Genomic DNA, 144,179 nt, shown 5'->3' on the forward strand with positions numbered 1-144,179 from the left:
CAACAGAATGGCAGTATTGGAGCCAAGGCACCACAGGGTCATGAATACAAAATCCTTGAGAGCCACAATGAATTTGGCAAAAGAGAAACCCTCTCACTGTATCTCATACCATTTCATAGGATCTAATTGGCCACCAGCATTTCCACATTTTTCAGCAACAATAATCTACAGAACACCATAACTTCCTTTCATCTCTTACTGAATTACATTAACACCGCTAAGTCGTACAGATGCACACACCACACACAGACACCTAGAGTTACGTAGCATGATTTTCCACGTCACATCAAGACGAGGGTCAGAATACATCACAAGCTCTCGTTTCTCTGCCTCAATACAGGCAGCAAGCGATGCCAAGATATCACTTTAATTGTCCAATTACATGCAATATAGCTGTTCCAGCCCGCCCTGAACTAGGTACTCCTCCCCTAATTCTGTGTTTTTTTTCGGGGAAAGATCAGTTTGGTGGTTGCAATGATTCTTTTTTTTTTTTTTCTCCTTCTGTGAATAAAGGCTTGAACGGTAGAGATAACTGAGACATCTCTTACGTTTCCCCCTCTGAGAGCTGGCGTTCACTACCTCACAGAGTTCACATGAATAATATTAACATCAAAGAGAATTTTTTGGAAACCATCTGATCAAGCTGTATCATACATCACTGTGACATGCCTATAATACAACCCCCCTCCCCCTCCCCCCCACCCCACTTTTTCTCTTTCTGTCCTCTCATCTTCTCTTTCACTCTCTCTCTCTCTCTCTCTCTCTCTCTCGCTCTCTCTCACACAAACAGACCCACACATACACACATACTGTAGGCTATATACTAGAACGCATAACATGAATTTGTATTCTCCCAGTGTAAGGGGGAGATCCAGTTACTTCAAAGGACCCATTTCCACTACTACTATTACTACAACTACTACTACTACTTACTGATACGACATCAATGCTGAATGTGAGAGCTGTTGAATGCTGCACTCTGAGTCAAATGCACAATGTACAAAAAAACACAGAATAATAGCCTATATGTTGAAACATACATCACACACATTGTTTGTAGCAAATGTATTCTGGTGACCCATTTTCTTTTCATTCATCCAGCTGAGCATTTTTACTCCTCTCATTCAAATTCACTAGCAGGAGCTGCACACCAGCAGTTATTACTGATCCACCTGCACATTCACATTGTATTGTGCATATACTGTATGCATATATGCATTTGCAGATCTGCACAGAGAGAAACACACCTTGGTGGTGTATGACAAGAATGATGAAGGAAAATTATTATTCCTGTTTGTTGGTGACTAAATAAATAAATTGTTGTATGCACAAGCGGGATGAGAAAACACGAGGACGAACAGCTTGCAGTTCTGCCACTCATCCAACCAACCAACTAACCAAACAACCAACCAACCAACCAAATGCCAAGCAAGCCCCGAAAAAACACACATGAAAAAGATGAACTTATTGAGGTCTCTATTTCCATGGCAACACAGAATAGTTTTGATGATGTTCCTTCCCAGTCGGCAGGCAGGGCTTGGCCGAATCACGGCACAGATTGGTGCTCCGTGGCTTGTTACTAAGGGTGGGTTTAAAACGTGCAGAGAGAGAGAGAGAGAGAGAAAGAGAGGCGCAGATGGTTGGAAGAATTGCCACTTTGAAGAAAACCCCAACCCACACTCACAACTGGGTTCTGCAATATTGATTTGAATGGATGGAAGGGAAGAAAACCTAGTGGCCTATGAATAAGTAAGTAATGGATAATATGGGCTAAATCAAAAGCCATTCAAACTGAATAGGATATGCGTTTTCAATGATGCAGAGGTCCACTGCGTCTTTCTCTCTACATGAGGGAACAGCTAACTATGGTACTGATCAGTACTGTCAAGTAGGGGTGCGAGTCACAGATCAACTTACAAAATGATACTGTCATGATATTCTTCCCACAATAATGATATGACACAACAAAGGTGATTCTGCAATACGCAATATATCACATGAAGAAGATATATCACAATATTTATAGCTAAGAAAGAAGAAGAAAGGAAAAAGTGATAGAATAGAAATAGAAATAGAATAATAGAAGTAGCAAGAAATAGACAGATAACAATGTTAATTAATAGTACAGTTTAAAATGCAGCCAATTATAGAGATTACAAAACTGCTCATTAGAGCCTCAGTCTGTATAAATATCACAGTTTGTGCCTCTCACAGAGCTGCTGATAGAGTTAGTAAGTCTAATAAGAGACAACAGAGAAGTGACGTTGCAATGATAACCCAAAGATGTATTCCTTTTCTGTGGCAGTAAACAAAATACATCCCACTGATAACTAACTGTGCTATATTCAGAGCTTTACAAGATATTCAGAACTGACAAGTGATGACGGTAACGTTAACATGATAAACAGCAGGGCTACAGTGACACACTGACACTCCGTGACAGACACATACACACACACACACACACACACACACACACACACACACACACACACACACACACACACACACACACACACACACACACTGCAGAGCCTCTTGTACTAGAGCCACTAGCTTAACTATAACACAGGTATCACACAGGAACTTTTACAAAGGGCCAAGAATGTGCTTTTAGTGACTGTCAAAGCTCTCTGTGTTTCCAGCTTGGACACAGAGAGTTTGACAGCAGCTGATTGCATTTTTTCCCTCGTTGTCACTTGCCGTTCATCTGACATCACCAGTCTGGGTAGTGGCGCTCTGTTAGTGGTAAGCAGCTGAAACAATTCTGAGTGGTGCTTTTTTTCTTGTAAAGGATGGAGCTTGGAGCCAGTGTATCGGAAAATGTATCGCAAGTGGATTTATGACAATATGTTGCAATATTGATCCCCCCCCCCCTTCCCCTCCCTGTCTCATGTCTTAATATCCTTGAACTAAAAAGCACAAAAAAGAGAAAGAGCACCATAAATAAAAAGGTCAAAAATCTTTGCTGGATGAATCTCAATCTCATTTAAATGAACTCAATGCCTTTGCTCAATATTTGTAAAATATTAATGATGATTTTTACATCTTAGATGATGGTTATATGTATTAAAAATGAGATTCTGATGGACAGAACCGCCAACCAATGTGAGTACCACAGTGGTCACGCCACCACTACAACTTATTAGATTGCTGCAGTGACTGCTGACTATTTTGTTGGGCTTTAAAAAATCTTAATTACACATTTCTTCACATCACATGAAAAGCTTCAGTTCTTTTCAAATAAACAACACACAATCATCAGGGGTTTTAATTTACCCAGCAGGAGAAGTTGTGCTAAATACCATCTACTTGAATAAAGAAATTCCTTGAAACTTCTTCATCTCTCTTGGTCTTTTCATCTCTTTCTATAATTCACTCCTCTCCTTTTCCCCTCTGCAGTCAGCAGCATGGTAGACTGCAGGAAACAGCATAAGAGCACAGGGCCCTGGCAGGCCCCGGCTAGCTGTGATTCGTGTTCAACATGACGACACTGCTGTTCAGACAGACACGGCTGAAGACGCCGGGCTGATAGCATGGCATCATTTACATGAGCACAAGCTCCTGCACACCGTCCCTCTGTTGTCTCCTCTTCCCTCACCTTTTCAGCTGCCCCCCCTTTTTTTTCACTCCGACCCCACAACCCTAAATCCCCCAAGCACGCGGCGACATGGCAGACAGGCAGCCACGCAGACAGGTGACCGTAAACAATTAATCAACATGGTGACACCTCTACATCTGCCAGGCCCAACACGGGGAGGGGAGTTGTCAGCTAGCAAAACAAAGCAGCCCCAAACACACACACACACACACACTCACACACACACACACACACACACACACACACACACACACACACACACACACACACACACACACACACACACACAATTGCGTTCATGAGTAGCTCAGTAGCTCATAAAGAATGTCACAAATGTCTCACAAAACGCAGAAGCTAGATATAAAATATTAACCTAACACACTCCAGAGGCAGCAGCATGACATACAGCCATAAACAACACTTGGATGTCATTGGATGCCACTTGCCAATTGTGGTATAACAGCATAACTTGTGGTAGAATTCATTTAAAAAATCAGTTCACATTTCCTTTATTTGTTATATATTAATGTGGTTTCATGGTTCTATGTCAAAGCTGCTGTGGAGTTTTATGAGCGTCCATCTTCCACATAAACCACTAAACCCAGGGGAATATGGTTCAGTCTCATCCTCTTCATCCTATTGCTGTTGGCAAACAACTAAATCTGTTAAAGGCCCATTTCTCCCAAATTTTAAATAAACATTTTCTACACAATTCAGCAAAGTTGAGTAGACTTTTATTTGAGGGGCATAGAGCATTGACATTTTAAAAAGGGGGGAAAATCAAAGGAAATAGTATTAATCCATTTTAACTTCATTGAGAGAAAGTCGTTTGGTAGAAATCTATAAAAGAAAGAGTAGCCCACACCTGTGCAAACAAAGTCAAAGCTGTCTGCTTGGCTAGATAGCACAGCAGTTGAGAAATTATGTTTTTTTTTGTTGTTGGTTTGTTGTTTGAAATGTTTTTTTGGGGGGCTTTTAGATTATTTTGAGGCTTTTTGTTTTTAATTGATGGACAGTTTAAAGACAGGAACGATGGGGATAGAGACAGGGGTGTATGACATGCAACACAGGTCCCGCAGCTGGGAGTTGAACCGTGGATGTTGTGGTTATGTGGTATGCAGCCTTTAGGGAGTGTGGTTGAATGGACAAGGCTTTTTGTCCTCTTAGTAAATCTCAGTTCTGCTTCCCTTGATTTCCTTTAAGCACTTTTTTTGGTACAATTTGCCCAATCCCAAAATGCAAGTGCTCTCATTGTCATTCTTCTGTTTACTTAGCTTATTTCATTTTAACATAATTATAAAAGAATCATTTAAGGTGCTTAACATGAAAGCTAGCAGTAATTTCAGTTAAGACAATTGAATTACCATGTATACGTAAAGTGTTAGTAAATGAAATATTTACAATAATCCATCATCATTTTCAAATGGGTCTGTTGTCAAAATCAGCACTTTAAAATTAATTAACTCTGGAGACTAACTTTTTTTTGTTAAAGCTCAGTTTTAGTGGCAGGAAATGTCATGGATGAACACAAAACATCCTCAATTGATCCAAAATGTGGATATGGTGTGTTATCTTAATTGGCTCTCAGTGTTGAGGATGTTTTTCTTGATATGCCACCATTGTTTTAATCCACCCCCAATGCCCTGAAGCCGCCCTGCAGGCCACAGAATGGCACTGAGTGGCATATTCATATGGATGAGTGTAACAGGTGATGAATGTCAGACATGCTGGTGGCCTATTGTCACTGGGGACAAGGACAATATGAAGGGGAGATGGAGAGGTCAACACTGTGATGTCTGTTACTAAGGTTTAAACCATAGCTGACTTGTGCCATCCATCAACACAGACACATTAAAATAGGGCAACAGCTCCCCAGGCTACCATGAATTCACTTAGGTCAACATGTGTAAAACTGCTATTAAGATTGACAGAATGATTCCAGTAATGACAAATAGAAACATATATTTTGATGGTATTTTGTGTTTATATTATTGGTTGATGATCATTTGCTGGATTTATTTTTGGGTGGATCGTGTGACATGAAGATGCAGAAGGTTTGAGTGTGCCTGTGCATAAACACTCCTGGGGATTCTAATAACAATGCTGTGGTCCCAGGGAGCCTCAGAGCTGCTAGAGCTGTCAGGCCTTTTGTTTCAAGGGGCCACTCATTACATTACAATCCCAAAGATAAGGCTCCTTCAGGGGGGACAGAAAGCCATGGAGGAGGATGTATTGTTCTTCACTCCATGCACACCTCTATGCTTTTGCAAACCTACAGGAAACGCAGTCTTCTGAGATGAACAGAGTTTTAAAAAAGGATAAAAGCTAACAATAAGGAGATGTAGGCAAATGGCATTGCTCACCTGGTGAGGGGAGGAAGGGGTAGAAAAGAAGAGGAGGAGATTGGGGAGGAGAAGGGAAAGAAAAAAAAAATAGAGTTTAGATTAACCTGCCATTTTCATAAAGGTAATCATTATCCTGCCGGTAGGAAACTTGTGGGATGAGAGCTGAGAGGGAAACACAAAGCTCTCATTTGAGTTTGTTTGTTCTTTACAGAATGGCCATTAGTCTGAGGGGGAGCCTGAAATGTACAGTTGTGGGGGAGATGTTTACAATGGTTTGGCTTTTGGGGGGCTTGTTTGGTGTTCAGGTTTGACTGCATCTCACACATCAAATTGAAGTAAAGTGTAACATGTGAATGTTGTGACAAATGAGACACACATGACAGAAAGCAGAAGTAGGTGAGAATTGGGAAGCGAAGTGAAAGCTTCCCTGGGGAACATGTGTGTGAGTGTGTTTATATATGTGTATATATATATGTGTGTGTGTGTGTGTGTGTGTTTATACACACACACATATACATATATGTCTGTGTGGTGTGTACATATCCAGAAAGGTTTACAGCAGTTAAGTAATTCCAAAAGCAGCATCCATTTTTGGAAAGAGAATAAAGGAGGACATTTTAACATGTAAAAAGTTATTAAAGCACTGCTGCTGTAATCCTCTGCCCCTTTTAAAAAAACTTTGCTTTTATCTACTAATATACCAATTGTTTTTAGAAAAATTCCCATATGTCTTGCCCGATACATTCTGGTCAGTGATTTGTAGCAGTTTGGAAAGCACCGACAGTGGTAGAATATTAGAAAATGCTCCTGTGGGTTGTTGTGGAGTACAATCGATGTATGTGGTTGTATTATTATGAGGATATGCTGGACTATCCTATTTAAATATAGAACACACATAAAACATACAGAGCAATTATTAATGCAGACAAATGTAAAGACGTTGTGGTTGTGCATGCATGTTTGGATAAATGTATTTAACTTCCTCATTACTTCACCTTCAATGCCATTCGGAAAATGGAGGTGTTTTAAGAGTCCTGTGAGATTATTAATTTGGTCAAAATTGAGATACATGGTAATGTAGCAAACTGACAACAGATGTGTTCTGTGGTCATTAAGGTCTAGAAGACTGGTCCGTAATGAAGGAAGGTGAGGAAAATATCTTAGTGAACCCCTCGCTCAGAAAACCGTAACTGCACTTTCATCACCGTTTCCTCCCTTCTGTGGCCCTTTAATGTTCCACAAATGCAACCAACACCATCTTTTAGGCAAAGATTAAAAGATGACCATGGATTTTTAGATATGTTTGATACTTGGCTACATTTGTTTTGCATCTGTTTGTAAGGCTCAGTATGTGAGCTCTCTGTTGGCTCAAATAAAGCAGCCTATAAATATACTGAATATTAAAAACATTATATTTTGCAATAAAATTCAAACACAGTGATTTTTTAAAAATATATAACTTGCTACTCTGGTGTTTTCACTATACTGGAATATGTGATGAGCCTGAAAAATCATATCCCTGCTTTTTAATTCTTTGTTATTATAATACTCTCATTACTTCTTTTTCTCTCATCATGCAGGTCCAGTTTAGAAATCCACTGTGAAGAATGTGCTCTTCTATCCTCTCAATTCACACATCAGTGCATATCCAAAACACTAATGTCACTGTAGCATTAAATACACACTGATGTAGGTTATGTTTGGAAAGGTGAATGTTGATCCAAACTCAGAGCCTGGAGGCAGGTTCTGCTCTGACAAGGAGAGAAAGCCTGAGGGTGTTCACCTAAGGGAAGGTTTGCTTTCCAAAGTTGAATGTAGAAAAAGTCTGACTCAATGCTAAATGTGTTGGTCTGCCACTTCTCTCCCAATGGCTGCTCTGCTCTGCTTGGACGGCCATTTAAGTTGTCTAATTATCCATACAGAAATAATTGGTCTTCCTCCATGTACAATGACCCTTGTGTTTTGTGTGGGCAAGCACACATGTGAATATATGTATGTGTGCAAATCAAATTTTCACCCTGACAATCACAGCTTTAATTAAATTAAAGCGAAGGTGTTAAAGCTGTTGATTGTCAATGTGAACGGGTGAGGAGCACATAATACAATGCATATCAATGCAGTCATGAGTGACTGCGGTCCCCCAGGTGTCAGCCAAATGAGTGTGAATATTCAGCTTTTTCCCCTACACTTAACTCTCATTTCACTCTGATGACATTTTATTAGCCTTCCCTTGGCAGTGCTGGCGGGAAAGCGATTTTCCAGAAAACAGCTTCTTGGTACTGTTCATTCTATCCAAATAAAAAAAGATGCTAATACAAATAAACAAAGCAAAAAAAAAAAAAAAAAGTCTTGGTGTGGTGGAAGGCTCATTTGGGTTTTTCTGATCCATCGAAGGTAAATATATTCCAAATAATAAATGGTTTACATTGTTATAATTCATAATAAACATGGTTCCTTTTTTTATTTTAGGCCTTAAATTATGATGCACTTTCGCTCCCTGTTCATCGTCATCGTCAGCAGCACAGTCTTCGTGTCAGGGCAGATGGGTGCTCAGCGCTGTTGACCACTCTCCTCCTCAGTCAACCTCTTCTTTCCTCTGCGCTGCATATCGATTCAAATGAAAACAAGTTGCCAATCCAAATAAACACCATGTCAAGGAGTCATCCAAGCAGACAGAAATATCTGCCCAGCATGATACCATAGGGCAGAGAACCACAGGGGCACTGGTGCTCCTGACCTCACAGGGGGTCCACAGAGGCTGGTGAGGTGTATGTATGTGTGTGTGTGGACACATGCATAGACTCATATGTGCATGGGTGCACATATGAGTGGCTAATCATGTGTGGGCTTGTGACTCTATTCAAGACATTTATCTGGTCAATAAGCGCTATCACTGTTATTACAGTCCTTGCACTGTACTATAAGCAGATCTGAAAAGGCTCTAATATAGATTTGCTCATGTATGAAGGACCACTGATCAACTTCTGCCTGTAACATAATATGAGGGAAGTCTAAAATGATCTCTCAATTGTCACGACTGCCATGTTTTACAGGGATGTTCATTCTATCACCCGTTACCACAATAAAGGACTTCTACAGAAAAAATGGCTGAAATGATCAAAAATGTAATTGCTCCTTTTACACAACTACTTAGGAAACCATTGTTTGAACATGGAAGTTGACTTTTGACCTTTGGGAACATTCTGCATAACAAAGGAATCTAAGCTTAAACGTATACTTGCAATTTCTTTGTAGATATGACCTTAGAATATTTAGTTTTACATGAGTGTAGTTTCAATTCTGCACTGAGGGCAGAAGCTGTATGGTGACCTACAAGCATTAAGGGACATTAAAACAGGCTGTAGGGGCCCTTTTAGCACTGTGGAAAATAAAATTCAAAATGTCTTAGCACGTCTCTATGTGGAGCCATCTTTCAAAGCAACAATTTAAATACAGCAGTCACTTTCTACACTCCCTATTGGAGTAATGATGATTTGGGGTTAGGACACAAGGAAGCTCCCTCAAGGATCCTAGGGAACCTGTGACCTCTACTTGTGTCCTGATGTGGTTCCCCAGGGCCCCGTGGAGCAGAGGGGCTATAATAATCGGTTGGACCCCACTGAGTGTGAGCATAGCCGCAGCACACCAGGGTCAGAAAGAAGGACAGGCAGAGCCAGTGGTCCACAGGGCAAAGGGGAATGTGCAGGGGGTTAGTGCCAAGGCTCTCGTGGTGTTTTTAAGGTCATGCTAATTGCCATGGATGTGCAGCATGCCTTCAGTTAGCCCTGGCTCTGCTGAGGAGGAGGAGGATGGGGGTTGAGGAGGTGGTGGTACAGGTGTGGACCTTTAATTAAATACCACTGCAAAGGTTAATGCATAGAACCAGGAACTGCAGCCACCATTAAGTGGAGGACATTTAAACACGGCCGAGAATATGCCCCACACTGTGAGTGTGTGTGTGAGCATGTGCATGTGTACGACTATATGAGCGAGAGCAGAGAAATTCCAAAAGAGCAAAATTCAATCCATTTTCCTTTTGAGGTGTAAGGAGTCAAGTGGCTGATATTGCAATATAATGAAATTTGACAGCCTTTGCACAGAAATAGAACTAAAGTTAGTCTATCAGGGGCTAGTGGTTGAAGATAATATCCAGTGGGGTAAATTTTTAAAAATAGTCTCTGTAGCCAGCATGCTCTCCATAGTGTCATCAAGTAAGTTCATCCTCTGTTATGTGTGAACTCAGGCATCTGTATGATTTTCACAAAACATGTTAGAAGCTATTAAGAGGTATTGTCACTCCATGAATAACCTTAAATCTTGTGTGTGTGTGTGTGTGTGTGTGTGTGTGTGTGTGTGTGTGTGTGTGTGTGTGTGTGTGTGTGTTTGTGTGTGTGTGACCCTTGATAATTAGTACCATCTGCCATATTAGAACGCCTCTGGAGAGACAGGTTATCATCACAGAAGCAAGACGGACAATTTGACATGAATTTCCCCTGCTACTGACAAAGACAACGTGATAGCACCGGCTGAACACTGATTAAAAATGAGAAATTGACTAAATGAGAGAGGCAACATGAGCTTTCCTATCAGTAAATAGATATACATACGAAAATGAGTCTTTCATTTTTCATTATTCCAGTGTCTGTTTATAGATGCATGTGGGTACACACAGTATACACAGATAGAAAAAGAGAACATTATGAGTGGTTCGCAGCTGTATGTGGGGCACACTGATGTTCAAATTACTCAAAAAGCAAAGATGTGTGACCCCTATTACAATTTTGGCTCCAAATCAGCAGCAGAATTAAGAGCACTTGCTCACACACAAACATAGCCACACACAACTTGCTCCTCAGAGTCATCACCAGAAAAACTGCAGACTGGAAAAAAGAGCTTAGGGACCATTTCAGCATAACAAAGATACTCACAAAGCCAAAGAATACGCACAGCCCAAATCCACCAATTCAAATATGTCCTCCTCAGAGAGAGAGAATAGACTAAACACACATCTTTATTGTCTTGGTAGAATAACAGCAAGCTTGTATGAAAAACGTCTTTTATTTCCATGTGAAGCTCTCATCATGGTGAAGGAGCAGTGTTGAATATCTATATCTGAACTGTGATGGGGAGCAACTGAAGCGGCAGAGAATGGCTGAACAGGGCTTTTGGTTACTTTAGACCTACCCAAACATGCTATTAGGCCTTCACTCAGAGCGCTAATTGGGAATTCAATTGGTGTTTTGTTTGTTTATCACTGTGTTACCACTGAAAGTCTTGGTTCAACACATCTCATTTTCATCACCGACATGAAAGCAAGAGACAGTGGAATTTCTACACTGTATTTCAGCCACAGCGCATAATCTCAGTTAACACAAGCTGGTCCCAGTTCTATTTTGCTCTGAATTACCACCCGCAGTGGTTTTGTTGTCCCCCACCACCCTCCCCCCCTCATGTTTTGTTAAATAATTTATTCTGCTTTTAAAATTCACTCATAATATATACCTTTCTGTATGCAGAGGAGTGAGAGGGAGGATGGCAAACGTGCTCATGAGTCTTTTGTAATGAGTGGGAGGCAATAGAGCACTTGACACATTGATTGGAAAAAATTGTAGCATGATTTTTAATTTTTGAAAATGGATAAAGTCACATGGATTATGGTCTACATGTGTCATCTTGAGTCACCACTGTTTGATTTCTCCATTAAAACCACACAGGGCAAGCTACATCGCCATGTCCATCTGCTGTTCGCCATCATGTTCGCCCCCTTACACCGCATCTCTTTCATCCCTCTCTTGTGCTGTAAAGACATGCGTGGTTGTGACTCTTTCACCTTCTGAGCTATATGCTCAAGAAAAGCGTACCTGCTTTTCTACCTAGAGACAAGTGCACCTGTGTCACTGTAAAACATAAAAATATCTATTTCCCTCAATTTCTATATTTACACATCCCGTTCACTCTACGTCTATCAGTCTATTGCGCCTTCTCTTTCCCTACTGTTCCCTTTTCGCCACAGCCACGACTGTTTCCAGGGTTTTGAGTTTGGGGTATGTCTAAGCCGCTGCCCGACTGAGAGCTGAATCTGGCCTCTTTCAGACTCACAGCTTGTGCTCGCCTCTATACTCCTCCCTTCTCCTCTTCCTCCTTCTCCTCAGCTTCCATGTTGTGGCAGCCACAAGAGGCTTTTGGGAGCACGGCCAATCCCAGCAACCACTGCCGCCATTTTCCTTGCGCCAAACATGATGTCCAATTTACATTACATACGTGTCAAACATTGACTGACTTCTATGGCAACTCTATTTTATAAAATGGACGCTTCTTGTACGAGTTTCAAATACCAAACATCATGGGTGGAACTTTAATACTCTACTTTGGTTACTGTATTTCATCCAATTTTGTTTAATACATTTCAGATATTCTACTTTTAAGTAGATTTTTGATTTGACAATGTGTTGATGTATGATACTTTTGGAAAGGCAAGTTACCACAGTTATGCTGTTCTGGAACAATCAGGGTGATGTTAAGTTAAATTTCCATTTTTGTTTCAAATGGAAAACACTGAAACAAGCTTCATTTAAAACTAAAACTAAAAACAAGGTATTGGCTGGCATAGAAACGATTATGGTCAAATTGCTATGACAGAATACAGTATAAACATTACACACCCAGGGTAATGTTCAAAAGACATGATTAGTTTTCAGTTTTAACTCTGAGTAATATTTAAGGGATGGGTTCACAATATTTCCTGTCTGTCTTAAAACAACAATCAGGTGCCCAAATGAACATTGAAATGTGTTTTTCTTTTATGTAATCATTTCTCCTGTTTGTACTGACAATTACAAGATCCATTCTAAATGTGCTTACAATGTAAGTAATGCAGAGCATCTACAGTCTACAGTAAAATAATTAAAAGCTAATATGAGGCTTACAGTGTTTTTAGTTTAAAAAAATAAAAATAAAAAGTCAGTGTTTCCCTGTTCAGCTGCAGGTAGGATAGTAACAAAAGACAGAATTTGGTGCTAAAATGACTGTAAATTTGAAGATGTTGACTTTATTTGACTAATTTGGACAGCTGAAGCCTCATATTAGCTTCAAATAAACTTTTAAAGGATACATTACATTCAGGTCTATATTTTTAACTATGAGCTCTACTGGAATATCTGATCATTCACAGTTTTAAAAAACTCCTTATTTATTTTACACTGGCTCTTTATGCAGCCTCTCAGTTCAGCCTCTTTCTGAAACAGACCATTTTAGCTCCTGTCTCTTTAAGGACCCCTCCCTGATGAGCCCACCCTATTTTGGCCCAATTACAGCCATTCAGGAGGCAACCATGAAACAAACTGTAGTAGTAGGATTTCACTACTTTTTCTGTTTCTTTTCTTGAAACATCAACTTCTTAAACACATCCATACATGTTCGAGCCAGAATCCGATCTGAGATATGATGAACCTTAGTGACAATGGTTATGGAACGGGCAGCTGTTAACGGGCATGTGCGAAAAGAAAAAAACAATGTGGTCAGATCACTTTGTAGTCTGGGCTTTTGACTATTTCCACACTTTCTCACACCATCTCAAGTTTTTGAACTTTAACCACTTTACCACTTTTTTAACATAGATATCAGACAGTGAAAAGCAAACAACCCTTTGAACAAACTCATTTTTACTAACTGTGCCACCTTTATTCACAAAAGCTCCCGTGTTGTTCCTACCTGGTTGAAAATTACTGTCATGACTTATTACCTTATTTTAATTTTTTTTTTTTCATGGAATTTAATTTGGTGTAGGCATGCACATGTGTGAAATGAACCGAACAGCAGGACCACACAGATGCGCAACACAGTGTAGAAAAGAGGAGGAGGACTGTATGATCTCACATATGTCACAAAAGATGCTAACACGAGAAAAAAAAATCTTGTGACTGATAAGTGTGAAAGCAATGTGTTTTACTACATCTAAAAAGAACTAGGGGTGCCTTTTAATGGTTACACGCTCATCTCCTCTCCACACTAATCCCAACTGCTGTTTCCTCCCAATTAACAGAGTTTGTGGTGCAGAGGAGGCCTCTTGCCATTTACTCCACACATGGATCAACTTAGTTCTCCAAGCAACTTGGCTGCTTTTCCACCGAGTCACACAAACACACATGCAAGTACATCTACACCAAATGTACCAGAAAGTATCTATCGGTCATCTCAGCTCCTCCTGGCTGCTGACATTGTTTATACATGCAGATTGAAGAAGCAACATTCAGAAGCTGCTTTGCACTGGCACCCTGGGCAGAATGGCATAATTAAATGAATTGACTAAAAGGGATGCGATGAATATCCCAACACAGTGTCAGGTCAGGCTTGCTCACAAATTAAAGCCAGGGGCCAAAGAAGGTAAACATTAATTTATCTGAAGTGGGGAAAAGTAAATGAATGCATTCAGGGACTTGGCCTACACTGTATTTGACAGAAAACATCATTTTAAAGATAATTCCACTGAAATATGTATGGTTTCATAAGAAGAAACAGATAATCAACACGCCTCTCTCTCTTTTTACCCACATGGGTATAAACTATACATAAACAAACATAAATACAACAATTACAATTTACAAAACAAACAACACCTGGATACCCTCTCTCAGCTGCATATGCATACAAACACAAACAAATATACCTGAGGAGCATGTGGTGCTAAATCTTGAGGCTAATTAAGCAACAGCATGTAGGGGGAGGAATACTCTGGGAATCCTATCACTAACTGCAGAGAAACAACAGCGTACATTATAGAAGCTTTATGGGCTACTTGATGTTCTCCTTTCTTTTTGCTGAGAGCAAAAATGCTAAAAAAAAAAATGCTAAAAAAAAAAGCTTCCACTATATTTACCAAGGAGAGGATCTAAACATGAAGTCATCCTTATGGTACACTAATTCAGGAAGCAGTTCATTAGACATGGCTAATGTTATCTGTGTAAAATATGTTGAGGTTCTTTTCCCCATTTAAGTCTATACATTTGAACATCCAACAGTTTGTATTAGTGGCAGCTTCTATTGAACTATGCTTTTGTGCTTAATTGTATTCAACATATCTGTCATCAACAGAGCAATCACTACCAAAAATATGATCAAGCAATAATAAAACGTACATATATTATAATCAGTATTCCACAAATGTAATATTTTTTAAAAGAAGGAAAAAAATAGGCCAGTTCTGTTCTCTCTGTATATGCTACCACTAGGTCATATCATTCATCACTATAACATCAATTCATTGTTATGCAGATGTGAGCCAGCTATACCTCTGCATTAAAACCTCTGAAAACTCTGAAACGAGCTGGCTACATTACAGAGCTGCTGAGCCGATGTGAGAGATTGGATGTCACAAAACCTTTTGCAGTTCAACTTTGACAAAACAGAGGTGCTTCTCTTCGATCCTGTGCGCCTCTATAAACAAGTCTAGCCACGGCTCAGTCCCCTTATCTCAAATATTAAGAGCACTGCTGTTTTCTTTTCTTTGACAGTGAACTACACTTTAAATAACACACAAAGAAATTGGAACAGAAGAGCAACGTTTTAGCAACACCAAGAAAAATGATTCATGCTTTCATATCTTCATGCGTGGACTATTTTATCACCTTGTTTACCTGCCTCACTGCACTGGTTAGCAGTTTCTTTAAGAGCCCATTTTAAAATCTTACTCATGACTTACAAGGTGTTACATGGCCAGGCGCCAGAGCACATCAACAAACTCTTAACTCTTTACTGTCCAAAAAACAGCCCATTAGATCTGCAGGGTTAGGCCTGCTAGCTGTTGCAGAGTCCAGGTTAAGGTCAAAGGGTGATCGAGCTTGTGCTGTACTGGCACCTCAGCTTTGGAACAGTTAGTATTCAGTTTGCAGACACAGTTTCTGCTTTGAAATCTTTTTTATAGACTCTCCTTCTCGTCTGACAGCTAGTCTTATTTGTTTACATAGTACAGCTCGGGTTGTGCAACTGCCAGATTTGAAGTTTAATTTAATTGATTCACTTGTTTTACTGTTTAGATTATGTATTTTTAAATTGATTTGAAACTGTTTTTTAATGCTCTGCTTGTTTTTTTTTTTAAATCTTTGTGATTGTTTTTATGCTGTCTCTCTATAATGGAAAGCATGTTGTTATCCTATCTTAAAAAGTGCTATACAAATTACATTATTATTTAGCTTTGACATTTCAAATAAAACTAGTGCACTGAACCTGATGAACACATCATGTGAAATAAACTCCTCATAGACCCGTATTAACATATCTGCTGGCAAAAACTCCATGTAATGACCATTAATTGAGTGAAGAAAACTCATCTGTAGCAGAGTGTGATGAAGACAGAATGGGGCACATCACAAACTGGTTGCCTGACTAATTTTCTTGCTATCTGAAGAGTTCCTAAATTCAATTCAGTCTTATTAATTCACTTCATTAAATCAAATGTTGCCAAGTCAATACAAGGTGGTTTGCATGAAAATGTGATTGGCTTGCAGATGACACCTCGCTTTGTACCATCACACCAACTACACTCTTCAACCTCACAGCAGCTGCAGCTGTGTAAAATGACCCAACACTACAGTGCTGTATGTTCTGTGGTCTGATTGATAATGGGTAAACTGCTGCTCCATCTGTAGCTGGGAACAATAGCAGAGCAAGATGTTCTAAAACACCCCCGTCTCCTTACTCTACAAGAACAGAAAATTTGCATTGTGGGCCCAATGATGCCTGTGTATTGTAATGTAAATACTCCTGTGCATAGACATGAATCTAAATCTAGGCAAATTGTCCAATTCCAATGCTATTACAGTTTTGCATAACTGGTGATTCAGAGAGCATCTGCATTAGAAATACTTTGGAGTGCTCAGGTTAAGAAACACTCTTGGATTACAATCTATTGTCATGTGATTCCCTATATTCAGCCTGGCCTTTAGTTGAGTGAAGAAAGGTGTAGAAATGCGACTTGCTATTGCACATCTCCCTCCTAGACTTGTGAACCCCCATACTGTAAGTGTCCCATTAATAGTTCCTGTAGGAGATGAGTGAGATTGACTCTCAAGTGCTTTCCTTTGTGTTTCTAATGTATGGCATGATTGTTGGCGTAGCTCGAAGGTACTACGACAATTAAAACAATCATGCATTCACCTAAAAATAGGAAGTAGCAGAAAAAGGTTTTGACAAAAGGAATCAAATACCTGCCACAATAAAAAAAAAAAAGAAATCTGACATGAAAAATAATGAAACGATTTTAAGCATGCACATGTCTGACCAAAGGGTTGTTGTTTATAACGATAAACTGAAGAGACTGGTAACAACTCTATTGTGCGTCAGGCATGCCTCTTATTGGTGAACAGAGCCCCTGCATGTCAAGCAGAGGTGGGGCACTGTCCCTAGAGTCCACTATCACAGCAGGTTAACCTGGCACTGCTTTTCTAAGGACTGATTGCCAGGCCCCCCGCAGCTCAAGGTAAACCGACAATTTTCCATCAGCAGGGAACGTGGCTTTATTAGTAAAAGTAGGGGGGATGTTGGGAGGGAAGAGAGAAAAGTGAAATCAAGTTCACTAACTGCAGTTGTTGTGTGGGAGAGCAATAAAGTGTGATGGCAGACATTAATCCTAAAATTGATTATTATATGATTGTTGAATGTAAAGCGACGAGTGGTTAAATAATTTCAAGACGAGATTGATTTAATGAAACCTTCAAATGAGAAAATAAAACATAACTAACAATGTGGCATCCGCTCCGAAGCTTAAACACAGGAGAGTTTTGGAGAAATTTCTCAAATAAGCTCTAGGGTATCGTTCAAAGTAGTCAGATAAGATTGTAAAAGATATCTAAAGACTTACTCTACTGTCAAGCGGACTCACATCTTGAGCAGACTTTCTGACAGGTGGGAAAACATTCGCTTGAATAAAAACTTGTATCAAAGATGAGACAGACTCTGCAAACAGCAAATCAATACTATCCCTAGGCTGTATGTGAATTTAGAAAGTCAACTCCACCAAAGATATTAGATTTCTAAACAAAACACGAGTAAATTTACAAATAAACAGTGGCCATGGCGCTATCAGGGTAAAAAAAAAAAAAACGTAGAGGGCAAACAAGCAGAGCCTTATGGTTTTCAAGGTCTCCATTTGTTTTTCCGTGTTCCACTGTCAGGTGCAGAGAGAGGGGAGAGCAGTGGAGAGAATGGTGAGCCGTAGAGGGTTAAAAGGCCATAGCTGGGATTATAGCACAAGTAAGGACCCCATACTGTGGCTTGACATGCCTACCAGCTTACAGTGCATTTTTCTCTGACAAAGCAGGGTCACACACGGTCAGAAAGCATGAAATGTTTTCACACACATGTTGAAAGACAAGTGAAATGTTCGACGTTGAAGAGCCTCCTTCGCAAAGGTTATCTGTTAGCATTATGCTTGTTTTTTGTTTTTTTATAACAAAGTCATGTTACAAAGTCAAAATCAAATTGTGGCAAAGGTTTCATAAGAGTGTGAGAGAGGTGACGTGTGCCCTTAAAGGACTGACACACTCACCAATTCACTGGATTTATATATAGTTATAGTTTCTGCAAGACTATCTTCATTTGAGGTTAGACAACCATCAAAAATGTCAAAAGGCCCAATCATCTACCATGTCCATGTACAATCATCCATCATGTATCATGCACTACATGTACTTGTGAAGAAAAAAAACCCCAATATGTACATAAACCATTACTCTCTTTCACTGTTAATGAGGGGCTACTGTGCATAAGGACATAGCAAGGGCCGGGTGGTAGTTACTGATCAGCATGGGAGCTAGCTAATCCTGCCACTGATGAACTCATCTGTCTGTCTGTCCACTCCACGCTCAGACATGTGCTAACATGCCATAATCATCATAATTCTACTCTTGCCCAGGGCCCTGCCACCTCAGCCACCTGATTAAGGCCTAAGTCCCGAAGGTATCAGAGCTTTAGTAATTCCACCCTTAGCTTCACACCACCCTGTCTATAGCCTTTGCATTAAATATGGCATGTCTGAGGCAGCGAGGAAGGTTACACATGTGTGTAGCGTTCAAGCACAAAAAGAGGAGAGGGGGTGTTATTGTCTGTGAGGCTCTCTGATAAACACAGGGATGCTTCTCAATGTGTCATCTGCATTGCTCCCTGATGCAGCATATGATTGTCTTCTATCAACTTCCAGCGATGCCACCTTCCAAATATTTAATACTTGGGGGAATTTCTCATTCAATCTGAGTGTGTTTAAACTGCAAACTGTTTTCCTTCAAAAAAAAAAATAAAAAAAATATTCACCCCTCCTCCAAACCTCATTTTTTCCCCCAGCAGTGAAAATATCTGTCATGAATACCACTCTTTTCATGTAATTCCCCATCCTCCTGCTTCACTGTAAGCGGCTGTCAACAGTGTGTCTGATTTATTTCTCAAGTGTTGGTGGGACAGGGGCTCCCGCATGGCACTCCTGGACCAGGAGAGGGACTGGGGGAGGGAGTTCCTCAGGGGCAAGCAATGCCTCAGTTCCTCCAGCTCGGGGGACTCTAGGCGGGAAGTAAACTTCGCCAACACTCCCGAAACAGGGCACCACATACCCATCAACGCCTCCTTTGCAGGTGAGCAGAGAAAAACAGGAGACGGGAGGGGATGTCAGTCTGCAGCGGAGCGCTGAAAGAGCCTCGCGTGAGGCGTTTTTGGAGTCATGTTTATATTCATGCTCTGCAAGACAAATATGGATCCTTCAAAAATATATGCATACACCTGACACTGAGAAGAGTGAAAGCACACTGACAAACCTGCGCTACCCCGACACGTTTGATCACCTGCTACACACATGCAATGCAGACAGAAACGCTACTATACTATCCATCAGGATGATTTTTTTTGTGGCCACAACTAGTCACTGGCCTTTCTAAAAAAAATAAAGATGAACTAAAAAGCTTGAACAAAATGAATTGTTGAACTACTACAGAAGTTGTTTACATCTAATACCTGACAATGAAATAAACAGGGACATATGCAAATGTTGTATGCTCATCTCAAAATGTATTCTAAAAGAAATTCTGACAACTCATTTGACAACTAAACATTTTGTGTTTTCCTGAGGAGGCCAGAAAGGGTTGGCTGGCAGTGGTTGCCTTTGGAGTTCAGGGCCAAATGGCTGGGCTTAATATGGGGGAGGGGGGAGGGGGGAGGAAAGGTAACAACTTTGCATAAGAGTATGCAGTTAGTTGCAGGAGTACAGAAGTTCAACAAAATGCTATCGTGGGGGTTTCATCATTTGTAATGTCACTAGCTTCTCTTTAAAGTGATATGATGAAAGAAAAATAGAAACAATAAAAGTGACAATAGCAAAATGGTAAACAATATACGTTTAAATAATATATCTAATATATTTATATCAAGGTATTTTGAGGAGCATCACACAGTGGATAACACTGCCGTAATCTGTTAGATTGGTGGCAAATAAATCAATTCCATCAATGAGAAATATACAAAAAACACCTAGAGTCTAACAGGACAAGACTGAACTAGACATTGACATGTCAAGTGCTAACTGACTGTCTGTCAATACACTCACTGACCAGAAAGGTCTCTTACTGTCAGGGGACTGCAAGGTACAATGGAGAGAGGGAAAAAAAATTGGAGGTGAAAGTCAATCAAATTAGCTCCTTCCAGCCCACTACCTCAAGAAGTGGAAGCAAAGCAACCAGCGCCTCTTCTGAGAGACCTGACAATGTCCATGGGGTGCAATCTGAGCGGCACCCTGCAGAGAAAGGCTAGCACTGCTAAACCTGGAAGAAACTGCCTGACTTCTTCAGATTTCCAATAGAACAGAATATTCAAGAATATATCAACAAATACAACCAATAGCCTATCAATCTTGTTGACCAAAGAGCAAATGTTTGTTTTGATGAAAATGCAAAAACAAAAAAGAAAAGTTGAGCGCTGCTGATTTGCATGTGACAAAGCCTACACTAGTGTGTTATTTGTTGTTCTCCTCTGGTGAATGGAACCCTCTGGAGAGAAGTAGACAGTGGAAACGCTGTTAAGATCACAGTGATAATGACTTACTGAATAAGAGTCTGCATCATGGGGACTGCAACTGGTTTGGTCCCTGTCCTCTTTCATTTCTGTCTCATTAGATAAACCTGTGGAAGTCAGACAGCCTTTTACCACTGATGTGTTTTAAGACATTAAACATTCAACACAGTCATGTCACAACACATCATAAATTAAATCATCTCAAAGTGAAATTTACTGAAAACTCTCACTGTTTTCCTTTAGATTAAGCGTGTGTCAAGGGTTGTCTTGTAAGATTTCATTAAAACAAATCAATAAATATCTGAAAACAAAGAAGACATAGCAGGCGACAGATGGTCGGGAAGCTTGAGCGTGTGTGTGTATGTGTGTGTGTGTGTATGTGTGCGTGCGTGTGCACATATTCAACTCATTCCTGTGTCATGTCATATAAATCTATTTGAATATGAGCAGTGATTTTTGTTTTCTGATCACGCTTGAATTAAATGTGAGTGACAGCAAAGGGGGGCTATGAACACTACGTTCACACCCAGGTTCACAGGCATGAATTACTTTTTGTTTTTTGGGGGGGTTTTATTTGAAAAACACTCCGTCAGAAACTTTTCTAATGTGTCATGATGAATGTTCAGGCAGAAAGATCAACCAGGAGCGCTGATTTGCAGTGACTCAAAGATTATTTTATTACACCTTTATCAAATTTTACTGCTGACCTTTGAGTTTGTAGTCAGTGTCAAAGAAAACAAATCAAATCACTTTGTGCAAGCTGCATAGCAGAAATCACACATTTGCCTTTTTAATGGGCTATCATTGCTGTCTGGTTTAATAAGATATTGACCAACATCTCACAGACAAGTTATGTTAGTCTGTTCACCGTGATCATATTTTCACACATGACAAAATGAGTCAATTTGGTGTCAAAGTTAAGCACTTGTGCTGTCTGATGTTGCTTTCATAAATTACTGTTTCAGCTGCCAAATTTATTTCTCTGACTGCATTAGTCTTTCAGCGGTATTTTTAGTTATTCTGCAAAGGTGAAATAATAGATTTGGAGCTGAAGTAGCAATTTGTAATTTCCTTTTTCCATGTCACTTCGGTCCTGATTAGGCCACATGTTCTTGAACTTGACAGACTATTAGTCTTGTTTCAGTTTCATGTGAGGTGGTCTTTAATGATGGAGAATGCATGGCTGACTTTTCCAGCACGTGCCCTAAAATATGAAATACAAAATGGCCATGAGGTATGTTCCATTACTTTCCAGCATTCCCATAAAACAGTAAAACACACACCACCCAGTCACCTCTCTACACACTGCCCCCCAGGGCACAACTCTGGTCTGTTTGAAGATCAAAGGAGCTGAGGTAAAACAGCATGTTTACAGGTGTTGGGAAATTGAAAATTTCCTTGGCTGAGTGTGGTTTTGAATGGGAGAGGAAGTCCACGCACGTATGTGCTTATGTGTCGGTGTCTGTGTAGGGGGGCCTCATGTCAGTTTGTTTGCTTAATACATTTTTTTTTCTCAAAACATTCAGCATCTACACTCTGACATCAACTTGTCATATGTTCCAGATACAGTATGTGTCAATCCAGCATGTGCATAAACCATGAATATATTTTTTTTAAAAGCGAAGAGATAATATTAGCCACTGTGTGCCTGGTCGGTTTGGTCTTTTGTTTGCACATAATTGGTCTTTGATGGTACACCTGCTCCTGTCTTGGAGAGCCTTTGGCTGCAGCAGAAGAGAGTTACCTGAAAACGTCTCATATTAACAGCACATTACCTACTGTGGCACATAAACAGAATTGGCAAGGTGTTGTTTAGGAGACATATTGAGAACCTCCCCGCAAAAGCAACCACAGGGGAGAATGCTGAGTTTGTGAAGGATTAGTCTAATTCTAACACTTTTTGGGGGAGAGCACAACAATAAGCACACCTCAGTCGAGCTCGAGTATGTCATTTACTCTGCACCTCTCCACTTTGTGTTTCTCTGTGTGCATGAGAGGACCAGTTATGCCAAGCTTTCTGCATGAAAGGGAGAATGTTTAGCTTTTGAGGCTATTTGTGCTTCTGACTCTGTAGTGTTTGTGTCCGATGGGAGGTGCCTGCGCCAGCTTCCTTAAAGGAGTAGGAGGTTTTGTTTGTTTCTCCTCCATGCCAGGAGAAGTGACAGCCATTCCGGCTCTTTCACAGAAACACATTCATCTGTGTGAGAAAGGCGGCCGCTGAACTCAGATGAAAGGCCATGGGGGCTGCGTTGCACAGGAAGGCAGACTGTACATCGACTTCAGTACAAACACAACATAAGCCATGTCACAGAGAGACAGACAGATACAGAGATACTGAGACAGAGGGAGAGACATGAAGACCGAAAGAAAGAAAGAAAGAAAGAAAGAAAGAAAGAAAGAAAGAAAGAAAGAAAGAAAGAAAGAAAGAAAGAAAGAAAGAAAGAAAGAAAGAAAAAAAATCCTTCTTGAAGAAAGAAGAAAACAATGAATAGAGAAGCCAGAATTCCAATAACACAGTAGTTATTAATTTATAGTTAACATGTAGAATTATGGTTTAATCATGAGTCTACTTCTCTTAGTAATAAAATGGTACATGCATGCTACACTGATCTCTCTATTAACTATGAGAGACAGTCACAGAGAGAGATTACCATGAAGGGCCGGCCACAGATGGCCTTCATGCATATCACTAAGCCTATATCAAAATAAACAAGTGACAAAATGATTGCATTCAAATATTTCAATTACCTATTTTAATTCATATCAGACTATAAATCTATATTTTCTTCTTTTAAAAAAAAGCATTACAGCAACTAAATCAGCTGCATGATGCTTATAATATATTCATTTAACTTATGAATGTTTGATTTTGTTTTTGATAATTATTTAATATTTTTAGGAAATGTTATATGATATTTACAATCCCTATTAGAGATGTTATTTTGGCCAAGCAGGCCCTCTGTTTGAAGTGACACTGCTGGGACTATAAATAACACAGGCCGGAGAACAGCCACATTCATTTCATTAAAGCAGTTGAAATTCAATTAGAGGATATGGCGTTTGTTTTAAAAGTTTTCTCTCAAAACATGGTCGCCGACACACTCTTAATAGTGTCTGTGTTTTTCTACTAAAGAGGCCCATTTGGCAACTATCACATGGAGAAACGAATTCGGTTTAAAAGGCACGAAATTATACTCAACTAGTTGTGTAGCCATGGCACCCGCGCGCGCACACACACACACGCCAAAGCGTACACACACGCACACACACACACACACCCAAACACACACAGATACACATATAATATAAATATATATACTTTAACTCCATACTGAGTTTTGACTGATTTCAATGACGCAGTAATTCAAGAAATAGAAAGGCCTGAAAGCAGCAACGTCGATTTAACAGAGTCCACAACATGAATAACATGAGCTTCACATGTCATTTAATCAATTAACAAAGAAACAATCTTGTTCTGAAGAAATTGATAAAAATGTATGTGCAGTATCTGTTTTATAATTAATTCCACGTGCTTTTATTTATTATTTATTTAATTATTTATTCCACTAATTTGTTACTGGCTTTTAAAGATTTTATTTGGCAATTAAAATCTTGAAGCTTGCACGTTTGCTTCAATAAGGGAAATCATTACAGTGATAACCACAGCGCGTTGACGTTATGACGCACCAGGGCCGTTTATTTATTTATTTGTGTAATTATTTAATTGTGTCGTTACAGTTTTTACTTTGTGTAGTTACACTTTTACTTCACAATACTCGCTTTTGATTATTAAAGCTTTCTATTATTTAAAGGTCCAGTAAATGACCTAACAGTGGCCCTAAACAGCATGGTCCAGAAATGCTGCACATCCTTATAAGTCCACTCAACTTTATTTAACTTCACTTGGCTGTCTAATCAAGAGGGGGTAAAACAAGTCTAGCTCTGGTACCGGGCTTCCTTAAAAAACAGAAAACAAACCAAATGCACACCTGTAACAAACACAAAAACAATTTAGCTGCTACATAAAATGAATAATGACTGACCAGCAGCAGGAAGTTATGCTATGGTGATAATTTAGGGCTGCTGGTGCTTTAGTTTTATTTATATATTTTTTGAAAACCCTGAAACGGTGACAAAAACACACACATGCATTTTTTAATTTCTTTTTTAAATATAAGGAAAAAAATGTGTGCGTGTGTGTGTGTGTGTGTGTGTGTGTGTGTGTGTGTGTGTGTGTGTGCGTGTGTGTGTGTGTGTGTGCGTGCGTGCGCAGGCGAATTAATTCACATCATTATCTAAACATAACCGAGCATAGCACTGATGCCACCACTGAAGTCAATAACCTGGAATGACTGACACATCTAATATGTAGTTGTAGTTACGGACCAAAAACCACAGCCGCGGACACAAACACACGCACACATGCACATGTGTTAGGACACTTTAACGCACTGACTTGATTTAATTCCCTGGAGGCCTATAATCATAACCGCTCCTTGCTTCGCCCTCTTGCTCAAGCTTCAACCCAACCCCAATTAGCTCATATAGTGAACGGGAATGCAGTGAAGCCTAATTTAAACAACGTCGTCCCAAATAACGTCATGCTGGACCTGTCAACTGGTGTTGGTCCAAAATATATCCCGGAATACTGACCATGACAGCCCCACACCCCCCGTCTCTCTCTCTCTCTCTCTCTCTCTCTCTCTCTCTCTCTCTCTCTCTCTCTCTCTCTCTCTCTCTCACTCTCTCTCTCTCTCTCTCTCTCTCTCTCTCGCCCTCACACACACACACACACACACACACACACACACAGCCGGAGGTGGCTCAACACCCATTTTCACCGGCATAGTGGTAAATAAAGTTGTAGGCAATGCCACATGGTGTTGGTGATTAATAAAAGAAAACATAATATTCTCAAATATTTGCTGATGCTGTATTCACTGAATACACCATGTCTCATATAAACTGTTTCATTCTAGTTTACACTGCGCATGAGGTGAATCCAGGTAAAAACCTGCTGTTTCCTCGTGGATTTCCTCTTTTTGAATCAAACGACCATAACTTATGTGGTGGGGACAATGGGAGATGTGTGTTGTACAAAAAGGGGACTGTAATTCTATCAGACTCTGTAGTTTAAACGTTATATGCGTCAAACTATTTTTTTCTTCACAGATGTGAATAAGCAGGTTTTACGCTGTTCGCCCTCTTCTGCTTCCCCACAGCCTGAGCGCAATTACACCACTTTGATTAATGCACAACATAAAAAAAAGGAAGAAAAAAGAAAAAAGTTTACAAATCTGACTCCTGAAAAAACATCTCGTGTAAGCTAAAGGCCCGGTGGAGCAGGTGTGTGCACAGTCTCGTATCCTTACAGGACAGGCAACAACGTACAAAGAGCTGTGAAAAGATTTTTTTTTTTTAAGTCGCTTCCTTCTCCGTGGATCGATATCAGCTCAGCATGAGCCGAACAGGAACCAGCATCGACATAGGCCTACTGTGTAGAAATGACCTTTCCCACTTCCCGCAGGTCATACCTTCCTCCGGCCAGCCACTGAAGGTACTATTAGGAGGTGATTCCAAGTGCTAAATACTCTGCATATAAACCAATATTTCGCTTATAGCCCGGTAGGACAGAGATGAACCCATCTCAATTGAGTCACTTTCTTCTTTTGGCAGAAAAGACTCGTTAGATGGGCTGTTAATGCAATAGTAATGCAATAGTGTACGCATCAAGAAACGCTTTTGAAAGCATTTTAAAGAAGAAAAAGCATTTTCAATAAAGGTTGTAATTAATTGTAGTTGACACCATTGCCTAATTGTAATCAGCATCGTTCTCCCTGGAGATCCTACAGCACTCTGTGTGAAGTAATATGAGTAGTTTGTACAATAAGAGACAACGTTGCCTGCAGTCTTGCAGCGCCATACACAGACAGACACACAGACAGACTATCACTTGCTGCTGCAGCGCAGAGTCGGCCTGTAGCGGATATCTACCATCACTAACAAGTCCCACTATGTGTTTGCTACGTTCCTGGACATCTATGTGACACCACTCATGTAACAGCAATGACAGCAACTTACACACAGAATCATGCACAGTTAGCAAAGGCCATCGATCTGAGAAACAGCAAACAACCAGCTGACAAACATTTCAATTTTTTTTCTCCAGCATATTTAATACATTAGACTTCCTCGGACTGTGCTATGTATTCATTAAAGAGCATCAGATCTGTAAGAGCAATACATACTCACTGACAGTCTGTCACTAGATTTACTCACAGCGCCACGTCAAATTAAAACACACACACACACATGAAGCGGTATTTAAGAGCATCTAAATGAATAGCAGAACTACAGAGACATTTCCATCTCCTTATAACGGACTGCAGCTGGAGCACGGAGAAGTAGACAGCTCTCACAGGCTAGATCACTAAGCTGAGTCAAGTTCAAGTTCAAGACTGTTTCTGCACCAGCTCCGGTGCGGGGAAGTGTCCAACTAGTGGGGGGAGGGGTTGCATTTATGGCTGTGTTTTCTTTTAAACACATAGTAAATGACCTGGGCAAATGTAGTGATAAGATATGACATATGAAAGAGGAAAAACTTCTGTTTTCCCCTCAGTGAGCAGCATAGCAGGCACACTGACTGTGCTGAGTGTGCAAACTGAAAATATTGAGTTTTTCTTATTTAAATTAGATTTTTAAACTCTAATCCAGATTATTTGAACTATAGTGAAAGTCCAACTCCTTCTTATAGGTATAGTTTATCAAATAGAAATGTCTTATATACACTCCACTTCAAACCACATTTCTTATTTAGCTTAACAGCAACAACAGAGACACTGTTTAAGGCCTGGAAACATGCTTTGCAAAGTTTGAGGTAAAACACCATAAATGTCTTTAAGGACCAGAACTGAGAGCAAGAAGAATTAATGAAGAGTTGGGGAGTAAATTTTAAAGTCTGGTATGTCATAAACGTTCCTTAGAAATGGCTGATTCATCCAGAAACAGACTAATACCCTGCTAAACATGCAATTTACTACTGAGCATGCAGCTAACCAAATGCAAAGCACAAAAAAGCAAAGGAAATACTTAGCACTTGCAACACCTTTTATTATATTTGTATGCAGTAAAATTTTTATCACAATAAGGAAGAAAACACCTCTTAAAACTTTGAACAAAAGCACATTAACGAAACAACTGCCCATGTTTAGCTCATAATTGTACATATTTATAGTAAAGAAACATTCTTTATAAATACTGTTTCATCTGTAGCAAGTAAATACCATAATTTAATTACAAATGGATAAATATGGCAGTTGATATTTACAAAAGGAAGGGTGTAGTTACAGAAAACCGAACGGCACAACGTTTATTTTTCCTCACAATCTTCCAGATAGTATTTCACAATTCAAACTTGCAAAGCACAAAACATCACAAGTTAAGTCCAGCAAACTAAAATATACATTCACAAGCATAATATTGTGGTCTGTTTGAGTTAAATGTTAACTTTGGCACTCTTTCCAGTTCATAGATGTTTAGTATAGTACAATCAATTTGCCTTAGGATCACAATATTCAACATTATAGTACAATTTTATCGTTATATGTGCACTAAAAGTCCAGTTAGAGAAATAGCTACCATTGAAGAAACATCTATACACCAAAGACTGACAAACTATCACAACCAATGGGAAAGTGGGCTTTTAGTAATTATTTACAATATGAAATACACTTAGACTATTATACATATTTTCCTCTGTTGGTAATTGTCATCTTCCCTGGCAGATCAAAAATAATAAAATCAAAAATAAACAAATATTTGTGTGCCTCTTATGTGCACGTGTCCCAATCTCCTGCTGGATGGTCCAGTGCTGTGAAATGAGTGTGTGTTGCTTCATTTCAGCTGAGTCCTAAACATACCATTCACTGAAATTGGAGGATAGGCCACTGTGGCTGGTGGTGTTGTGCACAGCTGAGGCTGGAGACAGGGTGGTGTTGCTTTGGGTCTCGGTGGTGGGAGACACCAGCCCTGGAGGCGTAGAGGATTCATAACCGGAGCTGGCTGCTGGTGATGAGTCTGATGGTGGTGGGGCGGCTTCATGGACCTAGGAAAAATATAGGAAAGAGTAGTATTTAGAATATGACACACACTTTATAATAAAAAAAAGAGCCTGAGGATTTATGATGTGGGATAAATGACTCAACATCCAAAACCACAGTCACTTAACAATAATCATGTAAATAATGTAATGTGTGTTGATAATAAACAAACAGTATGTAGGCCTGGCTCGCTCACACACACACACACACACACACACACACACACACACACACACACACACACACACACACACACACACACACACACAGGCATTCAGTTTGTCACTACCTCAAGCACACACACTTCCTGCCACCAGGTATTTACCTTCATGTGTTTTCGTAGAGAGCTGGGGTGTGTGTAGGACTTGTCACACATTTTGCAGAGATAAGGCTTGTCCGACGTGTGAACATGCATGTGTTTCTTTCGGTCGCTGCTGTTTGCAAACCGTCTGTCGCACCCTTCAAACTCACACTGGAACGGCTTCTCTCCTGGAGGGACAAAAAAAGAAAGAAAAGAAAGACAGTCAGACATTTTTTTTATTACTGAGAAATGCCTCGGGCTCATTGTAACAACAAGGATCTTTGCAGATGCGCACAATTCAAATTCAAAAGTTGGGGCGCACAGTGTGTCTGTAAAATCACAACAATGACAATTAAAAATAACCCTGAAATATTACAACCCCAACTGTGATATTCAAAGTTTAAAGCTTATTCTAAAATGAGGTGTGGGGGGGAGCTGCTTCATCTTATTTAGCCTAAATAATGCGCATAGTGATTGGAGGGGGTGGGAGAGGGTGGTGGGGGGTAGGCAAGGCCGTCCTCAGTAGGCCTACAGAAGGCACACCATTTGCTTGGAGACAATAAAAATCTAATTAGCACCTGACCAATTTCATGGCGTCGCACCACAATGTATTTCCCAAGAAAATAAGTCCAAATGTGAAAAGCTGGTAATGGCCCCTGTCTAGCACCTTAGCTCCTATCAAAAGAGACACATGAGAAAACTAAATAACGTCCCCTTACGCACAACTACTACTACTGCTGCTGCTGTCCTCGGCTCAACTACATCACAACCCCCCCACCCACCCCCCCAAACAAACACAAATAACAAATCGATCAAGAATTATAATAGTAAGAATTTCCCCGAGGCCAAAGTGAAACAAATCTATGGGAGAGAAGATGTGAATAGAAACAACACAGCATAGTGAACAGACTACATTAAACCAATTGATACGATTTACTACCAGCCTAGCTGCTCTGATGCACGCAACGCGCTACCACACTCCCCTTTGACCCATTTTTTTTCAAGTTGACCCCAAACAATAAAACATGGACAGACCCCGTGAAATATAGTTGTCTACACGTTGAGAAATATATTACACTGGGAGAAATGTGGCCGTAAAATGGAGAAGTGAATAATTTCGCTATTTTAAACTAGTGCCTCTCTCTGAGTCTCACCTGGATGTAGTCCTAAATCTACTGTGACTCTGTCTGCGAATACTATCTACTTTAGGTGCTTAAAATAGCCTCTGATAATTAGATCAGAATTTGTTTTTGCTCTTGGCGAAGGCGCATTATTTACAACACCGACACGAGCGCATATGTAAGGTATAAAAATACACATAAATCTTGCTATGGGAACAAAATCAACAAAAAAAGCAATCACAGCATTGTTATAATTACCTGTGTGTGTTCGCTTGTGTATCTTCAAGTTTCCGACCGTGCGAAGACCTTTCCACAGCCTGGGAACGGACAAGGAAAAGGTTTCTCGCCGGTGTGCACCCGAATGTGATTCACCAGTTTGTATTTCGCTTTGAACGGTTTGCTCTCCCGGGGGCAATCCTCCCAGAAACAGATGTGGTTGGACTGCTCCGGTCCACCGACATGCTCCACTGAGACGTGCGTGACCAACTCGTGCATGGTGCTAAAAGTTTTGTTGCAACACTTTTTTGGGTTGCTGAGCTGCTCGGGGTCGATCCACTTGCAGATGAGCTCCTGTTTGATGCACTGCTGCCTCATGTAGCGGAAAAAGGCACCGGGGTGGTGGTGGGCTGCCATGTTCATCCCCATGTTCATATTCATGGAGCCGTATTGGTTGTGGAGCTGCGCCGCGGAGTACGGGTCGGTCCTTGGGCTGGATACCTGGTGGTACTGGTCGGACCGTCCGAATACTTCTCCCGGTAGTCCGAGCCTCATTTGCCCATTCAGGACATTTGGGGATCCGTGGGACCCATGTTGATCATGGATCCCGGGGAATAGAATGTGGCCTTGAGTGTCTGTGTGGGAGTGATGAAGGGATCCCGTCGTGGGGCCAAAAATAGTATGTTGGCTGCTCGCCGGTGAGGATTCACCAAAACCCCGACTACGAAAGAGAAAGTCCCTGGTGGAGTTGAAAGGAGAGCTTGCATACGACGTGACATGGGCGGCGTGAGCCCCCAGAGCCGCAGCGGGGTAACCCGGCGCCTGGGTGGAGAAGGCAGAGCTCTGTCCCGGAGAGAGATCGTGGTTCAGCTTAAATGCACCCATGTGTGCGGAGTCTACAAAGCTATTTTGTGCCAAACTCAAGTCTCTCTCCTGCATCTCGCTCGCTGAGTGATGCCTGGCAAATGAGCCCACTCCCAGTCCGGGAAACTGGTGACCAGCATCCAATAACATAATTACAAAATGCGATTTCTTTCTTTAAAAATCAGCGCAGGGCTACGAGCTACACTGCGAATAAGTTCAATTTAAAAAAAAGAAAGAAAAAAAAATCAAATGGTGATGCTGGCACCGAACGATTCAACTTCCAACCTTAGATACACCATATCAGACGTGATTCAAAACGCTGCTCCGCTCATGAGTAAAAAATAAAAAATAACAAATCAGCTCGGCTTATCGCACACTGAATTTACTTCTACTTAACTTGTGTGTCAAAAAATCCAAACGTAACAAAGTGGAGAGTTTCCTCGTGTCCTGTCTTCTTGGCCGCGACAGTTGGTTGCGTTACAAATGCGCACGAAGAATTAAATAATTATCTTACTATGTGTCCTCTGCACACACACATAGCGAGTAGTTGGAGCATCTCAAAAAATCGCTGTTCCGATTGGGCATGTATATGTTGCTCTGGCTTGCCTGTGTTTATTGCGGAGGGTCCTTGTTTCTCCGTGGACTGGCTCTACCTCCTCTTCCGCCCCCTTTAACTGGAGCCCGTTCATTCATTCCTCGCAGTCTCATTGGCCACTGCGCCTCATCAATCCCAGGTGCCCCTCCAATAGCAGGTAGCGCTTTGGCGACTTAATAGTGCAACGCCATTTTCCACTAATAATTACCGCCTACTTTTAGGAGAAGATTTGGGGGGTATACAGGCGAAAAGGATCACGACAAGAGAGAGGAGAACATGCGTGTTTTTTTGTTTGTTTGTTTGGGATTCCGTAGGTGCCGAGTTGTATAGGCCTATGTAGAAAATATGAAAATATGACATTTGATGAGGAATTATACTATTGAAGATGGTAGATTTTTTTATTTTTTTAAAATGTAATCAAATTGGAAAATTGGTCATGTGCCTAATCTACATATAATGCAAACGATTTGTGAAGCTGACTATTGCACTTTTATTTTTATTTATTTATTTTTGTACAAATGATCACGCCTCAATATGAACCTACACGGAGCCCTGCTATGAAAAATAAGGCTAATAGTTGACCATGGCACCTAAAATGGCACTGTCTATTCACGCAAAACGCTCCGCACGCATGTCAGTATAACCGCAGATATGGAGAAAAATTATTTCCAGACATCTGCAGTTAATTATCATACTGAATAATGAATTAATTAACACCCAAAGTCTACCAAAAATACTGAGGGCGCATCAAGTTTCCTTGGCAGAAAATTATGATAAAAAAGTATTAATGTAATAATACAAAACTAAACGTTTTTGTATAGATTCAATATACTGCTGTAACCCCTCTTCTTTTGTTGGTGCAAATAAAATAAAAAGCTACATTCAAAGCCACACTTATGGCTCTTAAATGGTGACATATAAATATCAGTCTACTAGTAAATATCGTTTATAGATTCCTTACAAATCTGACGCTTCGGCCACGTAATTCTCCACAGATGAAAAAAGTCTGTGTGGCTCCATGTGGAGTCCAGTGTTTTTTTTCCACTGGTTGTAGAATCACAACTGGGCCTGTAGTGGTGCCCCCGTGCCCACACTGGCAAACGCCAGTGGTTGTTGTTGGTTAGTTTAAAGGTTCCATATGTTGTCGGTTCTGCTTCCTCGTGGTTCTCACATTCACCACACCAATTAAGGAACATGTTATGGTGGTGCGCTGCGCTTAGATCAGAGTTAACCATTGGTGACCTGTGGGGGTCGAGCCTCTCCTGAACTCATAATAATAAAGTAGCAGTAAAGGTTTTTCAGTAGATATTGGACCAGGGTGTTGTGTGTGTTTTCTATGAGCATGGGTGTGTAGTGTCTTAGCTCCTAAAATGATGCCCTCAAGAAAACTACAGGCTACAGCCATTGTTGTTGTTTTTTGCATTATATTTTCTGTATGGGATTTCCTCTTTGGTTCCCATACAGTAACACACACACACAACTGATAGAGGGAAGTCACATTTTTTTTAAACAAGGATTTGGCTCATTTACTGGCAACTTTCCATCCCAAGCTTGCACTGAATCTGCGTTCAAACAGGGACACGCAGGCCCCATACACTACAGCTGCTCATTCGAGTATAAGTCAAAGGAAGTTTACTTACATTTTCACCACATCAAAAATCCAACAAGCATTCCGGTTCCATCATACAAGCACACCTCTCTTCTCTCGGTGCTCTCTACGCGACAAATCATGGTGGAAGGCGAGGGAAACGTTTAAAAAACTTTTGAAATTGTGTCTCTCTTTGCTCAGAGTGGGACAGGCTGAGCGTTGTGTGCCATTCTTCCAAGTCTATTTCAGCCCGCACCACAGGAAACGCAGGAGCTGATCCAAGTTCAAAGTCACGTCTGCCGACCCCTATAAGAAGTTCTTTATTTCTGTGAAAAACCACAAAACCTTCCCCAGATAGAGAAAAAAGCGAAAGAAAATTAAAAAGGAAGAAAGAAAAAAAAATCAATCGACCAAAGGCACATGGCTGCGAGTTTTCCCTTCTGCTTAGAGAAGAAAAGAGGGTCTAGCCTATTGAAAATCCCCCAAAGAGCAGTATATCAACAGGTTTTTTTGGAGCAGCAATACAAATTCAGATATAAAAAATACATCACATGAAATATTACTCAATATGAGCGGCCAAAAAGTAGCATCAACAGTAAAGTCAGGAGTCTTGATCACATAAGTGCGCTCAGCCTGTGTGTTAAAAAGGGGGCCAAAGGCGTACTTCTACTCTCTCTGTTATCTGACAATATCAATATGTTGACTCACTGGAAGGTTACTTGTGTGGTTTCCGTGACCTTGTGTTTCATGGATGTTTGACCTATGACCCGTTAAGACCACATATGTTGCCCTCTTGACTCCTTTTGGTAAAATAACCCTGTTTATGACAAAGCGTCTTTGTTTTAAAGAGAGGGGCAGTTAGAAGAGAGAGAGAGAGAGAGAGAGAGAGAGAGAGAGAGAGCGAGAGAGAGAGACAGAGAAAGAGCAGAGAGAGAGAGAGAGAGAGAGAGAGAGAGAGAGAGAGAGAGAGAGAGAGAGAGAGAGAGAGAGAGAGAGAGTTTTAAGACGTCCCCCTCTACCCTTCTGAGATATCGACAGTTTTAGTTTGGACGCTATAAGTCAATAAAAATTAACCCATTCCTTCAAGAAAGTTCAAACTGGAGCTTCCTCTTTGTTGTTTCATATCAATTAAGAATTTTATGGGACGTAAATCAATTTGCATCCAAATGAAGTTTAAAAATATGATAAATGTGGGAAATTCGGCAGCTATGTGCAACACTGTGGCCAAGAAAAAAGGCACGGGTATGATATTTATACAATGTATATGAATATAATTCTTGATATCCATTTCTGCGGTGTAAGCATGGAGGCTCCTTTTAACGTGGTCCTTTGCTTTAATGTGTATGAAGCAGGGGTCCTTAAACATATCATAAACAACGCTGCTCTTCTGTGTTTTATGGAGTTTCCAGACGCTCTCATTGGAGAAGGGCATATTTTATTTATTTTCATTTATATCATCCTCCATATAACATTGCAAGCATACGAGCAAGGGTTCATAATTTTTTTTAAAGTACATTAAAATAAATAAATTCACAAAAGCATTCAAATATGCCACAGAGTTACTGCACGAGTGAAAATGAATTATGACAGCTTCTGATGAACTGACACGAAATCATTGCCTCAACACCTGAAGTGGAGAAAAAAAAGTGTTTAAATGTGAAAGTGATTCACTTTGATGTATTTATGTATTGAGTTGTATTTTCTTAGGACTACAGCACCATAGTTATCCCTTTTTATGAGCTTTAAAGTAAAAAGTCTTTATTCACAGCTTTCTCTTCAGCTGCTGCTTATCATCAATCAGTCATGCACGTGCAACAGGCCCATAATATACACACCCTTCTTTCACTAACACGAGGAAAATCAATTATAAAACATGTTGATGAAGAGGAAAAAGTGCTGCAGGCTCACTCATTATGAGCTTGAATCTTTTTTAATTTTTTTAAATTTTTTAGGGACAGTTTCTGACCAAGTTAGATCAACTTTGCAGAACAGGGTGGACACAGTATGATTTGTAATTTGAGGATACCTATCACACATACATTGTAGAAGTGTCTGAATGAAGACATATCAATGACAGATACACGTCCTGCTGTCAGCGGGGACTATCCAAATGGCGGTATTTGAAATGAATCTAAATACAGTTTTAATTGTCTGCTAACCTTAACTATAAGATCATAAAGTTGGTAAATAATGATTTAACGTTTGGGGTAAAATCCAAGACACTCACTGAAATAAAAGCTGTTACTAATATTATTGGCAATGTATTGATTTATTATTTAAGTATTGTTATTACAGGTATAAGGTATTACTCTTGTATTAGTTTGCTGTTGCACGTATAACTCATTAAAAGGTCTGCCTTAACTTCTAATATATTAAAGCCAAGACTCAAATCGTTTCAATGAGTTTTAAATATATATATATATTATTAAGGCATTATGTAAAATGTCTAAATAAATACAAATTTAAGACTTTTAAAAAATTGGTTTTCCAAACTTCATCCTATAGCTACTGTAATTGGGATGACAGCCTGAGCTGCCCAAAACTCAATTCAAAGCATCTTTGAATTTAGCTGCATTAGTCTCATTATTTACTACAACATATAATGAATCATATCCACATAACTGAGTAAATGCAAGGGAAGAATAGGGTTAAAATGAACACATATTTAATCTGGCAAATGCAAACTACTCATCGGGTGTTTTTGTTGTGTTTTATTTATTTGTATTTCTGTAGGATGTTTTTTAAAATATATTTCCAGTGTGCGCTTATCATTTTATATTTTCATGACAAATCATTGCATGTATTGTATTTCATTGTGAGAGTTGCTACCGTTTCCTGATAACTCTAATTATTGATCTAAATACTGAATAAATCAACTTTGCACTATCACTGTTGTCTATTTACACCTCTATTCATTGGTTACATCTTTTACACTAGTCACACAAATTCATCCACCAGCAGCAGCAGCAGCAGCCTTTTCCTATTAATTGCGGCATTATACATCGCTATGAAATAAATATACTTGGACTAATCAAACCAGCGATAAACTAGGCTGCACTTGTCACATAAACTGACATTTCGGTCATCCACATGCACCAGCACCAGTAAACAGAACGTCGCACAAACAGATCCGCTGGTAACTTTGTGAGTACAACTTTTTGGAGTCAACAGCGATAAAGAGAGTGAGGGGGCGGAACCCTGCTGAGCCCCTGCGCTGAACGACAGCCAATCGCTTCGTTCTCCTAACTGCCAGTCACCGAAATCCGTCCAATACCCGCAGTGCCATTTCTAAACTGTATTCCCCACTGTGTCCTCCAACTGTTGTATGTTCTGCCAATCGCTTGAGGACAGAGTGGGAAAAGGAGCAAGCAGAGTTAGAAGCCGGACAAAAGAACTTATAGACCCCTTATATACATATTTTCCTAATGTTTTAGAGAACGTGGTGTGGTGAAAAACAATTGCGGTGAGTGCGGATGGACTTGTCAGTGTAGTTATGGAACCCCCTTTAAGCAAGAGGAATCCGGCGATAAGATTAGCGGATTTGGCAGCGACTCAACCCCTTCCTCATCAGAATATGACAGGCTTCCCGGGGCTAGGGGGGCATCACCCTCTCTCCCACCATGCCCACCTCCACCCTGGGGAGCTGGGCAACGACCCCGGAGTGGCACTCACTCCATTTGGACCAGAGCACATGGCACAGACAAATGCTCTCAAACTTAGCCCATCTCAGCACATTCAGAGCCATCACGAAGCCCAGACCGCGGCATCTTTCACTTCTGCTCAGACCACAGTTGGTTTCCCCGTGGCTCACCCCCACTCAGGCTACTCAAGCAGCAGGGACTTCATCCTCAGGAGAGAACTCTCAGCCTCTGCTATGCATGCACTTGGCGACCAGCATAGTTCCGCCTCCTCCCCTCATCACCATGGCATGTTCATCTCCCCAACAGGTGCTTATGGGCACACGGAAAGTGGGGCCCATTCACTTTTCACTGGACTTCACGACCAAGGGTCCCCAGGTGCCCATCACCATGCCCTCAATGGACAGATGCGCCTGGGTATACCGGGGGACATCTACGGCAGGCCAGAGCACTTCGGGCACAGGCCAGAGCACTATGGACCCTCCTCTCTCCACAGCTACAACTCCATGAACCTTAATGTGAACATCGCTTCTGCTCCTCACGGAGCGGCTGGGGCGTTTTTAAGATACATGCGGCAGCCCATAAAGCAAGAGCTAATCTGCAAATGGATTGACCAAGAGCAAAATCAAAAAAAGCCCTGCTCTAAAACTTACAGCACAATGCACGAACTGGTCAATCACGTCACGGTGGAGCATGTCGGGGGACCGGAGCAGAGCTCCCACGTCTGTTTTTGGGAGGAATGTCCACGGGAAGGAAAAGCTTTCAAAGCGAAGTACAAACTGATAAATCACATCCGAGTTCATACGGGAGAAAAGCCCTTCCCGTGTCCTTTCCCGGGATGTGGAAAAGTGTTCGCTCGATCGGAGAATTTGAAGATTCACAAGAGGACTCACACAGGTCAGTAGATCTAAATTATGTAAAACTTGCAGACCGCAAAGTGAACAATATCACTTGATCGCAGAGCATTAGAATCTGTCGAGGCGACCTTGTTTTACTATTCACGTCCTAAACAGATCGACACGACCGTGCGTAATTGCGCGCACAAGCAAGCAAAAAGTTTTTATTCGGTGACGCATTCACAAAGTGGGCAAACGTGTTTCATTTCCTTTCTTAAATATAAACTTTTTTACTCGCCGAGACGCCTGTAGTAGGCGTGAAGGGATTAGGGCATATGATTTGTAAAACGTGCTTACGTACATACAGGACAGCGCTGGAACAGGCGTAAATGTAATTATCCCCAGGCGTAGGACGTTTACGCAAAAAACACTCAGTTTATATAGGGACCAGTCAATGCATGGCATGCACGATATCATATTATGTACCAGATTTATAATTGTAGGTATTTGTTTATCATTGGCCATATAGAAATATGAGCTATATGCCACAAATCCTGTACTGCTGTATGCAGAGAAAGAACATATCATCAAAACACAAAAACACGTCTTGATGAAACGTTGCTCAAAGCTGCACAGTGGTTAAAGTTTACGACTGTGAGTGATGGCAGAATAACTTTCAGCTGCGTTAAGATCTCCTGACTCCCCTTTAGAGGGCTGTTTGTGTTGTTAATGCTCTAATAGAGGGTCGTGTTTTGGCCATGAAAGAGTTTAATGTTGGCCTCATGCTATAGAGTAGGCCTCTTCACATCACTGAATGATGCAAAAATCCCCAGAGACAACATAAAAAAAAGAAAAGAAATCTCCATGAATATTACATTTAAAGTCCAGATTACGTGTGTCACTTGGGAACTATACTCCAATCCATATATATGCATTTACATTTATATAGGTTTAGATATTTGAAAAAAGAAAATACACCTGCACGTTTTTAATTTGAGTGTGACACTGTATGTGTGTATGTGATTATAACCACAGTCTACTATGGTACATACACGGCTCCTGGTGGTCTCCAGAGTGCCCCCTCTCCCCACATACACACAAACATGTAACCAGAAGGCCTTAAGGCATGTTACACGTGTTCACACAGGGAAATGCTGTGGACAAGTGGGTGTGGAGTAGTAGAGGCTGGAGTAGTGAATGAGCTCTGCCGTAGAGGAAGCCCCAGTGGAGAAGTGCAGACTGATACACCAAGCAGTTCATGAGAAATCACCCTCGTGTTGTATTTAAGTTGTTAAGATAACGTGGTTGAATGAGTTGTGAGAGAGGGGACCATATGAAAGATGCATGATGATGTGGGGAATTAATAAAATCTTGCCATAAGTGTGTGTAAAAAAAAAAAAGAAAAAGAAGAAGTATATACCCCCCGTAAAGGGACTCTTTCATTACAATGACATTATTGCACCTGACACACACTGTATGTCTTTCTCATTTATCCAAAAAGGAGAGAAACCCTTCAAGTGCGAGTTTGACGGCTGTGACAGAAAATTCGCCAACAGCAGTGACCGGAAGAAGCACTCTCACGTCCACACCAGTGACAAGCCTTACTACTGCAAGGTCCGCGGCTGTGACAAATCCTACACGCACCCGAGTTCACTGCGGAAGCACATGAAAGTGCACTGCAAGTCCCCGCCGCCCCCTTCCACCAACGTCACCTACATTTCCTCCACAAACCCTCTCGGAGATCCTCTTTCGCCCAACTCCGAGGCGCACAGGAACCGCTCGGCGAACCTCTCCCCTCAGGTCACCAATCTCAACGAGTGGTATGTGTGCCAGGGGAGCGGAGGGCCCAACCACCTCCATACCCCTTCCAGCGATGTGCCAACGTCAGATTCAGACGACGAGGACTCTTTCAGAAATTCAGACCCAAGGACAATGCTCTGATGCCCCGCGTATACGCACGTGACTGACTGTCAAACTTGTCATCTCGTTGACCCGTTATTAAGTGTGTAAATCCGTGGAATATTGATCAGATGTTTTCATTGTGGTATTAGGCTACTAAACGACTGTGCTCAACGCAGCTAATTCCCATATATGGTGGATGCGATGTGGTTGTAATAACAAGAGGAAGAAATGTCTCTGTGGTGGGCCCTGACCTTTCCTAAAAATGTAGATCGATCTGTCAAAATATTTAACTCTGAGGCTAGACTGAAAGTTAAAATTGCTTCTTATTTGAGAAGATAAAAAATATGAACGTGAGCCCATTTCTCACTAAAATCTTTTTTAATAACTTTTTTTTTATTTTTTACAAGAGCAATATGCAGGGTTTAATTAACTGCATGTCTTAAGACTCAACTGGTGTGCTGAAATGGCATCTTTCTTGTGACCTCCCATCATCCCCTTGCAGTTTAATAACCGGCCTGTAATCAATCACTGTCATATTCCAGACATTCCGAGGAAAACAAACGCTTATAACAACACCAGTGGCATCAAATATGTAGTGGACAGAAATAGATAAGGCTTTTTTTTATTATTATTATTATCATTTCATGTGATTTCTCTAAGATGTGGTACAGAAACTTTGATAAACCAGGAAGAAGATGAAGAAAAAAAATGAGGCGGCCAACATCTGAGTGTCTTAAGGGTTCTCATTTTACCTTTTCAGATTTTTACAATACATGTGTTTGGATGGAATTTTGTAATATTTAAGAACTATTTAAGACTATATTTTATGCAAAAATACACAAGTGTTATGCTCGTTAAAGAGTACGAGTAAGTCCCTTGAGACCCTAAATGTCTACACTGACAGGCTTTGACCCTGTAGGATTTGTATATATGTAATTGTACTGATGCTTGTGAATGTTGTGTAGTTTTAATTACGAAAAAAAAATGTTGTTTTGTACATTGTAATTTATTTGCTGGTATCAATGTTGTACTGGAATTACAGAAACACCAAAGAAAAATAATACCAGTTTTGGTGATGCGTAGTACCCTGCTGATGTTTCTTTTAACTTTTTATGTTCAATTTTTTAAAATTTTTATTTGAAATTGTGTTCTGTAAAAGAAGAAAACATTTACTTGAATAGGCTCTGTAATGTGAAACGTCCCTTTTTCTCGCATGCCTTTTTGTAGTGATCTGTCTTTCTCTTTGAGGTGCATGGTGCCAGTTGGATATGATGGATAAAAAAAGAGATGAATCAGCTATGATTGTGCAGACCCTTGATGTTCAAATTTTTATTTACAATATAAAAAAAAATCATGCAAAACTTAATAATAAACAAATACCAGGACATATACAGTAAATAATTAACAAGTGTCAAATTATTATGATTTCTTTGACTCATGAGAGTCTCGCGAGCATCTGAGAATATAAACTGACTGGTTATACATATATTCAGCTGGACTGTGTCATTGTTACTTTTTGCATGTGTATTTTAGGAAGGTGGATATTTGTCAAATAACTATCTTTTATTTATGTGAGCTGTACACCAATGTCTCTCAATGAAAAAAAAAAGTAGAAGTCTGCTAAAACTTACTGTCCTACCAAAATATCCACTGTTATGTCAGAAATAGGCCCGAAGAGGCCAAGAAGACTGGCATAAACTAATCACTGAGCTAAAGGGAAAACTTATAGCCCCCTGATGGCCCTACCTCTGAAAGGCGCGACAGCACAAAGCAGCCGAGGCATGAATCATTCATGGGAAAAATAAAAGATAAAAGATATCTGACAATAAGCAAGGCCTTGTATTGAGTGTATAAAACAAGTCCCCACTCTTATTTCCTCCATTAAAACACACAATCTCACTTTCAAAGAGTTGCCTGTCCAGTCTGTAGAATTAAAATTGACCAACGCGAGTCCTGCACCACTTCAAAGGCTGCGAGCTACTGAGAGGAAGGCTGGCCGCTTTGACAGTCTTCATGGTGCGTTAGGATTTCTATGGCAATTGGGTAGTGAGACGCTCACATTTGAATGTGTCCGCTTGAAAAACACTAACTGCCACTAAATGAACTTTAATCAAGGCTCAGTCAGGATGCACCCCTCTCCTGAAAAATGGGCGCCGCCACAGATGCACCGTTGGCAGGTAGAATGAAGCACAAGCTCCAGACACCCTGGTTGTATGTGCATGGTTAGGAATGGACACATACTAAATAAAATAGACACAAAAAGTTCGTGCAAATTGACACCTCGTAAAGAAAACAAACACACACACACACACACACACACACACACACACACACACACACACACACACACACACACACACACACACACACACACACACACAGAATTATTCTGAGCTTCTATTCTGCATCAATTAAGACACTTGACTCAGGTCAACCTAGAGGATGTTGGGACTGGGGCAATAAAATGCACACAATCAACACTGGAGGAAAAAACGTTCTAATTTAAATTTTAACCATTTTTTTACAGTGTAAGAAAATAACAGCAGCACCGTGAGGAGGCTTTAAGACGAAGCAGCAACTGCAGGTTTGTTTAGTTGACGTTAAGGACCTTTATCCGTTTTATAGCTACCCTCTTTCTAAAAAAAAAAAGAAGAAAATTGTCATTCAAAGTAGAAGCACTCGTGGGCCCCCCTCTCGTTTTGTGCGTGGACTTTTACAGCAGTGAGGACCTGAAGAGTAGCCTGCTCTTGTAGGTCCTGTTTGGAAACAAGTGCTCAATGAATGTTACAAAATAAACACGATGAGAAATAACCACAGACAGTTCCTTCAGCATTAAAAAGGAGGGAGACTTAATAAAAGGAGCGAGGCAGTCACCCTTCAGTGAGAAACGCTTTGAAGTAGAACTTATTATCTGAGAAATACTTTTTGGTTGTCCTAACGACGCTGCTGAATGGGAAAGGCACTCCTTTGTCAGCGATTTGTTCTCCTTTAGTGGGATGCCCGTGGAAATCACTTACATGGGCCACCTTAACATACTGCCTGCAAATCAGTAACTGGCAGAGTCAGACATGCAGACGCCACTTTAGAGAGGACAAAGCAGAAAGTCGCAGTGAAAACGACGCTGCTTCTCAATTGCGCCCTTTAAAGAGGTTGAATGATAATTTCTCAGACGAGCGTAGAAGAAAAACAAATGCTGTCTTGTCAGACTTTACAAGCATTATCCATCTCCTGAATGCTGCTGGCACAATGCACGCGAGACTGGCTTGTGAAGTTATCATTTTGGTCACAAAAGTTAAAGGGTGTATGCTGTTGGAAATGCAGGTTATTCGGTCCGAGCACCTGCGCCCTCCTGCCTCTCTGCCTCCATCCCAAAAAAACAAACAAACATGGGAATATGCGTGGCTCACCTTGAAGGAAATAAAGTGTTTAAATTATTATTTTTTTTAATAAAGCCGAATAACTTATTTAACTTTATTTTCTGGACAACCAAGCAGGTGTGGAGAAACAACCAGCTATACCCCAAGCACCCACCCACCCAACACCATCACCTCCTCCTCAACCCCTAGAAATCAAATTTAGAAGAACAGCAGCACCTTGTGACAGCTTTGGCCCGCTTTCGCTCAGTTACAAGATGAAATCACATTTCTCCTCTTCCCGAAATGATAACATGGATACTAAACAGTGAGGAGTAAGAAAAAAACTGTAAATAGAAAATGGAGTGTGGGTAAAATATTCTTAATTCTATTAATCATCAAGTTGTTTATATTTGACTTGCATATAATTCATTATAATTTATAAATTGCAGTGGAAGGGAAAACAGTTAACTTCATTTCTGTGCTGCCTTCACGTCGCTCTGATTTTATTGACTCTTTTCACTTCATCCCTTCAACACTGCAGCTAATCTTCAGTTAAGCAGAGGTGGGTTTGATTTATTTATGAACTGTCAAACTTTGCTGTAAAGTCAACTAGTGATTAGAGCTGCAACGCCTTAAATCATGACTGTAAACTAGCAAATACATTTTAGGTCTATTGACACTTGCATTGAACTTTCTTTGCCACTCAAGTACACACCTGTTTGTCTGCCCAAGTCTGAACTTTTCTCGCAGTGTGAAGTCTCAGGCTTTCACATTTTCCCTTTCTTACAAACACACTGCTTTTTAATGGCCACATACTTCCTATCCAGGCGTATTGCCAACTTTTTTCCCCGCAAAGCTCCCTACCTGGCTACTTTTTTTTAAAGTTTCATTATCAAGTCAGAAAACAAAGTGGATCCAGTCGCTACTGCACCTCTCCCGGCTAAAGTCGAGACTCTCAACTCCAAAAATGACCCTCGGAGCAGGTTTTCCAGTTTGTTTCAGTGGAAGCAAAGCGCACACACTCAGCTACTATTCTGCTCTGCGTTCAGTCACTATAGGCTATAGGTTTTACTGTACATACACTCCAGTCTGCAGGGGACAATTCAGGTGCAGATTAAGCGACTCCAAACTTGTGTATTTTTGACTCTTTTACCCTGATTCGTTGATTTTTAGGGGATATGGGGTGAACCAGCACATTTTCCGTCTGGGGTTTTTACACTCGGATTCGTCGGACGTCTACAAGAGGGGAAAGTCGCTCCTCTCCAGCCCAACTTCAGCAGCTGTGGTTTCACCTATTAGCCCCTATGTCTTTCCCAAAGGAGTGCGGGAGTTTAACATCTGACAATGGGCACGCCGGGGGGTCACTCAAGTGACCTGTACTTGGTTTTAGTTTCACAGGAACTTCATTAAATCAATTACTCAGGGAGCACATCATGGTTTTTGTATTTCGAATATGCAAAAATACTTTTTTTCCCCCTTTATATGTTTGGCTTTATTCTTACAGCATCCTAAAAGCATGATGGGGTCCTGCAGGTTTAGGCGTTTCTATAAACAAATATAAAACTTACTAATAGTTCACTTTGGACTGACATTTAGACAGTTTTGTTTTAAGACTAAGTGGCACTAAGATAGACCAACAGTTTATTATTATTAATCTATGTGAAAAAAACAAATTTAAAATAGTTTTGTTCATTTATTTGGTTACCTTTAATTTTAGACACACCATTATAGAATCTCTCTCATGGGTCAAGGTATGGGGAAATTTGTGTTTAAATTTTTTTTTCCCAAAAGAAATATCTTTCAGATAATATTACCTGTGCAGTCATCAGCTTTCCTGTCATTAATATGTGTTTTTGGTGTAATAAATAGAGAAAAGGGGATACAAGAGAAATAAAAGTCTGTACTAGTTAGAAAGAATTTAAAGTGAAAGTATTTGTAAAATTACAATAATGGTTGCCAACAGACAGGCAACTATTAAGCATAAGACATTAATACATATTAACAAATTCTGATTATTTTTGTGTGCAATTATATGGATTCATAAAACAATATTCCATGTACCAATTTTGGACACTTAATCACTTATTTAGCTGTGATATTTAAACTAGAAAGTAAGTCTTTTAAAAAAATATGTTCCACTGATCACTTTTTTCCTCACATTGTTATTTCATGAATGAACTGGTAATCTCATATGACATATTACTGCAACACTAGCAGAGACAGAATTATAACAACCTAACTAAATCTTCTAAGGATCCGGTTACTTTAGAGATTTTCAGTGTTGTCACGTGTATGCAGGGATGCTTTACACTATTGCACTGCTATTCAGACAAGCATGATACATCACTCAGAAACTGACATAATATCTGGTGGCTCGGTAACATCTGTGGGGGTAGAGACTTGGTGCTGGTCCAAAGCCCCATCCCAGGACTGGGAGCCACTCCAAGGCAGTAGGTGAGGAGAGCAAGGTCGTCCACGGACAACCGCATGAGCCGGGCCCTGCTACCTGGCCCCTATATAGCCCGCCGGCCAGAAAGTAGAAACTAAAGTGCAGATAAGCGTAAGCATGCTGCCCCAGTAGTCTCTATGACAGGGCTTTCCTAAAAGCCTCTAAATGCAGGATGTAGGCTTCAGCGTACTTGGAAACTAGGCTGACTGGGTGGAGGGAAAAGGGTGAACTATAGTCGATCAAAAGAGAACCAGATGGACTTTTTAGTGTAAGATATTTTGATTTGTGCCCAGGGATGAGACTACTTAACATATACTTTAGACTGGACTAAAAGAAACAGCTTCATCTCTGGCACACGAAGAACACCCTGTATGACTGAAAATCTGTTTTGGTTATACAAAAAAAAAAAATCTTATGTTGGAGCAGTTTTTAAAGTCTGTGAGTAAAGGCTAATGAAATTGGATAACACTATTTCACACTGTGGACATACAAGCTATAACTCCATAAGTTTTCACAAGTTGTTATTGAAGACAATGTCAAAAATACCAGATTGGGGCCTTTTGTTGCTTTCTTTTTATATATATCCCAGCTAATCAAATTTAAATCCATGTATCTTGGCACCTTTTCAACCTGACATATCATAAAAAAACCTATCTATGATTGATCAAAATGATTTAAAAAGCATAGTGCCAGTCCAGCATTTTAATCCAACCCCATTCCTTTGCATCTTCTTTCTCACCATCACTCTCCATTGTGGGCACAGATTGGTATCAGTACACCAGATTTGTGCAGAACTATCACGCCTGCAACATCAGAGGGCCGACCCTGAATGCATCTCGTTTTATTGCGGAAAAGGTCAGCATTTAGAGAGGGGGGAATCATTCTGTCACAGCTGGGGAGAGGTGAGAGAGGGCATCCTTGGAAAAGAGAAGAGGCGAGGAGGAAGAGGGCCATGTCCAGGTATGGAAAGATGCAATACAAGCAGACTGAACTCAAGAAACAGTCTTGTTTATAAAACATATATATATATAAAGAGAAGGGCCCATTTGTGGCAACAGCAGCTCACAACAGATAAGATTTTGACTCCTGCTCTGCCTATGAAAACCTAACTGTCTTCACGTAGTTGAGCCCCTGTTCATCACGGGCCAACTGGTGAAGTTGGTTACCAATCATCCTCAGCTTACAGTCTCACTGTAGGAGCTCTAATCCAATGTGATAAGCCAGTGCACTAGCAGTAAAGTATCCAGTGTGGAGGCACCACTGCCTCCTCAACCATGCAGAGCCAAGACCTCCCTCTGACTTCATGGAGGTGTCTGCATGGATCCCAAACATCACAAGCCTCACACCCATTCTCTTTAACAGACTTGGGTTTGGCAACGACAGATATGGCTCTGGATGGGCAGAAGAAAATGTGGTGTCTTGATGTTTCCAACTGACCAGGGATAAGCCAGAAAGGAAATATGGCTGGATAGGCAATGAGATTGAGATATGAGGTCTCCATCTGACCGATGGCTTCAAAGAGATGTGGTTTTGGTCGACTGAGGCCCCAGAAGAGGCTTAAGGCATAAATGATAGAAAACCAAGATGACCTATGCTATTAATGGTGTCCAAGAAATAGCCCTGACAACTTCCATCCACTTCTCCATTTCTCATGTTGCTTTGTCCTGCAGCAAAGATGTCCGGCCCTAATTAGCATTCAAGAAATGATGCTGAAGAAACAGAAAGAGCAGTGTGAAACAACCCAAGCAATCACAACCTTCTACCTCATCTAAGAACACGAGCAGAACACTTATTAAGTTGAGCTCTTTTACATGCTGTGAATATACTGATGACATCTATAATGTGTCTGGTTGTCCCACAGGACACTTAGCTCTGGACTGTCCCAATCACAAGACTAATTGTATAATTAGGCCAGCTCCGTTGGGGATGGGCACCTTTTGGCCCTCTGCAGACACTTTCCATGCTAAATGACAGTATATCTCACAAACTATCAAAGCTTATCCATCTTAGTGACACTAAACCTTGAGAGATGGCGCCATTTATTTAACATGACTGATAGTTCACCAAAAATCCAAAAACATAAGATAAAAAAAAATCTCAAGAGGTGTAGTAATAATACATGTCTAGTGTTTACACAAGCTAATTAACTGCTTAGTATGAATAACATCTTGTTTATATCTTTTCCTGCATTGTACAGCAGACATTTGAATATAAGCTGCCTCCCTATGGACTGTGAGTAGACCAGCCAGCAGATTATGCATTCATCATTTCAGTGGGAGGCTTTCAGAGTGGTGCTTTCTATCAGAAGTGAATTGGTCCTGAAGAGAAATGCAAGGGCCCCTCCCCTGTACGGGCTCGGAGAGTCCTTATTTCCCTACTTACAGCCCCTCCTTAGATTTTCAGCATCACCATGCGCATCATTATCGTTGTCAAAAGTTGTGCGTGGAGTATGAACTCTGGGTGATGGGGGGGCTATGGCAGGCGCTGCTCGGAGAGAGCCACGAGGAGGAGGAGGAGGAGGAAGGGGTAACACGCAGGTGTCGGTGCTTCAAAACTGACCGGTCGTGGCGAGGTTAGGACACCTCTCCATCCAGGAGGGCCCCCATAGGTGCTCTCATTACGCAGGCCCCTGTAGCATCGAGCAGCGTGCGCGCGGAGAGGAGAGGTGCGACTGCTTAGGCTGAAAGTCTTCCTCTCCCACCTGGACTCTGTCTGTCTGTCACAGCTCCTATAGGGAGGACTTCCAATATGAATTATAATAAGGAATAATAACGACCCCGTGGTTGCGGGAAAGAAGGGAAGGGTTATGATAATGGTGCGTTAATGGAGCCAACAAGGCAAGGCTCAGTTTCAAAACGCCTCTGAGATGTCATATAAAGTAAGAGCAATGAACTGAGTCATCACTTAAAAAGTAAACTCACGTCCTAATCCGCCTCTGCTGCTCGTTTCTTTTTCTAATTTTCACAATATCAGCGCTGACAAGTTTAAAAAATCCAAAATCTGGGCCAGTCCGCAAAGTAGTTCTCGCTGTATCATATTTCATCATGTATGCCTGGAAAGTATGTTAAACAAATGAAGTTTCTCCAAACTTCCCCCGCTGCACACTGTGACCGAGATTCAAAGGGCAAGTGGTGCTTCATTAACCGTATCCCCATTTACTTTAGATCCCCCCTGAGTCTCAGAGAGAGCGGATTAATGTCAATTACCTGTCATTTCGCAACACCTACAATATGTTATGTCGGCTCGGGTTTAATGGAATCACGTAGGCCCTTTTCCCCCCTCAGAAACACTTTTAATTCCGAACTGGAGACTTTTTAAAAAGTAAAAGGGGGAACACTTAATTTGGCAGTTTTAAATTGTAATTTTGTAAATATTAAACATTTGAGAACGAGTGTCTCCTTTTTAATCTACAGTCAAAATGTTTTCTCTAAATTTGGTTTCCTATCCCGAAAAAGTCGCTAATTTATCCCAAATTTTATGAGTAAAAAGTAAGTGTTGAGGAATATCGAGGACTGAATGTTTTTTTGTTTTTTTAAATAACATGCGCGGATGTAATCGACTAATTAGGCGCACTTTAAATTGACGGAATTTGTGTATAATTGCTTCCTAAATCCCAATTAGTCGGATGTTTGGATTACTGCAAGTTTGAACTATTTAACAAGATAATGAATGATGATTTATTTCACTTTAATAAAGTCAGTTCTTCTCTGAGGCAAACTAATAACTGTCACCAGCTCAGTAAAAGTGATTTCCATTCAAAGACCTAAATGAATCGACTCTTATGCATGATGATCGCGCTAAACAAAAAGAAAAAAAAAAAGAAAAGAAAAAAAAAGCTTGAGTACTGGACAAAGAAAACACCATCCAGCTCGAGGACCAATGATTCTTTCACTTTTCAATCACTGCTAGTCGTGCCCAGGATTAAGAGAGGGCTCTTGACTCTCTCTTTCACACAAAACCAAGAGTGCTTGTCAGCAACTTGAAGGAAAAAAAAGAAGAGAATAATACGTGAGTCCAGGGTTATCGTGTTTAATTGGATTAAATGGTGTCATGTTGAAGTCCGGAGCATGACAAACAAGAGGCAGGACTGCAAGACGGTTGCGATATATCCTTGTCCCGCTTGGAGAATATTAGATAAAAATAAATAAAATAGAAGGGATATTTTATTAGCTTTTTTATATATATACACAAATTACTTATTAAATCATTCCTAGAAATTGCGCACGTCTCCATAAAAGAAGTGAAACACGCGGAGTTGCGGAGAAGTGTGGCACTGGAGAGGTTTATATATATATTGTCGGGATTGTGTTGTCGGTTGTGTGCTGCGCTCATCTGTGCGTCAAGCAGAGGCAGCAATAACAAGGTGCGCGCAGCTGTGCATGCAGGTGCTCGGCCTCCACCTGCTCAATGGGAAAGAGAGGAGAAAAAAAGAGAAAAGGGAGAGAAAGAAAAAGGAGAGAGGGGGGGGAAGGGAGGCGGGTGCAGATCAAAAAGCCTGGTATTCGATTATGCAGAGAAATGGAAAATGATCATCGGATTAATTGTGTCGTTTAAGTTTATATCGCCTTTAAATGTGTAAATGCGTTGATAGCACTTTTAACACGGCTGGTACATTACAGTTCAAACTGAGGAGCAGTGTGAATTTAGTATTTGGTTGTAAACTTTGAAGTGTGAAGCCTGGAGCTTAAAATGGACAGAGATGCATCACATCAGACGTACAGCGGAAGTCCCAACAAACTCATCTGGTGTTTTTTTTTTTTTTCCACAAATTCACTCAAAAACATCAGCTGCGAAGTGAGGGAAGAAAAAGAAAAAAGAAGTGAGGGTCGATGACACTGCAAACGTTTAGAGGATCCTCAGATATTGATACTGTCCAGGTGAACACGGTGGAACAAAAAGAGAGAGCACACATACACACACACGCACACACACACACACACTGATTTTGCCTGAAAAGTCATGAGTCTAAGTGAGAATTTGTTTCCACGAATGTTAGATCTCATTTTCAACATGACAAAAATACCCCCCACCCCCTATCCCATCATTTATTGGATTAATGTTTTACAGCCTAATTAGCTGTGAGGGGCAGGTGTGAGATTTGATCTGTGCGCGCGGCCGCAGCCCTCAGCAGACCTGCTAATTTTATAAGACGCTGTTACTTTTTTCTCCCTCCCCGCCCCTCCTCTAAACTGTCTATGTCGGTTGCTTAAACTTTATATTGCTCCGTCTTGAACAACAAAGTACAGCAAACAAACAAACAAGCCGTTTATTTAAAGCGGAGGTGGTGGCGGCAAAGAGGTGAGTCAATGATGACACGAATGCGCACGTGCATAACACACATCCTTCCAAGTTTGGAATAAGAAAAGAAAAAAAAAGATAATTTGATAATACATGACCTGTTATACACTAACCTTAGCGGTGTAATAGGCTGCGGTATTCTATATGAAATAAATTACGCAAGAATTAAGAAATCAATTGAGGCTGCAGAGAAGTTGAAATCAGCAGTTGGACATTTAGTGACAACTTAAAAGAGTCAGATCTGACGACAGATGGACACTTGAAGGTTTAAAAAAAAAAAAAAAAAAAGTTGCAGAGACTTTTTGTCGCTCTGTAACGAGTCTCATTACCATGCCACCCTCTCCTCCTCCTCCCCCCCAACACCCTTCCTCAGTCCTGGCAACAGCAGACAAAGCGGGCGGGTTTTAGTGGTCTCCGCCGGGGCCGGTCAGCCTTTGATCTGGGCCCGTTAAGGAGAAGGGAGTCTGGGGGGAGTCAGGGCAAGAGGAAGGTTGTAGAAGAAGGTAAAGCCACCTAAAACAATTTTACCTACTTTTTTGTTCTCTAAATCTTCATGGGGCAACCTAATTCTTAATTTCCATAGGGGACACCACGTTTGATGATGAAATCCGTTTCATTTCTGTTTATATGCTACTGTGTCTTTCTTTACCATTTGCAGATGATAACCAGCCAGGTAAACACACCTCGGACAGCTTGGACTATGAAGAAAACGGACCTCCAAGAGCATGCAGGGCCTCCAGAGGCCCGGACAACTTTGGTGGGTTTAAATTAAACGGAGACAGACGCCTCCCCTCCACTCACCTTTAACGCAGGCTTATAGCAGGTGGACTCTGGGGTATATTTATACATGTCTGCAGTCGTGGATGAAATATTGTCCAACTACACCAATATTAACTAAAATTCATGGTATATTTCGTTGAGAAATTTTAGTAAATGGGCCTGCTGAAAGGCTTATTGGTGGGTATGTGTACATCAAAAAGATTTATGCCACAATGTAAGGGTGGGGGGGTTAGGGTTTAACATGTCTGATCCTGATTTCTGCCACGCCGCTCCGTCCCCTTGGACTGCCTTGCTGACGGGGACAGTCAGACAAAAGGTCTTCTCAAATGAAGTTAGTAATGGTCCACATGTGCCAGATCACTCATGCAGCTCAGACAGGCCGCGGTGAATTTCATATCATGCAACCGCACTACTAGAAAAAAGAGAGAGAGAGAGAAAAAAAGCAGGAGGCTGGACATGTGTCTGTCATCAGTGGGGAAATAAAAGCTGTGCGTAAACACACACACACACACACACACACACACACACACACACACACACACACACACACACACACACACACACACACACACACACACACACACACACACACACAGCTTTGTAGTTTCTGAGGGAAACGGCAAAGTAAAATTAACATACATACATGAGTAAACGAGCTAATTATACAGAATGCATTTATTGGCCTGTCTGTCACTGCAGTGAGGAACAGAAAATGTCCCAAACCAGAGCCTTAGAGGTAAAGGTAGAATACTTGTATTATGCTTCTGTAATGCGCCTCCTTTCTATCACGCTCTACTATACTTTATATCATACATGTCATTCTTAAATCGCATTTCAAAATAAGGTGCAATCAGTTTTCATGCAACTTCATTATTCAACATTAATTTCAAAATTCAACAAACCTACCTCAGAATAAAGCAAAATAACTCATTTATTTTTAATTAAAAGCTTTATTTATTACAATTATTATTATCATTATTGAAAGCAATAACCGATAAGGAAAACACTTTTTTCTGTCTGCCTCAGGGCTAAAAATGAAAATTGATTGTGACAGAGACAGTTTTGTCAGTTTCTCAGAAGATAGACTATTGTTCATAAATTCATTTAAACAATAATCCTAAACATTGAAAGAGTTAATGAGCTTAAACTAAACGCTTTATCTAACTCAGCTCTGAACATGTTAGATTTGAAGCCATTGTTGCTAATAGAGCTACACTTCCCAAACTGTGCTGCAGATACAATAACGAGGAATTTATTGCCGTTTTTTTTTTTTTTTTTGCTGCAATTAGTTTGTCATATATTGTCATTAGAAGTCTATTAAAACATCAAGTCATTATTTGAGCATCCCCGGGCGGGGAATTAGAATAAAACCATCTTTGCCACACGGGTCCCATTTAGATTAATGGAAAAATATGTAAAACATTTCGTTTTAATTTTCCTCTGACAGTGTTTTGCATACATGCATTTCCTCCGCCTGCGCTGTCCCTCATAATTTATGAAAGCAATCTCGACCAGCACATTACCGGCCTATGAAATACTGCTCGCAGCCTAATTGATTTTCGTCACAATTTTGTGAGGTTATAATCGTGTTAATTGTAATTTACTCTCTGAGGGAATACTGGAGAAATGTATTTAAATAAAACTGCCGAGCGGACTGAGAAGATTATATCAGTTCCACACATAATAGAAATGTCATGTAGAATTACACAGCGCAGGGAGACAGGGATGCATTCCTCTAATCTACAGAGATGTCATTGAAATATTTTACTTTCCCATTTCCAAATGTTATTGCATTGCAAAAACTCATCGAGGTGCAATGAAAGCAGAGCAAAACGAGCTCTAATAAGACCAAAGGAGGTCGTTTGTTTCACCTTTTATCAAACAGGGGGGAAAGTGGACGAATAAGAACAGAATTATTAGATGGAATAAGAAAAATAGATCATATATATGGCACACACACACAACACACACAGTCAAGAGGGTGTTTTGTTTTGTGTTTCAAAACATAAACTGGCCAAATGATTTCCTCATCATCCTCAGAAGAGCTGCCCTTTTTGCTTCCTCCCTGCATGATGCCCTGCACTGCTTCCTCTGCTTTGAGATCTTCCTTCCTGTGTGTGGGGACACCTGTTGGTGCAGAGCAGCCCGGAAAAAGCCAAGTTGTCCCATCAGACTGCTCTCCTTCAACCACTAAAGTCACCTGGTGAGCCTCTGTTCAACTGAGTGCCGGACATTCACAGCCGTAGGAGCTGGTGTCTTAAGAATGACATTCTGCAGCCTCTGACTCGGACTCGATGCTGACTGGAGCAGTGTTTTTTTATCTTTATATTACATCTTTATGTCAAAGTATTAACTGTTTTAATTCATCAAACTAAAGAAAATACCCATTCAAACACAGGCCACTGCACTTACATTTTCAAATAAACTGAAGGAGGCAATAGTCAGCACCAGGCATTAAATCTTTTATTTAGAAATGAATTCCTTTAACAATTAAAAGGGAACTTTGACTGCAGTTCAACTTATTAATGAATTAGTGTTTTCATTCAGCAACTTGTCCTGCATTTATTTCGGATTGTATTCCAACACGATTTTGCTGCGACAAATGATAAATTAAAGAAAGTTTAAAAAGTCAAAATAAAGTATTTATAGCCTGATTTCATGACCCAAAAAAACAAAAAAACAAAAAACAGGATGCATTACGTTCTATGTCAGTACCAGCTACTTACAACCTAAAATTCTGTGATTGATGAGTGAAAGAAAGATCTCCTTCACATAATATATTGTTTAAGTCATCCAAGTTCAAAGTATAGCTTTTCCAGCATTTATTGAAGACCTCATGGCACCAGGAAATGTCTATCAGAATATTGTGTGTGGATTTATTTAATCAAAGTCAGACATAATAGCAGTTGTGCCCACCAGCCTCGGGGTATAATAGTAGTTTGGGTGAAAACAAACAAACAAGCTGAATGTGAATACACGACAGAAAAAGTGAACCAGGGGTGAGGGAAATATGTGGCCAAATGCCAAAGAGACAGCTCACTGTTAGGGTTCTTTGGCTGGGCGCAGGAGTGCTTTCGATCTTTTTGTCTGGCCTGGCCTGGCACAGACCACAGTCCTGCCCCAGACACAATAGATCATACAGTACGAGAGAGAGAGAGAGAGGGAGAGAGGGAGAGAGGGAGAGAGAGATGAGTGCATGAGGTGGGGTAGGGGAGGTATGGTGCTTTTCATTACCATGGTCACCAATGGCACTATTAACCATTCAACACCCCCCCAATTATCCTCCCATCCACAGTCAGAGAGACAAAGCCTCGGTCCTGGTCTGCTGGAGCAACATGGCCACTAATCTGTCTCACTCTAACATCACACCCACTCCACTGTCTCTGGAAGTCAGACGTGCACCCCATTTGTACATTCATTTGTGACAGCGCAGAAAACTACTTTACTAAACTCGTTTAAGAGACATTTTATAAATGTGACCATTTACAACTGGAGATTATGATGACATTGGTCTTTTTGGAGGTGCTCATATATATAGCAGGTGTACTGAAAATTAAATTAAACTGTTAGTGTGAAATGAGAGGTCTGATAAAAACAAATACCTGCAGCATGCATTTATGTTTCCATGCAGATCATCATGTGGTTGGCGCCACACGCCTTCCCTCATCAAGACCACAGGATCACAACTGCCAAAGAGTGAGATTCATGTCTTTACTAAGGAGACTGACACAAAAAAAAAGCTAAATCGTGAGTTTACGCTCTTCCATCTGTGTGTGTGGGCGTGTGTGTGTGTGTGTGTGTGTTTTTTCTAGTGAGCAGAAGTTGGATGTCTGTGAGTCAGGCTCTGGGTAGGGGGCTGAGGCCTGACTGGAAGACTGGGGCCCGATGAATAGATCCACAACAGTGGCTTGTTGTGTTTGTTTACCCTTTTGCCCAGCTGTCTGGACTGTGGAGATGGGAGAGCATTCATCATGACCTAGGAGAGAAGGGAGGGCATGGGCACATGAGAACGACATGATGGAGCACACACTGCAAAGTGTGCCAAGAAAGCTCCCACACAGGGCAATAATCCTCAACAGTCCCAGTTTCAAGAAGCAGATATCTGCAGTTGCTACACGCTATGTGCAGAATTTACATCGTTCAATGCATGACAGGTGATAGTCCAAATATAAATTAGACAACAGTAACAAAAGTGAAACTTCACCCAATTAAGTTGATCAACAAAACATTTCAAGACTTAAATTAAACACCAGAATTCCCCACTGTCCTCTTATGTCGGGAAACGTGACAAAAGTTTCTGATGTGCTGTTTCTGTCATGACACCTGCAACATTTCCAGTATCCTTCGACCTTTCCTGTCAAGGTGTAGGTGTGCGGTTCCTCCCGTTTTTTTCCCGACGTGTTACTTCTCTGGCATGGTGGCAGAGAGCGTTAGGATGTTCTGCGCCTGCTTCAGCGAGGGCATGTCAATCATGCTGCCACGGAAGGTGAACGCACCCTGGACAGGTTCCCGACAGAAACGAGAGCAGACAGAGCAACATTAGAGCAGAAGCACACGAGAAATGCACTTTATACAGCTTTACATATTAAAAACATTCTAGGTTAAGGATAATGTTTACAGGCAAAGAGGAAGTACTTAAGTTTACTGTGCAAAAATAAAAAAATGCCAGTTTATGGGATCATCATTTTGTGCACTTTTTTTCCATCTCATAATATGAAACAAACCCATTTACGTCAACATATTATGTGTTTCAGCAGAAAATGGAACTCCACGAAGGAAATGTGTGAATTACACATCTTGTATAAAATACTACTTTAAGATATTAGGTATAGTGGCATATATTGCGGCACCTATTTGTTTTGGAGAAAAAAAAATCTCAAGCTCAAGTCAAAAAATGCAGTCAATAGCTGGAGGTGAGAATTATGAAAAGCAAGCACCTGTCGTGTTGTTAGACAAAGGGACTGACCCTGCTCGCTGTTCATCCCTTCACACACAAACACAAAGAAAGACACACACACACACACACACACACACACCACGGCAGAGGGATGGGTAGGATATGAATCCCTCGGGCGATGCTTAGTAGGCGCAGCCCTGGCAGGGAGAGAGTTGTGGGCAGATTGTGTATTACCTCAGCAGATAACCCACAGAGCTCAACACACAGGATCCAACCATGCACTAAATTAGGAACAATAATATTGTACACTTAATTGGCCCGACTAACCCCCTGTCTCCTATGTTGTTTCTTAGAGTCACCCAGGGGTGTACAGTACGCATTATCTGGAACTACAGAGGTGTGTGAGAGGGTACACAAAGGATCAGTCCAGTCTCAGAGCACAGGCAGACCTCTGTCATTTCCACACACAAGGCATCATGCTGGAGCCATACATTTGAGAATTGTTGGGTGTTTTTTTTTAAAACTCAGTTTATCCTTTTTTTTTTTTTTAAAGTGTTACAAGTTTTATGAAAAAACAAAAGTTTTATTTGTATCTTTTAGCTATTTTTTGAGTGAGTTTTTGGACTCATAAAAAGCTTGCTGCTTAAAAATGGCATTTTAGGCAAAGAAAAATATGTAATTTATACAGCTATATTTACTCATCTGTCAAGTTATACATATTAATACACAACCTATCCTTGGTGAAAACCCAGTTTGTCAGTGATGAGCAACTATGGTCAGCAATTTTTCTCCAAAACATGAGGTAGTGCAAGCTTATTTAAAACAAAACAAAAAAAAAAAAATCATATTTTGTCCTAAGAAGTTAATGTTACCTTTCCCTCTTTTTGATGTTGGTCAAAAGCAGCAATGAGCTCTTTTGCCCACTGGACCCTCTGCTGACTGGGGGAGAATTCTTCCTGCACAACCGGGACCTGCCCTGGATGGATAACCTGCTTACCTACACACACACACACACACACACACACACACACACACACACACACACACACACACACACACACACACACACACACACACACACACACACACACACACACACACACACACACACACACACACACACACACACACACACACACACACACAGTGATATATTCTAAAGATAACAGGGTTTCTGTGGCCTCGGATTACATTAAATACAAAAGCTGTTTGTGTTAAAAGAACACTGCTTTAACTTATTGGCACAGAACTATTAATAACAGTGAGTGTCATGCATCCTCCCTGATTATAAAAGACTAAAAACACATCTTTCTATTTGAAAACTGTAAAGCAAAGGTTGTCCATAACTGGATGGAGAAAAAAAACAAAGTGTGAGAAGAATAATTTTGGTTGCAGCTTGCACCGCTCATGTGAGAAGGAGCGACGACAGAGAATCAGCAGATGTAGGACAAGCAGAAGAGTAAATTGTGTTGTGTTAATGTGTCACTGACTGAGGTGAGTCAGGGAACCAGCACAAGGCCTGTGCGTCATTAAAGAAATGAAGTGTCCCTTCTCTCTGCTTGCAGCAAAGCACTTTGCTGAACGCTTAGTTAGATTTCAATATGTGACTGAAGTCATTGAGAACAACACAATGACAATAGGGGAGTCTGTAAGAGCCTGACTGAACCTAGATAAAGCTGTTGGACACACAAGCAATTGAGGAAACCAAACACTTTTATTCACAAAAAATTAAAAATCTAATTAATTGAAATTGAAAATATGAAGAAAGTAATTGTTTTATCTATTAACAGTTTTATATTTGCTTTTATCTAATTTCTGCAGATGCTTTAGTCTAAGTAGTTGCACACCTTTCCGCAGACAATTTTGGAAATATATCCAACTGAAACACAAGCCGAACATGGAGTTAAGGCTCTGTCTGACACAATCCCCACCCTCCAGCTCCCACTCCCTCTCAGTTAAATGTGGGTGAACGCCACAGACATAATCCCATGTACATTTGCAGATCAAACTTGTAGTGATAAGTTAAGGTTATGAAACGTCTGGTGAGAACGACGGCTCAGCGGCAGCCAGCAGGAACTCGACACTTTAGGGCTTAGCTCTGTCGCTGACAACAAATCCTTCAAGGTGGCTGGGCGGGCGGGCAGGCTGCACAAGCAAAAAATTTTGCCCAGGAGAGAGGAGGAGAGGCGAGGAGGGGAGAGGAGAGGCGAAGACAGGAGAGGAAAGGGGAGGAGAGAACCCACTCCCTTGATCCAGCTCCGTTCACCCCAGTTAACCCCGGCAAAACACACACATAGCCCACAGTTTTACAGTCAACACACTCTAGTTAAAGGCTTAAACAATTATTGGCATGAGAGAACTCCATTCATTTAATGGCGACTTCTGATGAAAAGATACCTTCGAACAAAAGAGTCAAAATGTGTTTAATCTGTAAAGTTCATCTTGTATTTGCATGGATGAGAGCGCGAATGCATTCGAGCGTGTGTTTATTTGTTTGTGTGAAGCGGAGGGACTGTAACCGCACATTTTCTGTTGGACGGCAGCCTGAGGACTCCCAAGGGCCACGCTTGAAATATGTACGAGTGTGCATGCCTATTTGCACACCTCCGTTATTTTGGTTTTTCAGGTTTTTTTAAAAATTTGTGAATATTATGAATTTCTATGCAACAACCTGTGAGTGTGTGTGTGTGTGTGTGTGTGTGTGTGTGTGTGTGTGTGTGTGTGTGTGTGTGTGTGTGTGTGTGTGTGCGGGTGAAACCATGCATGTTGCCTTCCAGGAGTGAAGCAAGAGGAGTGTGTTTCCCTCCTCTGCCACCTGTTTTACTTCTGTAGCTGAAGACTGGAGCATGTTTCCACACTGAAATTGGCAGGCTTAAATATACTGTAAGAGGGTGTCTGTGTGTGTGTGTGTGTGTGTGTGTGTGTGTGTGTGTGTGTGTAGGACAACAGGAGAATGACAGAGCGAAGAAACAGACAGGGTGACTCAGGTGCCCTCAGTTACAAGCCATTGGTTCTCCTAAAATACATCATTCATGCCCTCCAGCCAATCCTGGACTGCCATGTGGTGCTGCCGTCTCATTGGAGGATTGCTATTTAGCAAAGTGCTCTCAGGCGAATGATGGGCAGGGTCACAGGGATGGAAGTGAAATATGGACCTTAAAAAGCAGAGAATTTTTGTGGAATTGTTTTATATTTCCGGCAAGAAAACATGTTTTTAGTAGGATCACTGAGTCTTAGCAGCAGCACACCGTTTACAGCGTGTGAACCACGGCGCATAAAAAAAGTAAAGACGCTGAACCATTAAAGCCTCCTTATTAATTGAGTTCCTCCCCGACAGATCTGGTAGTTGTCATGGTTTTGCCTCCACACTGTCCGGTGCACCAGTAGCACCGGGTGCTTGTGTTTCACCAGTGTTTTCTGTGCTCAGTGCTAATGGGTGCTGTATGCGGCTTAGGTAGTGCCAAGGTCAATTACTGCACAGGTAGAGGCTTTTGGCTGCACCGTATTATTGCTTAAGCACACTCGGGCCAGTAATAGCTACTAACTAAGATTATACAGAGTGCCCATGGCTTGTAAGCCACTAATCCAGTGCCTTGAATGGTTCTGTACCATATCAAATCTAACCATTTATTTCTTCAAGTGGCTGTTGCCTTCATTAGCTTTTATACTTTCACCTTCCATAAACACCATCATGAGGCAGTTGCCTTCTTTGATTACTTTCTGTTTCCTGAAATAGATTAGTCCCAACAAGTGCAGACAAAGTAAAACAGAAAATTATACTTATAAAGTCTGCACACATTAAAGGAACCTTTGTGCAAAACTTATTAGGCAATATATCACATGTCAGTGAGTGAATATTTCACTCTCTAAACACATTTTCAATTGAGAAAGGTCAAAATAACCTAAACAGAAAAAACAGACAGACAGACAGACAGACAGACAGACAGACAGACAGACAGACAGACAGACAGACAGACAGACAGACAGACAGACAGACAGACAGACAGACAGACAGACAGACAGACAGACAGACAGACAGACAGACAGACAGACAGACAGACAGACAGACAGACAGACAGACAGACAGACAGACAGACAGACAGACAGACAGACAGACAGACAGACAGACAGACAGACAGACAGACAGACAGACAGACAGACAGACAGACAGACAGACAGACAGACAGACAGACAGACAGACAGACAGACAGACAGACAGACAGACAGACAGACAGACAGACAGACAGACAGACACACACACACACACACACACACACACACACACACACACACACACACACACACACACACACACACACACACACACACACACACACACACACACACATCACAAGCCTGCAGCACCAGAAAATAGAGGTGGCAAATGAGGTCATCTGGAAAATCAGTTGCTGTATGAGACAGCAAGAAGCTCACCTACAAGATGATTTGATGATGTGAAGTGCAGGTAACGTGTGTCTAAGGCCAGAAGGAGAGTGGAGAGTCTGCTCAGGATGTTTCCATCAAAGTGTTTCTTTCTCTCCTTTTATTTCCCTTTCCAGTGTGAAACTTGTGTGTGCCTACTGCCTGATGTTGTCTGGTTCTATTCAATGATCTCACATTGGCAAAAAAAAAAATCGAAACATTAACATAGAAAGCGTATATTTTTTTTTTTTTTCACAGTTTGCGGAAGGGGAACAGGGAAAAAATATCAGATTTTGAATAATCAGTCAGAAAACACTACAACAAATATATTTGCTGCAGCGAAGGAAGAATGACTGGAATATCCGCTTTGGAACAGGCTGTCCTGCCACACACACACACACACACACACACACACACACACACACACACACACACACACACACACACACACACACACACACACACACACACACACACACACACACACACACACACACACACACACACACACACACACACACACACACACACACAAAGCGTTGCCTGGCTACAGACACACAGTGAGCGTTGTTAAAGTAGATGCTACCACTCTTTTCTGATAAGTTAATCATACTTGCACACACACGGACACATTTGCACGCGAGCAGGTACGCACCCAAGTACACACCTATGGACACAAAAGCATTCACGGTGGGCACAACAGAAATGTCAGACGAGCATTTAACGACTGTGTGCCGTTGTTCACAATTCACTCGAAACAAAAAAAAAAAAAGGAAAAGAAAAAAGACAAAGACAAGCATCCAGCTCTAAAATCAGACACAGAGGTGAAATCTTCATTGCCATGTGTAAAACATGTATATCTACATGAAAAAAGCTAGGAGCTGTTGGGCACCTTTAAACTGTTTTAGGAAAGATTTGAGGCAAGTCCATTATGATGCCACAGAGAGGAGTGAAGAAAAGATGGGATACAAATAAAGAACAACTGAGAAAAATGAGAAGCAATTGCAGACACCAGGAGTATCAGAAGTAAGCAAGCGTGGCGGACATAAATGTTAAAATCAGGACTTAAGTGACCTTCGTTAAATGGGACAGGGGCAGATCTGACACTCGGATATAAAGAACTTTACCTGTGAATCCCATGAGAGCTCCCTCTTGAGCCTGTTGCCTCAGCCCCTCCAAATCTTTGTAGTCGATGTGGACCAGGTCGATAGCCTGTAGCCCGAATGCCTTGGTGGTCACAACCACCTTCTGCCTTGCGTAAAGGAGCTCTCTAGCATCCTTAGTCCGTGTGGCACCTAGAAAACAAAGATATGTCTCAGGATCTCACACACAGCCAACATGTGCAAGGAAATGAGAGGTAGGGTAGTGAGAGGTGATGAAAAGATGAATGAAAGAGTGCAGAAGTCAGGACATTTGAATATTTCTCACTGATAAAATACACCTAATCATGGGTTTAACTGGTAACACTTTTTTTTTACCTGCAGTAAGTGCTATGGTGATATAACTCTCATCAGAAACTCTTTTTGTTTCCTGATATATAAAATAATTAACTTCTTCCATTTATTATCTTTGCATATCAGGATAAGGACAAGGACATACCTTGTCTTGTTATCAATCATATATCCCATTATCACAAATCATCTCTTATTCCAATGAAAGAACTACTGTATTTGTAAACACTGCAGCCATCCAATATTTCCTTCAAAATAGGGAAAGAGGAATGACCTGTGAGGCATTATTAACAGACTGGCAATTAAACTCTATTTAACCTTGTGCTTTTTTTTGCCAAAACTCCAGAAAGGAGAGAGACAGAAAAGCACTTAGAAAAGAGTAAGAAAGTTAATTAGAAGGTGTAATCGCTACCTATGCTAGCACAGAAGTCATCTGAGCCAAACACCACGCCGTCATGATGAAGACCAGCCTTGGGTGCAAGGCGACGGATCTCCTCACAGACCACCTGGAGAGAATATACATTACTGTAATACAGGCTGAGTAAAGCGACACAGATGAAAAGAGGGAAAGGAATGTTGGACATCTCTTCACAAATGCTACTGAATAAATCTAATTATACTTCAATATTCCTGCAGTTGTTCAAGGTTCAAACAATCTGGGTTTCTGAGTGTCCTCTGCAGGCAGAGAAGCATCTAAAAATGGCCATCATTAGACACCAACTTATTACACAACTTTCAAACCCTTGCTTTCATTCCAGTGTCATTTACATAGAGTGATATTATATAATCGCCTACTAAATGTGCACACATACATACACAAAAGCAAACAGAATACACCAGTACTGCCTCTTCACTCTTGGCTGTCCCAAGACACTTTGTTAAGTAGGGTTGGGAATCAAACCTCAATACTTTCATTTATTTTTTATAGTTTAAGTTCTGAAAGATCTATTGTATTTTTTTTTTTTTAAAGTAAGGTATTGAAAAATGGCACCTGCACCAAAAAAATGTCAGAAAACTAAATCACAAATGTCAAAAATATTGCTTAAATTAGACTGACTGGCAACCACAATTACTACTGAATGAGGATTCTTTCCCCTTTTTTTCTATGGAATGTGATTGTCTGTGGTGAAGAGGGTGAAACAATACAATTGTGTCTCCTGCTTTTGTTGGCTTACAAATTAATTTCACCAGTAGCTGTTCAACAGAGTTTTATTTTTTCTGTGCTTGTAACCCGGGGTTCAGTCTGGGAAAAGATACAAGGTGTTCTCAAGAAAGTACACAGAGGCACCCCCTGCCATCAAAACACCACACACACGCACATGCACACACACAGTCACAGAGCTAGAGTGGAGAACTAAAAGACAAATCAAAAGAAGGAAGGACAGCTTGTTTCTCCCCAAATGCCCCAAACCATGCCCTTTTCCACATGTAGCTGAAGGTCATGCTGTACTATATCAGGAACTGCTTTGAAGCTTGCCAAAATATCATTAAGAACTTTTCTGCTATGATGATATTAAAACGGTTCTAATTAAAAAATGTCAACGTGTCTGGAGAGGGAAAGAGAGAGACAGAGAAAAGAAACAAAAAAAAGGCTCATTTTGAGAGACTGTCCGAATGCTTTGAATCCCTTTCATTTTGGACACGTGGAGAGCTTCGCTCGCTGACGCAGTCTTTAATCTAAAGTGAACAATGGACAAACAGCAAAATGTCTTACGCAGGCAGTTTTTGGGGGTTTGTTTGTAATTTACCTTAAAATTAAGCAGGCCCACAGCAGTTTCCACAAAGGTGACCAGGCGAATGGGTTCTGTCAGTGCCCGTCCTTTCAAGTTGTGCTGAAACCTGTCAACAAACTAAACACACAGGGACAATCTCATTAACTACTCTCACTGTTTGTGTGAACAGAAAACAATAGTCCTCCATACAATCACAATAAATTCATTTGTTGGCACTACTACTGTACAGTCATAGTCATTCTATAAGTCAGACATTTGTGCTTTGTTGGACCATATACACTTTATGCTCTGCCGCAATTGTTTTTATTAATAATATTTCAGTCTCATGATCAGCTTCCATTTGTGATATTGTTTATAATACGCAGAAATCTTTAAGGAAACATTATGTTCTGATGGATTGTATTTCTGCTTAAGTTTCTGCTCTTCTGTAAATCAAGTAGTAAGGTGCAGCTTCTCAATGCATAATTAGTTATTTGAAATATAAAAATAGGAAACTCATACTGAGATACTGAGCTCTTGTGTCAAATGATAGGACACATCTTTCAAAACCATGCAAAAACTCACTTTTGATATGAACCTTGACACCTTTATTACCTGTTATTACCTATTACTGTTCCCATCTCAGTCCTTATTCAGAAACACATCTGTGAAGGTTCAAATAGCAGAGTGAGCGAGCGCAGGAGAGCAGCAACAAAAGCGAGTGAAATGAAATATTTTACATTATCACCAGGGTTCCCCCTTCTTCTGAAGTCTTCTGCTCTACCTTCTTTCAGAGGCTCTGCACAGCTACAGCATGAGCTCCCCTGAGAGAGTGTGCACACATGTAAATGCACCCGTGCACACACGAGCACATGCATACGCACGGCAAAACCAAAGAAGAAACAAACTACCAAAAAGGAGAGAAGAAACAAGATTTGGGATGTCTTTGAGTGTGTTTTACTCCTACATTATGCCGTTTTGTGCGCCCCCCCCCTCCATGGCAGGGAACAGGGAGACTGGAGCAACAATCAGAGTGTTATGTGACACTTTTGCCGAGGCCTTTCTTCTGCACAACTCCTGCTAATATGCAAGCTCACCTAAGTAGGGCTTTAAAACCAAGTTTAATTCTTTGAAGACCAAAGCATTCCAATTTTTTCCAACAGACCAGTTCACAGCTAGCCCTGGACTGCCAGTGGGGTAGCCCAAATTCCAAAATCTATCATCTGGAAACACACAAAAGCCCCCTCCATCAGATATTTCCTTTCAAAGCCTGTCCAAAAAAAAAGAAAAGAAAGAAAAACGAAAAAAAAAGGAAAGCGCAAAAAGCTGAGAGTAGAAATGTCTAACTCCATGTCCCCCCTTCCTCTCCTTTTTCTCACTCCCTCTTTGACACACCAGGAAAAAGACAGATATAAATAACCTCAGGTACAGCACTGCAATTTTTCTAAATGAAGAGCAAAATAACCCCCATGCTCGCACTCACCACTCTTGTTCTCAAAACTGAAAGAGTGGGCCTCCATTGAAGGATTTCAAAAAATAGGGGCAATTTTAATCATCTCTCCATTCAATCTCAGTTGGATAAATCATATCTGAGAGATTTGCATAAATACAAACCATCAAAGACTTTTCATCTTCAAAGAGGTTTTCAAGACCCAATAGGCTTTGTACTGTAATCATCTGAGGTCACAACCCTGTGGGAGCAAGGCTGCTATGGCAACATAAAAACTAACGCTGGGGGCTTAGCATAATATCCCCCCTCATTCGCAAACACAGGAAGGGGTGGGGTGGGGGGGGGTGGAGTCCGAGAGGGAGTGTGAAAAGAGGGTGTAGATAAACCTATTTCTGTGACAGAGGAAACTAGATAGATATGGCCTATTGTCGGGGGAAACCTAGCTGATATTACACACGGAGATTACCACCACTATGCTGCGCCACGCAAACCCTAACAAGGCTGCGGCGAGCCGAGCGGACTGTTTGGATTCTGCTGAAGGAAAACAAATGACAGCTCAATGCGGCACCGCTGGCTAAAAAGCCTCCGAGCCTCTCTGATTACATGTTTCTGTCCCTCTGCTGTATTCTCCTCTTCAGCTATTATGCACTTTGAGGGCCTGATTTACACTGCATAAGAGGCACTATAGTACTTGTTCATTGTTCCTCTGTCGTGTACAGCAACCATTAGCTGTCAATGGCTCTCAAAACTCAAACCCTTTATGTTATTCACTGCCGAATTGAAAAAATAAAAGAAAAGAGGAAAAAAAGAAGAAATAACACCTCTTCTTGCCATTCAAAGCCACGCTACAAACAAGCCCTCTGACAATTTCGCCACCCAATCATGAAAGGAGAAGGAGGGAGAGATGGAGCTAGAGAAAGGAAGCTATAGTGGGACAAGTTTCAATTAATTTTCTTCAAAAGGGGGCCAGATTAAATGTTTCCGGCCTGCTGAAGTGTTCATTTCACAGAGGGGAAGCGGAGAAAGGGATGAGGGGAGGGGACAGGAGGAGGAGTAGAGGAGGAGGAGCGGGACAGGGTGCGATTCTTTCGGTCCCAGTGCACACCAAATAGTGTGGTGGGCAAAGAATGCACACGGCTCCGAATCTGTGTGAGAATTGTCCTCAGACAAAGGAGGGAGTTACGCCTGTTATAGCCCAATAAGGCCTGTCAGTCACACAAGGGCCGGGGGAGAGGAGAAAGGCAGAGCTAAAGATTTTCACACAAAGGCGAACAAGCAAGTCCATCTTTTAGCGACAAATCAGTCTGGAGGTTCCTGCGCTAATATCAATAAAAAGGGAGAAAAATAAACAAGTGAGGGATTTACTGCGCTGCCTTACAAGAGTGGAGAAAATCAGACACATGCTTACAACACACACACACACACACACACACACACACACACACACACACACACACACACACGTATGAATGAGACATAGAAAAAAAAAAGTTGGAGGGTCAAAGATGAGATTAGACGAACATACATGAATGGATCAAGGTCCCATCAGGAGCTACAGACACGACTGCTTCAGGAGCACAGATGCACCTGCTATTGCAGAAACACACTGAAAAATACACTGTAAATCAAATGTGCAAACAGATTTATAGTGCACTCACTGACATTTCTGTCACATGGAGATTTTGTTTTCTCTAAAAAATATGAAGGGTTGACTTACATAAACAGAAACAGACTTACAAAACTGTAAAAGTCTTGTGCAACAAAAGGCGTAATAGTATTAAAAAAAAGGTGAAAAAAAGGCAATAATTCATATTTTGGAACTCTTAATGTGTTGGCTATTTTTCCTTATGATAATAATAATAATATTTGAAGTGGAAGGTTTTACAAAAATAAACTAAAGCGAAACAAAGATTACTTTCTTAAGTAGCGAAAAGTAACAAAGGGAGGAATGGCTGAGCGAGGGGAGAGAATCGGTGAACACCTGTCAGCAATTATACGTGGAAGAAAGGGCAGCAGGAAATAGACGTGTTCTAATTAAACCACTAGTTAAAAACTTCCTGCTCCTGCCCCAAGACCATGTATGAGTGTATATGCATGTTCGCAGTAACACTATGGGAAAAAAGCCAGACTAGACACCCTCCTTTCACAACTGATTACAGCTCTCTTTCCTTCTCTCTTAAACAAATCATAATGTCTCCTCCTGCTATGAAAGTGTGTTGCTCTACACAATAAATTAGATACTTAAAAAAATGCTAGAGAAAACTGCTTACCTGTATGATATGCATGTAAAGAGAGAACACACACACACACACACTAGGTGCTTTTGAGTTGAATGTTAATAAAAAAAAAAAAAGCATTATAGTCTGTATCCAGACAGTGAAGGAGGCAGACAGTAACCTGGTTCCTCCTGGTAGGTGAACCATATGGAGCTGATCAGAAAGCCCTGCATTAATGATGTCACTGTCTCCTGACCTTTCAGGACCTGACATCCGTACAGCGCCCCTTTATATAAAGCCAGAGGGATGGCCACGCCCACACAAACACCTCTTAACTAGGGCACAGGCCCAGTTAGTTTAGACAAATTGTAAACAGTAATTTATGGAACAAAATAAGTAGGCAATCTTTGATACAATTATCAACGACTGCTCCAAGAGTGCAAAGCTTGTAATGTCTGACATCATATGAGATTTATGAGTTTGTGATAAATGTATGAAGATTTTTAGTGAGTGAGGTCACAGGAACTCAACTGCATTTTGCTGTCTGAGTTACTTTTGACTGTCTATCTATCAGTTTGTGATCTTTCTCATCGACTCGAACTTCAGTAACTCGACTTTGCAATATGTGTGGATAGCTGCCATACATTTTCATATTTAATGATGTGTAGGTTTTATTTATTATGCCTATATCTGGCTTTTATTGAGTGCTTTAATTGTGATTTAATGAATCCTTAGCCACGACATTACTCTGAAGCGGTAAGTTCAGTAGTGGCAGAAGGCACCATTGTGTTGTTACAGAGAGCTATCGAGCTTCTGAAGCTAATCCGAAGAAATGTCATCCCTTTCTTGAGCAGCAGCCAAGAAAAACACCCCGTCTGTCCCTGAGTCCCTGCCACAGGGATCGATTCCAGCTTTTACTGGGAAATGGAAAAGTTTGTTATGATTGCTTTGAAGATTCCTGTGGTTTCTCCTTACTTCATGAGTTTGTGTAAGAATACCACACAGTTTTCGATACCCAGAGGTAAAAGAAAGAAATGTCATGGGTATTTTTAGTCTTGTTTAGTTTTTGCATGTATTGCAATCTAAACGGGTGTGTGTTTTGTTACTGAGGAGCTGGTTACATGTGGTTCTTCTGCAGAGCATTTCACAAATGAGAAAAAAGTGCTTTCAGATTCTTTTCAGCCTTCTTTGACCTTGAAAAACCATAGGAGGACTTCTAAGATGGGCCAAGATTTGTAGCTTACCCATTGCACCTCCTGTGCGTCCTCCACTTTGGGCAACATTATGGCAGGAGGGAGAACCTCAGCCTTCAGGATGACTTGCAGGTCAGCTTCAGCTAAGCCACTGGACACTGAGTTCACCCTCACACACTTCTCTGTCCTGCCCAGGTCCAGTTCCGCTAGCATCCTGGGAATGGTCTCCCTGGCCTCTGTCTGCAAGACAGGACATAAGCCATAGTTGTTTCATTTAATGCATTTAGTCAGGTTGCACTTTGGAATTACTAATAAAGATATTCATTCAAACAGTGTAAAGTTGTAAGATTCAAGAATTAATCTTCTGAAAGCACGCAAAGTTAGTGTCAGAGAAGATCACAATTAAAAATGCTGATTTGAGCAAAACATTTCTAAAAAGAGTCTGAACATTTTCTAGTGATTTGTTTTAGCCCCATTCACCAAAAAGTACAAATCCAATTTCCTTCAAGTAAATTTCACAAGCAAAAAGATATTGGACATTAAGCATGGTGGTAAGAATAAACATTTCATCTCATACCCAAATAATGTATGTAAGTAGACGATTGATAGTGTACACCAATTTGGAATAAGTAATATCGTGAAAACCATTAACATATTAAAAAAGCACAAAATAACACTGCACACACTCTCCCTTGACTGCATTCAATCTTTACACAATAATCCACAAATAAATAAAACAGAAGCTGCACACACAACTTTGTTCTCCCAACGTAAGCATGAGCTAAGTAGGAAGAGAGATGAGGAGGATGGAAGAAAAAGAAAAAAATCAAAGAGAGGCCTACAGTCCCAACTTCTATCAGTAACACAGTAGCACACGCCGCTATATTCAAACCAGATGCTGGGCTACAGGAACGGGGAAAAAGAGGGATAGAATGGGGAGAGAGGTCCGGCTAGTGAGAGGAGAGAGGCTCTCTGGGAGAAATGTGGTCTGAGTTAAGCAACATGAGGAAACGGTAGCTTTGGAGTTGTCAGGTCAGATCAGAGACTGTAGACGTTGAGTGCTTGTCTGTGAGTGTGTTGTTAATGATTGGATTTTTTTTATTCCTGATTTCACTTACGCTACAAAAAAAAAAAACTTAAAGAAAAATACTCTCAAACTGTGAGCGATTAATGGGTGTATCAGAAAGGTTTTGGAGGTGCTTATTCGTGAAATTAAAGGTGGGCAATTAAAATACTGCACAGATGGATGGTGGCAAATGTGGCATCTTGCCATGCGATTAAACTTCATGCTTGATGGCAACTTGGTGAAGCAAACGCCGTGCATTTAGTGCCTAACAACATTAGAGTAGAATACCTAAACAGGCTGATGATTAGTAGACGGATCACTGAAGAAATATGGGTGTGTGCATGAAAGGGAAACTGTATACAGATATAACATGGAGAGCCCATACATCATGATCTCTTGTAAAAACTAAAGTGGACTAGAGTCAGCTGAGGTGCAGTTGTGTGAGAGCTTATGGGGACCCCTCTAGGGTCACGGAACAGCTTTTGAGACAAAACAGCCCTCGCTCTGATCTCCTGGAATGCAGAACTGTACTTGATATTATGAACACCCCTCCAGTATCAATAAAATATGGTATCAAAGTACATATCAAAGATTTGCTTGGATTTAATAGGGGTCATATGCAGGCTGGACTGCTGTGTGTCATCCATGTCTCCCCTTTGCCTCATTGGATGAGACAAGAGGGATTGTCACACCATATGATGAGTGCACTGTGATCTTTGACTCTTACTCAAGTTTTACAGTAACCCCTCTCTTGCTCCATCTTACTGTCGCACTCATAAGCCAAGATAGACCCGTAACTGTATAGTGGTAACTTAAAACGGATGGAGCGATTTACGAAGCCATAATTCACTATTCATAAACCTGCTACTTGGTGGATAAAATTCTGTCTGTCCCTCCGCAGTTCATGGTGACTGGAGAAAATTGATCTGTGAGAACCACTGGCTGCTTCATGTGCCATGAGTCACATTGATCCCTGACCAAACTAAATAAATAGCGATCCAGAAATGATCAAAAAGCATGGTTTATAACATTCACAGATCAAATAGGCTGGAGAGGGCTGAGTCTCTTGCTCCAACCTCAGCCTGATTTACTGGCAACTTGCATGTATAAAATTCTTTTAATGTAACCAGAGACCGCTCATTGCAAGGATTGTCTCCTGCACTTTTCTTCTTCTTTTACAAAGGTATTTCTGAAACCATGATGCCAGAAATGGCAAAGGAGATGGCCAGGTCACTGTGCACTATCTTTTCTTTTATCTCTCTCTCTCTCCCTCTTTAGAAAGAAAGATTATTCTCCCAGACACCTTGACCCCTATAGGCTCTGCTACTCCAAGCTTGAATAAAGCCCTTTGAAAAGGAAATATTTTACATTAATGGACAGCCATCCAACAAGTTGCTTCAAAGCTACCTCCCCAATCACTTGGTGTCCTATGGAGAGCTCGCCCCATTGTCAGCTCCATCTCCTCTTTGATTCCCCCCATCATCTTCATCATTAGAAACTGACACACAGGCAGGCATGCAGGCAAGCAGTCTGCCAGGCAGGCAGGACCGTCGAATGCATAGATGCACAAGAGAAGCTTTTCAAGTGCAGAGCAGCTGACCTTCCAGGAGAGCGAGGGCAGCTCCTTAACACACAGCCTGAGACTTGACGCTCAGAATCCTACAGAGTGCTGTGTATATGTGACACAGCATGGCTACCGCCTTGTAGACACCACATCAGACTGGCACGTCCAAACTGATGTGTGTACAGTCCACAGTGGGACCACTTTCCCCTCCAGATCAGATCATGGATGTCCAGCCTTGCCGTCATGCAGCTTAAAACAAGCAACGTCAAACATTGCCTCTGGACAGACTCTGGGTGTAGACTCACACTCTATGTCCCTTCATTCAATCTGAATTAGATCTCAGTGCAGAGGCCACTGTATACTGGATAGAAACAAGGGCACATCAAATGTGCATTAGACATGAGTCTAAGTAGGAGTCAACAACAAATGTGGGTGGAGCATTAAAGTAGTAAATGACAAATAGTAAATTATCCTTAATTATACTATGTTAACAAGTCAGTGTCATTCTCAAAAAAATGCTAATAGCTGTGTTTATATATATATATATATACACACACACATACATATATATATATACATATATATATATGTATATATATATATATATATACATATATATATATATACACATATATATACATATATATATATACACATATATATACATATATATACATATACATATATATATACATATACATATATATACATATATATATATATACATATACATATATATACATATATATATATACATATACATATATATATATATATATACACATATATATATATACATATATATATATACATACATATACATATACATGGTTTAAAGTGTGAAAAGAGTGGGAGATTATGAGTCATGATGAGCATAGTTGTTTTCTATTTTCTTTTTTTCCTTTTTCTCTTTTTTTACCTTTTGAGAGCTGGCGTTTTGCATCCTGCTGCGCAACTCGCAATGCCATTTAAAATGAGCTGTAGACTATCGCAGGTGAAGGCTGCCTGCCTGAAGTGAGACTGTACGCATTTGTTCATCTGTCTTTGTCAGTATGTGTGTCAGTGTGTGTGTTAGCAGGCTTCAAGTCATTGTGGATGGGTTTTGACAACTGACACGCTGCACTGCAGAAAGCTGGAGTGAGATGACTGACTAATTCAGGCTATGTAGATAACTGAGACGTAGGAGAAGGAGATTCAGGCCTTTACTCTGTCAGTTGGAGACAAACTGTGTTACCCGTTATCCTGTCAGGGCAGACAACAAGACATAACTAGCAGGATAGAGAAGGAGGAATTTGTAAATCATAAAATCTGCAGTTGGTCAAAACTGACAGCCTGAGGTGGAAAAACAGCTAGTTTATATGATTATTTATACACTTTAATTAGCCATGACAGGATCTCATTACAACTCTTTGGTTACAGTTCATTACAAGCTGCATTGGAAGGATTTTGGGAAATTACTTCCTCCAAACCATGTATCCATTTTGTAGGAAAAAATACTACAGGTACTTCATTATCTAGGGCATATAATGAATTTAGTGAATATATATGGCCCTAATATAGCTGATTCAACCTTTTTTTCAAAAGCTTGTTTCTCAAATATATAATTGTTAGCACACTTTAATTGTACACTAAATTCAGTCAAAAATCGATCATCAAGAAAAATGCAACACAAAAGGCAACAACTGGAATCCAAAATCCAAAATGGTATTTAGGCAAAGTACCCCTTCACTGGAAAAATAATTGTTGCTCTTGAGAGTGGCATAAATCAGTGGTGTAATTATCAGCTTCTAGGGCTGCCTCTAATCTATGAAGACATAATAAAAATCCACTTGAAAAATCTTATGACCAAGGGGACAATGCTAGTAAATTATTAAAATGGCAAATGAAACAATTATAGACTAAAAGATCAATACCATTATTTACGGTAACGATAATAGTAGATTCCACTGAAATTAATAAAAAATTCAGAAAGTATAAACAACAACAAAAGCTTTTCATATATTAATACGGTATAATCGGACTTGCAGACCCAAATATGGTTTCTTGATAGATTAAGTAATTATTCCTGACAGGTATAAAGATCAGCTTGAGGTAGAACTTAGATAGGAAGAAATATGGATGGCAATTACCTGCATGAAATCAGAAAAATAGCATAAGCAGATAGATTTCTGATAGATGTATATAAAAAGTTTTTCAAAACAACTAAATCTGTTATTAGGAGATGTTTCTAAAAGCATTTTTATAAAGGGAATCTACCTAAATCCATTTTTGGATTATATTACTGCCAAAACAAGGGAAGCCCAGTTACAGGTGTGAAGACATGAGGCCAAAAAGTGGCAAACAAGACTACAAAACTACTACCCAATGTAATCCACAGGGATTAAAACAGATTTATCTTGGGGATGTCAAAATTCCATAATGTTAGAAGGGCATTTAATGTTATCCATAGTCTAGAGGAGACTTTAGGTAAGTTCATCCTATCACAATTTGTCAAAAAGGCTTTAAGGGTGGCTGCATATTCTTAATGTGCTGAATCGGTTTGGATGTGGGAATAGCTTCCACAAATGTCTTTAGTCAATTTACTTGACTAAGAGGATGTCATCAGGGATGCCTTTATCCCAGTTATCATTTACCTTAGTAACTGAGCTTTTGCAATAGAACTGCATTCCCATGTGGAAATAATAATGACCAGAATAACAGTCAGACAAACAAAACATAGACTCTTGTTGTATGCTGATGACATCATTTTATTTCACACATGAGTAAAGCTACCGCTGGCTTAATAAAGTTAGTGTTATTTTATATAATTTCTAATGTTATAATGTTTCAATGTCAGATGTTCAGGTTAACCGTGGCCAACATGTCAAATAACAAGGGAAATGTATGTTGTAGTAATCTGTGTGAGCAAAAAGCACCAGTTTCAAACTGGTCTGAACTCTATAGGCCAAGCCAACGTCAGCTTTTGACAGATTTCTTTTTATGGTTATCTGTGCAGCTAACATTATGGCGTTTATCCCTTGTTTTGGGGGTAGTCCAAACTGAGTGTTTTTACATTACACAGCAGGGCAAAGTAAAATAACTTAATCTAATTGCTTTATATTACCTCATCATTTAATTTATAATCTGATACTCTGCCAAATTTGATGAACAAGAAGACTGATTGTTACAGCATGACTGGTGAGACTGAACATGTGTCTCTCCCATAAAATTACATCAATATAGTAGCAACATTCCACATTTATGCTTTAAATGCACCGAGTTAAAGGAGACATTATTATACAGTATTTGGGAATGCAGGAAAGTAAAAATCTTGGGAAGATGTATTTTTGAAAGTATTTCAATAGATCCTCAGTTTGTTATATTCGTGGAAGTAATAATGATATATCTTTGTTTTCTGCATACCAAAAGAATGAATGCACTGTTTTGGAAAAATACTTGCAGGCCAAGTTTTAAAACACTGGCAGATGCCATCAAGTCATCCATTTGAAAAAAATTATAGAAAAACAGGAAATGCATGCAGACCATTTATGTATGGACCTGATAGGTGATTAAGAGCCTTTGGAGGGGGGTTAAAGAGTTATGATAAAAGATAAAGACTGGACATTCTCATTCACTGGACAGTAAAGCATTTAGCTGGATACTTATTTATTCAACAGTTGGCCCGAAAGAAAGTTGAAAATAAAGAGAGGGAATGCTGGTCTGATCATTACTGCAGTTGTAAGAGTAGTAAAAAGTACTAGAATTAGTACTAAAAAGTAATGTTCTGGTTCAGCCTGATTCAAGCTTAAAACATGACAACTTCAGGTTTTTCAGGTATGCTAAAGATGTTTACACTGACTCCCAGTCTCTCAAAGAACTGATTTTAAAATGCTGCTGTTGGTTTATAAAGCACTGGCTGGTTTAGGCCCAAAATACATTTCTGATCTTCTGCTAGGTTATGAACCACCCAGACCTCTCAGGTCATCTGGGACAGGTCTGCTTTCAGTTTCCAGAGTCAAAACTAAACATGAGAAGCAGCCATCAGTTTTTATGCTCTACATATCTGGAACAAACTTCCAGAAAAATGCAGGTCTGCTGCAACTCTCAGATGTTTTAAATCACAGCTGAAGACTTTTATGTTTGCTGCTGCCTCTTTGTAAATCGAATTTGAGACTTTTGATTAATATCGCATACTGCACCATAACTTTTACTCACCTGTTTTATCTCTTATTCTATTTTAGCTTATTTTTATTTCCAATGTAAGACTTCTTAATTGTATTTAAACATCAAATAAAATACATGTTTATAATGTCTTGTGTTGCTTTTAAATTCCTTTTATATTTCATGTAAAGCACTTTTGAATTGTCTTGTTTAAATGTGCAACAAATAAACTCGCCTTGCCTTGCCTAAAGCAGGACTACCATTTAGGCTGCTAAGTATAGCTATGGACCAGGTGCTTTCTGCTTTTATGGGTCAGCACAGCCATAATGACTCAGGTCAATGCATGTGGCAATCTTCCCTCCTCATTTATCTGAAAGCTGTATAACTGTTGGTACACAACAAATCATCTGCGGCTAAATAAAGCATCTATATACACTACCGTTCAAAAGTTTGGGGTCACATTGAAATGTCCTTATTTTTGAAGGAAAAGCACTGTACTTTTCAATGAAGACAAAACTGACCTTCCTTTGAGCAGATTGAGTTTCTGGAGCATCACATTTGTGGGGTCAATTAAACGCTCAAAATGGCCAGAAAAAGAGAACTTTCATCTGAAACTCGACAGTCTATTCTTGTTCTTAGAAATGAAGGCTATTCCATGCGAGAAATTGCTAAGAAATTGAAGATTTCCTACAACGGTGTGTACTACTCCCTTCAGAGGACAGCACAAACAGGCTCTAACCAGAGTAGAAAAAGAAGTGGGAGGCCGCGTTGCACAACTGAGCAAGAAGATAAGTACATTAGAGTCTTTAGTTTGAGAAACAGACGCCTCACAGGTCCCCAACTGGCATCTTCATTAAATAGTACCCGCAAAACACCAGTGACAACATCTACAGTGAAGAGGCGGCTGCGGGATTCTGGGCTTCAGGGCAGAGTGGCAAAGAAAAAGCCATATCTGAGACTGGCCAATAAACGAAAAAGATTAAGATGGGCAAAAGAACACAGACATTGGACAGAGGAAGACTGGAAAAAAGTGTTGTGGACGGATGAATCCAAGTTTGAGGTGTTTGGATCACAAAGAAGAACGTTTGTGAGACGCAGAACAAATGAAAAGATGCTGGAAGAATGCCTGACGCCATCTGTTAAGCATGGTGGAGGTAATGTGATGGTCTGGGGTTGCTTTGGTGCTGGTAAGGTGGGAGATTTGTACAGGGTAAAAGGGATTCTGAATAAGGAAGGCTATCACTCCATTTTGCAACGCCATGCCATACCCAGTGGACAGCGCTTGATTGGAGCCAATTTCATCCTACAACAGGACAATGACCCTAAACACACCTCCAAATTGTGCAAGAACTATTTAGAGCAGAAGCAGGCAGCTGGTATTCTATCGGTAATGGAGTGGCCAGCGCAGTCACCAGATCTGAACCCCATTGAGCTGTTGTGGGAGCAGCTTGACCGTATGGTACGCAAGAAGTGCCCATCCAACCAATCCAACTTGTGGGAGCTGCTTCTGGAAGCGTGGGGTGCAATTTCTCCAGATTACCTCAACAAATGAACAGCTAGAATGCCAAAGGTCTGCAATGCTGTAATTGCTGCAAATGGAGGATTCTTTGACGAAAGCAAAGTTTGATGTAAAAAAAATCTTATTTCAAATACAAATCATTATTTCTAACATTGTCAATGTCTTGACTCTATTTTCTATTCATTTCACAACGTATGGTGGTGAATAAGTGTGACTTTTCATGGAAAACACAAAATTGTTTGGGTGACCCCAAACTTTTGAACGGTAGTGTAAAAGCTGCTACAGCATCTAAACTGCCACCAAAGTACACTTCCTATTACCACAAGATGGAGGAAGGTAGAGTATGGTTGAAACTGATTTTCAATGGAATAAACTGTGTTCTTCAGACTTTTTGCAGTTGGCTGGAAATAATTAATTAGCACAACAGAACTGTGTTTGGTGGACATTTTCAATATTTGATGATATTGTCACAATATGATTCCCCAGGTGCTGCACAGTAGCTGCCCACTGCTCCTAATACTTAAGATAGGTCAAATGCAGAGATCGAATTTCACTGTACAACTATGTGTCACAAATAAAGTATTTTTACCTCTCACAAGCAGTCAATTAATGATCATATTGAATCCAAAAAAAAACCCAAAAATGTCTTAGCCCATCCTTTTGAGGACAGATTTCTTTCCAAGTTGCCTGGAACTGACTCAACCTGCTGTCTTCATTAATTTAACAACCAAGATACCAATAGGATGAAGAAGGTGTGAAAAAGAAACAAGGGAACCACAAACATATGTCACATGTAAGAAGAGCAACTGCATGGAGACAACAGATAGCCAAGAACAGCACACTGGGTAGTGGAAATCCCGACTGTGCAAAGCTTTGACTGCAGCCCTGCACACACTGCTCTGATCAAAGCTCAATGTGGCGCATCTTGTTTAAAAAAAAGCATCTTGTTTGAAATATTGCTGGTTTAGGGTTGGCAAAGCCAAAAGAAAATTACCTATTACAGTGTTTCCCACACTGAGGGTCAGGACTCCGTTGAGGGATCACAAGATAAATTTGAGGGGTCATGAAATGAGAATAAACATACTTATGATCCTTAAAAGGAAACAAAAAAATCTGATACACAAAGGCAGGTAATTTTTTTATCTTGGTTTACTTGTTGCCTTTGATATAGATTGATAGATAGATTTAAAATCTCCAGGCTCCTATTAAGTTTCAAAATGAAACAATCTAATAGGAAAACTTTATTTAACTAGCCAATACTCAATAATATATGTTACCTGAAAGGGCTGCGAGTAGACACAGCTTTATTTTAAAAAGTCAGGGAAAAGGTTGAGAATCACTGATTAGATGTAATCAAACTAATACTTCATTCAGTTTTTTGTTTTGTTTTGGGGTTTTTCTTGTGAAAACACACTTTTATTAAGTAGATTTAGTGAACTTATCTTATTGTCATTATTTACTTCCTACATTTCTTACTTGGTACAATGTATTACATTTAGGTTTCTGATTTGATGAGCTGCATATAAACAATGCAGATTCACTTTTATGTTTCTCCATCTTCATTAGTTTTGAATTACTTGTGTCAGCAGCAGAAATATAAGATCATTTGTAAATGGTTTCAAATGGTTGTCAGGGGTCAGATTTACTTAACTTGCTCTGCCATGTAGACAGAGAATTAATATTTTTGCAAAATGATAAACCATTACTTATTTTTCCCACTAACGCTCCCACATCTGCTCCATTCCTGTCCTCCTCCTTTCATTTTTCCCTTCTACTCTTTCCCTTCTCCATCATCACCCCTCCTACTGGGGTTACTCTCCAAGTGTTGGGTGCATTGCGCAGCCCACGTAGCACAGAGCGGTGTGGGCTTCGGTGCTGCCAGTGAAAACACAAGAGTGTAACAGGATAATGAGAGAGGGAGAGAGGACCTCTGTGTTCTCTATGTCTCAGCATTTTCCAATCCCTCACCCGGCCTCAATCCTCGCCTTGCCCTTAACCCACGGTATCTGGAGACGCTGCACAAGTGAGCATTTCAAAAAGAAAATTAAAATACCAGAGAAAGTCGAAATGAAATCTGTGATTACTGTCTATATCTAAAAAGATACAAATGAAAGAAATGTCTAAAAACTTAAAAATCACCCCTCTCTATTACACGCCCTCTCCATACCTAAGCAACGAATGCTAATCGCCACGCTGTCATCACTTTCTTATGCACCCTGACCTCTGGTTCGCCTATCATGCCCTCCCAGAGGACTCCAATCGATACCTGACACATGACACTTAACACACACATACACAGAACCTGTGACAGACAGTAAGGTTTGGAATGGTGGGTGTTTCTGATCTAGCCGGGACAGGGTCTATTTACTGGCTGAGCAGCTCACATCCCGTTGGTGAGTCTTGGCAGCCGGACTGGGAGTTTCTCTCATGTCTCTTGGGTCCTTTGAGATGTTGAGCACACAACTATATACACACAAGCACATGTATACGCATGGACGTAAATACACGCACATACTTACACACACACTAAATACAAATGTTCAGTATTCATAATTCAACTGGCTAACATTATTTCCCAGGAGCTCTTTCTGTCAAGAGTTTAGTCATTTGAATCCACTTAAATGGAGAGTAGATCTTTCAGTGTCCTCTGGAATAACACAATGAGCATTGAACTGAGGTCATGTATCAGTTAACAGTTGGTTGCATAATTTATGTAAAGTTGAAAATCTCTGGTGTCAGACACAGTTCATGCATAGACCATAGCTCATATATTGACTGCATTACAACCAGGAAAAGGTAATAGACCGTAATAATGTCACCCACTCAACAATGTGCCATCTAATCTACCCTCAGCTGCTTTCACTGAAACCAGAAAGATCCATCTCTGGACCAGTGGTTTTAATAGTGTGAGCAGGGGAAGGAGGATGAAAAAAAAGAAAAGAAGAAAAGATTTGGTTCATGACACCTGCACCTTATTATGAACTTCACTACAACCCTATAATACATAGCACCTTTATGAAGTTTATATTTAATTTTTGTAAAAACTGCAACAGGTAAGTGTTGATTCAATTCTCTGTTAATTCCTCAGACTGTAGTTTATCCTGCTGTATTAGGTTGCATTATATTATTTTATCATTACTATTATTATTACTATTATTACTTCCACTTTATGTGTAACGGGAAAGAGCAATGGTAATGTATTGTAAATTGTAATTGTTGTATGTTCAGTGCCTTCTTTAATTTTTAGTATACATATTGTTGCAGACTTTATTTATAAAACTTAATGAAAAAGTACCTTCAAATGTTGCATTTCATGGTATAATATGTGTAATCGCTCATTGTCTTATCTTTACACAAAAATATAGTTCCTGTAATTCCGCTAACCAAAACCATCCAAGCCAAAACCAAGTTTTCACAATTTGTTTGGTGGTTGTAATTACACCCATGTACTCATAAAACTGTAAAAATCCAGGAGCAATTGGTTTCTGGTTGGCACATGGGCTCAATAAAAGCCACTTAGGGCTTGATCACTATCAAGAGAATTTAAGATGAACAAATAGCAAATTAACACATTATAGGTTGTTTTGGTTCAATAATATAATGATAACAAAATATTTCAAAATTCAGTAGAAAAAAGAAACACCACAGGTCCTCTGTTATACTTGAGTGATGTACAGTGGGCACTTTCTGCTGATTGTAACAAGTTGTGTATGCACTTGCGTGTTTTTGTATTTGTGTCTATCTGTGTGTATATGTGTCTACATGTGCACACTTGCCTGTGTGTGTGTGTATGCGCATGTTTGTGTTCTTGCATGTCTTGTGGGCTCGTGTGCATTTGCAGGCGCGTGCTAGTGTGCGAGAGGCGCTCCCCGCCGTGTCGGCCGCGCCACCATGCCATCTGGAGAGGAAATCGAGTGTGAAGTACAGTATAGTTTGGGACCAAGCTCCGTGGCAGCGGCTCAGCAGTTAGTTCATTAGTTCCAAACTTCCAGGGATTAGGAGAGAATCTCTACGGCAGGGAGGCAGGGGGGAGTCAGAGAGGATGGAGGGACCCATGTGGGGAAAAGAGAGAGAGGGAAAAACCAGTAGGGATACTGGACCATAGGGCAGTAAGAGACAGAGAAAGAATATGTGAGAGAGAGAGAGATAAACAATCTTAACCCCGAGGACCCTGGAGAGAGGAGAGGAGCGAGAGAGGAGAGAGAGACAATGAAAGAACAAGACGGCGAGGGAGAGATGAGGAGAGAGGACAGGTGTAGCCGTCAGTTCCGCTCCGGGGTTTCAACCTGCCCTCCCTCTTCCTCCACCCCACTGATCATACAGATATGATGATATGTGTAAGAGTGTTAGAGCAGTCAGCCTTGTCTTCCCTCCCCTCTCTCCTCCTCCTTCTCTCCCCTATGGGTCCGTGGTGACAGTTAGCAAGCTCTGGGTGGCTCCTACCCTTTACTCCCTCTCTCATCTCCTTGCTTCTTAAGCAGCCAGCATTACTGCCAAGATGCAGGGCAGACATTTTTTGGAGTCAAAGTGGCACGCAATTAAAGCAGGCGCTCATGGATTTCAATTTTCAAGGGGAGGGGGCACACTGACCTTCTTAGCGTACCTTTTTGTCATGAATATCCTTCCCTGTTTTAAAGGTGAAGGTGACAGATCATGAAAAGAATACATTATTAAACACATAATAAAAGGTGGATATTTGGGCTGTAGCCCCATTTAAGGCCTACCCATGCATACCCGCTAACTAACCTTACATTTCACCTGACCCATTACTGCCTTCACCAAAACAGTGGCTGAGAATGGCATTTAGCAAGCTCAGTCCCTGCTTGGCTCCTTTTCTCTCCCTCTCTCTGCTACAGACATGCATTATAAGACCACTGTTGAAGCCTGGCATTTCTTAGCAAGTACGGTGTGGTTGTGCGGTTGTCATGGTGAATATAAACGCAACTACAGTATACATTGTAGAAATTGTGATTATCTATGCATTTACAATTCAATTGGTTGCAGAAGATCTTAATCTGACATAATAAAAGAAAGGTTATGTGTTTGACGAACATTACGGGGGATGTTTACAACGCTTACTGCATATTTTGCACCATCACAATTTTTAAGTAAAGCTGGGTATTTACTAAAAACTACGGATGTTAATGTGTCCAGCCACAGTCCATCTGACCTGCATAAAATGCCAATATTTAAGATTGGATGATTAAAAAACATGTTTTGCGTATGTCTAGAAAATAATGGAATGCCAACTAAAGTGTCTTCAGCTCCTGAGTTTGAAATATTGACTGCAATTCTTCCCACAACATTAAGTAAACTATTAGTTTAATGTTATAAACTCAACAAAAATATCATCCTCCTGGAGTAATGAAAAATACAATGTGGGGGAAGAAAACTTAAAACTTAAACTCTTTTGACTAGATTATTGCTGTAAACAGATGGGGAAAAAACATCTAAAAGGCCAGTTTGAAGAGTAAAATAATACCAATGTTTTACTGCTCTGTCTGATGTTGTGGTTGACAGCAGTCAGAAATGTGCTCTGTGGCTACGCTCCATTTAGCCATGCAGGCATGCCGCTTGTTACACAGCAGCAGCGGCTGGGAAACCTACTTAAACAAGAGTGAAACGCGATGTTTGAGGCGACAGGTCTGATGTTGAATTTCTATCATCTGATAATCAAACAGAGGCAGGTGGTAAGCTGCCATAAACTTTAACATATTTTAACATCTTGTTAGTGTCGGCAAAGACACTTTTGTACCTTTTACATTCGGACTGTTTTTCATTAGTCTGCATTATTTATGATAGTGTATGTGCCCCATAGAGCCATCAATTCAGGTCAGAATAAGAGGAATGCCGTTTTGTGTGTCGCATTCAAACAGAGTGGAAATCATGACACAGTGTACTGACACATTCTAGAGCACACTTTAACTCACTCAAGCAAGACGAGAAGTTAAACCACTGGTGGTCAGCAAAAGATTTTTAGGGCGTTTTAAGTTTCTCCTTAATAAGTATATTATTAAAGAGCAATAAGTGGCTGTTTCCATCATATGGTTACACACTTGACTGGATGTGCTGCGAGTGATTAAAAGTTCAAATAAAAACAGGAGGCAAGAGAAACAGAAGCATAAAAACATGTCAAATAGGAGGCTGTCGCATTACTGGGCCTTTGTCTTGTTGTGATGCTGAACAGAAAGCTCCTCTGAAGTCACTGTATGCATCTCTTAATTCTTTCCTGCTGTCATTACAGTGTTTTCATTATCTGAAATGTTACTTTAGACGGAACTAAGTTGTCGTGACACTCGTTTCTGTGTGTGATAAAACAGAGCTGCAGATTTTACACCTTATAAATTTAATTCCCGCATTTTGCATCTCTAAATTGAAACGGCTTAAAACACATATTGCGTGACTCCAAACAAAAACAATTTTTTGCAACACTATTTTTTTTCTATTTACTTGTACGAAACCTCTGTGTGTGGCTCTTAAGTAAATATGGAAAAATGCAATTTGAGTGTTCAGATATATCCAAGTAAGAAAACTGAAAAATCATTATAACAAATTGATTTCAAAACATGGAAATTATTATCCAAAACAAACATCTTCGCAGTATTTCTGACAGCGCACACAAACTGACACATACACATTTGCATTTACTTCTATCCTTGTAAGGACCGGCTCTTAACCTTCACCATCATAACTAAATGCCTAAACTCCCTCCCATACCCTAAACGATACCAATTCCTACCATTAAACTAAATTTTAACCCTAAAACAGCTCATTACGGGTCTGTCCAAATGTGAGGACCGGCTAATACTCACATTGGACCTCATAAAGATAGACATACAAGCCACACACACACAAACACAAACCAGAATCACTGTTTATCCAACAGGAAAAAAATATCTTAAGGGAAGGTATAAGTACACAACAACCCCCATGGATTTCCAATTGCCACAGTGGAAAAAGAAGCTGAGAGTGTGGGAAATGAAGAAAGTGTGCCAGTAGGACAGGAGCATTTTGTTATTGAGTAAATAACAAATTTTTATATTACACAGTATGATCTAGCAAACACATAATAGGTTACAGGATTTCTGCACACTGTGCTATATTCTTTTAAAGCGAACATGAACCTACAGTGTAAAAAAAATAAAATACTATAATCTATCCTAATGTCATGATTTGTGTTGTGTAGTGCTGGGGAAAAGTAAAAAAAGTAATTGGCTTATTAGGCGGGGAACTATTGGAGTACAATCGTTTTTTTTTCTAGAATTCAGAAGGCTAGTGGAAGAAAAGCACTAAGCCTGCTGAGGGACATTATTCTGCATGTTAGGGGAAAAGAGCTGCCCTGTAGCTAATGTCACTTTACACTTTACTTTAAGTAGTACATACCAGAGCTTAATTCTTACTTTTTGCAGGTACAATTCACCAAATCACTTTTGGAATTAAAGGGGGGGGGGAATCATATTCAAAAATTCACAGTTGTTTCCTGCTAATTCAAACAAAGTCAGGAGTAAGGTCTTGTGTTTTTTTGTGAAATGAGTGGGTTGGTGTAAGGAAATAGGTGGGTTGAAGCAGAAGACTTTTGTTGAAATAAGATAGAGACATGGACCTGTCACATGCTGACAGCTGAAGAATTCTTCTCAAGCCTGAATGGCCGCATTCCTCTCCACATTTCCTCTCTAAAAACATAATAAAGACAGAAGCTCTGACATCCACCAACTCCATCGCAGGGTCACAGTTTTAACCTGTCAGTCACACCGGCCGACATCTTATTGTCTTTGTCTGCTACAGGAACAGCCTCCAGCCATATCAATCATCTTTATTATCATGACTTAAAAACCTTTGTTAGTTAACTTTTTTACCCGGGCCCCTCTTTATCCCGCTCTCCAATCACAATTTCATGGGCAGTTCAGCAGGGCCAATGGGGAGGTCGTGTGGGCGGAAGGAGAATGCTTTTAACCTGCTGCATCTGGTGCTTTCCCGCTGTTCACCCAGTGGGACGTGGTCACCTTGTTTTAAAGGACTCTGATAGGGGGGCACTGCTGCCTTTATACCATCATAATAGGGTGAAATGTGCTTGTTTTAAACATCTCACTTAGGTAGTTTTCCTTTCAGTGATTAAGACCGAGCACCTGTCTGAAGGAGGCAGACAGAATTCAAATCATTCAGGATCATGCTGTTGTGCTTGTATGTTTGTGTGTTCCTTGTTGACCTGTTCATACGGAGCTACATTTCATTCACACGTGCATCTCTGTATTCCACACACACAAAGTATATACCTACATACCTTTTTGCTGAGGGCTACACCATCCTCACAGTCCAAGACAGCACAGTCGACATGCAGCGAAGCTAGTTTCCTCAATTTTCGCTCATCATTGCCAGGGCAGTAGAGAACTGCCCTGCGGGGTATGTAGCGCAGCGAGGTGCCTGCAGAGTGATGGTGATGACGCCATCCCCCGGTATATGAGTGCCAGGCTGCGGGCAGGAGCCAACCGCTCTCCCTGTCAACACAAACATATACAAACATAAGCACACAGCGGCACACAGACACATACATGCCTGCACAAATACATGTCTTTGTCGCATACATTACTTATGAGCTCACACAGTATCACTACAGGGCTAAGGGCGATGAATAATTTAAGGTTGTTGCTGCATTTATCTTCATAATATCTACAGTGTTTTACATCATATATGAAGATCCAGGAAGAGGCCACTTAATTCAGACTACAGTGAAAGTTTGGAAATGTTTCATTTGGGAGTTCTGTTTGCCCTTCAGCTGTTTCCATTGAAAGGGATGAGAGATGATGACCTGTGCTTTTAGCTTTCTTTGTTGAGAACAAACTCACCCAAACACAGAGCCACTCATATGCTAATGCTGCCACACTGCTGAGTATCCAGGCAGAGCAGAAAATGAATGAGTAGGGGTGTCAGCTGCTGGTTGGAGCTGAGTCATAGAAAAATCAAACTCTGTTATAGTATCACTCCTAAGAAAGTGAAAACCTTTCATTATTGGCAACCCTAATTTCCAGTTTAAGGTGTACATGATGAGAACATATTGCAATATTTTAAGATGTCCTTTTCTACATCGATAATATCTGTTGAAAATAAGTAAAAAATAAAAACAGAACCAAAAATACAATGCTTAACCTGTTTACATCACTGCTGTGCTGATCATAGTACTTAACTACACATTAGTAAGCTCCCTTCCCATGTGGTTGTATACATATTCAAACATTGACACATGATAAAGATAATAATCATGTGACTGCAATGTGAACAAAATGACTGTAAACAAATGTAATGTCCCTCCATCTCCAGCGTTCACCAGAGTGAAGGAGCTTTTCAGGAATCTTGCTGCAATTCACCTACATAAATGACTTTACAATTTTGCCACTCATTCCTCCATTCACATACACACACAAACACACAGATAGCAGCAAGCTACCACGCAAGGTGCTGGTCTAACCATAGGGAGCAATTGAAGGTTCATTTTTTGCCCCAAGGACACTTCCACATGTGGACAGACGGAGCCACACAACCACCAACCCTGTGATTAGTGGACGACCTGCTCCGATCTCCGCAATACATAGGAGAGATTCAGTACCAAAAGTGTTTAAAAGGTACTCACCCAAAAAATATTTTATACTGGGATGTAATTCCAAAAAATTGTCTAAATATTTTGCTATATTGTGCAAAGCTTAAAAAATACCTTCTTTTGATGAATAACACTGCAAGCTTTTCATATATACATGCAGTGAAAGTGTCTGAAGTCAAAAAGTGAAACACCTCAGTGTTCACTTTGAGTGCTCCTCTCAAAATGTTCTACAGTCTCTTAGCTCTTCAGAGGATTCATGTTACAAGTTTGGCAAAGACATGTAACAAACAATTTTTTGGCAGCTACTTTATTTTTAGAAGCATTTAATTTTTCATGCGGTGCCGAGTGAGCGACAGCGTGCTGCGGGAAAAATGCAGGCGAAAACACACATCGTGTTTTTTGTGTTTTACAGCTTAACAACATAAATGATTTACGCAGAATGTCGCACGGTGAAATGCCACGTTTATAAAATTGTTGACATGCTCATGGTGGTATCTCCCTGCTCTGTGTGACGGGTGCTCGGATGCGTCAAGGGTTCACAGGCAAAGTCACAAACACATGCAGCGATACTGACTCGTGTTCCCCCTCCTGTCCACACACACACACACACACACACACACACACACACACACACACACACACACACACACACACACACACACACACACACACACACACACACACACACACACACACACACACACACACACACACACACACACACACACACACACACACACACACACACACACACACACACGTCTTAATAACTTGTTCTGTCAATCTGGCCTCTGAAACAATTGGCCCTAATGAATAGCTCAATGTTGAGGATCAGATATATCTAATTACAGCTTTTCTAACCACTAACTCTTGCTGGGTATCAGAAGGCCCTTCGAGGGATTATATTAGTAGATAGTGTACTTAGACAAAGAACACTAAGACAAAGAAAGGAAGGGGGGGTGATGTCAGGGGTATACCTTCTGGTAAAATAAAAGGAGGTTAAATTATTTTCTTTTCTTGTCTTTCGCACTCTCAAGGAGCTAAAGTCACTCCATTTAATCCTGTCAACTACGCTTCCACATGCCCTCCAGTCCCAATCAGGTCTAATCTGCACTGAGATATTGCTGCTGTAGCGGGTACTTACCGACCAATTGAGGTTGCTTCCTGCATTTTAGTGCTTGCAGGTAGATAACCTTTTTGGACTGGGAAAAGTACTCACAAAAAGGGGCGAAAATATGGCAAATATGGAGCCAGACATAAACGCTCTGTCATGCAAATTGTGGACATGTGAAAAATAAGGATTTCAGGGACAGAAAGCTACAGGGCCCAATTTGATGGGGAAGAGCGGAAAGGAAAGCAAACAGCAAATTAGAAAGGAAAATAGTGGGTGAGAGGACGGAGGTGGGAGTGCTAAGTGGTAAGGGGGCAAAAGGGGGGCTGTTGAGACCTAAGTGAAATCAGTCTATTCTGTTCATACTGCTCAAGGGGAAATGTTAAAAAAAAAAGTGCAGTTGAGAGTGCCTACTTAAAAGGCAAATATATTATAATAGCACAAAAAGATGGTAGCTGTAATTTAAGAATAGGTTTCATTAAAAATGAAGGAAATTGAGGGAGTGGAGGTGCCTAGATGTTGGCTACAGACAAGACAAAAGAAGAGGAAAAGGTCAATAACAGACCAAAATCAGCATATCTCTACATTAATTTAATCATTCCTTTCATGGCGCTGAGGGGGTCTCGTTTTACAGTAAACTGGCAACTAAAGACCTTTTCAGACATGGATTACTTAACATTGTTGGCTTCAATCTGTCTCTTTATGTCTTTTTTTGTAATTCTGGCATCAATGTCTTTTGTGTTAATGTTCCTTATAGCCTTATTCAGACATGACAGGACATTTCGTTAAGAGCTGTGCAATATTTGGCACCTGGTGCAAGAGGGAGCAGAGAGAGAAGGCAGCTGTGAGTTAATGGATAAATGGATGGAGACTTTCTTTGGGTTTTTTTTTGTACTTTCCAGGCTGACTCACTGATGATTCAGCCTGAGCCATAAGGGACATTCGCCACCACTACTCACACTGACACATTTTTGCGCTGATTTCATCATTTAATGTTGTTGGGTTGTAATTGCTGCCAGTTGTTTAAAATCCAACAGTGCACTGAATGACATTAGGACTCTCGTGGATTTTAAGTGTAATTGTGTAAATGAGTATAATTTATGTGTTTTGCTGGGAATTCATTTATTTCAGCTACATGGATAACAACTGGGAAATATAGGGAAAGAGCATTGGTCTGATTAGTATTTTGTGGGGTAAAAGAAAGGGTTTTTTGCACCTGGTCTCTCCATGAGTGGAAAAGTTTGTATTGACTGATCTTGTACAAGAAGAATCGCAGTCTCTTTCACTCTGCTTTATGTTAGAAAACTGATATTATCTTCATAACAGATTATGATTGATATTACATACACAGTGATCTTACACTGCTGAACTCTCTCACTGTACATGTTTTTCCTTCAGATAAAAAAAAGTACAGTTCTCCTTAAAAATATTCCCATATTAGATGAAAAGATTACCAGTACAGTAGGCAGGGTAATAGGATACAGCTGATACAGGTGGAAATAAAATGTGAAATAAATATTAAGGATAAAGCTAATAAAAAAAGTCTAAATTGGAACTAGTCTGTCACCATAGAACCACAATGTTAATGCTGCTTTTATTGGTGTATTCCAGTGTAGCAAAAAGCTTAGGAGCATGTAAAATCTCACATCTATCATGTCCCCACTTCATAAGATTGTGTGGAAATAAAAGACTGATGTACATTTAATAATATGGTAAGTAGGAATAAATACTAAATGATAAGTTAACGTTTTGTTTTTATATACCCAGACAAAGATATGAATAACTTAAACCAGTAATCTGCTGCTACAATGACCTTAACAAAAATACATTCTGTTCAATACAGCAACAAGTGATCAAATTTATATGCACTTTTTTCATTTGTTTATTTTGGTTTGTTATATCTGGTGCGGTTTCAGCATTGGATTTGGAAAAGTGAATGAAATATTGAAACCGGTGGCTAATATGAAACAATTCAATATTCTCATAAAAACCCAAAGGAGCTGCTCATAACGGCAGGAAGTCATAAACATCACTGACAGATTTGAGCGACCAGTGCATACCTAGGTATCATCCATGCACTACATGCAATCTGGATTATTTTTTAACACCATCCCACATCTGGTCAACATTTTCTCATTATTAGATCACTATATACTTGTGTTCTATATATTTAAACAGTCCCCAAAGTACCATATGCACCTACGTTAGCATTCGCTTTACCTCTCCTCGCTTTCCTCTTTCTTTTTTTACATGAAAGGTTATGATAACATAGGGCTGTGTGGCTATATTAGCAGCTGTAAAGTGGTGGGCCCTGGCCGCAGTGACTACATTTACTGGTCTGAGATCAGAGGTAACTGTGTGTTTGTGGGTTTATATGGTGCTGGATGGGGCTGGTTCTCATTAGCGGAGAGGCAGCAGCAGACCCAGGCCTAGTGGCACTAAGAGGGGGAGAAAGAGGGGAGGTGGAATGTGGTGAGATGGTGGTGAGCTTTGTATTAGACTAGACATTTGTTTTCCAGACCCCAACAGTACAGTATGTCATATACTAAATGACTGGGCCTGCTGGCTGACAAATAACTACCTTCCCTAGCCAAAAACCATTGTTCTTATAAACTTCCAGGCTCCTCTGTGCTGCTCTTTTCCGTGCTGGCTGAGGCTGTATTTTACATGTAAATTTCTGTCTGTCTTTCCCGAACACCAGAGAGTGTCTTGGACAAAGCAGTTCACTGGTTTAGAGCCATCAACTGATCTTCAATCCATCAGAACAGCCTCTGATGATCTGAAACTCACCGGTGGTGTCTCTGTAGTGCCTAACTACAATAAATCCACCTTGAACCATGTATCCCTGAACCACTACATCTTATCTTCTCCGAGCTCAAACAACAGATGTACTCTTTCACTATATTCAGCTCCTGTTTTTTTCCCCTCCAAGTCCCATCTCCTTATCTCTGAAATCCCCTGTCATGTAATCCAGACAAGTGCACAAATATTTCAGCAGGTAATAGCATGTTACTAAGAAATGCCAAACTGAGAAAAGGACCTGGGATTCTACACTTGTACTCTACTGTGTAATGCTTATGTGCATCTTTTTTCTGGTGATGTATCTGACATTTGGGGGTTTTATAAACATGTGAAGGTATCACAGAGGTCTTTGCTCATTTTTGGTAGTTCATAGGTTTACACTGGTTTTGGCCACAAGTGGTGATATGGGATGCAAACCTCTAAAAACATCAGATATACTGGTACATTTTAAATGGACATCCCTGAATTTGTGAGGCTGAATCCTACATGTTGCTTAATTCATTCACTTTTTCTTTTTCTTTTAAATAGTTGTTATATTCATGATTCTCAGCTCAAGTTGTTGAGTGTTTAAAGAGAGGCAGCATGTGCATGTTTGGTGTAAACCTCCATTATAAACATATTGTCTTATGGGGAAGAACTATATTGTAGATCCTCATGTGAAGCAGAGTTTGACCAAAAGTCAAACATCTATGTGAGCAAAGTAACATTCAGATTGAGGATGAAGTCCTTCTCATGGTTTATTGCTCATTACATGTTGGTTTAGAGGGGAAATATTTGTTGTTTCTTTCATTTGTGGTGGTTTATTCTGGTTGGATGATCATTTGAAAAAAAAAAAAATGTGTATGACAGGTTTTATTTGTGGAGTGTGGGACAGAAGACAAAGTTTACAATGTGATGTTATTTCACCAGTTGCTTCACCAATGCAACTGTATTTCTGGTGTCTTTAAGACCATTTTATTTGTGCCTAACTTCCAAAAGCTAGGGCTCTTCAACTGCAGCGTACAAACATAGAAAAACAACTAAATTTCAATAAATATTCAATTCGTCATCAAATCTGTGACTTAACATCTAACTACTGTTGATTGCAATCTGGCTATCCATATTCTGTAGTATTAATACCCTGCAGCAATTGTTTCATTATCACAACGTGATGATCACTGTTTCCTGTAACTCTACTGGCCTCCACCTGGCAGCATAATAGCCTAATTCAGGTGGTAATATTCATCCTACCACATGAATTATAGCAGATAACAAGAGGCCCACTCCAAAACAGACCCTGACAACAGCCTCCCTCTCAATATGTAGATTTCCACAATTATCTCCAGCATGGTAGCGCAGGCAGAAGCTGTGTCTAAAATGCACAAAATTAAAGATCTGTGTTTCTACCCCCACAGTAATCATCTACTTCTTAATATGCAAACTACATTCTGAGGTCTGTGGTTCTTAAGATTCCAGATTAAATTTGGTGAAAATAAAGATGGGGGAAAAAAAGAGTAAGGAAGAAATCGGTGTTGCTGAAGCATAAACAGACCCTCTGTTTGCAGAAAGCTGTCAGCGGGTGGGAAATAAAATGGTCAAAAAGTCATCAATATTTACTTTGCTTCATGTCCACCTGTCTGTCAGACACTTTTCTGTTTGTTAGAATGATCTAGAAATACTGCCTCGTGTTTGTATGCCTCCACCAACCAGTCAAGTAGTAGTTTAAAACCAAGTCTGTACAGACTCATAATATTTGCAGTTAAGACTTAAGGAATTTATTCAAATTCAATGTCTTTTTTTTCTTGGCGAAATGGAAGTTGTTACTGTACTGACATATATGATTTCAGTGAATAAATTCCATTGAGAAACATGCTGTCTTCACTTAAAAACTGTAAAACTTTGTCATTGTTAGCATATCAATTCTAAAAACAGTTTTGTGTGGTCAGTGACCTTGATTTTTGACCATCTTCATTTCATGTCTGAGTGCAAGTGTATAATTGTGCCAAATTCTAAGAAATTGCCTCAAGGCGTTCCTGAGATATCACATTCACAAGAATGGATGGACGGGCAACCTGTAAACACAATGCCTCCAGCCACAACTATCGCCGGCACGGAAGCATAAAGAGAGGGCTGAAGTGTTCCCGACACATGGTCCTCATCTCAGCATGATGCTGTATGTGTATGGGGGTTTTTTGGGGGGGGTTTTCACACTGCCTCCATGCTGAAAAATTAACCAAAGACACCCAAAGACAGGGAGAAAAAAGAATCAAACACTTTCCTCTACTTTTTCTCTTTTCTGCCCCCTGCTTTCTTTGCTTGTCCTCCAGCAAGTAGGAACTCAGGAAGAGCAGTACGCTCCCCTCCAGACTAGATCAGCTGGTGGCTGCAGAGTTTACTGGGGGCTGGCCTCTCTTTTACCAGGAGGAGGAGGACAGACAATAGCATACTGCACCCACTAACATTTTGTCCATGATGACTGTATTGACTTATTGTGTCAACAAATGAACAACAGATATGAAGAACCAGCAGCAGACAACATTTAAGAAAGCAATACCCTGTTACCCTCAGTAAGCTTCCATGCTGTTCATGTGCTCCATTAACATAAAACTGCAATATCTTGCTCCAGCATGTAGGAGAGATTCCTCTGATTACATCATTACTGGCACTATGTCTTCCTCTTCTCGCTTTAAAAAGCTTATTCCGACGACAATGTCCCTCACCATCAACAATACCCCTAACTCCTCCTCCCATCCATGTCTTCTCCCCCTTTCTGGTCTCATTAGTTTGGGTTTTATGCCTTAATCTACACAATGAGGATGAAGTCATGGCGGTTATCTTCAACAGCCAATGTCTGTCTACCTGTAATCCTTCTCAAAGTCCCCAGCTTTCTTCCAGCTCACAAATCGGCATACAATGCTTTTATGCAAGGCCTCAGCCGTGATGCCCAGAGACGACAGCGGACTTCTCTCATCCCTCCACATAAAAAACTAGTTCAATTCCACTCCTCCTTGAAAAGAAATGGAGATGTCTTTATCTAGGTCTCAGGATGGGGAAAAGTCAGAATGTAAAGGACATAAGAGCTTTTCATGGCTAGGAATTGTCACTCCAGCTCCCTCTCCCCACAGCCTGTCTCTCACAGAAAACTCGATAGATCCATTTAAGTCAGTATTGATCATTGTGTAGCTCATGCTGCATTTACAGTTTAGGCTAAATTCATGTGAAATAAATGAACAATGAAATGCAACATTATATGTGTGCAGAATAATACACTTTAGAGAGCAGTAAAAGAAAAAAAATCAATGAATTTATCATTAAAAGTTAATTGAGAGGGGAGCTTAAAAAGGTCAAACAAGTCGCTCCATTTGAGGAGGGCATAAGGGGGTTAGCTTTTAACTTAGCATTTTTATTGACTCTGGCAAAACAAAATGAGAGGGCTCTGTAGGATTGTGCACTCTGCATTGGCCATTCAGGCCTTCAGAGGCCCATTGTAGTACTTTGAAGAGAATGAAAGGAAACCCCACTGGTGGAAATGCAGTGGAACAGCCCCACAACAGGCCACAACTGTTCCCTTATGCATGAAAGGCAGGGACATAAAAGACAAGATGGACTTCTGAGGTAGGGCCAAAAACAAAGGCAACAAAAGTGCTGATCACGAGGGGATGACACGACTCGTCTCGGCAGAAGGAGCAGAGAGAAAAGGGGCAGGGGACAATAGCACTCCCGGCCAAATGACATGTCGAAGAATTGAAAAATCCACACAAGAAGTGTCTTCTCAATTCACAAAACCCACAAGAGCTGGGTGACTGTCGGCTGGACTCTGGTCAGTCTGAGAGGGGGGTGGGCTGTAACAGCCCGCAGCTTTTCTCTCTTCAACTTTCTTTCCCAAATCTTTTCCCCGTTTTGGCAAATAATTTGGCAAGGGCAGAGAGACTGGGGTGATGGCTTTAGTCAGCACACACCAAACCCAAACCAAACCAAACCTAATCAAAGCGTGGTGGGTTCCGCTCCCGCAGCTTCCTTTTTTATCTGTTGGCTGTCTGTGTGTCAGATCTGTTTCTGTTTGTGCCCTAAGCATAATTATGCTACTGCCTAACCTCCATGGAAACAGTCAGATGAACAAAAACATGTTTGCTCTCATTCAAAAAGCATCTTTGTTTTTAGTTGCACACTGTAATGGCTGCTGATTTTTGAGCCAATGTTTCAGAAGTCATACTAAATGACGCTTCGTTAATAATAACGCTTCCTGCCGATATTCACTCTGTTGGCTTCTAGATTGGGAGCAGCTGTGGGCTTTTTTGTTCTTGTTGATGTTTCCAATTGTGGGAAATAAGTTTTGTTTTTGTGGGTGTTTTTTTTATAATTTAATGTAATGAAGCAAACACAGTTATATATGTGTGTGTGCGTGCGTGCGTGCTCCTTATATGGATGGCTAGACTCAATTTAAAATCCATCAATGATGCTCCATGCACTTGGAGAGGAATATGTATGAAAACTTTACAGTTTAAGAGAGCAGCTTCATTTGTGTTATATTAATAAAAAAAATTTCACACAAGTACACATAAAAAACATAAAACTGTCACACATAACATGTGAATAATAACATAAAAACAAAAAGGAACATACAGAGTAAGGGATAGGACTATGTGTTAAGCTAAATGCTGAACAGTGCACTCCACAGGTGAAGGCCCTCCTCCACGATAGCCTGAGGCCTGTCCCACAATTCTTCACACATACCCACGGGGCCTTTCACTGGCCATCCCCCTGTCTGATTAATGGATCGATGTGGTAATTGATTAGTGAAGAAGAGGTGGGAATAAGAACATAGGTCAAACGTCAATAATGTCCCCTTCACAAAAGGTGGAAGACGTAAAATGTACCAGTGATAGCCTGCAGCCAGACCTCTACCCATCAAAGCCCTGGCAGGGCTAACATAAAGGCCCCAGCCCATTCTCCGGCCTGACCTGCCCTCCCTTCCCAACGCTCCTTTTCTCTTGGTAATGCTGTCTGTTAAAGTGACAGGAACCATTCTGGGAGCTGCTTGTCAGCTCACCTTCATAAAACAAGCCGTAAAGCTGCAAATAACAGGCTTATATGGCTTCATTATGCTGGCTATGCAGGATCACAGCCCTGGGCTGAGGGGTAGGGGGTTGTGGGGAGGGGGGGGTTGAGCTGGTACTGGAGAGGCGGGGAGAATGTTGGCAGGACAGCCTGGTTCTCGTGGAGGTTTGTTGTCCCAACGGCTGTCACCATGTCCGTGTTTGCTCAGGATAGAGGACCACTTGACCCCCTTCAACCCCCGTGTTTCCCCAAAATCCCATGCAGGACAAACAAAGAGGTATGACTCACTTTGGAAATGTTGTGACAGCTCAGTCTAATGAGACTTCTTTAACTTTGGCTGCATACTTCATCCTAATGAATTTACCTCAATGAAACTTAGCACAACAAAATGAAGTGTTAACATGTTTAGGATGTTTACTTTAGAAATGCATAGTCAGAACTATACGATTATAAGTTGAGCCTACCTACAAATATTACCCACAATCAAGCAAAAACCATGATGTTGCACCAGAACAGTTAAAGACTGGAGGGAGAGCAGGGCCAGATGGAGCATACATCTGCAACAGTAAACCTTTGGCCGTGGCAGGGCTGGATGTGGGAGAGATTCTCATTTATTTCATGCAAATATCTTTGGGCCGTTTCACAACCTGACAGTGGGGGCTGAGAGGTGGTCAATATCTCAGGTAGAGTCTCCAAAACATTACTCTTGTTTTTTTTTTTTCTTCTTCTTAACAGCCATGGATGCCTGGCAGAAACATCCGCAGTAGCAATCGTGTGGCAGCGGCATTGACTGTGTGCGCTTGTGTTCTTACTAGTCTGTGGCACAAATAAGTCAAGTGCCTATTCTTCTACACACAACTTATGGTTTTCCCCCATGACTTGCTTCAAAAGGAAATTCAGACCTTTCTCAGAGTAACGCTTTAAATCTTGTTTTCAAAGAGCAACCTTTAACACATAATAACAGAATCATCTTATGTACATATGTGTAATCGTTACCCTGCATTTAATATCAGGAGGCCTCTCTTAAGATTCAAAGCTTCAATAAGAGCTAAAAATAGGCTGCCAATATTAGCAAGTCAAATATGCAGCATAGAAAGCTTGCTGAACATCTGGTAGTTTAGCTTACACTACAGTATGTTCAACAATGTAACCATCCCTTTATGTGCTTATCTGTCATCTGCCCAGTCCCAGTAGTGTTGAGATCAGTCACTTATCTCCTTAGCGAGGCTGTGAGGCAGCACTACAAGCGGCATCACTGTGATCATTGTATAGTTAATTGTCACCTCCATCAACATTAGCACTGTCTAACATGCTAACCAGAGGGGGAAAGGGGGGTGGGGGGGGGCTGACTGCACGCTCTATTCTGAGACTGACACTTGTTCTCCGAGGGGCGGTTTCGGTGTCAGGATTACAGTGCACAAGAGAAAAAAGAGGCGGAGGAGAGGTGGAGAGCTTTCTCCACAACTCATGTCCCCGGGTCTGTCTGTAATGGCAGCAGAGGGAGAAAAGAGAAGAGGAGACAGGGAGCCCAAGAAGATTGATTGGTGTTTACTTTTAAGCAGCCTCTCAACCAATGGCGGAGCAAAGTGACCAGCATGCACTGGGACAAGCGACCAGCATGCACTGGGACTATCTTCCCTTTCCATTCGGCTAACGTGGCTCCTCACTTCCATCGCTCACGTCTCTTCCACAAGTCTTGGCCCCTCCCAGCGTGGTGAGAGAGAGAGAGACGTGAGGTCGGAGAAGTTGCGTTCGCCAAATAGGACGTCCTCACTCGCCACAGCATCATTTACTCATGACAGACAGCATTTCAACAGTGAAATGTGTAGGGGTCAACGATCAAATGTGCAGAAACAATAAAGTAACAGTTTCAAAGAAAAACAGCTGCCGCCTGATAACTGGTGTTCCAGTTCTTATTATAGATCTATTTCAACTTCAGGACATCAAAATATATAACTCATATATCATATGTTTACTACTTAAAGAACAGAACATACATGAGGGAGAAATATAAACAAATATAACAATAATATATATATATATATATATAATATTATAGGGCTACTAATGACAACCATGACTGTAAAAGGAAGAGAATTTTTGGAAGAGAAAATAATAAAAAATGAAAAGCCTCAGCTCGTGAAAAAAAAAAAAAAACAGGACAAAGTTGAAACAGTGTTATTATAATTGAGATTCAACACACATATAATATTTTATTATTTGAATAAATATGAATAAATATAGAGAAGCCGTTGGTGCTCCTTTCATAGTCCCGTCAGATCGGCTGTCCAATCACTACACAGAACACAAGGTTGGAAAGGGCTGACTGTAAAGACAATGACACACACACATAAACACAACTATGTCCATTACACACATTTGGCACACGGCCAGGAGGATGAATGTGACGCCACCGAACCATACGGATACACACATTCGAGTCTAATCTAACAAACACTGTAGCGCACACACATTCATACTCAAACACACACACACATATACATTCTGGCCTGTGCGCAGACACACATATCCAGACTGTAAAACAGCGTTGCCATCTTGAGCCCACCGGATCACTGGGGCCATCTGACACTGTGGAGCCTGAATGCATTAAGACTGGCAAGGTGGCTGCACTTTCCATCTCATCTAGCACAGTTACATAACCCTCCATGATATGAATGCATTAACAGTATTAGTTCTGCAGGTGAGAACATTTCTCGCTGGTGCTGCCTCACATTTACATGTTGCCGCTGGATGTCAAACCATCTTCATTGAAGCTAATTATCGAGGGTAAAACAACTGCTGATGCACCCTCAGAGCAGACTGGGATGGCAAAGTACCTAAATAGAATGTAATAAAAAAGTATTTCATTTTGAGCATGCTGTCACTTGAGTATAAATCAACTTAACTAAGATTAGGCCTGGGTGGCTCTACAGGTGTCAAGGGTCCTGTGGTGGGGAAGGAAAATAGAGGAGAATGAAGGGGGGTGGGGGGGTGATAAATGATAAATCAGATGCATTGGCGGAAGTTGAGGTGGGGAAAGAGAGAGCAAGCGAGGAATGGACAGGCAGGGTTGCATTCGCTATAGCTACAGAACGGCCTCATATCATTAAATGGATGGGACAGTCTGGGCTGGGATGAGCCTGGATACGGATATGACTGGGACAGTAGATCAGATGGTAGATCAGACTATCAGGATATTTGGCCTACGATGTGATATGTACAACGTCTGGTCTCTTGCCCCCACCCGTCCACCCACCCGGGCCCAGACACAAACACGCCCCTCGTACCCCTCCTCGGACCTCGGAAAAAGTCTGACAGATGGGTTTGCTGGAAAGATCCACTCAGGAGACCAAAACATACTAAGGCGCTGTCTGTCTGACATTTGGATTTGGAGGGAAACTACAACCAGAGAAAAACAGGAGTAGAGAAAAAAGGGACATCTGTGGCATTTGTCTTATTTCCTCTCTTGTGGGACATGATGTGTCATGACTGAGTCTTTTGGATCATATTCCATTTAATTAATGGATCCCCCCACCACCACCACCACCACCACACACACACACACACACACAGAATCACACACACACACACAATTCACACCCGAACTCAGGGCTCATCTCTTCCTTGTAAGTTGCCTGTGCCCCCAAGTGGCCAAATATGATAACTGCACCAGTTTTACAACTGCCTCTGCTAAACTTGTGAAACCTTTGTGTTTAGGTAGGCAAAAACATTGCAAACTCGAGCGTTTATATTAATATCTACTTTTTGGCTTAAGCTCCTAACACTTTTGTACCACTGTGGTATTTATTTATTTGGAGAGGAAGTGAGAAAGAGCTTCGGGATGGTTTACTGCAAAGTAATGTTCCTGTGACTCAAACATCTTTACATAACTCAAGTATGCTTTAGCAGCTACTGGATGAAAAGCTGAATGGGTATTTCTCTCAAAGGAGTGAGCATTACTACATTTTTCATGGTTGAGTGCTCAAGAGCTTCCTCATAATATACGTGTGTTTGAATAGAAACACTGCAGAATGCAGAAAAATCTGCTCAGCAATTTTAGACATACAAGGTGGTAGAATCATATCTAAGCTAATAATGTGACATGAAACCACTGTTAACTAGAAGACATCAGTTTCCTGCTCTTTTCAGGTGTTTCCATACAGATCAGTTATAATGTAAATTAAAAGACCACAACATTTTTTTTTTTTTTTTTTTTTAATTAGACAATTTTTATTCTTTTTTTCCCCATTTCTACACGACTGCCGTTTTTCCCTCAATTTCTTTTGGGGGAAACAAAGATATAGTTGATCAATTTACGTGTGTCACCATCGAACAGTACGATTTTATTATTAAATTCTAAGTCATAAAGCTGATGCTCCCTATAGTGTTGTAATGACAGACACCTCATTCTTTTGACCAACAGGGATGCCTTTTGCCCTCGACTTCTGCCCAGCCCCAAGCCTTTAATTAAGACCGGCTTAGGCCCGATTGATCCTGACACACCAGGAAGTTTCTTGAAAATCTGACTGCCAAAACCATGGAAGTATTATATAGGCCACAACCCCCCATAGCAGCTCACGGCCCCTCCCCGCACCCCACATAAAAAAAGGATTGTAAGCTGAAAGCCTTTGCAGTCAGTCCAAGGAACCTTACATGATTGAGGTATGCCTACATATTCTGCATTGACCCTTAGCTAAATCAGGCTTGTCTCTTGTCAACATGAATTATTAGAACATTTTTGCAATTATTACATATATTATAAGACATTACAGATGATAGAGGCAAGAAATCGACTTCCTCATCCCTTTCTTGTTCCTCACCTGCACACACATAACGTTTGTACTATATGTTTGCACCTCGCTTCCTCCACAAATTAAATTAACTAATGTATGTTGGTTGTATCTAAGTATAATCCTCACGTATTAATCCTCATATATTAACCTTCTCTGTCTCAACAACAGCACGCCTACAAACTGCCACATCATTAAATCAACAACACATTTCCTTCAGTAAATGCTGTGATGCAAATAGGAAGCTGGGATTGTCAGATTGTCAGAGCTCTGTTTTGCTGCGGGTGTTGTGCACCACATGGAGAGAATTCGTGTACCTGCTTTCACCGCAACACAGCCACTGATGAGTCAGTGAGTCCCATGAAAGTGCGAGGGCTCCACAAAGACTGCCTTCATTTCATGGTGCTCCAGTATTCCACAGGACCGGAATTGTTTGATCATGTAAATGTATGTTACAATACTATGCAGAAAAAAAAATCCATGTGCCATGTGACAAGGCTGATTTTACTAATAAAAACACAAATAGTTTATATTAAATCTAATTTAAAGTGAAAAAGATGTATTGTAAGAGCACATATAGGTATAAGGTTTTGGGGAGGAAATACAAACCTTCAGTGCTTACCCATTTGTTTGAATATCTAATTTTAGTTAACTGCCAAAATGTCAAGTGGATGCAAATTTCAGATGAACTGCCCTGAATCTTCACAGTGTGACAGAGCTTCCACATGACAACCTAAAGGGCTTGGACAGGTCCAAGGGGAGGTGTGAAGTGTTGCGGTTGAGAGGAGAGGGGTTCAGAGTTAAAGACTCTGACCTGCTGGAGGAGAAATCCAACCAACCAGCCAAGCTGTTGAAATCCAATACTATTAACAGCCTTGCAGTTAAAAACTACATTTGCACACAAAGCCAAACAAAAATCATGCAGTGTTACAGATTTGTGCTGACTGGTTCACACCAACAGAAAACTTGTTTTGCTTTGGGGGGGGGGGGGGGGGGGGGGGGGGGTTCCCTGGGGGAAAAACTGGGTTTGATGTGAATGTGTCCACAACCTATTGCCCAACCTGGGCCTAAAGAAAACCTGGGTTACTTTACTTTTTTTGGCAATACCTATAACATGAAACTACTTTAATAATAATAATAATAATATGATAGATGGTCTTGAGCTAGAGAAACTCTGAATGTATATTCAGTTATTTTAACCATAAAATATTAGCTTCACTTTACAATATCATGCATCAATTATAGCAATACCACAAACTACAGGCGCAAAGATTAGTCAACAATTCTCTGACAAATTCTTACAAAAATGTCTTATTATAATCTCCAAGAAGGTAGTAAATATTGGATGTATTCTATACATTAGGTATCCAAATAGGTTACACAACATGTAATACAAACTAATTTATCTATCCATGCTTTATCAACAGCTTATATAGAGGCAAGCAAACTTCATTAAGGTAGAACACAGATGGATTTCAGAGATGGTCCTAAGCAATTGACAGACAATTATAGACAGCTTTGATGTACACCAATATTGCTAGACTATTACTTGTATAATTTAATAAACTTTTCCAAGTATACAGTCCTAGAAGATGCCAACACTGTTGTTTTTCACACAACAAGCAATGAGAGTGAAATTACATGACTGCTGTATGATAGATAGAGACAAAGGCTGACAAATGTTGGTCTAATAGTGAACTGAGGGTCGTACTGGCTGTAACGGCTGACGTAGCATACCTAATGATACTATGAAATATTCAGAAACATAAACACAGATCCAACCACAATGTGGAAAGTGACAGGGAAAGAGCAGGACCCTACCTTGGCCTATTTCTCCATTAAGGGTGTGGTGTGGGTGGGGGGGTGGGCATTACCCAGTGCCCCTTCCTTCCCTTACTGGGAGGATCATGGAAACTCAATGTCACATTTTCAACTTGTTTGGCACCAACACATTTCAAGGCCAGATTGAAATTGTGTATAAAAGCACCTCAATATTGTGAATATGGCAATCAAGTGGTTAATTATAAAGAAGTTCAATTTTGCATTCTAAAGAATGAAATGTTTGATTCAAACAGGGCCATGAATCAAAAAGTTACTGGAGATGAAAAAGAGCTTGTACAGAAAAAAAAATGCATTTGTGGCCATGTGGGCACACTTTGATTGAAATACTGTTGGAAAATAGCAAAGTAGCTATGGAGGCGTTCATTGCAGGTATGCTGAACATTGGAGTGGAGCCAGGTTGGCTTAAAATCAAAACAGATGTATTAACACAGGTGTATTTTTACAGAGGTAAATGTAAAACTTAATTTTGATATTGATTAAAAGTGATATTGTCCGGTCGTACTACACTGCAGTTAATGATGCTGAAACACACTAAATCGTTAGTACCATAAAGGTCAAAAAGCTTCTATAGTTTAACAGTGATACCATACGTCCTACAGAAGCATAGTACAGTACAAAAAATTAAATATTTATCTGTGATTGATGGCCTAGTATGAAGAGTCAAATGTGGGTTGAATTCAGGTTCTTTTCCACAATATACAGTGCATTGAGCTGACACGAGAGCTGGCATTGGCGTTATTCTCAGTGGTGATTCCCAAATGCAACAGAAATACAATGTTAAGTTCAAAAGTCAGGAGTACAGTCATATACTGGTCCGTTGCTGGAATCTAGACAGCGATAGCAGGCATGAGGTACAGGAAGTCATCAAGAAGATTTCCATTTGGAGTTAGTAAAAGGTTTCCTGAGCAGAGGGCAGAATGGGTGTTGGCATATTGTTGCTGGAAATGTCTGCTGATTGACACAGGGCATGACGGCTGACACGCTGCAGACTGTTTTGACTGGAATTAAGCCTAATGACCACAGTGTTTTTGAAATGTTATGAGGATAAATGTCTTCAATTCACACAAAAATATATTACATAAACGTATTTGACTGCTAACAACGGGAGAGATTTTGAATCATGTCTAGATCATATCTAGAAATCCGAGTTTTTAGAAGTCCACATATACAGTCAAAGCTCAGCAAAGTAAAGAAACCTAGCTGAGTTTTCTCCCCAGTTTAGCAGCTGACCGCTGGCTTTGTCCCTCTGTAGAGGTCCTGTAGTAAAGCTAAACTTCAAAAGGGCCTTATCACTGTCACATTCTCTCGGAAGAGAACACGGTAATGGAGACCGGATGCACAGGCTTACACTAGGTTAAGCTAACACAGGGAGAGGGGTGAAGAAATGCTTTGAATCTCAGCTTGTAAAGGGAAGAGCTCCTGTATAGGCCTCCTGACATTCCCACTCCATTTCCTTCCCGAGAAGTAAAGGAATGCTGTGTCAGGTTTTATGAATTAGTAGGAACGTGCATTTGAACTTTCTCTCAGTAGTTCCTTCAGTTGATGCCAAGGATTATTTCTAGTTGAAAGTCTTATAATCTGTAGGACATTCATTAAATTAAACTCAAATTTTGATGCCATTTATAGCAAGGATTTTCTTTTATTAACACAATATAATATACAGAATTTGCCTTCTGTAATTGCTTTTCAATGTAATGTGGTAATTTTAAAAAAGGTACTGGCAAAGTTTGCCTTTCCTGTGCAGAATTCTAATTGCGTACTCACGCACAAGGAATTCACAGTATGCATACATATTGGACATGCTGTGGTTGCATTTGTGTATTTTACTTATTAATGATGATACATTTTGATCATTAATTCAGTATCACCATGCTGAACAACATTGGTGACAGTCTTCTTTAGTCATCTTAATTAAAACTACATGAGTAAAATAGAATAAAACCGTGAAATAAAAGGTTAAAAAAGGAAATTGGTATTTTTGGCAAGCAGTGTAAATGTAAGTAAATTGTCATGCGGACTTGAACGCACTGTTTAAATTATATTCAAATACTGACATAATGTAAATGGGTCTATTTAATGTTGTATGATGTAAGCACATTTCTAAGATCGTACTATCATTGGCCTGAGTCTGTGCTCAGCAAGGAAGTGATTAAGACCTATACATGAACCTGAACTTAAAAGTTGAGTTTTACTCTAATAATATAACACTGCCAAATGAATGAAATGTGTTGTGTTAGCAACTATAACTTTGTTGCAATCAAGAAATAAGGACTGTAAGTGAACAATTTCTTATTCTCCTTCTGTTTTTGTTTCAATAGATACATTTTGCATTCAGTCTTTTCAGTTTATTGCTTTGAATGCATACTGTACATTGACCACCCTATGTTCTACATTTATAACAGCGTCTTCTAATGAAGTTAGAAACAACTATCACTACACTCCTGGGAAAAGAAGTGGCTTTGTAGGATTAGTTACAAACTCCAAATGGTAGTTTGGTAGAAAATGATGAGCAAAAAGCCTGACAGATTCATGTATTTGTTCCTCCTCTTTACATCTTCTTCCTACATCTCTCCTGTTCTCTGTGCTTAATTTTTGCTATGGCTAACTAAGTCTACAAGATTCCCACTTTGAGGCTTCATCCTGTATTTTCCAATTATCACCTTTTAAAGGCCAGCTGGGTGCATTCCAAACCATCAGGGGGCAATTCCATTTGCATTGCTCTGAGACAAAGTCATGCCCAAGTACTTTCATGCTAAAGTTCATAACAACCAGACTAAAACGATGCTATAGCTAGAGTAAAAAGTCACCCCCATAGAAAACCTTCACCCTCATAAAATATAATAAACTGAGAAAAGGTGATTTGTTGATTTATACACGATATTCCATGCTTGGAAATAGGAGAAGTCAAAGTGTGGTAGTTTGATGCTGGTGAGGTTTGTTGGTGGACAAGAGCCCCCAGGATGCCCAAACTTTCTCCTGTCGGTTTGATCAATGTGGCTCTCCCGTGAGAGCTCAGCTCTGTTTACTATTTCAGCTCATTATGCTGATTTTATTCTTCTTTTTCATTAACTTGATTTTTAAGCAGCCCAAGGAATATTTTACATCTACTTTATTTAGGTCAATTTCTTATGCCCATTGAAATTCCCCTCAATGAAAGGGCTCTTCCCTCTATTGAAATGACCATTACATCTATGAGCTGCTTTGCACATTAATGAACGCTGCCCTCCCTGCCTGCCTTTAGGCTCTCTTTCTTAATGCCGGGGCTGCTCACTAGTGTAAACCAGTGTTTGATTTCTGCTCTCTTCTCCCTCTCGGACTGCATATAGCAGCATTTAGCTGTGAATTAATTTTCATGTTTGGATATACCCTGCTGAGGTGTGATGCCAGTGGTGCATAATCAAAATCTGCAACACTACATATGGGTAGATAGGCCTTGTGGGTATTTTCACAGCGCAGATCTGTAGCTGGGCGGGGGGAAACTAAAAGCAGAGCGAGGGGGTCAACAGCCAACACACACACACACACACACACACACACAACACAAGTCAATAACAGGACAATGGGACATTTAACACAAAAGAATAAATCTGTTGTTTTATAGACGGGTACGGAGCAGTAGATAACTTTTGCAGTGTGGCGTGCAGTTCTGTGTGTGTGTGTGTGTGTGTGTGTGTGTGTGTGTGTGTGTGTGTGTGTGTGTGTGCGTGTGTGTGTGCGTGTGTGTGTGCGTGTGTGTGTGTGTGTGTGTGTGTGTGTGTGTGTGTGTGTGTGTGTGTGTGTGTGTGTGTGTGTGTGTGTGTGTGTGTGTGTGAGAGAGAGATAATGCGTACATCTCTGGCCAAGGGACAAGACACGCACCCACAGCCACAGCTCAAACACCAGCAGCCCTTAACATGGTGTGTCTAATGCTCCTATTTAGTGTTTGGGGTGCAGCGGCGCGTGGCCTGAGGTTTTTGGGAGGGGAGCGTGGATAGCACCTAGCCTGACAGCTGTGCCCCAAACTGAAGACAAAAGCCAGAGGAAGTACCGCATCATCGAAGATGGGACTAAAAAGGCATGGCAATTTGCTTGTGGTCTGGCCCATACTGCCGCCTGATTCAGTGCATATATAGTTCACTTTTCATGGTGAATATGGCTGTTATAACTGGGAGGACACCTCTAAACAAATTCCACAATAAACAGAACTTGGCATTATGCGGTACTTTCAGATCAAAAGCAGAAACACAAACTACTAATTCATAACAGACTTGATTTCAAACAAAGACAAACAGACAGAACATAGGCCACCTTTTAGGCATCAGTCTTTTCAATGGAGTTTATTTGTAATCCTTTGATAGGAGGGAGTCTCTTTGTCAATCGGTGTACATCAAAGATAAGCTAACTTACCATGCTGCTTGTGTTTGTGCGGTGGTGTGCATGTCTGTATTCTAGTCTTTAACAGCGCTGCAAGCCGTGTTCTTAATCTATTGATTTAATAAGCTTGCGTAGCACGCTGTTGGCTGTACAAATGAACCAGTCGTGAATGTATAGGTGACACATCTTCAATCTAAAAAACCTGATGTGTTTGATGAATAGCTAATGTGATTTACAGTATACACAGCCTACCTCTGCTATGATTATGCATTTACATAAACAAAAGTTCATTCTCTAGTAATTATATTAAATGGTGATATAATAAGCATATGTTGTGTTTGATCATGCACACATACCTTGTGAATATCAAAGATTTAAATACAGCAATAGTAAGTCTTAGACCAAAAGATTTATCTTAGGTAGGTCAAAATCCAAATTAAATCTACAAACACTTAGCACCCGGGGTCTATTTTCATTAACACTAACCCTTTATTACCATACGCAGAGGTGTTTTCATTCCCGAGTTAGGTTAATAGCAACAAAAGAGATAGTAATTACTTGTTTGTTGCCACATCATCTATTAGGTGATAATTAGGCTTGGGCGAGAATTATAAACTCTTAAAGGGTTCGTTTGATCTAAACACATGTTCCCAGATGGATGTCTGAGTATCCTGTATTAATTATTACTGCAAATTAAAAGGTTCAGACTCATCAAGCCTTTCCAAAACTGGATCTGATGCTTCAATATGGAGTTCTCATCATCCCCTGAACACAACACCTAGACTCTGTTGTGTCGTCTCTGATGAACCATAAGAACTTCAAGACAGACGCACAAATTTTCTTTTATGTTTTCATTACTGTGGCGGCTCAGAGTTTTGGTGTGAATAGACACTGGCTGTGTGCTTTACTTGGAGACCAGCGAGGCAGATGAAACATCAATAAATGTGAACCGCCCGCTCATGAGGTACTCACAAAAGGGTGGTGCCGCCATTTCTGGCATCCATATCAATGGCGAGCCGTGTCATAAAATGGAAAACTAAATATTTAGAATAACATCTTAACAGCAAAATAGGAAAACTATCCATCTCTCACATAAAGGAACTTCCTTTATCATGCCCCTGTGTCCACACATACACACACTCACACACACGTGCACACAAACAGACACACGTCAGGGGATTGAAATGGCTCAAAAATATCCACTGGTTTAAATTAGACCATCAAACAGCCAGCTGCTGACTTTTTTTTCCTGTGTGTGTGTGTGTGTGTGTGGGGTCCCATGGGTGCAGCAGGGCGAGTGCAACGGTGTCAGTTCACTAAAAACAACACTGTGTGCGGGTTCTTCACAATTTAGGATCAAAAACCAGCCTTGCATACAAATAAAAAATTAATTTACTCTGTATAACATAAGAATTGGATAACCTGAGTATAACACAATTTCTATACCAGAATCAGGATTGTCGTTAATCCATCAAATGAATGAGAAACTTTGAATAATAGAATTTGCAATTGTCTATCAGGTGTTTATTTGTGGTCTCTCTCCACTTGCCTCACGTGACAGGCAGACAGAGACAACACATTTGTTGTGATGGAAAGTTACCTTACAGTAAGGCAGTATAGCATTTACATATTACAAGTTATTATAGTAAGAGCCTTAACCCTGTCCACCAATTTTGCCATTAATAGCATAAAATCAAAAGGACTTGCGAAGTTAAGCTTGTTCACTGTTCACTGTCTTTGCCAGACAGATGTTGCTTAGTTGTTGAAGTCATTGTTATGGATGCTTTTGCACGGGACTGTATTATATGAAAAGGGAATGTAAGCAAGGTCAATTACAGTTAAAAAGTGAGCTATATTAACGAAGAGTGAATGAGCGAGATATTGGCAAAACTTCACCTGATCAGCTGGCAACCTTCAGGCTGGACTGTGCAGTCTGCTAGCTGCAGGACTGGCAGCAGCATCTGAGAGTTATGTTGCAAAACAGAAACACAGATGAACAGTGACTTTAGTGGCCCTCTATCAAGTTTTAAGGATTATAAAGTAAAATGTTATGCTTATGTGAAGCTCGGGATTGGAGTTATTATTGTATTGGTCATTATGGCATGGACATTGTAGCAAAATTAGCCACTGCATGCCTAGTTAATGAGTTTTGTTTGTGAACGCCACGGGTGATCTTGTTAGAAAAATCCTGATTACGGCAGCCTGACCAGCAGAGACAGGCTGGTAGATGAGCTCTGATGTAATAGTGAAATGTCTGCCTGGAAGTTCAACTCTGTTCACTTCAATTCAGAGAACTTCATTCATCTCCAGTAGGTCAATTAAAAAATATACCAAAAAAATTAAGTTGCAGTTTTTGATATGGTTTAAGTACAGGCTAATATTTAAGTATTGCAGTAGCTCGAATATTAAGCACTCCCCCATAAAACATAAATTAGGGTGACTTATTAACACTATGGAACCCTGTTACTGTAAAGCCAGTCTACACTCCATTATTACTGTATGATGTTATGATGTAGTTGCAAAGAGTCTGGCATGATGAAAAAATGCAAACCCTCTTTAGTGAGAGTGGCTGTGTCCTTAGAGGGCATTAGTAAAGGCATTATCTTGTTGTGCCAGACAGTTTGGTAGTAAGCACCCTGGCAAAGGGCCTTGTAGTAAAACTCTGATGGAACTGCGCAATAGAGTCTGAGTGTAGCCATCCTGGCACGGAGATATGGGTCATACTAGGCTGTCCTCTCCCTCACCCCAACACCAGAGCCCAAACCCTGATGAGATTAGCCGGCCAGCCAGGCGCTCAGTGGTGGTAAAACACAAACACCACTGATTACGTGAACATTAAAGTCGGATCCCCTCACACTTCAACTTGGATCCCCTTGTGCAGGGTCAGGAGCAGGTTAGTGTGATGACTGTGCTGCCACTCCCAGCATATATGGCAGTCTTACGCTTTGGACGCACCATGCGCCCTGATAGATCCTTAACAAGCTCTCAATTATCCTGTGATTACAGCTGACTTCATTGGAGACCCGTGCTATGACTTCAATGCTTTAAGAATGGGATAGTGACACAGCTAACTTACTGGATTTCCCCAAATAAAGGCTTTTACCTGAGAAAGTCAACTTATTTGTTTATATGCCGAACAAATATGAGGCAAAACAGGTTGACATTTCCTTTCAGTGAGCAGTTTTTTTTGGGGGGTAAGGTCAGCAGAGCCAGTGCTTTGACCACTCTGTGTTAAATCACTGCTAAAAATGGGATTAGGCAGGTTGGAATGCCGAGGTAATCACTCATTCGGCAGCAGCCAGGAGAAAAGGCCTCCTTAAGGAGAAGGGGGTGGGTTTTATATAGCTGAGAGCTTTGATTACTGCTCCGTCTTAAAACCGCATCCGATGAGTAAAGACATGCACTGGTCCTCCCCCACATTTACTGGGCGAGTCACCCTCCTGGGTTCCTGTAAATAAGTGATGTCACAGTGCTTAATGATGCCCAGACTAGACTCAGCAAGGTCTTGGGGAAGAAAAAAAAACAACACACTGCCAGCTTCATCACTACTGAAGCTGCCTAACTGTCATGTCAACAAAGCATTAGTTTTACACATTGTATCCTTTTTCTCAGTGGGACTGCTGATGATGCAGTTGAAGTGCAGAGTGGTGAACACAATCAAGAGCATTCTCTTTTAGTCTATGAAGCCAGTGAAGTTCACCCTCTGGGAAAAGAGGAAAAAAAGAAAGAGAAAAAAAAAATCACCCTCATCTGAGGATTGACTTTTCCGTCACTAATGAAGATGTTCAAATGGAGAGCACACAGAAGAAGAACAAGAGAAAAAAAAGACACTTTCTTTGGGCTTTCTCCTGTTCTCCCCGATGTATACTGGTAGTGACAGTTGTTTCCAGTTGCTACATATAAAGGGCCCATCATAAAGCCCGGCTACAGGAAACAGGATAAGCTCTTGAGCCAAGGCAGTAAAAAGCTCTCTGGGAACTTGAAAGCCACACAAATGAAGTCTGCGTCTGCCATCTGGAAACAATAAACAAACAAAACCCAGCAGCCAAACAAACACCACGATTGGAGAGGGAGAGAGAGAGAGAAGACACACACAAAAAAAAGAGTGTGTGTGTATGAGAGAGAGAGGAAGAGAAATGGAAGCAGAGATTGAGAGTGTCAGTGAGTGATAGAGGAGAGGAGTGTCAATGTTAAAAAAAAGTGTGCAGCATGCAGCATCATTAGCAGACACTGATGGGAAGACAGACACAGAGACAACCCTTTGTATAAAGTCTCCTTTGATGCTAGGGAGATGGCCCCGCTGTTTGAATGTGTGTGGTACCACTGAAACCTGGTTCTAATGAAGTCTAGTGCTAACAGGAGGCTGCCTGTCTGCAACTTGTGCCAGTGATGTGATGAGAAGTTATAAGCCCGTTCCAAATATGGCAAAATACCAAAAGAAAACCAGCCAACTCTTCTCTGCATGCATGAATAAATCAGAAATATGATTTTTATTTATTTTTAGAGAGACAATGTTTGTCTCATTCAGAAATATCAAAAATTTATTTCTATCTCTCTCGAACACACACACACACACACACACACACACACACACACACACACACACACACACACACACACACACACACACACACACACACACACACACACACACACACACACACACACACACACACACACACACACACACACAAAAAGTGATTAGGGTCAATTACACCATGCAAAATCTAGTACTATTATTTGTATCATTAGTTGAGAGGTATCTTGAATATATAATGTATATTATATATTATGTAGGGCCACTAAATGTACTTTTCAATGTCATATCAGTGCCCTGTTTGTTACAGACATTAAATGTTGTGCATCTACAGTACTGAGTGAAGCTGAAACTGCAGTTGGGGAATATTAATTTACCCATTTATCACAACATCTGTAAAATATCAAAACGCCCATCACAATTGCCCATCCCTGTGTGATATCTTACACTTGCTTACTCAGCAGTCAAAAAAACCTTGTTGAAGTGGATAAAAAAAAACTTAATTGATAACCAAAATTGTTAAAAAGCTTTGATTTTCTGTCAAACAATGAATCAATAAATTTACCAATATTTTAGCATTAAATGTACTCATTGTATCCCTTTAAAATAATACTATTTTTGTTTCCGAGTGTCGAGAGGAAAACGGGCCTTGTCTGAGCAGCATGACATTATCAAACAGGCGCAGTTATTGATATTCCACACAAAGTTTCCCGGACAGTCACTTTGACGGTGTGGGACTATTTAATGAGAGAAATTCATGAGATGGAACTTCAGTTGGTACAACAGCAAAGATCACAAGCTGCTTTCAATGGCCTCATCACAAAGAGCACTGTGGATGCTGACACCGAGGGGTTAGACCAAGAACTGCAGCCAAGTGGCCACAGCATGGATCCCTGTACTATATTACAGATGGTCCCACCTATAGGTGCACATACTGTATGCTTAAACAAACATGTTAAAGCAGAACAACACACACACACACACGCACAGACATACACAACCCTCCCTGCTGTGCCTGGTTAACAAACACTCGGCTATAAAAGTAGGCCCTTACCCATTAGTGTGTTTTGTATCAGACAGGAAATGCTGGGTAAATTACACCTCATCACCCTGGAACTAGCCGACCATCACCATGGCAATGAGCCAACCTCAGTGCCGTGAGAAGACCAAAACACCACCCTGGAGAAGGAGAATGGGACATGACTAGAGTTTTCCTCTGATAACTAACAACTGATCTAATGTTGGTGATGCAAACGTAGTGTTACACAGGTTTAGGAAGTGTAAATTGAACCCAGATCTGTATCTATTTAGTAGCCAAAAGAAACCCTTTGGCCTTCTGACAAAAAAGAGCTGACTCCAAACCTGGAAGCAATATCCTGCCCACACACAACTCTGACTGCTACCTAATTAATGCTACATGGGATAAACTATACCAGCCCAACACCCTCATCCAAGAGGCTATTAGAAATTATTAGTCATACCTACAATAAATGCTGATACAGTTCAAAAATTAGGTCAACACAGGCTACAGCTTTTCATGGCCATCAACAATAAATTGGGTGGCTTCTCATGTGGAGATCTTTGTGTAATATGTAAAATTAAAATTGATGGCAATGTAACCAGATTCTTAACATAAATAAGGTAGATTTAGGATAAGGCACTACATCCTATGACCTATGATTTTTGTAGCAGTTGATGTGGAACACACTAATGCAGCAGAAAAATAAGTTGATTAAAAGGCATTTACATAAGTTGTAACAAATATCCTCAGTTACAAAACACTGCTGTGTCAAAATTCTTCAACACCTTCCACCGCTCTTAAAAAAGGATTATATTCCTGTGGAGATTTCATCACCACACTTGTATTGGCTCACATCTGTACAAAGCAAAAACACAGGTTTCCCACTTGTGTTATCATTAAAAACAGAGAATATTTCCCCAGCTTCTCATTTAATCCGACCACCACGCTTAAACTCTAAACCACACAAACCACCCGTTAGCCAAGTCCGCCCCTTGTTTCTAGAACAAAATTCTTTTGTTGCATTGTTCACACATTCCTCCCCGGCCGTGTTTAGACAGATGCGATTCTACGTGCACTCTGGGGTCCTGAAAAAGTCCTACTCCGAAGCTGAAGATGTGCCGTTGATCAAAGGCTTTGGTGCTAGAGCAGAGAGACACTTGTTTGGGTTACCCTTTTTTTTTTCTTCTTCTTCTGGGGGATACAGAGTAACATATCCATCTGTTGGCCGTATGGATCCACCTTAGCCGGCCCTGAGACAAGTGTAGGCCTCTTCTCTTTGCCATTCCACACTGCTCCCTCCACCACGTTTACTCAGCTGCTCCCCATGCCAGTCGCCAGAGCTTTGTTTTCACACAGCAACATGTGTTAACTTAATGCCCTGTAACAAATTTCAAAGGCAAGCTTATCTGGGTCAACAACAGGTAATAGAGCGATTTATTGATGCATTGGCTCAAAAATGACAGAAGTGTAAACAAAATGCCCCTGTGGGCACTGGTGCACTGATGTCATTTACTTGAAACCCTTCATATGCTTTGCTGGTGCTGTTTAAATGAACTGGATGAAATAAAATGTCTCCTGTTCAACTGTGTAATACATGATATAAAAAGGGAAAAGGAGGAAGACAGGCTTCTTAAAGTGCTTCATATATTTTTCAAAATAATCCATAGAAGCTTCAAACTTTCATTCTGTGAGGCAATGGCCAAGAATGTGTCTGGTAAAAAGATAAAATAAACAATTAAACAGTATAGGGGATTTGGGGTTACTCGGCCAACCTGCTCGCCCTCACATAGCTGAAGAATTTACTTACACAGTCCCCATGGTTGTTTACTTGCTTGATTGGATTATGGCCACACACCTCAAGCTCGGCTTCCACCACCAATCAATGAGGAAATGAGATGTCAACACACTGGTGTTTATTCAACACTCATTTATTTTTCTACCGGAAGCCAAAGCCGAGTCGACCGCAGAAGACACTAGATGAGTGAAGGGATTTCCTAAAAGCATTTATTTCTATCGCCAACAAGAGGGTTGTGGTTTATAATTATGTTTACAAAAAAAATGATGTGTATACTGTTTAATTTTATTTTATTTAACTGCATTACATGTAAATTATTTTGGTATTGTAGGACAGTTTTACATTTCCAATTTACTGTGAATTGATTAATGCATGTTACTCTGTACTAATATTAAGACTGTATGATAAGTGGATATGAAAATGTTGTTTTGTCTTGTTTCCAATCTATTTAACAACGGAGGAGACAGGGCTTTTAAACTTCAGGCTGTGCATCCATATGACCAAACTAAAAGAGCTGGTAATGGGAAGACACCAGGAAGTCTGTAATGCTTCCAGTCAGCATGAAGTGCCATCAAAATAAAATTCTGCACAGTAGCTGCTGCTTTAAAACAACTGGGGCAATTGAAAATTCCCCTCCCAATTTATGCCAAATGCCACTTTATAAACATTCTAGCATGACTGCCAAGTGTCTGCGCTGCTTTATGCCCCTTCTCTTAATTGAAAACGTTATAGGGGTGCATTACACTTGGGGTTTTTATAAGCTGTGCTATAAAGCCCTAGCAGGCCCTGTGAGGGGAAACTGCCCATTAACTTATAAGGTCCAGGCCTTGGCTCTCTTAATTGACAACCTCTAGGCTACTTTCATCACTTGTCGACTTCATAGCAGCAGTCAATGCTTCCTCCAGGATGCTGTTGCATCTTTGACACGAGGGTGTTTGTGACAAAGAGCAGTCTGCCGCCAGTGCCAGGGCGAGGGCTCTAGGCTGTCCATAAAACAAGCACACACATTCCTCTCCTAGTTTCTGCTATCGGAGAGGCTGCATTTAACCATGTAAGTACTGCTTACCAGAATCACCAGTAAAAAACCCTTATGAATTCCAGGAAAGTGGGCATTTTATGATTATGCTGTATGCAAATCTACATATCACATATTACAAAACATCCAGAGAGATACTCTCATTTTATAAAATAAATTAGAACTACTGCAGGAAAATATTGGATGCTAAGTTAACTACTGAAAATGAGAAAATGTTTATTTCTTAACTGTTCAGACTAACACCACAAGCACAAACGGAAGACACACACACAAACACACAGAGACACACCAGACGGGCGTGACAATCAATTCACACTCTGATTTGGCAGGATCATCAGCTTTGTGCCTCTGGAAATTCATATGCCTTGAATTAAAGCCACTTGTCACAATGTTGTTGACCAGTAAGTACAAACGCATTACGAGAATAATAAACACAACACTCTTAATGTGCAGTGTGTATAATTTAGTGGCATCTAGCAGAACAGACTTGGCAGATATCAAAAATAATATCCATACGTGTGTTTTAATCAGTGTATAATCCAATGAAAATTAGAATCATTGTGTTTTTGATCACTTAGAATGAGCCCTTTAGTACATAGGGAGATGTTCCTCTTCCACAGATGCTGCCATGTTGAACCACATGTTTGTACAGTAGCACATAAAGGACAAATGAAAAACTGGCTCTAAAAAGGTCCTTTTGAGTTTTTCACGAATTTCGTGGTCACCATAGGTTGTTCTTCATGTTCGGATAGGAAGGGGGAGAGGTATTCAGTTGGTTGCAATGTACAACATCACCACTAGATACCACTATATCTTGGTCCTTTAAGATTAGTTTTAAGTTTATCACTATGCCTTCTATGTGAATTGTATGCAATCTACAAAAAGTTAGAAGAGTTATAGACAATGTTGACTGCTAGCCATCACTCACTGAATCTTATGACCTTACAGCTGGGTATTAAAATTTGATATTTTTATGGCACCGACCAAATTGATACTATCAAGTATTTAAAAACTTCTTGTGATTCGATACCAAATTTCAACACCTAGCAGGGGTGAAGCTGCTCGAAACATCTGACTGTAACTTCTCAGCATAAACATCAATGGCAGAAGCAGCAACAGCAGCTTCATCAGTAAAAGGAGGTTAGACTAAAACTCGTTTGACATCAAAACAGCAGAGCTTTAGTGGCTGGCAAACAGCTAGTGAGGCTCAACAAAGATTAGCTAACATTATCAATGGACTCCTGTCTTGTTTCTTGTCACACAGAAAACACTTCCAGTCACCGAACCACCACTGTTTTGTTGTCAAATGATACGACCGCAATATCATCATTTTGTGATGTTTTAATACTTTGTCTCATCTTACCTGCAGGTTAGGTGTTCTGGTCCAACCTCCTGTTACTGATTAAGCCTCTGTAGACGCTGCTGCTGCCTCCGCCTGTTATATTTTGAGTTGTTAATTTGGCTAACATCAACAGACAATACACAACATAAAACAATTGTCGTGAAGCAAAGTGATTAAAAGATTTTATGGTAATGTTAACTAGCTGTACGAAAGACACTCAACACACTTTCTTTTCATTTTTGAAAACTAACCAACGGTAATACTAACGAGTATCATTCAAACAGTACTGACATCAAAGTATTGGTATTTTTGTGAGAACAATATTGCTGATATGGTGTACAGACCTACCAATATAAATATGATTACCATATAATTTCAGCTGATGGGGTCAGATAGAGATAGAGTGATAGATTCAAGGGATACTTTAGAGGAGTAGACCGAGCGATAGAGCTGCCGCTCTGTGCTGTGAGTTAAAATAACTCATTAGAGTCACTGATGTAAATGGATTTGCTGTATTGACAGCAGTCAGCAAAATGCAGCTGATCAATGCTTAGCTTAAAACTAGCTTTGTCTGTTAAGTGCAGACGTGTCCAGCTGGTGATGATCTATAGAAAGTCACCACAATCACATTTCACCTGCTTTTTTACCATCACACACTGAAGTGTTTGCATTATTTTACACTGTGACTCAATAAGAGGACATATTTGACTATTAAGCCAGTCACTAAAACACTGTAATGCTTTTGTAGATGTGATATGCAGGCCATGATCATGTGACTTGTCATGATGTGTGGTCGCGACCAGCTGTTAATGATCGCCTGGTGTCATCAGGAATGTGAGTATATTTACTCAAGTTCTGCAGTTTTGAGTTATTTGAGTTTTCCATTTCATGCTGCTGGAAACTTCTATTCCACTACAATTCAGAGGGAGATTTTGTACTTCCTACTTCACTACTATCATTTAATGGCTTTAGTTACTTTTCAGATTAATTAAATTTTTCATGAAATAACATAAATCACAAATAAGCAAATATAAAGAGAAAAGTCCAAAAATATTAATAGATTCATGATGTTTTTATATTAGGTTTTGGGTTAGATTTGTGTCTGACTTGATCCTGACTCTGATTATGTAAACATAAGCAAAAATAACTTAACAAGATCAAGGCGGCAAAGGTTTTCCGAGCCAGGGGACGCAGTTGCAAGACTCCAGGGCCTCGTGGGAAACACAAGAAAACCACCTGATCCAAAAGCTGATTGGCTTAAACATTAGAACAACAAAATCATACTCTAAAGGCCTAGAAATTCATCTTCTTATGATTAAGTGGAGAGATTTGTATTGTATTAGTCTGATATTGCTTACACATTCATTTTGTTATCAGAAGCCTTCAATGAGAACATTACTTCTAAGTATTACAACATTATGACATTATCTTGTATTATGAAGTACCATAAAACCTTTGGTAAGTAGGACATCATGATTCATTGAGAAACATCTGTATAGATGTTAAGCCCTGACAGTTTAATCCCAGACTGTCAGTCTGGCCTGTCTGACTGAAGCTTTCATTACATACACTTCCAGACATCTGTATTGCTGCTTTTCTGCATCAAGATTTAGCAGTATTATCATGTGGCACACCCCTTCATTAGACCATCTCAGACTGTATGAGGCTACTGTGCAAATCAATGAGCAGACCTCCTTTATGGCAATACTGGATTTTTAAATATGTGACATGGAGTACTTGTATTTGTGAGATATTGAATGTTCTTTATTAACAATTTACAAAGATATAAATTGAAGAAAATCACATTTGAGAAGATGGATGGTATTTTTTCTTGCATGATAAAAATAAATATCCGAATCTTATATTTATAATGTAGAAATCACATGACCAAACTAACAAATCAACTCTGTCAGACTTAAATACAGCACTGAGTTTTGCTTCAAGAGACAGGTTTATGTAAATGAACAAAGTTTGGCTCATTTATTGATTGGCTTAATCTTGGCTTTGGCTACTTTGATATGATAATTCAATTAAGCGTCATTAAACTAAACTGACGAGCTCTTGAGCAAGTCACAATGTGCAAATGAGAACTGTGAGGCAACTCAGTACCAAGCAGAGAAGAAAATCTTTGATTGCTCTGCATGTCTGCCATGCCATTACTAAAATGTGAAAATGTCAACATTTTAAATTGAGAATCAATGTTGTCAATAGAGTTTTTATATGTGTAGTTTGGAAAGGAAAATTCTTCAGAATATTGGGTACATTAAGTAATACTTTTACTGCAGAGGGGTATTTAATATTTTGTCCACCCAATCAATGAGGTAGCTGTCATTTACAGTATACTAATGTAATACTTAACTAAAGAGCACCACAACCTCCAAAAAGATCATAAAATAAATCAACACCTGTCTAAAATAACACCTCTCTGCAGGACAAATTAAACATTATGACCATCATGGAGGTAGGCTCACAGGGCTGTTGTATTTGGCTGCAATAATAAACTAGCACCTGTGTGTGTTTGTGTATGTGTGTGTATGTGTCTAATTCATTTACAAAATGCACACAAGCAAATTAAGGAACGCATTCTCCAAACTGACAACACAAATGCAGCCTGGTGCATATTGTTTGCAGTAAAAGACAAACGCTTGGAGTCCTACAGAAGACTGTAGTAGTTGAAGACACTAAAGACTAATGAAAAAATAAATAAATTGTCCCACATGGCATAAATTTCTTCACAGATATCATAATTATACTGTCAGAAAAAAGATAAAACAAATAACAGCCAGGTGCAGGGACATCCTGAAGTCATGTTTGCAGTGTAACGTTGCCAGGCAACCAGCACTAATGCCAAAGACGCTCTGCACAGAAGTGCCGGCAGATGGATAAATGGTGTTCATCAAGAAGCAGTTACAGTACATAACTGCCTCTAAAACCACAAATTGCCATTTTGCATTTCTGTCTGTGTATGAATTAAACATAATAGAAGCAACATGTGATGTGGAGCACTTTAGAAGACCTGGTGGAGGTATTTTTTTTCACTAAGCTGTTTTACCCCTGCTTCCAGTCTTTATGCTACGCTAGGTTAACAAATGCAAATAAGCACATTCCCTAAAATATTAATATAAAGTACAATATTAAACTATTCCTTTAAATTGTGCTGCGTTGACCTTTCTCAGCCACTGTACAACAGCCACTGTACAACAGGTCATTTGATAATAGACAAATGTGTAATGACATGGAATCAAACAAAAGTTGTTCAGTATGAGAAACTACACTGAAAGCAACATGGAAAGACCAGAATTAGAGCTGCAACAATTAACTACGAATATTAAATTAATTGGAAACTATTTCAGTTTACTTCTACAACAGTAAACTGAATATCTTTCAGTTGTTTGAGCAGACTACTGCAAAAAAGGCTCAACAGATCGATTGATAATGAAAATAATGGTTACTTGCAGGCCTAAACAGAATAAGACAAAACTGAACGCCCTACTCAACATTAGACAACACCAGAGTAGAAAAGTTATGGTAGCTATGCGACAATATGACAGTCAGGTGGGCTGAGCTACACTCTGACTGCACAGTAACACCACCAAACACACGGACCACAAGGTGACACCCCAAGAAGGAAAAGCTTATCACACTACACTATGTTTTACTGGCAACCTTTTACACCGGCACTTTCCCCAGCAGCTTGTACTGCACAGGGCCACGATAAGTAAGCTATGTACTGTATATTTTGTGCACAATGCCAGCGTTTCTCGACTCATTCAAGAAGTAGCAGACAAGTACGTACATAAGCAAGTGTATGCTTCGTCATTTTGACAAACGTAACAGAGATGACAAACAAATATAACCTTGTAAAACATTGTTGCTAACTGTTGTACTTCTCCCCAGCCTACAAAGCAATAGACGTGTGACCAACAGCTGCCACCGTCACACGGAGAAAAAACAATATTAGATAGAATTAGCGTCGTCGTGACACCGGGTGAGCTTTTCTGAACTTCAACTGCGGGAATGTGGATGAAGGAGACGCACAATAAAGACATAAACTCTGACTTACTGAGGCAAAAGTCGTCTCACAGCTCTGGTAACATGCGCCGCCATGTTTCATTGAGTGACGTGCTAAAAAATAGCGAGCAGCAATTGGCTGTAGAAGAGCCCTCGGCCAGTTCCAGCTATGTGATTGGCCATGGCACAAAGATGGGCGGGCTCTGGACAACTAGTAGCACATGGGAAAGTAAACAGCATGCAAGTAGTAGTAGTGATGCTTTGTGTAGCAGCGGGTTACAAATACTAATGTTAAAATGTAGATTCATTCAGAAAAAACAAGCCTGAAAAACGCCTGAAAATGAAAACTGATATGGATTACTGGTGATGATCATAATTAGTTATATTGTGGTTATGCATGTGTTTTAGTTTGTTTGGTTGGTTGGTTATAAGTAGTTAACTCACTAGATTGCAGAATTATTTGCATCATACATGGTCCCTGTCCACAGTGTGTCTGGAGACAGAAGGGACAGAGACAGGCTGAAAGCTTGCAACAGAGAGAAACGGGGAGGGATAACAAGGAATGAGAGAAGAGAGACTTGAGCACAAGACACGTCACCCCAGGAGTTCCCCCTCACAGCAGTGGTGAATTACTACCACTACCATCAGCCAGGTCCAAGTGTGGTGCACAAATGACACGCAATATTTGCCATGATTAAGTCAGCAGGGGATTTGCTCCAAATGTCAGCATTCAGAGGACAGCCATTGGGGCTGTGGGGGTATTTAAATGTGAGTATGCTGCTGGACTTACTACTGTATTGTATGAAGGTTGTAGAGAAAACTGTGTTAAGTCCATGTTAATCATTCTTGCTTTAACATCACAGACCCGACAGGTTTTTTTTATCATGTACACCCACTTCGAAAGTGTACTTTCATGGCCTAAACACCAGTGACTTCTTTTATATAATGTAGTGGTTGCAAACACGTGGGTCAAGACCTATGGTCAAGACCTGCCCAAGAGGTCACTGGTTACACAGTTTTTAACAAGATGGGGGAAAATATATTTCTGCTGCATAAATTATTATTGTTTATTTTTTCAGACCTTTTTGTAATGTTTGCTGTTTATTGCGAATTACTGGAAAGTTTTACCTCTTTGGCCTCCAAATTAAAAATGATCTGAGAAGGGAACATCAGTCTGTGGATTAACTGTGCATAATTAATAGACAAGTGGAACCTGTGGCAAAGGTTGGGAACCAGTGATATACTCAATCAATCAACCAACCAAACTTTATTTTATATAGCACCTTTCATACAGACTAGTGTAGTTCAAAGTGCTTTATACTGTAATGTGATTATCTTCTATAATTTACTCTCCAAATCAATTTTGTTGGATAAGTCATATTCATAATCAATGCTTTTTCTTCTCTCCTAAAGACTGATAACACATGAAAAACATATTTCAACTCTTCCTCCTAGCTCACAACATCTAAGATGGCATAGTTACTTGTATTTTATACAGTAAATGTGAAATACTGCACATGATCATGTATGAAAACTCATATTTTTTTAAAATATAGATTTCACTCTAACAAAGGCTCTTATGTGCACATCTATTCCTGCATGGGATATGAATGCAGTGGAGTTGGAAAATTCCATCCATGGGTTACTTGGAAACTACTTCTTTCCCTCCCCCTTCCGTTCATCGAACACAATTGTTGTCTACTAATCCAGTTTTGATAGCATTTGGCACACTTTCTTTGGATCACAGCAAGATGCTCAACTTCCATTCTGGTCTCCCCTAGGAACCTCTGAGCCGAAGAAAGCAGCCGACACCAGGTCGCGCCAGAGCAGGGGGGTTCTCTGTGTCCTCATAAAGCACAGAAAATTATTTTTTGATTCAAGTCACCCCTTGCACACATGCGCGCGCACACACACACACACACACACACACACACACACACACACACACACACGCACACACACACACATGTACACACACAACATCACCAGTGTTGCATTTAATTCCAGATATATGCTGAATATGTGTTTATTGTTGTCAATCTGTTATGTTTTTAAATGTTGCAATCACCTAATGACCCCCTGTAAGGCAATAGAATATAAAATATTATGTCAAAGGCGAAAGCTTTTTGCCTGTGTCCCCCCTCTGTACTCCCTGATCCAAATGGACAATGCATCACTAGGCCTTGATGCCTCAGAAGTCTGGGTTCATTAAAATCTTGAACGAGTGCCAAAGCTGTAGTCATAGATAAAAGGAATATGAAAGGATAACGAAATTTATGGATGGCAAGTCACCACCTCACCCTGGCATTTATAATAAACAAATGGTTTCTGTTTCCAATTTGAATTTCTCATTATACTGTGACTTTTCGAAAATGTGTTTTGATTTACCAACATTTTATCTGAAAAACTGTATAATTGATTAGATTTACATGGCTCTGATTTTAATGCTGATCGCCTGCTTTCCCCAACAGCCCCCACCCCCAAGCCCAACACTCACCAAAAAAGAATGATCTCAACAGCTCCTGAGGCACATTAACATCATATAAAACAAACCTACATATCAAACAGTTTTTTTTCCCCTGATAAAATAATTGGCTTTAACCAGCATAGAATCCAATTCATCCCTTTGAAAGAAACTTCTGTGAGGGCACCAAAAAAAATGGTGAGATAGACTTCACAGCCTGAGTGAGATGGACATCAATGCAGTGTTCCAGCAATGGCTATATTAACCCATGGCTAAATCCCATCACACAAATGTCAGTGTATCCGTTATGAAACCATGACATTTAGATCCAAGGTCTCCATTGTGGTTTTACAGGGAGCTGATGTTTGTCCATTCTTTGCATCCATCAAACCAGCACACAGCCTCACAGCCAACTGTACTCTAAACATAGAAAGGTTAAAGATCATAAGGGTTTGTGTCTAATTTTATTGCATAATACATAGTGTGGGCATTATTTCTCAAGAAAAAAAATGTTTTCCTTTTTGAAATTTATAACAATTATAACACATGCATTAGCAAAAAAACATTTTTTTCTTAAATATGACTCATGTGCTTTATGCAAATAAAGGTTTTAATTAATGACAATGAAACAATAGAAACATACTCATGCTTTCTAACGACTGACAGTTTTGTAATAGAATGCCCTTTTCTTTTGAAGTTGTTCCAATAAACAGTTAAGGATTTTTGCCAAATATTTGAAAGCATATACTGTAATTAAATGCTGTCTATTCATAAAAGACATACAATGAAATTATAATACATTGTACTCTACGTTGGTATTTTAGTGCTTATTTTGTTACCAAAAAAAATGTTTAAAGCATCATATACTGTGCTACATTTTCAGCATATGTAATATTTCTAGTCTGATCACCACTATCACTGCAACAGACCAGGACAGGCCCAATCTGACACATCACCACTCATGAGTCATGTGTAATGAGGAGCAAGAGCAACATTCAAGAATGGGACAACGTGTCATAAAGCTCTCATGTTAAGAGTGCAACACCTATAAGCCACTTGGCCGAGAATCACGAGATGTTTAATTATTGCCTCCTTACATTAGCTTGGATCTCCCCCCTTCAGGCATCAGTTTGGGGGTCAGGCTGTGGGGTGACGGGGAAGAGAGGGGGACGAGACTGGTGGAGATGTTGAAGTGGAATACAACCCCTTCATTACCAGATCACTCTCTCTCTCTCGCTTGCCATATCTCTCCCCTACAAACGGCAGTTCAGATCAGGAATTACAAATGATATTATGACAATTTTTCACGCTCTTCAAACCAGTGATGTTTTACCGACTCATTTGCTATGATACCTTGTTACGGATCCAGCTGTGAATCAGGGACGTGTCATGGAGCTAGAAGCCCACCTCCTGCTGAGCCTGGCCAATGACCTGGAAGGCAATAGGGGATGCCAGTGCCTGCAGCATGTGCTGCACTGACAAAGCAGCAGGGCACCGTCAAAAACCCTCTCATACAAACTTTGCAGATCACTCCGTTTTTAACAGATGAGTAAGCACTGATGCTGACTTTTTTTTTTCTGTCCTAACACAAGGTTTATGGATTTCCCTTTGCGAGTCTGTGGCTCTGGTTGACGCAGTGCAAAACCCTTGCCCACAAGGGGAATAGTGTAGTGGAGGGTCTGGGGTAGAGGGAAGCAGATAGCATGTGGCAGGGTCACTGCGCAGGTTAAGCAACAATTCAGTTGAGTGCCTGTAAAGGAAGTGGAGTATGGTTGGAAAAGACTAGCGCACCAGCTAGAGAGGCCGCACAATCCAGATTAAACTTTGGCCTTTGAACAAAAATTACAACATCCCCTCTGCACTTTCAGTAGTGTATGTTTGTGGACCTAAGGATGAGCAAATATTTTTTGAATATCCCTTATCTTTTGTGCAATACCAGATCTCTGATATGGAAACATCCAAAAACACATACATCTCACATAATATGGTTTTAATCCAATGAGACAAAGTAGCAACTTAATCCATTCATTATTTTTTGCATTCTTCAACAGGAATTCAATGAGGTTAAGGTTGTTTGGGTTTCCAGATGAGAGCCCTCACGCAATCCCAGGCCCTGATGACTTCTGCATTACTAGAATGATGCGGGCGGGACTGATGGAGCTGAGAGTGTCAGGAGGCATTAGCCTTCACAGCCCAAAGCTGGTGGACAAAACCAGTCTGCGCCCCCTGACCCAGTCCACCGCCAAGTTACTGACCCAGCAATCATGAGAGAAACAAGGAGAGAAGGAGCAGTGCTACAAAGGAAAGAAAAATGACATGTCTGGAAAACCAAAATGAGAAAAATCAGATGAGTATGCGTTCACATTGACAGAAAATACAGAGAACAAGAGAGGGAGAAACAAATACGGAGCCTCTGACTTTTCTGCAAGTTACTCAAACCACAGGAAATGGTTTTAAGGGCTTTTTTCCTGTTCGGTTCACTCTGATTCCCCCTCTCTCACTTCATTTAACTGAATTAATGAGCAGGTCCAGCCAGACATATTAACTTCTTGGGCATCGTTATTTTGCTGAGGGAGTTAGGTTTTGTTGTTCAGTGATTATGGGGATAATTTGACAATAAATAAACATGTTTACTTCATTGAAACGAACGCTAGTCTCAAAGATGATAAAAATGATCAAATATGAGTTGTGAGGAAGCGTAAGGTGCAACAATATGAAGACAGAATAGCCTTTTTGTTTTTTTTAATCTTTCAAGTTCTATGAACTCTATGCAGGCAGTGCTCTGCTGGGTGTAAGTTTATGAATGAATGTTCCCATAGTGCTCCTCTCAGTACACTCACACAGAACAAACACAGTGGGATGGTGGCCTCACGACACGACACTGGCGGGCCAAGAAACACCTACATCAGAGAGGACCTAAAGTTGTGTACACATGGTTCACCTTAGGACAGACCTGCTTACAGCATAATGTCAATGTTGGACTCCCTCTGTGCACTCTGTCGAATACACCTCTGTGATGGTACAGCAGGCAGCGTTCCCATAGCATGCTTCAGGCTATATCATACAGGATACAGCACTATGGAGGTTTCAAATGTGGTGCTTTTATTTAATAGTGAAACCCAGTGGCAAGAATATGCTTATTTCCATATGTTGTACATCCCATCTGATTTATGAAATTATATGAGTTCATTCATTATTCATATCGGCGGTGGAGTTATTACCATTTGTCCCGTCAGGCTTGCCACTGACACCATAAACATTATGAAATCACAGTTCGCCCAAGGCGTTGCTGCTGCTGTGAAAAGTGGTCACAACTGACTAGTTAGCACGGGCATGCAGTACACTGGAGACAAGCACTAAATGCCATTCAAGTGACCCGTGAATTTTTAATATAAGCAAAGTGATGACAATAAGACAAGTGACAGGAAAGGAAAATTATTGTGGAACTGAATATTCCTGACACTTGCTCTACTTCAAACTCGGAGCGGAATTCTGTTATTACTGAGCCCTGAGCAGAACAGGAGCTACAGTACACCCAGCCTTAATCTTATTGCAGTCCAGGTCCAGAGTGTACTGTAGTCACACCAGGACCCAATGTGCAATCAGCAGGGTCCATTTGTAGATGTCCCACTTTGATAATAAAGCTAAATTCTTTTAAAATGAATAAGAATTTCACACCACAGCAGACTTAGTTGTAAGCTAATTTGTCACAGGCTTATCAAGGCCTATTCATCACTGATCTAGTAATTACCAGAAGGAGCTACAGGACAACCCCCCCTTTGTCCCCCTCTTTTCTCCCCCTAGCGATGGTCAGCCTGTAAAACCAAGATGTGTTGGCACCTTTATGATATAAATACTCACACACCCTGGGCATAAGAAAGCTGTCAACAGAACATTTGTTTTCCATTTTTCACCACCCAAAGAACTTCAAGCTGAGGGGGAAAAAAGGAGACAAGGCGTTAAAAATTTACTGCAACACTAACTATTTTGCCCCTTGGTAAATTTTGGTACTTTAACAGATGGGGCTTGAATTGGTTCCCTTTTATTTAGTGCAACAAGATCATTCCGAGTTTCCATTCAACAAGATCTCACTTCCACACATACTTGGTTGTGGTTGGCACATGCAGATTAAATGCATAAACACACATGCTGTACATTCACACATGCTTGATTATGTATGTGTGCTGACTCATACACACACACACACACACACACACAAAGCAGCTGCTATTGCAGTTCTCTCTTTATGCCCATTCATCACTAAACTTTTTGCTGATTGAAAAATACAAGTGCATGTCAAGTGAACTGTAAGACAAGGGATGTCAGAGGTGCGTGATCTGACCCACGCATGGAAGTAAGCTGTAATGACCCCCCCGTCCACCCTACCGTAAATAGATCAAAGCACATCTGTTTCTGTGTCCAGCAGCCACACATCTATAATTGCAAACTGGCCTTAATGGCCCAGAGCGACCCATCAGATGCTAAGCAGTTTGGACACAGGTGATGCTAAAGCATATGAGCGGAGTGTTACCATCAGTAATCGCTGGACAGGGAATTCTCTGGAGCCACAGTGGTGGCTGTCTGGTCTCTAGTGGACTGAAATAGATATCACAACTTCAGCCCAGGGACGGAGGTCCTAAGGGGCAAGAGCTGACCACACAGCTGTGATTGTGTAGCAGGGGTAGACCATTGATCAGGGAGAGTGCTGGGACTGAAGATTGGAGCAGAGAAGGAGTTGGTTAAGACTCTAAAGCAATATTATGGCTATAGAAGGTGTATTCCAGGGAATGAGTTTGGCAGCATAGCAGGCAGTACTCTAACCTTAAAGATCCCATTTTAGGCAAAAGAGAGAACCTAGAACTATTCACGGTTTCAAATGAGGTCCAGGAGAGTCCAAGCTGGTCTTGGCTGAATGGAGTAAGCACTGAGTGACGAGAGAAGCCTCAAGTTGGCCAGTTGTCACAGTGTGACACTGATTCAGCCTAATGAGCGTAGTGCTGTCACCACACATCTGCCTCTCATTCACTTGTAGAATCTGGCAGACTCAAAACCTGCTGGAGTCACTGCTAGATGTTGGAACTGGAGACTCTGCCACCTCACTGCATCAGCGCTGGTTGCCAGAAAACAAGGAACCTAACAAACTAACTTGTACTTTAACCACAGAAACAAGCCCACAGATAAGCGTTGGTCATGCATCATCATCCTCTCAGAATGACAAGACATTACAAGAAATGACTTGAAGTTGATGAGAAAAAAAAGGTTTGAATGACTAAGTAACATCTAAATATCATCATAAAATATCATTTGTTTAATTGTGTTTGTATTGTTTGTACTGTAACTGTTGTTACTAATGTATGTCAAAAGGTGTCAGGCTTTGTAACATTTGGCTTGCATTTACTTGCACTTATTTGCTTGTAATTGTAAATGAATGTATGACCCACATATTCATCAAACCTAATTTGATAATGACTTTTTTCATAATGTCACAATTACATGACAGGTAAATTCTCACTCAAAAATGATACCCTATAGCTATCTTACAGTTGTTTAAGAACACATGCCACATTGTTTTTGACTTTGTCTTTATATAATTCAATAGATGTAATGTTACAGTAATGATACTGGAGTGTGTGTGGTGGATATGAGCCTTTCTGCTGATCAGAAGAGACAACAAGACAACGGGAAAGACTGTATGTTCTTTAAGGTGATAATGATGATTAGGTCGTGGTGTCTCTGATCTGCAGAGGACAGCAGTCCTCCCATCTGTCTCTGCAGACCGAGCAGCTACTCAAAAATTCCTCATGGGCATTCTTCTGGAAAATAGCACAAAGGTTTACTAAACATCATTGTGGCGGTGGCACCAATTATTGTTAATATACATCAAATGGCCTCAGCCGAGTCCAAGAAACAGACTGATCACTCCAATGACGGCAACTGTCAGTCTGCTCCCCAATGAAGAGAGCTGTTGAAAAAATTAGTCCATGCCCTGTGAATAAAACAATAATACAACAGCCGAGATGACATTCAAAATATGCACATCGCCTCAGATGACCTGAAAACCTGCCACGGCATGGACCGCAGAACAAGGCCACATCTTCAAACGTAGACTTGAGTCACCGGCCACAGATGAATACAGGCTTTGTTTAAGTGTAGTATGTATATGTTGTGGTAACATCAGTGAAGAGGAACAGTAACCAGAAACATAGCAGTTGTTGTGACATCTTTTGTTTGACCTTCTGTTCATAGGTTTTGATCCATGCACATGTGTTCATTAAGCTTTGCTTTAAGAATTTGCAGCACTTTAAGCTTACATTTCAAGGCCCCATTATTTTTTTTTAAATAGAGTTAAACTTTCACCATGTTTTCTTTTAAAGTTATGCACATTATGCTGAACACCAAATCAGAAACAACAGAAAAGCACAGCTAAAAACTCAGATCATGTACTCTGTGTAGAGAGAAACTAATGTAAAGAAATATTGATTACAAATAATTGAAGACAATAAAAATAATTTAAAAAAATGTGAAAATATCTGAGGCCAAAGGTCAGAGCTCAGTGCTTGAAGGATTATTTTATTGCAGATCCTGAAGATGGTGCTGCTCAGCTGAATTTCCTGTCTCTTCAGGTTGAAAATGAATGACTTCACATGCAAGGAACACACCCAAAACCACACTGCACCCAGCGTACAGCGGTATAAGGCTCTGATATTGGCAGGCCTCCTATAGACTGGTTTCAGATCCTGTATCAACAAGTATTTCTGCATGCTGGTGAAAAGTCACTAAATCCCTTTTAGCACCAGAGGTGCTGAACTGTAGCTGACCTCTGATGATTGGGAGCCCCCACCCATTCTGATAGATGAGAGGGGGCTAATTTAATGAGAGGATCAATAATGGGTCACATAATCTTTAATAACAAAGCTAGTCTAAAACTGATGAGCTCTATCAAACTCAAAGTTGTGAGGTAGTGAAAATGCTTGTCAGGTTCTACTGTAAGTGTTTTGTTTTGAGAAGGCCTCATTCTGGGGAGTGTGGCAGCGTTGACTTGGCTATAGACTAGCTATTACCCCCCCCGTGTAGCAATGTGGATGTTTTTAAGATCAAGTAAATGTGCTCAATATACACCAAAATATATTTTTTTCTATTTCTCTGCCTGAGAAGTGGAAAAACTTCAACTGTAAACTTTAAATGTGCTGCTGTTTTTGTTGTACAGCACACTTTAAAGTTTCCTCATCACAGAATAATGAACACAATAATCACACAAGACAGAGTCAGTGATACTCACACAGATGAAGACAGGCAGTTTGTTAGTTCAAAGCATAAAACAATCTAACCTGTTAGTATTATTGCATTAAAACTGAACAATGTAATGCCACATTCAGCAATTATTGAAACTCTGGCAGCGCAGTACTCATAAAAATGACAAAACACTGTGTTGTGAGTGTGCTTTAAAGCCGATTTTTAATTGCTGTATTATATCATTCAATGACAAGCAGCGGGTGGGACTGTTGGGTTTTTTTCTGTTCAGAATTTGGCCTTCAAATTTTGATGTGTGTTTCATTGTGCTGCATCATTTTCTGTCTGAAGCAACAACAAAAGCTTTTTCTGTCTCACTGCTTTTTGTAAAATGTCCAAAACCCAGAAGCAGCTTCTGAGGATCTCACAATGACGCCTCTGGCATTGATCAGACTTGTAAAAGTCATTGAACTCAATCCTTTTTTACAGTTTTAACAATCAAGAAAACACTGAATCCTTCAATGTGTGCGGGCCAATCAGAAGTTACTGTTTATGGGTGCTCTTGTGAGTTGTGTGTGTGATGTGCCCATTCAAATGATGATTTTATGTACGATGAGAAATTCTTAAAAGGTAGAATTCACAGCATGTTCACGGGTGTGAAGTCAAAAGCAGTTCAAATGGACACCAGACACAATGAGTCGGTGTGTGTTTCACAACCTGCTATACTAGTGTCAACACTGTGACATGTTAAATTAAGAAAACTTACTATGAAATGAAAGGGATTGTGGACGTTCTTTAAGATGCTGTTTATAGACAACTGTAATGACCACAGATGCTTCCTCACACACCGCAAGAACACTTTTTGTCTTCAGATTATTGCTCTTGTTTCATTCTCACACCAAATACGGCATGTTGAGTGGAGCAGCATTCGTCTTTGGGAAGCAAATGGTTTAAAAGTCTTGGCTGAAAAACAACAAATAGCTCATAAGCGATAAAGCTGACAAGTATGATGCAAAGTGTGAACTGAGAGTCTTCACGCGAGCGTGGTGGAGCAGAGGGCCTGAGCAGGGCAGCCGACGGCTGATGCATGGGGGGAGATGGTGATGATGAGAACAGACACGAGCCACATGAGGCCCCCTGACAATGCAGGAGTCCCCTGCGGTATGTCCAGCAGTCTTCTTATGTGCACGCACACACACTTACATGTGCAGACACACACAGTAGTGCATCAAAGTGGATGCACACATGCACACAAGCACGCAAATGTGATCTTACTACAAAAAAAAGATGGTAAAATCTAACACAAAAACACAAATGGTAAATTTAAAAGATGCTTAAAACCTGAAACATTTTGAATGATTTTTTTTCACTATCAATGGTACTGTATTATTTTCTGTTCTGATTCCTAATGATTGCACTCCCTCTAGTGGTATTGTGTTTTATTGCGGTAAATCCTGGAAGTCTGCATTGCAATCTACATTTTTTGTATACACAAATATGCAATGCATTCAAATGTTATGTGCATGTTGTTAAATAAACCCAACCATTATCAGAAAAGTTACTGTCCACCACAACACATTAACATTGCTTTTATATGGCTGTTGACTTGGCTGACAGCAGCACAGTAAAGTTGGTTGATAAATCAGACTTAAACATAATCCGTGTGGGGGAAGTTTCATACACAATTCATTTTGGCAGCAAAAAACATCCCAAATTGGTTAGGCACCATTTGTGGAACCATGCTGGCTATTCCACACATGTTGTGGACACCAGAAGTCATTCCCAGTTTGCCTCAGCAACACACCACTAGTCCCCCTCCACCATGAGGGTGCCTTTAAAACGATATGCCTTCTGGGGTGTTCTTTTATGGGCTGCAGTTGCACCATTGACTATTGTATAATTCTCTTCAAATCAGTTTGTTCCCCCCTCCTCCCTTTTTTAGCCCACCCCTGACTTAACAACCAGAAAAAGGTCACATTTCTGAGAAGTGACTTCCATGCATGTTCCATGCTGGGTCGTCACTTTCAATTTCCTAAGACCTTTCATGTCACACACCCATCAACCCAGAAAACTGCAAACACTACTGCACACGACCATGTGCTCCATTCTAACTTGTCATGGTGCTGGTGTGATGTACAAAGTAGAGTACTATAAAAGAAAATGATATAAACTGTAAGCAATTGTTTTGACTCAGACATTGAAGTATATTTTGGTGTTTATCAGAATATTAAATACCACACAATTTGTATTATGTCTGAGGTCAATAGAAAGATGAAGTCATTCTCACTGTTACGACTATTTTATACTTTTTACACAACAGTTAAAAATCTCTACATAGGCCTATATTACTGAAGCATTTTGGTGGCATTCAGTAGCAAAAGTGAAAGATCTTTTTATTTCCATGTCCTCCTGCGCTCCTGCAGTATTTAACTCTGAGATACCCTCAGGACACCCAGTGAGCACTCAGCAAACGACTGTCTTTTCCTTTTCCAGTACACCATTCAGATAGTACGAGATGTTTAACTCTGTGCACAAAATTAATGGAGCATGAAATGTAGGCCTGAAGTGCAGCAGGCTCCTAACCTGCAGGTGACATTGTCTACATGAAGCTCTTATTGTGACCTAAGTGAGTTGTATTATAACCACATTTGACTGGTGACAATTAGTGACCTTTTGCCTATCCAGCAGCCATCCATTTCAATTACACCAACCCCGGAAAGCTTTGGTGGGTGAGCGAGATGAGATACTGCAGCTGGCGTACTTGTACTGTACTTCTAGTGTTAGCTTGAGAACTATACTGTACTGCTAATCTTGTACTACTTATATTATTAAACCTGAATGTTTTCTTTGCCCATTAGTTTCTATCACAGGAAAAAAACAAAGCTGTGTGCCAACTGAGTCTGTTTTCTTTGCTGAGATGAAGCTGCTGCGTCTTTCTTTGACATTTGTTGCCACATTTTTGTCAACATAACCATTCTCAGAATCTGTTTTTTCAGTTTAGATTGTTCGCATATTTCTAATGTTTCTTGGGGGTTGGTGGTTGAAATATATGTAGATGTGACATTCTTGAAACTGTTAGTGATTCATTTACACATCACAAGGCTCTGACACTTTTTTTTTTTTTTTAAATCAAGCACCAGCTTCAGTTTCCTTCTATATCTTCCATCAGCTCCACCTCAGGCCTGCCTGCCTTCACCTCAGCTACACAGAGTACAAACTTGAGAAACCTCAGAGGCAGGAACACAATATAAAACCTCACACTCTATCACTACATCTAACCTTTCGCAAAAACACGCTACTCTCACTGCAAGAAGAAGTGCACAGGCTGTCTATTAAACTGTAGCCACTGCACATATTACATTACATTCCTTCAGCAGACGCTTTTGTATAAAACATCTTACAATACTTGCATTAAACTCCATAGGAACAAGACATTTAACAATAATAAGTAAAGTAATGAATAAATAAGTCACACACGTAAGTACATATTGATGTATGCATACGTGTTAAACATCAGCCAGATGAAAGTAAATATTTTTATGCATGCAAAAATGGAACATTATCACTATCAGTACTTGCTCTCTCCCTCTTTCTATCTGTACCAGCCACACACACACAAACACACACACACACACACACACACACACACACACACACACACACACACACACACACACACACACACACACAGAGAGAGTTTACTTATGTCACTTTTGGGGTATATACACAGACTAACATTCATTTCCTGGAGACTTACCCTAACCCTAACCGTAACCATAACCACTACTTGCAGTAACCTAACCACTCACCCAAAAAACAGTGTTTGGCCTGTTGGGGACCTGGCTTTTGTCCCCAATTGCACAATCCCCAATCAACTGTTCCCGAGAAGCGACTTAGGTCATACCCACACAGACACACACACACACACACACAAACACACAAGTTGTCCTATATCACTTTTGGGGACATTACATTGACTTACTTTAATTTCCTGTAGACTTATCCTAACCTTAACCTTAAACTTACCTTCATTTTAAACCAAGTCTTCACCCTGAAATGAATGATTTACTGTAAGGGGGCTTGCTTTTTCTCCTCATAAAGGGGGTGAGTGCATCCCCACAACATGAGGAATAACTAGACCACACACAAAACACACACACACACACACACACACACACACACACACACACACACACACACACACACACACACACACACACACACACACACACACACACACACACACACACACACACACACACAGCATACAAGTATAGTGGTGGTGTGTTTGAGTGAGTGTTCCTTGTGAGTAAATGTACAGCAATCAGTCAAACTTAATTTGTACAGGATACCAAACAATTAAAAAAAAAAAAAAAAAAATATATATATATATATATATATATATATATATATATATATATATATATATATATATATATATATATATATATATATATATATATATGTATATATGTATATATAGATAGATAGATAGATAGATAGATAGATAGATAGATAGATAGATAGATAGATAGATAGATAGATAGATAGATAGATAGATAGTAAAAATAAAATAATTGGAAGTTAATGCACATTAAGAAAAAGAAAGAGAGATAGAGATGTAAGATTTGAACACTAGTACATCATTAATTTACAGTAAAACAATGCAAGATGTGGTTTTATGAAACATGTGGACTGCAATTTTTATGTTTTCCATATGTATTTAGCTTACACACTATAAGCTATTGCAATTAATGGGACTACAAATCACACTGTCAAAATTGTGGAAAGCTCTAACATAGCTTGTGCCTACTATGCCTACTACTCAGCTCCAGTAACTTCTGAGGTTTAAGTATGGCAATGTTTGATAGGCATATGATGTCAAAGGAGAGGTGGGATTTGACACTTCATACAACTTTTTCAGAGGTATTTAAAGCATCACAACTCAATTTTCATTGAGAACCAGCACACTTAGGAGCATAAACAGTTAACTTGGCTACTCTCTCTTATATTGTAAGTACTCTTTATTATGCTGATGATTTATAGGTTGTCTTAGTGATCTCTTGTGTCATTGCTTGTGCACACTTGTTTCCTGCCTGCAATGATCCTTCATTTACATTGTGATCCTTTTTCCACATTGACAGACAGGATGGCTGCTGATAACATCACTCAGGACACCACTGAAAGTTTTCCAAATCAGAGCAACTGTGATGTGTTTGTCTACCAAAAAACTGCAGTGGTCCTCTACCCTATTTTCTACTCTGTGATTTTCATCATCAGTGCATGTGGCAACAGCTTGGTCCTCTATGTAATCTGTCAGAGGAAGCAGAAGTTCAACTCCACCTCCATCTATCTGGTCAATCTCGCGCTATCTGATACCCTGTTCACGCTGACACTGCCAGGCAGGATAACCTACTACATCCTCCAGTATGACTGGCCCTTTGGTGATCTCCTATGCAGACTGACCACTCTTCTTTTCTTTGCAAATACCTATGCAGGTATGTTACTACATTTCAGTTACTAAATCAGGTTCAGATAAGTTTTTCTGTTGAAAAATGTATGTGTGAAAGACATTAACCTTCACAACAAAACTTAAGAGTTGATTGGATAAAATCTACTGTATTTAATGCATAAAATAAGGGAAACACAACATGTACAGTATATACTGTAAAGCATAAAAATTTAAATGGGGCTTTCATTCAGAAAATTACTGCCCAGTCTATTTGACCCAGATTCATGACCTCAACATTTGCCTTTTATCCTTAAAAATTATTTATTTGTATGTTTACTTGCTTGTTTTATATGTGTTACGGCCGAACTGTATTTCAAATTCATTTTAATTCCACCAGGTATTGGCTTCATGACGTGTATCAGTCTGGACCGATATCTGGCCATGGTGCATCCAAACCGACTCCAGTGTTTGCGGAGTGTGCGGGTGGTTCGCAGGGTCTGCTGTCTGGTCTGGGCTCTGGTGTCTCTGCAGGTTGCTCCTCTGGTGTTCCGCAGCATGTTGCACAAGAATCAGGAAAGAAGAACATGCATGGAGTACTTTGATTTTGAGGGCTCCCGCTTCACACCTTACCTCCTGCTTCTGGCCTGTGGCATCTCCTTCTGCTGTCCGCTCATAGTTATCCTGGGCTGCTACGCCAAGATCAATCTCAAGCTGCGGGCTGCAGCCAAGCAGAACACTGTGACTGGCCGATCAAGGAGGAGTCACAGGGCCAACACCATCATCCTCCTCATCCTCCTCACCTTTATCATATGCTTCAGCCCTTACCACCTCAACGTTATGCAGTTCATGTCCAGAAAGATACACCACCAGGCAACCTGTGAGGATCTGAAGGCCTTTAAGGTTTCTTTACAGGTAGGAACTGTGGTTGTTAATTTGATGTAGAACATTCCCCATCAAACATCGTCTTCATAATCCTTCTTTCCCCTGCAGATTACAGTTTCACTAATGAATTTCAACTGCTGCTTGGATCCAGTCATCTACTTCTTTGCGATTAAGACCTACAAAAAGAGGGTGATGAGTCTGTTTAAGGACTATCTGTATACTTCCGGTGCCTCCTCCAAAATGACAGCTGAGAACAGCAGCAGCAACACCTGAGAGAAACCACAGTCAAGGTTAAACATGATATACCTACAACCAAAAACACCTGTTTTTGTCTCTTCTATAGATGTGATAATAATACATCTTTCACTCACAATATTGTGACAGCTGTAAATGTAAATATGCAGTAGATGTAGATGAAAAAGCAGGAAATATCAAATTTCCAGCTAAACAAAAAAGTATCATCAACTTGTAAAAGTGTTGATGTTTGTTTAAGAACATTGTGAACTGTTGAATATTATTCCTTATCTATTATTCCTTATCTATTATTTCTTACTTTTTACATTATGATGTATCTTATTGCTTTTCTTATTCGTATTGACATTGCCAATATGTGTGTGTGCGTGTGTGTATCATACAGCAACACAGTGTCAAAATAAACTTGTTTTATGAATGTCTGCATACATCCCTTTGCTTGAATGCATGTGTGTAGGGTGAATGAATTGCCCTAACCTAGATGAAGAAGCTAAGCTTCGTAGCATTAACTTTCACTTCCTCTACATGCAGCTCCAGTCATGTGGCAATCATTTCTATCTAGTGTTGTAAGTGGATGTGGTCTTGAAAAAAAATAAAAATAAAATTTGTAGACACATCTGTAATGTGTGCTCTCCTACTATCAAGAACATTATACCAATGGTCCTCATAGCACATGTTTTATATCATACAAGAAGTTGGGTATGCCAAATGGAGTGCATCTTTCTGGCATACCCACATCAGACTTCTGTGTAGGAGTGTGTAGATGAATACCGTCACCACTTCCTCACCCACCTTTCCTGCTCCCCTCACAGGCCTCATTCCGACTGGGTGCCAGATCTATATGTGTGTGTGTGTGTGTGTGTGTGTGTGTGTGATTGTGTGTGTGTGTGTGTGTGTGTGTGTGTGTGTGTGTGTGTGTGTGTGTGTGTGTGTGTGTGTGTGTGTGTGTGTGTGTCTTACAAATTTAAGCAGGTGCAGGTCTGTTTATAGTGCACTACGTGCAAAGTCTTAAATCTAAATTTAACCTTTAACATTTTCCTGGGTTTTTGGAAATGGTGCAGTGTGATTTTGCATAGACAGTAATGTGTACAAAAAGCGTCATGTAGAAGTGTTAAACTGATTTGAATGATCACTGATGTGTTTTGATGATGTATTGATTGCTTCATTAACTTGATTATTCCAGAGGGAATTTGTTTGCAGTGTGGGCACAGAATTTTGGCCAGGTCTCCCTTGTAAAAGAGATATTGTATCTCAAGAGACTTTCTGGTTAAATAAAGGTTGAATTAAATAATTAAAACATTTTTTTAGGAACAGACAATAAAGACTTACATGGTAAAAGAAAAATGAAAAAGAAAAATAATTACAGACAGTCAGCACATGGGGAACCCTCACAGTAAACAGTACACAATACAACATCATCTAGCAGTAATTACAAAATACAACTAATGTTAGTATGAGTGCAAAGACATGATACAGCACAGAGGTACTATATACACAAGACTTTCTACTAACTAGTTTATGTGTTGCTTCTAACTCAAAAAGCAGTGTACCCAGATCAGATCAGTGTGTGTGTGTGTGTGTGTGTGTGTGTGTGTGTGTGTGTGTGCGTGCGTGCGTGCGTGCGTGCGTGCGTGCGTGCGTGCGTGCGTGCGTGCGTGCGTGTGTGTGTGTGTGTGTGTGTGTGTCTGTCTGTCTGTCTCTCATAAGCTAATTTTGGGGACAAATTTCAGACAAAGGACCAGTTAATTGGGGACAGCTTGCAAAAACAAAAAAACAGTGTTATAGGTTGGTAAGATTTTTGGGTCAGTGGTTATGGCTAGGTTTAGGGTAAGTTTCCAGGAAATTAATGCGTACAGAAGTTCTGCATCTGTAGTTTGTATATCATGACTACTTTTTAATTCTGAATTAATAAGAAATATGTTCAGTCTTACAGCCTTCAGAAGCAAACATCATATTTTAACTCTGCTGTGACTAGCTCTTTTTGTCATGTAGAAATCTTGTAGGCAATATAATATAATATATATAAAATGCGTAGCAATGCGGAGAAATCTAATTGCACTCTATAGAAAGGAATACATATCAAAATGTTTCATTGTCTATATTTATTTTCAAAAGAATTTAAATATTAAAACAAAAAAGGGGGAGATGTAAGAAAAAAAGAAAAACACATTTAGTTGCAAAATTCATAGAACAGCAAAGCACTGTATTGTGTGTGTTTAGACACTGTTTAGATCCTGTGTGTTAGTTAGTTTGATTGAGTTAAATCTTTATCTTTTTTATCTTAAAGCTTGATTCTATAAGCAAGAGCACTTTTTTCAACAGAAATGGAGAGCAACAGGATGCCGTGGCTCTTACACAGATCTTGCAAATTCAGGTACAGATATAGTAGCATCCTCTGCACTGGATATAAACAGTGGATAGCAACGCATGCATGCAATGACTAATTACCAAACAATATTTTGATTTGGGAATATTTGAAGATTTGCAAAATCAATGACATATCAATGTTTTTGAATGTTTACCAGAAACATTTCTCTAATCGATCTAATCTTCTAGTTATCATTAATGTCAGGAAACAAAACATATGATTATTTGCATGTGAGGTACATTTTCCTATGACACATTGGTATAAAAAACCTAACAACCTACATCTTGTTGAAAAGTTTGAAATGTGTCTTAATTAAAATGATTGTAACATCATTCATGAACACCCACTACAAAACTTTGACATACCATATATAAGAACAAATCTGTGTTGTATAGGAACCTAATACCGAATATGAACCTCGACCTGGAAACTTGAATTAGAATCTGGAAACTTGAATTAGAATAATTAGTTGCTGAAAAATTATGTATGTATATATATGTATTACACACATCATTTATATATATATATATATATAGATGTATTTTCCATTTGGGTGTGCAATATTGAATGCTTGCGGAAATCATGCAAATTCGTTTCCGACAAGCCAAAATTTATAAAAAGTGAAAGTGTGTAATATACATCAGAATCAAAAGTATTTAAAGGAAGGAAGGTGTATGTGATTCCAAATGAACTACAGTGGTCATGATTTTTTAATAAAGAAACATGTCAACCAGTGCAGCCACAGGTATAATTAACTCGTCTTTTCTCACATATATGGTCGAAGGAGAAGCAGGAGAAGACAACTTCAGAGGAGTTATGTGTGTTTTCATCTTGTTTCTCTGTGGTTTCTCTGAAGGACATATTGAATTATTTGCCCCATGAAATATGTCAGAAGAAAATAATAGTAAGTCATTGGTAAAGCTAGATATAAAACCGCTACAATCACTGTTAAGTAGTGTGATTTTCGCTTGCATTCTTTCATCTTCTTATGATAGTCATTTTAATATGGAGAAGTTCATTTTTTGTAGTTTGGATAAGCATATTGAGTATGATTTGTCATTTTTATTTCATTGTATATTTTTATCTTTAATCACTGACCTATTCTATTCCTAGTCTATTACTATCTGTGTCACCTACATGTAGTCATATGTTGGACTTATAACTGGGGATATACTCGGTATGCACAGACTGAGAAACAGAGCATGTACCAAGCTTTAACTATTGTCTGTGGCACTGTTTTGTTTATTTGGAGGGGAATTTCTTTCTGACAGAGCAGTTAAGACATTGCTGCCATCCTGTGACTTACTTAAGTTACAGCACATGTCTTGTGTGTACTGTAAACATATGTCAAGTGCAAACCTTTGACCTATACTGCTAAACATACTTTACCCCACTCTGGAAGACCTGAACCTCATAAGTTGCAGTACTTTGCAGCTGCCAGAAGATAGCACTGTTCATCTGATATGCAGTGACACCTTTTAGATGATAATGCCTTAAAATGTTATGCAAGGGGGAAAAAGGGTTATTTTCTTCCATGTGATATTTTAAATATATCTAACATACCTAGCCTTAGCCCCATTGCTGTAGGGCTTATTATTAGCAATGATATCATATAAGAACCAAACAACTACACTTTTGACCAAATGATAGATTATCGCAGCATGGCACACCAGCTGTTAAGTGGAATAATAGTTAGAACATAATTATTATCAGCAGTAAAACCTCACTCTCAACACATCTATTTTGAAATGAAATAATGACGATGAAGATGTAGAAGTGTACATGCATTTATGTTTGCCTACTCACTTTTTTGGGTATACCCGTATTTTATTTCAGTAAATAATATGAATTCTGTTGAAATGTTCAGATTTTGTATTTGATTTATTCAGTTTTTAAATTGTTTAACATTAAGTGCTGTAAAATGTGTCAAATGAAGCACCTGAAAGCATTAAATCAGTAAGTAGACTGATGGGAATTTTATTAGAAGCAAATATTTTTTGAAGAAATAAGAAGAGAAACCACAGAAGTTTCCTGTAAGACTGTTGCAATATTATCTAAACCACATGTTGGACAACAGCAGCAACGTTTGGTGTCACACTAGTAACACGTCATTCATCACAATTTTGTTCCATGTGTGACACCCACAGTACAATGAAATTACAGTCTCTAATAAACCATTTTATACATTCACACGCTAGCACTATTTTTGCACTGTGTACAATCATAATGTCTTCATTTTTGGAGTCTGCCACATTTTCATCATTAATGGTACCTCAAAGCAACAGTGATTCATTCCTTCTGGGCAGCCGTGTAACACAGATAAAACTGGGAAATTTACAATTGCTGTAAAATTGTCATAAAATAAAATAAACTGGTCACTGTTAGGTTCAGGTTGTAAACTCCTGATAAGCATCATATAAATTAGAGCATCAGTTAAATGCCATAAGACCACATAAGAGCACTCTATAGACCACATAAGAGCACTCTATATTTCAACAGGTACAGTTTAAGAGGATTTCCTCTTTGAAGCTTCACTCTCAACTTCCTTTATTATGTACAGGATGTACAGAACTTACAACTCATCATATCATCAGTATTAGTGTCAGATTATTATGAAATGCCCTGCCACTGTTTTTAGTTTCCCTTTTTATTATAATCATTGTATCACCATAATATTTGGTTGATATCTTGAATTGAAAATAAAAGAACAGAGTCTAAAGATATTGTGAGTTTGGTCTTTGGTATTCCCCACCATTGTCATCTATGAATAGCCACGGTACAACACCATGCCTGTTGTCTGTCAGCGATGGGTGTGATCTGGCTGTCTGAAGCCCAGTGAGTCAGACCCACAAGGCCAGGCCATGAGGAAGTTAAACTGCTTCCTCTGCCTCACCGCCGGACTTGTTTTGAACAAATGAAGGTTGTTGTAAATAAGAAAGGAAAATGTCATTCTCTGGTTCATACCCACGCAATAATCAAAAAAATGCTTCACATACTGTACTGTTTTTCATTCCCTCTTGATTTCTTGCTGGAATGTACAAGCAGTTAATATTTCATATACATACACTTTATACTTTAATATTGCAAACAAAGTAGACTTTTCTTGAAAAATATTGTAAAAATGTACATGTGTACCATCATGCAGGGGCCATTTCAGCTCATATCCTGTCACTGAGAGTGTGTAGTGGAAAAGGCGGGAGTGATTGAGAGGTGTGAAACCACACAGTATCAGTTTGTAGCAAAACTTGCAATACGCTTCTATATAATAACAAAGCATACCACATTTGATATGTCAACATGATAAAAATGGCCTCTGCTCTTTCACTCCAAAGCACTGTTGGGTTTTTACAGTGGGATGCTACTCTGACATCTTAAACCATGTGTTTTATTTGGCGGGGCTTTTTGTTTTGGTGTTGCCTAAGTGAACGCTCACCTCAGGAAGTTGTATCTGATTTTGGGCAATGAAAGATGCTGTCATTATTGTGATCCTACTGATAAATCTATGAAGCACAACAACTGCTTAAAATAATCAGTTACTACTGTCTAGCATTTCAAAGAAATAATAAGAAGTAAAAAGAGACATGGGGATTTCCTTTTTGACAGTCATTCTGAGCTCAAAACATTCAAAACAAAGGTGAAAAGTAGAGCAAAGGGGAAGTTCCTGTCATCTGTTTGCATAATCTAAAAAGATCAGAAACTGAAAAACAGTCTGAATTTTAAAAAAGAAACTGCCAGAAATCATTGTGAGGTAATTGTTGTTCAACTCTAGCATTGGTGAAAGTTCATAAAATCAGCTAGGTGTTTAATAAAAATACCTGTGCTGTAGAAGCCACATCCTCCCATGGGCACACACATGGCTTGTCAGCTATATGAAATCTTTTTTTTTCAATCCTGATATGTCTCAGAGAATTTACACCCACAAGTGTTATCAGTCACAAAGGTCTGCTTAGATATTACACATGGCAGTTTGATGTCACTTGACTTTTGACAACACTTTTTGGTTGCAATCAGTAGGTGTTTCAAAAGTGTGTGCGCAGAGATAAAGTTCGAAAGAGGTATACACACGCACATGGAGAGAGAGAGAGAGAGAGAGACACAGAGAGAGAGAGAGAGAGAGAGAGAGAGAGACACAGAGAGAGAGAGAGAGAGAGAGAGAGAGAGAGAGAGAGAGAGAGAGAGAGAGAGAGAGAGAGAGAGAGAGGGTGGGAAGGCTACAACAGGATATTTTGTCACTATGGTTACCGGCAGCAGATACGGATCTTGATTTCTATATGTCATGCTGATCTCACTAGGGGCAGTGTAGTTGTAGTGCTACAGGACAGTAGTGGATCAATGTGACTTTAGGAGGCATTAAATCTGAGTGAAAATACATCATTGAGGTAAGTTTCTTTCATTCACAGTGACAGATGAGATGTTGGAATTGTATTAGGAAATAACGGGTATATATGTTTGTGAGTGTGTGTGTGTCTTTGTTTTTTAGTTGACCTTGTAGTGGATTCAGTTATGAAAAATATTTTATATTCTAAAGTCAAATATCTACAACTTGCAAACATCTGAAACATGCTCATGCACGAAGTGTGACAAAGTAATTAAGTTGA

General features: G+C 40.2%; 5 protein-coding genes across 5 annotated transcripts in view; 3 read left to right on the forward strand and 2 right to left on the reverse strand.

Annotated features, from left to right (window-relative positions):
* Nucleotides 1-28,697: 28,697 nt before the first annotated feature.
* Nucleotides 28,698-31,742, reverse strand: zic2a (zic family member 2 (odd-paired homolog, Drosophila), a). The gene is given in 4 exon segments (XM_062431741.1): nt 28,698-29,095; nt 29,416-29,579; nt 30,771-30,803; nt 30,806-31,742. Coding segments are annotated over 4 exon segments (1,329 nt in total). The 3' UTR covers nt 28,698-28,900.
* Nucleotides 31,743-37,244: 5,502 nt separating this feature from the next.
* Nucleotides 37,245-40,190, forward strand: zic5 (zic family member 5 (odd-paired homolog, Drosophila)). Its single transcript, XM_062431801.1, has 2 exons — nt 37,245-38,310; nt 39,751-40,190. Exons 1-2 carry the CDS (start codon nt 37,269-37,271, stop codon nt 40,188-40,190), a joined length of 1,482 nt encoding a protein of 493 aa, XP_062287785.1. The 5' UTR covers nt 37,245-37,268.
* A 14,297-nt stretch (nt 40,191-54,487) lies between these two features.
* Nucleotides 54,488-121,029, reverse strand: clybl (citrate lyase beta like). Its single transcript, XM_062432269.1, has 8 exons — nt 120,986-121,029; nt 85,946-86,159; nt 69,427-69,615; nt 64,553-64,654; nt 63,217-63,310; nt 62,481-62,648; nt 57,804-57,928; nt 54,488-56,531 (listed from the first exon to the last, which is right to left on the reverse strand). The coding sequence occupies exons 1-8, from the start codon at nt 121,027-121,029 to the stop codon at nt 56,436-56,438; spliced, it is 1,032 nt and encodes a 343-aa protein (XP_062288253.1). The 3' UTR covers nt 54,488-56,435.
* Nucleotides 121,030-135,776: 14,747 nt separating this feature from the next.
* Nucleotides 135,777-137,234, forward strand: si:ch211-184m13.4 (uncharacterized protein LOC798560 homolog). The gene is made up of 3 exons (XM_062432239.1): nt 135,777-136,125; nt 136,477-136,991; nt 137,070-137,234. Exons 1-3 carry the CDS (start codon nt 135,777-135,779, stop codon nt 137,232-137,234), a joined length of 1,029 nt encoding a protein of 342 aa, XP_062288223.1.
* Nucleotides 137,235-143,880: 6,646 nt separating this feature from the next.
* The window catches only part of gpr183a (G protein-coupled receptor 183a), a 4,177-nt gene continuing 3,878 nt past the window's right edge, over nt 143,881-144,179 (forward strand). Inside the window, exon 1 of the mRNA XM_062431899.1 lies at nt 143,881-143,960. The gene's annotated coding sequence lies outside the window, so the exon portion shown is untranslated. The remainder of the gene's footprint in view (nt 143,961-144,179) is intronic.

The sequence above is a fragment of the Scomber scombrus genome, chromosome 13 (assembly GCF_963691925.1).
Source record: "Scomber scombrus chromosome 13, fScoSco1.1, whole genome shotgun sequence".
In the NCBI taxonomy this organism is placed as follows: domain Eukaryota; kingdom Metazoa; phylum Chordata; class Actinopteri; order Scombriformes; family Scombridae; genus Scomber; species Scomber scombrus.

Coding starts and splice junctions, on each gene's coding strand:
- zic5 (XM_062431801.1), top strand. CDS start 37,269: ATGGAACCCCCTTTAAGCAAGAGGAATCCGGCGATAAGATTAGCGGAT. Junction 38,311..39,750: donor TCACAAGAGGACTCACACAG/GTCAGTAGATCT, acceptor TTATCCAAAAAG/GAGAGAAACCCTTCAAGTGC.
- clybl (XM_062432269.1), bottom strand. CDS start 121,029: ATGGCGGCGCATGTTACCAGAGCTGTGAGACGACTTTTGCCTCA. Junction 86,160..120,985: donor GTGAGACGACTTTTGCCTCA/GTAAGTCAGAGT, acceptor TTGTGTTGACAG/GGAGAGCGGTTGGCTCCTGC. Junction 69,616..85,945: donor GTGTAGCCCTCAGCAAAAAG/GTATGTAGGTAT, acceptor CCTGTCTTGCAG/ACAGAGGCCAGGGAGACCAT.
- si:ch211-184m13.4 (XM_062432239.1), top strand. CDS start 135,777: ATGGCTGCTGATAACATCACTCAGGACACCACTGAAAGTTTTCCAAAT. Junction 136,126..136,476: donor CTTTGCAAATACCTATGCAG/GTATGTTACTAC, acceptor TAATTCCACCAG/GTATTGGCTTCATGACGTGT. Junction 136,992..137,069: donor CCTTTAAGGTTTCTTTACAG/GTAGGAACTGTG, acceptor TTTCCCCTGCAG/ATTACAGTTTCACTAATGAA.